Source organism: Solanum verrucosum, unplaced genomic scaffold, assembly GCF_900185275.1.
Source record: "Solanum verrucosum unplaced genomic scaffold, falcon-dt-bn FXZP01000020.1, whole genome shotgun sequence".
In the NCBI taxonomy this organism is placed as follows: Eukaryota; Viridiplantae; Streptophyta; class Magnoliopsida; order Solanales; family Solanaceae; genus Solanum; species Solanum verrucosum.
Window position 1 is genome coordinate 793,619 of NW_026019903.1, and position 138,596 is coordinate 932,214.

A 138,596-nucleotide genomic window follows, 5' to 3' on the forward strand; every position below is an offset into this window, starting at 1 on the left:
CACACATTACTATATATTAGAAGAGTCTAGGATTTACTACCATTGTTCCAATAAAATCATTACAAATATCCAATATTTACTATATAAAATATATAAGTGGGCCCCACCACCTTCCACTTAAATACTACATATTATATATTATTAATTACTATACTATAAATCACTACTAATATCCAATATATTTATCAAACTATTTAAGTGGGCCCCACCACCTTCCACTTAAATACTACATATTATATATTAATTACTATACTATAAATGACTTAAATATTCCATATTATCTATTACAATAATTAACAATTATTTCACACTTTAAATTCTATCAATGCCATATAAATTAGGATAACAAACCTAACATATAATATTTAAATATATTTAAAAATAATATAAGTAATACTATACATTACAATAATTAACAACTTAATTATTTAAAACTTATATAAAAATTTTAATTGACTCTCTAGATTCTATTGGTACCACATAAAATGGATTATATAATAAACATATATTGTTTGAAATTGACGAAAAAGAAACAATAAATCACAATAATTAATAAAAAAAATAGTCCACTCCAAAAAATCTATCAATTAACAACATATATTGTTTGAAATTGACGAAAAAGAAACTATAAATTACAATAATTAACAAAATAAATCTCTCGACTCCAACAAATCTATCAATTAATGCCACATAAATTGGGACATGGCAAATAACATATATTATTAAAAAATTAGGTTCAAAATGTACTAAAAAATACAATAATTAACAACTTAATATATTAAAGAGACATATAAAAAAGGGTTAATATTTGAAATTCTGCATCTGCCACATAAATTAGAACAAAGAGAGTAATAAATATTATTTTCAAAATTATGTTAAAAAAAAGTACTACAAATCACTATAGCTAACAATTTAAAATATTTTTAAAATCATATAAAAATTTCAATAACTTCTCAAATTCCATAATATGACATAAATTAAAAAAAAAGTGTTATAAATCATAATAAATAGTACAATATTTAAACTACTTTAAAAGCATTATAAATTGTAATAAATAATACAACAATTTAAATTACTTAAAATTTAACGACTTAATTATTTTTTTTAAATGTATTAAAATTTTGGTTAATTGTCAAAACTTTACATGTGTCACATAAATTGGGACATGGACAGTCACACAAATTGGGACATGGACAGTCACACATATTTTTTTAAAAAAATTACATTAAAAGTATTCTATCAATTAACAACATATATTGTTTGAAATTGACGAAAAAGAAACTATAAATTACAATAATTAACAAAATAAATCTCTCGACTCCAACAAATCTATCAATTAATGCCACATAAATTGGGACATGGCAAATAACATATATTATTAAAAAATTAGGTTCAAAATGTACTAGAAAATACAATAATTAACAACTTAATATATTAAAGAGACATATAAAAAATGGTTAATATTTGAAATTCTGCGTGTGTCACATAAATTAGAACAAACAGAGTAATAAATATTATTTTCAAAATTATGTAAAAAAAAAAGTACTACAAATCACAATAGCTAACAATTTAAAATATTTTTAAAATCATATAAAAATTTCAATAACTTCTCAAATTCCATAATATAACACTTAAATACTACATATTATATATTAATTACTATACTATAAATGACTTAAATACTCCATATTATCTATTACAATAATTAACAATTATTTGACACTTTCAATTCTATCAATGCCATATAAATTAGGATAAAAAACCTAACATATAATATTTAAATATATTTAAAAATAATATAAGTAATACTATACATTACAATAATTAACAGCTTAATTATTTAAAACTTATATACAAAATTTAATTGACTCTCTAAATTCTATTGGTACCACATAAAATGGATTATATGATAAACATATATTGTTTGAAATTGACGAAAAAGAAACAATAAATTACAATAATTAATAAAATAAATAGTCGACGAAATTGACGAAAAACAAATTATAAATTACAATAATTAACAAAATAAATCTCTCAACTCCAACAAATCTATCAATTAATGCCACATAAATTGGGACATGGCAAATAACATATGTTATTAAAAAATTAGGTTCAAAATGTACTATAAAATACAATAATTAACAACTTAATATATTAAAGAGACATATAAAAAAGGGTTAATATTTGAAATTCTGCATCTGCCACATAAATTAGAACAAATAGAGTAATAAATATTATTTTCAAAATTATGCTAAAAAAAAGTACTACAAATCACAATAGCTAACAATTTAAAATATTTTTAAAATCATATAAAAATTTCAATAACTTCTCAAATTCCATAATATGACATAAATTAAAAAAAAAAACTCTTATAAATCATAATAAATAGTACAATATTTCAACTACTTTAAAAGTATTATAAATTGTAATAAATAATACAATAATTTAAATTACTTAAAATTTAACGACTTAAAAATATTTTTTTAAATGTATTAAAATTTTGGTTAATTGTCAAAACTTTACATGTGCCACATAAATTGGGACATGGACAGTCACACATATTTTTTTTAAAAAATTACATTAAAAGTATTCTATCAATTAACAACATATATTGTTTGAAATTGACGGAAAAAAAAAACTATAAATTACAATAATTAACAAAATAAATCTCTCGACTCCAACAAATCTATCAATTAATGCCACATAAATTGGGGAATGGCAAATAACATATATTATTAAAAAAAATAGGTTCAAAATGTACTATAAAATACAATAATTAACAACTTAATATATTAAAGAGACATATAAAAAAGGGTTAATATTTGAAATTCTGCGTGTGCCATATAAATTAGAACAAACAGAGTAATAAATATTATTTTCAAAATTATGTTAAAAAAAAGTACTGCAAATCACAATAGCTAAAAATTTAAAATATTTTTAAAATCATATAAAAATTTCAATAACTTCTCAAATTCCATAATATGACATAAATTAAAATAAAAAAATTATATATATATTGATGACCAACGCCTTATATCTATTAATTAATAGGAAAAATTGTAGAAATCCCACCTTTTAGTTTATTTATTACCATTATCCCCTATAAGTTTTACAAATTTCCAAAATCCCTCATTTTCGCACATTAGATTAGTGTATCTCGCGCATCAGATAGTGTATCATGTATAAAATGTACATCAGATTAGTGCATCTCGCGCTTCAGATTAGTGTATCTCGCACATCAGATAGTGTATCATGTATAAAATGTACATCAGATTAGTGTATCATGTATAAAATGTAATGTATCTTACTTAACGATTAATGTATTTCGCACATCAGATTAATGTATCAGCGCTTATACATTGTATCCGTTTTGAGGGATTTCTGTAATTATAAACTTTAAGGGATAGATTGTAATTTTGCCTTAAAAGTATGTGATTTCTGTAATTTGCCCTAATTAATACTACCTTAGTATCAATTTATGTGATACATTATCGATTTCGCGATTTAAACAAGTCTATTTTTATCTAAATTTTTCATATATATCTTTTAAATATTTTGAATTGACAATTATTGTGACTTATATATAGTACTTTTTTCGTAGTTTACAAATATATTAATTTCATTTAAAAAATTTGAAGATATCGCGAGCAAATTCTCGATCAAACTTAAATTATTTGACTTTCAAAAAACAAAATATGGTCACAAAAATTGGAAGGAATATTAATTTCTATGCATGGTAATCCTATAAAGTTATCTTCTTGTCCATATGTGACCAAATTGCAACCTGAAATCCAATAAACCAAACCACAATATGCAGCTGTTTTGTAAAATCTGCTGGTTTTTAGATTTGTTAAAAAAGCAATGTATCATACAATGAATAGTTGTATACCTCTTTTATATATAATGACGCACTAAAAAACAGTATATTGAAATGTCATGCATGCATGAATCTAGCTACAAGTTGTACCCAAGAATTTCAACTCTTTCTTTCGTAAGCCCACGTGGTACTAAAATCCGTTCTCTTTTTCGTTTTCCTTTTTAATCCGTCTCAAAAAATATTTTTTTTTTAAATTTGACCCTCTTTGACACCTAGAGAATTAAAAGGGTCCTTGTGTGTGCTGGGGCGTAGCTAGAGCTATTTCAAGGTGTCCAACTGGACACCATTCATTGGAAAATTATATTGTGTATATATATGTTAAAATTTACATTTAAAGGATATATATTTATAATTTGGACATCCTTGACAAAAGTTATGTCTTTGCATATTGGTAATAGGTGTCCATTTGAATGAAGAAGTTCTGGGTTTGAACCTTAAATAACACAATATTTTTTTTGTTTTATTTTGACAGCCACATACCATTATTCTTGGATATCCTTAATAAAATTTCTAACTCCCCTGTGTATGTATTTTCTTTTGGTGGGGTAGGGGGTTGTACTTTTGGTGAGGGCCAAGTAGAACGTAAGCCTATATAAATTCTTTATGATGGTCCGATGTAGGACTGTATATAGAAGAAAAAAGAAGAAAGGAAAATAATTAAGCACTATATTGTAGCTAGGCAACAATATTTAACAGGATCAAAGTTGATAAATTCTGCAAAAGATGGATGATTCTTGGAGAATATGCATAGTACATTTGCATGCAAGAATTGACATGTTTTTGGTATGTCTATTAAATATAACAAAACATGCATTTACAACTTATAATATAGTAGTACTTTTTCCATTTCTAACATTTTATTCTAGCTAACAAAACATGATCAAAGTTGATAACAAAACATGCATGCTTTCAAAATAGTAAGTAACGATGATGATTTTTCTTATTACATCAAGCGAAAGGCAGCGAGCTCATCAAGTGAACTAGCCTTCAATCTCATCGAAGCATATGTGCATTCTTCTACATGTACAATTTATCTTTGAACTTGAAGTTTAATTTATTGTCAAAGCTTATGGTACAACTTAATATTAAAACTTTTTTTTTTTCAAAGTCTAATCTTGAAATCATTTTTTCAAGTGTAAGTCTAGAAATAAAATCTAGAGAAGATGATCGATGATATATCCTCTTACTTTACAAAGGTAAAGAGATTTTTTTCCTTCCATATTAACCGTTCATTAAGTTCGGTTGAGTACTTTCACTATGGTGTTTCCTTAATTTCTTTCTGATTTTGACTTATTGAATTATTAGAAATATAATAATAAAGGCAGCCAATTACACATGTTTATTATTTTCCATTTGCATGTACATTCTGTTTTCCAAATATATATGTAGTTTAATCATGACTTTGTTTCAATATTTTAAATTTGTAATGCTTTTGAAATAAATAGATTTTTCTATGTTAAATAAATCTTATACTACTTGAATCAGCTATAAACAAAAACTTCATTTCATTAATGACATCTTTTCATGCTACCAAATCTTCTTCATGGCTATAATTTTTACTAGCCAGAAAATCTGCACAATTTTTGTGAATAAAGATGTAGAGAATAAGTAATATAATTAATATACATTTTCTTTTGTTTATCATTCAATGTTTGATAATTACTTTGCTGATTAATCTTATTATTTTGTATTTCATAAGGCCTCCTTACAAGAGTCTTTTTTATTCATAGAATTCGAACTTCACCACATCCTATCTATCTCACCATATTTCTTGCTATATATCGATAATAAAACATAGAATTTGATTTCTACCGAAATGGGAAAACAATTATATGAAACATAATTTATTTCATATTAAGCTAGCTAAATGTGTTCGTTTTTTTAAAAACAATTGTTAATATAAATAAATTGAAAATTGTGCTATTTTAATTGTTGGTAAGAGTTATGCCGAGATTGATTGTCTAGAATTTACATATATTTGTTTTTTTGGTTGCTAATTAAAGTTATGCATGTATATATTAATAATGTAAGAATAAATACTATAGAAATCAGTTATGCAAAAACTACCGTACATAAACTATTTCTTTGGATTGGTTTGTTGTACTAGAAATTCATATAATTTTTAAAAATAAAATATTTATTTACAATCGTAACATTTCGAGTGAAATATATCCAAGTTCACTGATTTTCTCTCTCAATTCTTGTCTAGCAATTAATTTTATACAAAGCAACTAAAAAAAATACGAAATATAAAACTTATGCTAATTCTTATACGTAAATAGCTTTCTTCCTCACCAAACAACCCATAATTGATAAGAGACCTTTTTATTATGTTGTATGTGTATTTTATATATGTTAATCATTATGATATATGTTTTAACTAGTGATTCACATTGTATAAAATATTATTGGATATATGTGAGTATTCTTGTGTATATACGGAAGTTAGTAATATTTTATTTTATTTATTTTATTATATGATATAGATACATGTGATGATGTGAATATTCACATTGTATATCATGAATATTCTTGTGTATTTAGAATTTGACAGTTTTCAGGATATAATCATAAGAAGCATCTATTTTGGATCCAAGTGTCAATCCCACCGTCTTCAGTTCAGTACTCCAGGAAAAGCTTTTCCGTACGACATGGGCACTGTTCATCCATAATCAGAGGTCTCGTGTTTGAACTTTAGATATGAAGAAAATCATGTTGAAAACGTCACCTCAAATGACCTTGTAATGCGCAATTTAAATTTAATTGAAGCTCCAATATGAACTCCAAATATAAAAAAAAAAACTTCTCTACAACATATTCACACACTCCCAATAATCCTTTTTCTTATTTCAAATACTTTTAAATACTTATAATTGTTCTAAGAACTTTCTTTGTGTTAACAATATTCTTATTATTTCAATTTAAATCGTCTAAAGTTATAAAAACTATTCTATCATCTATCGTCTAGCAATACAAAAACGTTTTCAATGATTAACTACTTCTATATTTCGTTACATTTTCTTTTGACATCTTTCTTATCTTCCCTCTCTATTATTCATTTATCGTTCTTACAGTTTTTCCTCTTTTAATTTATAATTCATGCGATGACGAAAGTTTAATGTATAAAATGCGATTAAAATGAGTTGAATAAATTTGAGAAAATGTATTCATTTAGACGAAATAGGTAAATACAAGTATGATATATGATCAAGTTTATATTAAATTCTTTTCTTTTCCTCGCAAAAAGTTGATATATTGTGAAAAACAGGATATTTGTGAGTAATTTTTTTCTTAAATGATAATCAAATTTAATTTAATGCAAGATATATCTTTTTTTAATGAAATGCTCCTGAAAGTGTTTATAAGGTTGGCAGTTTGCTTCAATTTTTTCTTTTTTTGGGGGAAAAATAGGATTAGGATTTTCAAGAAAACATTATTTGAACCCATATTCAATTAAAAAAAAAACATAAACCAAAAAGAAAGTTTTTGAGTCCTTGCAAATTGTCAAAAGCTACTAAAAAGCCCAATCAATAAAATTGTGAACCGTCGGATACAGACATTATACACGTGGCTAACTAAGGGGTTGAAGTGAAAAAGGCATACAGTAAACCCGCGGCGCAGGAAATTAATCCCACCCCTCCCCCGAAAGCCACCTTCAGTTGAAAATAATCAGAAAAAGTTAGGAAGGAACTTCGACGGAGAAGAGGCGTAGCGGTGGCCGATGGATACAGAGAAAGATCAGAGACGTAAGGAAGGAAGAGAGTGACGGCTAATTTTTTGAATCGATTATCGTAAGTGCTTTTCCCGCGTTTTTTTTGGCCTGGAACAGTGGAGAGTTTCTATACTTTTGATGATTTTTTTTGTTGCGTGTAATGTACTAATTATAGTGAGATTCATGTATATCTGCAATTTTGATTTTTTCTGTTCATATTTTTTTGAGAAGATTTGACCATCAAAAGGGGAAGAAATCTAGCTATTGTTTTAGTAACTTCAAGTAGATGATTTTTGTTATAGTACTGAATATATGTTGGGATAATTTTGTTTAAAATTGCATCGTAAACTGCATTTCTAAGAAATATGGTGTTAATAGCTGAAGAAATTAGAAAATTCTTAGTTATATCAAGGAGGAAAATGAATACTTAAACTTACTTGAAAGTTAAAATATGATTAATGTTCGTCGAATTATTGAATATCTTTGGCTTTTAACTGTTATCCATTATCCTCGTTGGAAAGTCTCTAACACCGGACAAATAATGGTAGTTGTGATTAAATAATGATGTTGTTCAAATAATTGGAGAGTTGTCTAATTGTGCCAAAAAAAGGAGGAAAATTTGATCTCCACACCTATCTGAATGGGGGAAAACAGAAATCTTGCCCTCTTTAGATTAAATAATTGGGAAAATATGATGTTTTAATTATGAGATATGAGGATATGTTGTGCTTATTTCTAAGGAGATGATCTATTATTCTACGATGGAAACAGTACATTATTAGCTTGAATTATGAACTAACGATCACTAACTCTTAAATATCATGAGCTGAAATAAGGAATTAATAGGAAGTAAATTGAAACAATTAAGATAAACAAAGTGCACGTGTTCATTTAGAGAAATATTAACAATTGATTCTGATTATGCATGGTGATAACCTTTTGGAAGTGGAAAACATTGCAAGTTTGTAAGTTGTACAAACTATGTAAAGTAGCCAATTTAGTTAAAGAAATTCATATGTAAATGCCTGAAAATTTATTCCTTGATTTGCAACAATTTCAAGTTAGTTTGAAGGAGCTTTGGAATGAGTGGATAGTGTTGGAGGGAAAACAGCTTGGATGTCGAAACATAAGCAAAATCATATGTCAGCATTACCTCAGTCATGGAACTTGAGTTTGAAGGCATACTTCCCTGTTGGCTTACGATGAAATCTTCTCAACAGAAAACCTGAAGTAATTTTAAAAAACGATAATATTAATATCAGAGCTGTTGTTATGCTGGCTGCTTCTGTGCTATATAAACAAAATGTGGAAGGCAATTTTTGATGTATATGGCTGCTTCTGTGCTATATAAACAAAACGTGGAAGGTAATTTTTGATGTATATTTATACATAAACACAATACATATACAACAAAATGTTACCATGTGTGACAGCACATGCTCCCACAATTATGTCTATCAGTGATGAATGTGGCTCGAGTTCTAAACTTGTGGTATGAACTAAATTTGGCTTAAACTGGACTAGATGTTGTGTATGTTGGAACTTAGAACTTAATTCCACTTTGAAAATTATTTGAGTTTTCCAGTTGCTGGCTTCTATCTGCTGAAGTATACGATGTTAGATAACTGAGGTAAATCACTGGACTTATTGAAGATCCTGATGCTGTGTCTTAATTTTGTTAATTAGTAGCTCAGTTGGTACAACCTTGGACTTTTTCACAGTCCTGATAATGTGTCATAATGATCGCAAGTTCAAGTCCTGCTATACCGAGATGCAAAAGTTATGGATCCTTATATTCTTATTTTTCACAGTAAATCCCCCTAGCGTGAAGAAAGGGGAGCCTCTCTCAAGTGATATTAGTAGGGAGAGGCATAATAACTGAAAAACTGGACCAAATTAATTCAGTTCTTCGGTTTCGGTATTAAATTTTTTAAGACTTTGGTGTTCGGTTCTCGGTTTTAGGGTCCTTAACTGAAGAACTGACATTTTGTGGAGCTTCAGTGTAGAATACTGCAACCTTTCAGTGAACCATATCTCTAGGCATATATTCCCCTAATTACTTGTATGTCCATGTTTATCAACATTTTGATGATATATATAGTACAAGCTCACTTAAAGATTTTTTCTTCCCTCAAACTCAACTTCTAATGCAGATTTAAATATATCAGTGATCGCTCAAGTGACATGTATTTAAGAACAGAGGATTTTCATTATTAAATGGAAACTTTGAACAAGAGTTGTTGATACATTCAATCTTATTCTTAAAAATAGAAACAATAAAGAATAAGAAGAGTAAAAGTTGGACACTGCTATGAAAGATTGAATGCAGGGAATAAAGACCAGTTTCTTTATAAGACAATAACAATGTGTGTACATAAGTGATGCTGCACACACCATCTCTACCCCAGTTTCTACACAGTCTACCTCCGTTGATGGTGGTTTCTCTTCAACCCCAGATTTAGTGAACCTTGGGTTTGGAGTAAGAAGTACTTATCAAGTGCATACCGAAGAACCGAACCGAATTAGAAAAATACCGAACCGAATCGAACTAGTTCTGTTCGGTATTCAGTATGCACCAGTGAAGAACCAAAAACCGAAGAACCAAACACCCACCCTTAGATATTGGCACAAAGTACATAGAAAAAATGGCTACTGGTTATACACCTTAGGATTTTAGCACAGATTATCTGCTGTCCGTGGACTATATATAATTATCATGGATTTATTTTTAATTTATCTATGTACTTTACCTGCACAATATCTTCTCCAGAAATGAAGTCAAGGAAATCACTGAATCCTCCTTCGTTATAGGACAATATATGTTGTTCATCGACAAGCGCTGGGGCAGGTCTAACTTTTTTTCCTAAAGCTAGACTGTGAAGACTGGCAATGGAAAGGCGCTTTTTCTCTGAGTTAACTGTTGCTCGGTGGACAACACCTTTGTATTGACCATTGCTCAAGACTTCCATGTGATCTCCCACCAGGGCAATGAGGCCTCCTTCAATGACTGGAACCGAATGCCACTTTTCATCTCGATCCATGATTTGCAAGCCCTGATGATTTTGAAGAATGATGGATAGCAAAGAATAATCTGTGTGTGGTGGCAAGCCTAGTGCAAGATCCGGCTCAGGACATGCTGGATAGCAATTAACGGCAATGACCTGGGAGCCTTTTGCAATGTCTTCATGTAAGTAATCGGGGTTTAGTTCTAAGCTCTCAAATATTACTTCCATGATTTCTTCTTGCAACTTTTGTACTGCCTTTGTGTAATTTCCCATTTTCTCCCTGCATGATGAGCTGCTTTAGGCTTTTGAAATTATATTCTTCTTGAACATTTAGAATATATGTATATCAGAAATATTTCAGAGATAAACATATTCACTTAAGAATACAAGACTCACTTGTAAAATGTGGGATTTGATGGCCACAAATCTATCCAATTTGAGATTGGATTAGCATAGTGCTTGAGGAAGTCTCTCCAAAAGGATACTTTGTCTTTGTCATCATTTAGACTGGTACTATACCTTACGGGGTCATGAACATTTGAAGACAAGAGATGCAGTTTCTCTTCACTTGGTAAATCGAATAACTCAATCGCATTATCTAATGCATCTTTCATGACTGACAATTGAATTCCATGGTTGACTACCTGCACACAGTCATTTATTGCATGCATGCTGTTATTCTACGTCCAGGTTGAATTAGTAAAGAACTTCTTATTCTCTTTCCTTTTAAACTGCTAAGTATATGAATCTACATCATCAACTGAAAATAAAAGGAAGAGAGAAGGAGATAAAGGCCAGAACATTTTTTATTTGCTTCGCGAGTGCATATTGTTATCTCTTAAATGGTATCAGCATGATGAAACTTTATGTACATATAATATACCAAATTAAGGTAAAAACATATTATTCTAGTACATGATTGCTATTGTGACATGACAAGAAGTACGTACCTGGAAAAAACCTAGTTCCTTGCAGGCCAGGTGTACTTGCTGGATTATCTGAGGCCGAAGAAGAGGGTGTTGCAGTAAGGATAGATCCACAATTGGCAAGCATGTGTTGGAGTTGGACAAGGTTCCGTTGGGGCGTAGGGATGATGGAACGATGTAACGTTTGGGAATACAGGTTAGTCCCTCTTCAGTAAGTGTCATGGCACTTGTAAATGAATCATTTGGTGTAGCTGAGCTCTTATCCATTTTGTTGTGTTTCAAATATGACTTGGACTCGCTATTTATATAACAGGAAAATATGAAGATATAATTATATTTTCCTTTTAAAAGTTTACTTATTTTGTTATACAATGAATATGTGTAGGAATTTGATGATACCATGACTATAAGCAATGAAAAGTATGCCTTATTGTATGCTCATAATAAATGAATTATTGTATAGTAGCACTATTGTTATAAATGAAGGCAGGAAAATCTTAGATGATTTTCACAAGTTGATCCAGAATGTAGGGGGGGAAAATAATAGAAAATAAAAAAGTTGAATACTACACTCACTGTGTGTTTAGATTCATTTAGTTGGGTGCGCTCTTGAATGAATGAGTAATTGTGTGACCCACGCTCCAGTAAGGTTGTCATTTTCTTTATTGCCGATGTAAGCGGGAGTTGGACTCCAATTCACTGCTATTTTATAGTCAGATATTTTGGTCAGACCAAATTTTAGTATTCAGAATTTATTTTTATGGGTTCTATCTTTTTTTTTTGTTGACTAGGTTAGGAAAACAAGAATAAATGAAAATTTATAGACTACGTAAAGAACAAAAATGATAATCGAAATAATATATAATGAGTAAGAACTATAGCAAAAGATTGTGAATTCCTTGCATCTCAGAGCTTGATAATACAGTCGTATTTAACAAGTCAAGATGAAATATCTTCTTCTTCCATGCCAGGATTGATTTATAAGTTTTTTTTTTTTGCATTAAACTCAATATATTTTTAAGTTATGAGTTGATACTCAAATTGATAAATTTTTGCTTTGCCTTAAAAATAATGAGTTCATATGAACTCGATAACGCATCCATGCCTGATTATAATATGTTTATCTTCGATGGAGAAAATAAAGGGAAGTGATGAATATCAAATTGATGAAGCCATTATATATCTGCATAGTAAATTTATAATCAAATTAAGCAGAATACAGAAATTTCTTTTTTCTTGTATTATGTGAGAGAGGTAGGAATATCTATTATAATATATGTTATATTCTATTGAGAAAACAAAGGGAAGTGATGACAAAATTCAAGTAGAATAATGCAATGAGACGAAGCACACTGTCTCACACATAGTTTTTGATGCATGATAGCATAGGTTGTTGGCGTTAATGAATTATATTAGAACATGACATGTGCTGTGTGCACTCTCAATTGGTGTTAACATTCTAAAAACTGTAGAATGACTAAATAAATTGTCTTAGGTTGTGTGGCGTGAAGGAAATATTTTATAGAAAAATAAGTGTTTTTTTTTTACTTGTTTTTTGGTGTTTGTAAGTAAGAAGAAAATATTATTTTAAAAATATTTTTTATAATCTAGGCAAATATCATGTGAGAGAGGTAGGAGTATGAGCACTGCTAAAAACAAAAAAAAAAAATGCACTGCGAATCAATGGGAAATAAGATCATAATTTCATTTTCTATTAAACCAATTCACCCGAAAAATGCATTGTGGAAAACTTTTTAACTTTTCCATATGAAAATATTATTTTGTTTTTCTTTCTCCATCGATTTAATCAAGTATCTATTCTTACAGTGAGAAAATAGTGATTTTTTAATAGTGGAGATGGGATGTATTAAAGGGTGGTGAGGAGATATTTGACATACTAATATGTTATTACTGGAACTTATTATTTTCTACTTTCACTAGAGGAGTTATTTCCCCGGTTTCAAGATTTTTCTTTTCTAGAGAAAATATTCTATATAATTTTTAACATAAGTTGAAAAATATTTTCCTCAGTTCGAAACACACCATTATTATGTAATCCTTCAATCTCACAATAGTCCAAATTATCACTTTTCTGTTCAACCCTTGCCAATACAGACAACGAATGAACCAAATATATGACAACATCACAATTTTTTCCCCAAAAGATAAAGAAATCAACTTGTCTCTGTTAAAGTGATTCGCGCAGCTCTATCATCTAACATGTACTTCATGGCTTACATTAGATCAAGTATATGGGTTGGCAATCCTTTCTTTATTTTTCATAAATATTTGTAATGAGGATTGAACTTACACGTATTGTGTAAGAGACTCATCGATAACACGTATTGTTTGGGGATACTGAAAAAAACAGCAGCCAGAAAGGACAAGTATGTCACCATCTAATACCATTCATTACTATGATGCCAAGCTTAAAAAGAGGACAAATTAATTGGATGCTACTGGGGGTGACAAACGGGCGGGTTGAGTTGAAATTAGAAATTTTAGAAAGAAAAATTGTATGAAATAACAAACGATTAATTCAAAATAAATGTTATAATCACAATTTCATTTAATTCTAATTCGTAGCAAACACTTTGCCGTTCGCCTCTTCCCAGAAGTTTCGCTCGCCACTCTCATTTTATACAAACACAAATGTATAAATTGTGTTTGTGTTTGTATAAAGTGAGAAAGTTGTATATACAAATACATATCTTTTCGTCCTATACACTTATAATTATATAATACAAATCCTCCCTTGCCCAGTTCTCTTTGTCTTTCTCTCTTTCTCGCTTTATACAAACACAAACTATACATTGGATTTTGTATAATTTGTGTTTGTATAAAGTGAGAGAGAGATATTTATATACAAATCTATTTGTATACAAAAATACAGTTACATATACAGATTTATATTTAAATATATATAATACACATATACATATACGATTAAAAATCACAACAAAAAAATATATACTTATACACCTTATGACCAAGTCAGTTTCTTATTTGTATACATATTCCAAATATATACTTATACAATTGGAATGAATACTGAAATATACAAATTAATAGCTCCATAGCAGACATAACATTTGCTATGGAGCGCAATTATGCAAACTATAGCTATAACATACAAATATGATTTTTATGTTTTGCTAAACCTAAAATTTACTCATTTTAGAATGGGTTGAAATATAAATTGAGTTGGGTTTTGATCTGTCCAAGTTTACTTTGTGCTCAAATAGGTTGGGCTTAGATGAGCTAAAAATCAGATTGGGTCATTTCCCGTCCAATTTTTCCCGCTTAATTTCAATAATTTTACATATTGTTATTTAACTTTTTTAACCACAATTTGAATTTGAACTCAAGAAAATTTTAAAAAAAGAAGTTACAAATGGATAGAAAAATCCTAAAGGTATAAAATAGATAGTAATTCATACCTTCAATATAGGAACATACATTATATCAACACAAATAATAAAAAAAAAAACGGGTTGAAATTGGATATTAAATTGGAAAAATTACCTAACTACACATCATTTATGTAAGTTATACTATTAAATTAGGTTTAATTGAAGATTCTCTTAAAATAGGTTAAAACTTAAATGAATTGAGATTGAACCCATGTTAAATTATCTTGAGCCCAACCTTTAAAATTCTGAATGAATTGAACGGATTACCTATAGTTGAACTCATTTTGACACCTCTAGATGCAACTGCATTGTAAATTCAGATGATTTTCATTTGCTGGAACAGAAAGGAAAGAAAACAACAGTAAAAATATGTATGTGTGCCCAAGTTAAATAGACTTTTACTGGACTACTCAGGTGGGGTTAAAAAAAGTATTTACTTGTACCTGTTTATAAAATTCGTTCTTTAAAAGATTACAACAATAAGTGAAAAATGGAAGTAAGTGTCCAATAACCAAGAGCTTTACAAGTAGTTGGATGTGAGAATTCATTACTTTTGGAGTTGCTGGGGCTAAGAAAGTAAGAATAATCAGTATATGTCAGTAAGTGCTAGTAGTTATGATCTTGAGTTCGAGTCTGAACATGAAAAAATCTTTGATAGGGAGTATTCCCCCTCGAATGAGTTCTACGTGGCATGAATTTGAAATAGTTAAACTTCAATGCAGGTACGACACCGGATGAAAAAATAAAGTAGTTGCAAGTTTCCAAGTTATAAATCATAATAAGTTTTTCAAAACAATGTGACCTCAAAACTTCCAAGTGGTAGTAGTTATTTACAAGCTTCCAAGTGACTGCTTTAGTTAGAAAAAATCCAAAAACAATGTCACCTCAATCTTAAAAATTGTTTGGGAAGGGAGATCACATGAATTTGGTTCATGAACATAGAGTTTTTCCTTGGAGCTTCTTCTTTAATTCATACGTGGCACAATCCTACGCCTAATTATTGGATTGTAGATTGTTTGTTAAAATGGGTAATGGGCGGGTTAAAGAGTATTTGAAATTTGGGTTAAATATTTGATCAATCCGGGTTGAGGCGTAGGATTGCGTCACGTGTACAAATGAGTCTTTTGTTAGTGGGAGGGGTAAATGTGCACTGATTATTGGACGGCGAGGACATTAATGGACGAAAAGTATAACGGAAGGTATTGACATAACATTTTTGAAAGTTCGGAATATATTTATCCCTTTTCCCTTGTTTTATTCTTAAAATCCTTCAATAAAGTTTTGGATTATATATATTATATACAGTAGTATCTTTTTTGGGCATTAATTTCTTATTATTTTTGTTTTATTAGGCCAGCCATTCTCCTATTAATATTAAAAATAGCCATTATTTTAAAAATTGGATTTCCACCAGTGAAATTTCAAAACACTATAATGTCAGATTCACTAGTGAATTTTAAAATAATGATTATTTTTCTTGCTTGTCTTTCGGTTCGAGATCCTAGCCTTATTTGTTTGCAAAGATCTTGGATAATGACATTAGATGCGGTCTTGAACTTATGACCCTATTATGTCATGAATACTTTAAGAGGGTAAAAAATTTAAGAAGTTAATACCTCAAATGACCATTCAACTTTGTATAGTTCACTTATAAAGTCACTCAACTTTGAGTTGTTTACTTAGAAAGTTACTCAACTTTATTTTATAACTCAAAAATCACTTAACTATTGATATTTCACTTAGAAAGTCACTCAACTATTGATATTTTACTTAGAAAGTCACCCAACAAACTTAAATGATTTATTTATTAAATTTTGCTGAAATCTAAATTTTATTTTAAATTAGTTTTAAGAATTAATAAATATTTATTTTAATTATCTTATTGACCTTCAATTATTTAATAACAATTTTTTTGAAAAACGAACAATAGCATTTTTCAGCATATTTAATTTTAGTAAGACAATAGCAAGTTTTTTTCTCAATTACTACCGTACGTTTAAAATAGTAGCAATCTTTTATTATTTACTTATTAAATTAATAGCAATGCTACAGTACATTTTAATTTTAATTTGTCAATTGCTATGGTACGTTTAACAATCTTTTATTAAATTAAAAGGAGTAATAAAAAAGATAAACCAGACGCACAGTAGCAAACTTTTATTATTTTAAAAAAAAATTGTATTTCAACAAAGTTTAACAAAATAATTAAACTGAGCATTTTTTATTTATTTTTTAAAAATAGTTTAAACAAAATTGTATTTCAACAAAATTTAATGAAGAAATTATTTAAATTAGTTGGATGACTTTCTAAGTAAAATATCAATAGTTGAGTGACTTTTTAAATGAAATATCAATAGTTAAGTGACTTTTGAGTTGTAAAATAAAGTTAGGTGACTTTCTAAGTAAACTATTCAAAGTTGAGTGACTTTCTAAGTTAACTATTCAAAGTTGAGTGACCATATAAGATATTAACTCAAAATTTAAGATTATTCATTTTCAAGAATATTAGACATAATTTAGTTCTCAGTTTGACCTCAACATGTTTTTTTCTGGAGTTTCTTGTAAGGCTTAAATTATTCGTAGTTCCTTAAAGTTGTCCACATAATTTATTTTGTTACCTTATTTAACACTTGTTTCTATTGAACATTTCTATTATTCAAAACAATACCTATCAAACACTTTTTACTGAAATGGCAAGGAAGATACAATACACCTACATTTAACGCGTCAGAAGGGTACTTTGAATTAATTAATTTTTTTTTAATCTCTTTCTTCTTCCTTCTTCATTAGCCATAACTTTTTCTACGCCACCACCTTTTCCACAGTTGTCACCACTATCACCATCTTATTCATGAGAAAAATTGAGACTCACACAATGACTACTCTATTTCTTCCTTTCTTTCTTTTTTTCATCTTGAAAAATTTATATATGTACCCAAATATATCAGATCTAAAATAAAAAAGGAATCACCTCTCCTTCCACCTTTCTCCATACTTTGCTTAGATGATTATGTAGTCAATAATTTCATTGGTATCTAAAATATCATAGGTGGTTCATGTATTGATTAATTTTTATGTATATGTAATTTGCTATTTTCAACTTTTAAAAAATCAGATTTGAAAAAAAAAATGGTTGAATTGAAAGGGTTGGAAGGTGACGACGGCAATGATGGTTGGACGGGATGGCATTTTGAATGAAGAATTTGCATCGTTTTCACTCCAACTTGTTCAGAGATCAGTTGAATTGTAAATCTTTCTCTACTGATCATTAGTAAGTTAAATCAGTTGATTTCTCAGAGATAAGTTGATGTCTCTACTCCATAAACATGAGATGAATTAGTTTTTCATCATTAATTTTGTAGTTGATTCTACTGTGACTTCCATTTTCCTTCATTTTTTTTCCCCCCTCAAGATGTCACATGTACATCGTTGATTTGTCAATTTATCTTGTCAGCGCGTGTGTATTACACACATTTATATTTTTTAGCTGATTGTCAAAAAAGTGGTGAAAAGGTTCAAATCTAAATAGGTAGATGTGTTCAATAGGTACTAGTCCTAGTTAAGATGTCTAAGCGAATTATACGAACAATTTTAAAGGGCTATGTATGACTTCTTTTTTTTTGGTTTTTCACTCGGTGTCCGGAGTCCACATTGGAGCTCAGACTAAATCTGAATTGCGCTCTGCAAGACCCATTCGGGGATGGCGCTCCCAACATGATTTTCTCCATACCTAAGGCTTGAACTCGAGACATTTGGTTAAGGGTGAAACACTCCCACTAGGGCACCACAACCCATGTTGGTGGCCATGTATGACTTAAGTCTTCTTGTAACTAGGCCAAACACATACAAACCCTTTAACTTGTTCCTAAAATTCATTTTGGCACTCCAACTCAACCTTGTTCCATTTTAACCCTTTAACTCCAATTTTTATGTTTCATTTTGACACTTCTAAGTGATGTGGCAGTGTGTGTGCATCACACTTTCTCTAAGAGAGTGAAATACAAAAAAAAATATTTTTAAAAAATAAAATAAAAAGATTAATCCTTCAACTCTATTTTATATGTACCATTTAAACACAAAATACTAATTTTATGATTTTTTTTATTTCTATATATATACTCTTCAACTGCAATTTTGCATTTTAAAAATTGTCGTTCATCCGTTAGTTATTGTAAAAAAATCAAATTGACGGATGATCATTGATTTTTTTTTATAAAAAAAGTAACAATCTGTATTTTTTTTTAAAAATAACCGATGAAAGTGCGTCGATTTTCTTTCTTAATAAAATCAATGACAATCCAACGAAATCTATCGAGTTTCAACATTTTTTTATAGTGTTATTAATTAGCAATGAACATGAGTTTTTTTTACTCGTATTTAGTTGGATGAAAAATTAGAAAACTGTTATTTGAGTTAGTCAAAATAGATTAGATATGAAAAAAAATATGTGGTGTTATTTAATTTAATTAATTGTTTTAAAAAGAAAATCAACACACTTTTGTCGGTTATTTTTCACACAATAATGTACAAAAACTCTAAAAAAATAAAAAAAATTGTTACTTTAAAAAAAATTTCAATGATCATGCGTCAATTTGATTTTTTTACAATAACTCGGATAAAAGATGATTTTTAAAATGCAAAATTGCAGTTGAAAAACATATATAGAAATAAAAAAAATGATAAAATTAGTATTTTGTGTTATGGTACAAAAAAAAAATAGAGTTGAAGGATTAATTTTTTTTTTTTTTTAAAAAAAAAAATACTTTTTTTTTGTATTTCACTTTCTTAGAAAAAGTGTGCTGCACACACTCTGCCACATTACTCAGATGTGCCAAAATGAAACATAAAAATTGGAGTTAAAGGGTTAAAATCGAACAAGATTGAGTTGAAGTGCCAAAATAAATTTTAGGGACAAGTTTAAGAGTATGTATAGGTGTTTGACCTTGTAACTATAAATAAGACCTCCATCAATTATAATGTTGATGGTCCATAGATTTATATGGGTGCAGACCTAACAAATATTTAGTTACTTATATCAACATCTTTTCTTACTAATACTCTATCTGTCAATTATGCTGTAAAACATATACAAATTCTTTTTCGAAATAAATATTATTATTGTTTTTTCCAATTTATTATTTTGAAATTTTCCAATCCAATAAAATAGTTGCTATGTGCTTGCCATAAACATATACATTTGCTCAGGAAATCTTTGTACAAGATTCATTTATATATCGTGGTGAAGAAAATGTCATAGAATTTTGTATAGTATTAATAATACTCCTTTTATTTTAAAATAAGTAGTTGTATTTTTAGCTTGGATGCACCCACTAAAAAATTACTCACTTTCAAAATGAATAAAAAATATATTACTATTTTATCCTTAATTAAATGTCTCATTGCGAAAAGATATAACTCTTTAATGATATAAAATTCAATGTATTAAAATAATGGCGATTTTGGAAGGAAATATTTCTTTTTTATAATATAAACCACCACTTATTTTAATACAAAATGAAAAAAAATAAAAACACCATTTATTATTTTATTTATTTTATAAAGTATGAAATACCTGTTAATATTTATCCTGTCTTGCTTCTAATCTCTAAATTTGCTTTCCGAAAGATAAAAAATTAGAAAATCAATCCGTCTTAAAGCAACCAAAAATAAAATGTCAATCAATTATTATTTTTTTGTTTCAAAGAAGAAAAAAAGTTCTTTTAAAAAATATGTTTTAATTCTTCACCGTATGAATGTTTTTTGCAGTCAAATCCTGAAAAGGATTTTTGCAGATGTCATGCCACTGATCAAAAGACTTGGCATCACGTTGTTCTCAAAATTCTACTCCCGGTCTTTTAATTTACGCGACATAGTTCAGATTTTGAGAGTCAGATAATTTAATTTTAATTATAAATTCGGACATAAGTTTTTTTTTTTTTTTATATATATTTTTGAAAACTACATAAAAAGTATTATAAGAGTATCTTATGGTGTGTGAGTTAGACACAAAGACTAATTTTATATGGTATCAGAACAACACCTATCTCACTCAATGCTAGATCCCCAAATTAAATTTGCTCCCACATCAACTGTCTAACCGTAGACATGAAATGAGCTGTTGAAGAATGAAAAAGTGTCACCTCGCTGGTTAATGAAATAGGAAAGCCTAATTTTACAATTCTCACATCATTTTATTCCTAATCATTTATTTCTTTAAGAAATTTACACTCTTTATATTTCTATTCGTCTACGTTTATTCCATTGAACTTTGGATGTTACAATTTTTCTTCATGATCAATCATTAAACAATTCCAAATTATCAACCAGAAAAGATTCAAATCGAAACCAACTCATTTCCATGTTCTACTGGGATATCTATATTAAAAAATAAACTATACCTATCGACTCATTTCTAATAATTATGGTATTCCCCTAGGAAATTATAATATAAGATTTCTATTCAGTCGTTTTTCTTCGACGATTGATTAAGTCAAAAAAACATTAAAGAACTTTACAACCTGTACACATTTTAATTTAGAACTAGCTAGCTAACATTAGTTGAATGGTTAGTAATTGATTACTATTTTATATTGAGCACAACTTATACACGAAATTTTATAACTAACCCATTTTCTGGAAGCTGACCCAATAATGTATTATTCGTCGTGTGTTTCGTTTAATTGGCACTAACCAATAAATTAGTACAAAAAATTAATAATAAAGAGAATTACTGAAAACACTCTTAAAATAAATGTGGATTATTAGTTTCATCTCTAAACTATTGACAGTCTTAAAGATCACCATATTACTTGGCTAACTGAACTTAAATACACCCTTGATCTTGCAATATGAATAGAGTTTAGTTAGGAGTGTTTTCAACTCTTTTCTCGTTCATTTATTAAGAGCTTCATGCTCATACAAGAGTTTGAGACCACTTGTTATGTCATATGGCAGATTGGGAGTGTATTTAAGTCTAGTTAATCAAGTAGAGTGGTGTTTTAAGATGGCCAATAGTTTGAAAACGAAACTAATAATTTGCGTCAAGTTTAAAAGTGTTTTCAATACTTATCTTAATAATAATTAGAACAACAAAGAAACTGTTCGTTTGACTAATTAAAACTGCAATTATCTGTGATTGGATTAGAGGACAACTAATGCATGGCCTAACAAGTAACAAACCCAACCAACACAAATAAAATTAAGAATTAGTTATATTAATTGGTCCAAAGTCAAATACGTGACAATCATTTTCTCAAATCAATACATTATCAAAGTATTTTATTTGTTTTGCCAAAACCTACTCTTTGCATGATATGATAAATTTATTACATATTGGGTGGCGCCAATCAAGTATATTCTCAAAAAACATGAAAAGTCGTGTGTAAATAATACCCATATAATACACATCTAATTTTTTTACAATTATAATCACCGTGGACTTGGCTATTTGATTACCTTTAGTTGAAATTTGAAAACAACTTAAAACATATCCTTGGAACAAAAATACACTTTCTCATACTGTATTGCAGTGTCGGCTCTAAAGAGTTAGAATAAACAGGAGCGGAACTAAAAGTCTGAGTATGAGTTCAATTGAACACAGTAATATTTGCCTCAAATAATCTATTTATATTAAAAAGGTTATTAATATATACAAATATTAAATTTAAAATTCAGTTATTAATACTTAAAATCGTCATTATAAAATTTAAATTTCATAAATTAAAATTTCGGCTCCGCCTCTATAAATTAAGAATAAAGGAAGGTGTCTTAGGCCTTGATAGTTGAGGGACCCAATTCTCTTAACAATAATAATATTGAATACTATTTCTAAAAGAAGTAAACTTTTTATATAAAAGTAAAGATTTATTAGAAAAAGTTTGACACATTTGAAATACTATGTGTCAAGAAAGATCAAATAGATTGATTACATTATCAATTGAATAAAATTATTAGAATAAATCATTTATAATAAAGTAATTAACAACTTTTTATCTCAAAGCTAAAATAATATGTACTTTCTAAAAATATATATACATATTTTAATAATTTTAGATCACTAAATGTGCTTGAGCCGCACCTTTATAACACTGTTCTTATGAGTCAAGCCTTTTTTTTTTTTTTTTTTTTAAGCGAGAAAGGCAAGTAATAGCAAAACTTAAGTTCCAAGGGGTAATGCCACAACATTTTAGACATGCGATAAAGTCAGCAAAAGTATAGAAAGACATTCAAATATGATTGCTAATAATATTAGGTAGACATGGGAAAGTAGAACTGCACCAAATCCCATGTTTAAATATTATATCTTCACAAGCAATTAAACTCTGGAATTTATATATTTTTAATTTTCTTAAAAAAAAGGTTACTTCTATCATTGAAACTACATGACATTCAAAGTTTTCATAAGCTTAAGCACTCTATATAAGTAAGGCACACATCATTTGCAAAATGTGTGCGACTTACTTTCTTTCTTTCTTCTCTCTTTACTATTCAACAACAATTTTTTTTTGTCAACTTAGAAATAAATTTTATTAATCTAATTTAAGTAATGGCAGTGTCAGCAGTAGCAACTCTCCTATTTCTTCTTGTTGCTTCTCCTGTGGCTTTTGCCGCCAACCACGTCGTCGGAGGCAGCGGCGGGTGGACCCAATCCGGTGATTACACCACTTGGGCTGCTGCTGAAACCTTCACCGTTGGTGACACCCTTGGTTAGTCTTTCAACTTGTATCAATTTTCATCTTTTGACATTTAATATTCGTAATATATGTATATTCTCGATTAATTTGGATTTGTGTTAGGTAGCTTTATCAAAGAGATATATTGTTCCTTATCGAAATATTTTTCACTCCTGAGGCTTGAATCCAAGACTTTTAAATTGGAAAATCTTAGTAACTCAGATGATTGTCTATTTGAACTCCATCTTATTGGTGAGGGTTCAATTTCCCGCATTGCAATCCTATCTCCATTTCCCTTCCCCTACCCCCAATTTTTTTAAAAATAGAAAAAAAAAACTTTTTGAGTTAAAAATCTAGCAATCTCAACCACCTAATCACATCGTATTTCTTTAGATTAGTCCAAGAATTTCCATAACTTAGAGAAGAGACCTTATAATTCTTTAGCATTTGAGAAACAGAGTTTATGAGTGGAAAAAAACAGAGTACTCTGTGTATAATTAAGTGTCAACTAAATGGTGCACGACGATGCAATATTAACCTTTTTCTTAGTACTACCACTATAATCATTCGAGACTTAATTAATATGGATTTGTGTTGAGTAGGTTCACTAAGAGATAAAATTCTCCCCATCAAAAGGTTCTTCATTCTAATTAATGGTGGAGCGACTAAAAAAACATATCATAAGTATATAGGATTGACAAGAAGTTGTTTCCTTTCCATATATTATAGTACTCATTAACAAAGTTTAATTTCTCAATTATTAAAATTTTGAATTTTAATGATGAACGATCAGAGTTCAACTATGGTGGAAGCCACGGAGTGGATGTGATAAGCAAAGATGACTACGACAACTGCAACACCGCAAACGCCATTGAGTCATACAGCGATGGAAAAACCACAATCAAACTTTCCAAATCTGGTCCAATGTACTTCTCTTGTCCTACTTTTGGTCATTGTCAATCTGGCATGAAATTATCTGTCAATGTCCAAGATAGCTCCACTCCTTCAACTCCATCAACTCCATCAACTCCATCAACTCCGTCAACTACTCCTTCAACTCCGTCAACTCCTTCCGACTCACCCGCCACACCCAATACACCCGCAAAGTCAACCCCAACTACGCCTAATGGAGCAACCGGAGTATTTGGAAGCATGAACAAATTTGTGATCGGAGTTTCAGTTGTATTGGGAGCTTTGTTTGTGTTCATGTGCTAGGCGAGAGGCAGTGCTTTTATTTTGAATCATTATTTCCTTCCTATTTACTTACGATTCAGTTGTTATTTTTGTCCCTTTTTTAATTAATGTTCATTTTTGTGTGCATATTATATTGTTGTAAGAAATAAAAGTGATTTTTTCTTCACCTTTAATTTACTTTATGGAACTGCCAGTTGTTGCCTTATTAGTAGTTATATTTTATACCAACGTTCAACCAACTACCTTTTGGAAAAGGATAGTTTGCTATGGTTTAGGAGACTTTATTGCTTCTTTGATTTGTTTGGTTGTAGTAGGTTTCATGTAAGTTGCAATAAGATATACTAGTATTGACCAAGTTTTAAATATAGCAAGAATTGGTTCACAAATCTTGATTGGATAGCTCAATTTTAGCAGCTAAAAGAAATGTATAATTTATGGCGTAAAAAAAATACTAATGAACATGTGTTTTTATTTCAAAATTATATCTATCAAGTGGGTCGGGCTGACTTGTTGGACCGATTCCGGCACAATTTAACCCCTGACCCGCCCACTAACTTGTTTTCTTAATTAAATTTCAGTCGAGACTTAGAAGTGATGAGATTTTTTAGAAATATGTACAATTTGTAAAAAGAGGCCAAAATAGTCGTGTGAAGTGACAAGTGTAGCTTGAAATTTGTTAAGGTGTGCAAAAGTTGATTCGGACACCACAATCATAAAATAAAAAATTAATAAAGAAGCCAAAATATCAACATCAGTGGATTTGTTAAAATAAAGATGGGCACAGCTCTTTCAGTATCTAGTTTCAACGCCCATAAACCTCTTTAGTTTCATGTTGTAAATCCGAAAAGACACTATTCAAGCAGAAAGTTACAACAAATAAGATCATATAAAATGAGACAGAAGAGTACTATTTTAACATATAAGATCATATATACACACTATCACGCACATAAGTTAAACCCTCATTATCACCACATATTTAACAAGAACGTTCTTAATGCAATGCGTTAAAATTTCAGCAACTCTAATAAACGAAAACAAAAATAGAAGCAACTTACATAATACTAGAAAATTATGAACTGAACTAACGTCCACAAAGACAACATAGCCTTGGGAAAAAAAGAAATACTAGCATTATCAATCCCCATAATCTTCCTCAGTCTCATGATATTTATCACATCGCCTGAAAAACCAACAATAAACACACACCATTAGCTTCTGCGCTGCAAGGTTCTCCCCTCGAGACGCTCGCGGAGGCAATAGTTGCCTCCGCCTGGTGGTGGCTGCAAAGTTGAGGTGGCTGCAAAGTTGAATTGCAGCCACTATTACAATAAGCATAATCATCTCTATGCTTAGTGATTTTGCCATCTTTTTAAAAAGTTGAAAGTCAGGAGAATATCTTGAGGGTGTGACTAACTATGAAGTCAAAACAACATGAAGAAAAGAAGAAAATTGCCTCAATGACAGAAACAGTCTTAGATAAAATGCCTTTACATGATATTTCTTATTTTTTGCCCACCAAGTTTTGATGTTAGATGGTTTGTTTATAGCTCAGTCGTATTCTCTCATGAGCTGCACAGAAAAATGAGTCTTCATTTGGTTGTGCAATCTCTTTCCATTTTTGTTTGTAGCTGATAAATGGGATCATGTTCTTGAACATGTAATGCATATATTGCATTTCAAATTTGTGATCTCCTAGTTAAATCAAATATGGCCCCTGAATATGCACTCTGGGGTTATTTAACACATAAAATAGATTTATACAGTTTTGGAGTGGTTGTATTAGAACTCGTTGCAGGGAAGAACATCATGAAATATCACCCTGAAGAGAATTATGTCAGTCTTCTTGATTGGGTAAGAAACCAGCATCTCCAGCACTAAGTCCAAACATGTCTGCAGTAGTGAACATGGTTGAAGGTCGCTTGAACGTTGATGAGTCTAACTTCGATTCAAGTGGCTACGATGATGAATTTAGTTTTCAAGGTTTAAGAGACAAAATATGATGAGATGTAAGTAACTTCTAGTGAAAACGAATCAGTCTTTTTTTTCAACTGACACAAAGGGTACTGATCACTCTTCTTTATTATTGTTGCTTGTTCACACTGGATAGGAAACACTACCCCTTTTATCTTTTGAATCATCATATCATATAAAATTTGAAAGAATCTGGACTTTTGGTCCAAAAGCAATCAGTCCTGCTGCTGCTGAGTTATTATCTAACTTTAAGAGTCCGAAAAAAAATCTTCTTTTTAGCCCTTTGGGCTGCTGCTGCAATGATCAAATTAATTTCCAGCCTTTTGGGACTGCTATTACTCCGCTACTTAGCTGCTCCCACTAATTTGAGTTTTAACACAATAATATTAGCTTCCCTTTTCGAACTTGATGGAGGTTGACGCATGAACTTGACGTGGGGAGTCCAAGGACTCATTTGAAGAGAGTTCATGCGAAACAAAGTAAGAGAAAAGGAATAAGAAGATATCTAAATAACAATACATTTTGCTATCAAGAAGGCTAATATCCAGAATGTCTACATATTAGTTAAAAACTCTTGATAGAACTTGAGCAATCTCCATTTAAGCTAAAAGAAATGACTAATGCAGAACTCAAAGGAAACATTTTATGACACACAAACAGAGATAACATACATGGCAGGAAAGAAGCTAACTAAAGAAGATTAATGAAAATACTTTCCAAAGAAGATAGAATCAGAGAAAGCTACTGAATTGCTAAGAAACATTAGATAAAGAGAAACAATACACTAATCTGAACACCATACTTAAGGCCGAATTCATATCATATTGTGTAAACTAAACTCAAAAAGCTCCAACTAGGACACATACAATCAGAGGTTCTATGATAAAGTGATAACTTGAAACCAAACTTGTACATTAAGACTAGAAAAAAAAATCAAACAGGAAGGGAAAACCGAGATAAAACGCCCAAGCTTTCAGCTTTGATCGCACATAAACTAAGAAAAAGAACAAACGAAATGAAGAGTGATAGCACATTCCAACAGCTTACAGACATCTCAATTTTATTTTACTTCTTTGAGTAATAAGAGAACCAACTGAAGCAAACATACTACTCAAACAGGACACCCATATTTCAAATACACAGCAAGCTCGAAATTGTTAGCACAAAGAAATGGACATATCAATAACGACTTAAGAAAGAAAACTGAATCTTGCCCTTACCTTAGTGATCAAGAACATACATTAGCTATATATCCCCAATCATTTGGTTCATTGGACAATCTCGAAATACATAAAACAGAAATGCCAACTTACATACTTACTCATAGAGAAGAGACTGAAATTGGAAATGAAGCCAAAACAAAGTAAAGAAAATCCCAATAGATAAGATCTCAAATATGCAGGCAGACAACAATTCATTCTTATATCTCTCAGTTGATGGTATCCTCCTTGATTCAACAGGGACAGAGCCATTTTTTAGAAACAAACTCATACATAAAAATGGAGCATTTGAAAGCTTTCAGGAAGTCTATCTGGAAAGTTATACAAAATCTACCATGCGTTTTAATCAAACAAAAAGCCAAATACTGAAAAAGAAAAACTTAGACTCTTATTAACGCATGTGTATACATATATAGCATGTGTTGAAGGAGAAGTCTTGTCGACCTGATTCTTAAGCAAACCGACTCAACCAAGATGACTTCATTAAGCCCAACCTTTACAACTTATCACAGGTTCATATGAACATATAAACAATGGAAGCTTATAAATCCGGAGCAAAACTAAGAATAAACTCAAACTTTCAGTCATAATCCATGTGAGAAAGAAGGCATTAATATTGACTAAAGAAAGGGAAAAGACATAGATTCCACCCTGAACTTGTCCCGAAAAATCAGTTACACGCTTAAACTATCATGGTGACCTATTACACACCTTAACTACTTAAAAGTGAATTTATTACCACCCTGTGCCTCGAAGCCCCCCCCCCCCCCCTCCCCCACCCCCTGAAGCACAGCGCGTGCCTCGGAGCCACCCCACGCTCCGCCCCGCCCCGAGTCACACCCTGTGTCACAAAGCCCCTCACCCCCTCCTCACGCCCCGTGGCACGCCCTATGCCTCAGAGCCCCTAACCCTCCTCCCCGTGACACGCCCTGTGCCTCGGAGCCCCCAACACTCCTCCCGAACTTGTCCCGAAAAATCAGTTACACGTTTAAACTATCATGGTGACGTATTACACACCTTAACTACTTAAAAGTGAATTTATTACCACCCTGTGCCTCGAAGCCCCCCACCCCCTCGAGGCACAGGGCGTGCCTCAGAGCCCCCCAACCCCCCGCCCCGAGTCACCAAGGCACACTCTCTGTCACAAAGCCCCTTACCTCCTCCTCTCGCCCCGTGGCACGCCCTATGCCTCGAAGCCCCCAACCCTCCTCCCCGTGGCATGCCCTCTGCCTCGGAGCCCCCAACCCTCCTCCTCGTGGCACATCCTGTGCCTTAGAGCCCCCAACCTTCCTCCCACATGCCCTTGAGGCACACCTTGTGCCTCGGAGCCACCCACCCTCCTCCCCCCTCCCCTAGCCCCGAGGCACGCCCTAGGCCTCAGACCCCCCCTCCCGGAGGCCCTGAGGCACACCCTGTGTCACAAAGCCCCCCACACCCTTCCCCCCTCCCCGAGGCACGCCATATGCCTCGTAGCCCCACACCCTCCTCCCCTCTGCCTCTGAGGCACGCCCTGTTCATCAGAGCATGCCCTACCCCACGACCCGAGGCACGACCTGTGCTTCGGAGCCAGCCTCCCCCTCGCCCCCGAGGCACGCCCTGTGTTTCGGAGCCCCCCACCTTCCTCCCCCCAACCCAAGGCACGCCCTGTGCCTCGGATCCCATCCTACCCGCGACCCCGTGCCTCAGATTCCCCCTCACCCCGCCTCGAAGCACGCCCTGTGCCTTAGAGCCCACCCACCCCCCACCCCGAGGCACATCCTATGTCACAAAGCCCCTCGAGTCCACGAGGCACACCCTGTATCTTGGAGCCCCCCACCCTTCTCCCCTGTGCCCTTGAGGCACGCCCTGTGCCTCGGAGCCCCCCTCTTCCACCCCTCCACCCCTGACCCCGAGACACACAACCCCCCCCCCCCCCATCCGCCCCAAGGCACGCCTTGTGCCTCGGAGCCCCCTCACCCCTCTCCCTTCCTCGAGGCACGCCCTATGCATCTAAACTCCCCACCCCCTAACCCTTTCCGCACCCCGAGGCACGCCCTGTGCCTCGGAGCCTCCCTACCCCCATACTAGAGGCACGCCATGTGCCTCGGAGCCCCCCTCCACCCCTGACGCTGAGGTACGCCCTGTGACTAAGAGCCCCCCACCCCTTCGCTTCGAGGCACCCCCTCACCACTCTCCCCTCCCCGAGGCACACCCTATGCCTTTAAAGCCCCCCGCCCCCTACCCCTCCTCGCACACCGAGGCTCGCCCTGTCCCTCGAATCCCCCCTATCCCGAGGCACACCGTGTGCCTCAGAGCTCCCCTACCCCTTACCCTTCCCCCTGCTCGAGGCACAACCCGTGCCTTGATGTCTCTTCCCCACCCCTTCCCCGAGGCATGCCTTATGCCTCAGATCCCCCTATCCCTATTCCCTGCCACAAACCCCCTCACCCCCATCACCCTCGCCCCGAGGCACGCCCTGTGCCTCGGAGCCACCCCACCCATCCCCCCGCCCCGAGGTACACCCTGTATTACTAAGCCCCCACCCCTACCCCACGCCCTGTGCCTCAAAGCCCCCCCCCCCCCCTCCACCCACCCCCTCTTCCTGCTCCCGAGGCACACCCTGTGCCTCAAAGCCCCCCCCTCCACCCACCCCCTCTTCCTGCTCCCGAGGCACACCCTGTGCCTCAAAGCCCCCTTACCCTCCCTCCCCGAGGCACACCCTGTGCCTCAGTGCCCCCCCGGGGCACACCCTGTGCATTGAAGTCCCTCTTCCCCCACCCCACCTAGAGCCACACCCTGTGCGTCGAACCCCCCGAGGCACGCCCTGTGCCTCGAATCCCCCCTCCTCGAAGCACACCCTGTGCCACTAAGCCCCCATCCCTATCCCCTGCCCCAAGGCACGCCCTGTGCCTCAGAACCCCCCACCCCCATCTTCCTGCCCCCGAGGCACATCCTGTGCCTCACAGCCCCCCCACCCCCCGCCTTGAGGCACGCCCTGTGCCTCGGATCCCCCCTAGCGCACACCAGGTGCATCGAAGTCCCTCTTCTCCTACCCCGCCCAGAGCCACGCCCTCAGCCTCGAACGCCACCCCTACGCCCCGCCCCGAGGCACTCCCTGTGCCTCAGAGCCTCCCCACCCCCTCTTCCTGCCCCCGAGGCTCATCGTGTGCCTCAGAGCCCCCCCACCCCCAGACACGCTCTGTGCCTCGGAACCCCCCGGGGCACACCTGGTGCATCGAAGTTCCACTTCCCCCACCCCGCCCAGAGCCACGCCCTGTTCCTCAAACTCCCTTCCCTCGAGGCACGCCCTGTGCCTCGAAACCCCCATCCCCCCTCCCCGAGGAACGCACTGTGCCTCGAAGCCCCCTTCTCCTCCACCCCGCCCTGAGGCGCCTTGAAGTCCTCCTCCCCCGCTCGAGGCACACCTTTTGCCCACCCCCTGAAGCATGCCTTATGCTTCGAGGCCCCCCCACCCTGCCCTGAGGCACGCTCTGTGCCTCGATGCCCCCCTCCCCGACGCACGCCCTGTGCCTCGAGGCCCCTCTACCCCGTCCCGAGGCACACCCTGTGCCTTGAATCCCCCACCCCTCCCCGAGGCACGCCCTGTGCCTCGAATCCCTCTCCCCCCTCCGAGGCATGCCCTGTGCCCATTCCCTGAAGCATGCATTGTTCCTCGAGGCATGCTCCCTCTGCCCCGAGGCCTCTCCACTCCTCCCCGAGGCACGCCCTGTGCCTTTAGGGGCCCCCACCTCGCCTCTAGGCATGCCCTGTGCCTCGAGCCCCCCCTCCCCCCTCCATCCCGCCCTTTGCATTGAGGTCCCACGTCCTGCCTCGCCCAGCTTAGAGGTACGATGCCTCGAGATTTCCCCACCCTGCCTCGAGCCATCGTGCCTCAAGGCACCCCTGCCCGCCTTGAGGCCCTGCCTACCCCAAGACACCTCGTCCCGCCCCTCGAAGCTGTGATTGTTGACGATCACGACAGATTCATAACAAAAAGAAGACTAGAAGAAAAACTAAGTTGCGCAAAGAGTAATTTAAACCTTTCATAATGAAGCGCCAAGTGTCTCATTTTATCCCATCAATCTTGATCCTCTGCATGTACATGGATCTGAGCGGTTTCACAAATTAATCAAGAAAAAGGAGATGAGAAAAGGAACACCTATAAAATCAAGGAACGAGAAGAAGACATGCTCAAGGCATTTCTGACATTTAAAATGATTACGTTATTAAGGATCTCTATTACCAATCTGGGCATGTTGAGCAATCAAACTCAAAAAAATCATGTTTCAAAATTGCCGACTAAAAGGGATCAATGAATTAAAATGAAGACAACCACTCCCTTGCCTCTTTCTGGTTAGTTGATCCTGTTTATAGATCAGATCAGTCTTCTTATATTTCATGAGAGCATGTTTTCATGCTCACACCATGTGGTATGGTGCACAATTCTGCTCTGGCTTTCACCTTAGAGCAAGCAGGTAAAGATTCAGAAACTCTGAAGGCACTAATTTTTGTGTAGGACATGCATACTAGGCGGGGAACTTGAGGTTAATGACGTCCCTTTTTAAGTAGATTTTCTTTTTCTCCCTTCTTCTATCCCCTTTTATAGCTTCCTCGTTATATTTCGTTTGTCCCCCTTTTCTGGTTTTGCCATCAGTTTTGTATTATGTGAATGCCTAATATCCTGTGTGTCTGAAGGAATAGCAATAACTGTATTTTACTGAATTATGACAAAATCTCAAGATTAAGGGGATGCTAGTGAAATGTTGTCCCTGATTTTCTTTTTGTGACATAGCTATTGTTATGTTCTAATGACCTTCACCAATGTACATGTTAAGTTTCTGCATGAGCATTACATCGACTTAGCAAGAAAAACCAAACAGGAGGCGACATAATTTTTATTTCTTCTTGTCACTTTTTAGGAGTGTTATTTTCCGTCGCTATGTTATTGTATTTTTGCCACTGCTAGTTGGTTCAGGCAGCAAGATAAATTTGTTGCCAAAGGGATCAACACGGCGCTACGGAGCAAATTATCAGTGTATGAAAGAAAATTACAGACTGATGACTATACTATTTAGGCTTTTCTGATTTCTTATGTGAAAATGAAGAGGAGACTAGTGAATGTTTTGGGCAACATGTGAAGGTGTGGAGTTTGTTATAAGTAGCTATCAATAGGTATAACAAATTAGGCTATTTTTGTGTTTCTTGTATTTCTGCTTTTTCATCTATTCCTCTGTAATTCTCTTCTCTATTTTCTTCAGCTTTTATTCTTCTGTTACATTGTCATTTACCTTTACTTTCTTATTGTATGATGTACTTACCAAAAAAATACTTGTAATTTAGGAATGTACATAACTCATTTGGTGGATATTACATTTCATGTGGTCTAGAATTGGCAATTGCCAACTTTTCCAGCCTAAGATATTAAAAGATATTGCTTCATTTATTGCAAAAGATTGCAAGTGTCTTTTTCTTCTCTAAAAAAAGAAAAACCAGAACACAAAAAGGTCCATTTGATTTCCAGATGGTTAGCTGGCTTAGCTTGAATATAAAGAAATATTCTATGTTTCAAGCTAAATGATCCATAAAGGTTTTATTACTAATTCAAAGCAGTAACAAGAGAGAGCTAACCACCAGGCATGATATACCAAAATCCCCATTCCTACGAGTTGATTTTGAGGTTACATATAAATTATTCAATTAATCAATCCATCAACTAAGCCCCCAACCCTAAGTTAGAGGTTAAATATGAAAATGGAAAAAAGTAAATATTCAGTCTGGGGAACAAGGAACAATAGTTAAAAGATTAAGATAGATAATAAATAATCCTCACAACAGATTTTCCAATCAGCAAGTCCGTGGTAAACACCCTTGTTGTGACAGTGAGCAATTGCAAGCTATAATCTTGAAGCAAAAGTAAAATTCTATATATCAAGTTAAATGATCCATAAATCACCAGACATAATAAACCAAATTCCCCATTCCTACGAGTTGATTTCGAGGTTACATATAAATTATTCAAATAAGCAATCAATCAACTAAACCCCCAACCCTAAGTTAGAGGAAAAAGTACCTGAATACGAGCAGTGACATCCTGACGGGATTCAAGAAGCATACCGATGTCTCTCCTCATTCGCCTCACAACCACCTTCCTCTTGTCTCTCAGCAATTTTATTATCGCCACCATCATTTTCGTCATTGTCTGTTGCATACACACACAAAAAAAAAACTTGATTTCTTTTATCCAAGAAGAAGTAAAATTGAGAGGGGAATTGAGAAATTGAAGGTTCTGCAGAAGAGAGAAAAGGCTCATCTTCATCGCCTTGAGAAGAGCGTGTGTGATAATATTCGGTAGTGAGGAAGAGAACAGAGTTTTGTAAGTAACGGTCGTTTGGGATGAGAACAAAAATATGATTATTCGTATATCAAAATAATTTTAAAATGGATGATGACGTGGCGGTCTTTGGCATTCGTTTGTAGGGTCTTATTATGGACTTAAATTTTATTCGTTTGTAGCAATAATTTTAATTTTTCTTGTCCACTTCAAAATACAATAAATAATTATTCCAATGTTCACGTATATAACCCAGTGGATCCAAATTCCACTAGACTTCCAATGCTAGGTCTTTTTAAAAAAATATAATAATAATTAAATGGAGGATGTGGCGGTCTTTATTGACACGTGGCATTCGTTTTCTTATTTTTATTATATAAACGGAAATGAATTGGATCCGCTGGGTCTGGCCTAAATTTGGTCCGAAAATTGAGTTTAAAGTGAGGTAACAAAATAGTTACATTTACAAAAGGGGTTAGATTTCAAATTAGGACATGACAACACCAGTTTCAGTTATGGTCAATTCTAATTAAGAACGTAACCAAATATACTAAATTCAACTAAGATTTAATTAAGATTAATTAACAAGCTTTTTAATCTTAACGAAATAAAATAATTATAAATTAATTAATTCCAAAATATAATCTACTAACTAACTAATACTAATTTAACAAAATACTTGACGATTTTTGAATATTCATAAAATGTACTAATTATATATATACATAATTATACATCCGCAAGACTTTTTTAAGCGGTGTCATTTTATATATATATATACATATAGTTGTCTCTGCATACTTTTTTTTATTCTCTTCTGTTTGGTTAGAATTTAACCTTAATAATATGTCTGTACAGGAGAATCACTGATTCATAAGGAGTACTATATATACACACTATCGTGCACATAAGTTAAACCCTCATTATCACCACATATTTAACAAGAACGTTCTTAATGCAATGCGTTAAAATTTCAGCAACTCTAATACATTGGCGGACTCAGGATTTTTGCTCAGGGAGTTCAAAGTATAAAGAAGAAGTTCAGGTAGTAATGCAAGTGCGCGGTGAGCGTAGTAGTCCCTCGACATGCTCTTTTTACATGAACCATAGATATTTCATTGGTTCATAAAAGTAAAAGTTAAGCTAATCAAAGATATCGAGGATAAAGATATATTCATAATAATTTTAATGGATCGACCGTATTACATAAGTTAATTCCTAAAACACGTGAAAATCAAATGATGAAAAAGGGAGCGAGACGGGGAAGAAAGATATTTACCTTATCATGCTAAATTTAACTTACTTTATCATACCGTATTAAGCATTTCTTTCTACTTTTATCATGCTCCATCGAGCATTCTTAAATTTCTTGTGCTTTTTATACTTTTATTTTGTAATGTTTTTTTTTTTATTTTTCACTTTTAAAAATTTTAAATTAGCATCCAATCAATCACATATTACTATGAAAATCGTCAAGATTCTCTAAAAATGTGTAAGAATAAAGTTACTAATATTATAATGCATATTCAGAAGATAAATAAATAACATCATCAATTTTTTAGTTCATATAGTTCAATTTACTAGGTTAGTCATAATTTGTAAAAAAGACAAATAACGAATAAATCAAATAAGTTTAGTTTCCATCTCTCTAAAATAGAATTAAAAATATAAAAGAAATTTCATGAATTCTATAAATTAATATTCTTAAAAGGATGTTGATGATATTTAAGTTTCTTCGTTCAATTACATCTAATTTATCTTTTTTTTAAAAATAAATTATATTTCTATCTCAATTTCAAGTTAAAAATAATTCATCATTTTTTAAAAGAGTTATTCAAGTTAGTATATGAAAAAAGAGTTACGTTGAAACAAAATGAATAATAGATATAAAAAGAATAAAAAAAAGAAAGAAAAAGAATGTGTCTAATAAATTTAAACAAAAACAAATTAAAAAGAAGAAATGGAATAAAAGGAAAAATTATGAAAAAAGAAGAAGAAAGTCTAAGCCCAAAAATTCCATTTTCCAAAACATTAAAAAGAGGGGGGAAAATGTTGTCCATGGGATTCAAACATGTGGCAAAGGGGCATTTCTTGAACAACTTATCCACTAAGCCAAGTTTGCACTTTGTTTTTAAGGGATTCATTTTAATATATATACGCATAAAATCAAAATTTGACGTTATATATACAATATAGTTTTTTTGACAAGGCGATTCGAGTGAACCTCTAGGGTCCACCTAGGTCCCCCTGCTCTAATACAGGAAAACGAAAATAGAAGCAACTTACATAATACTAGAAAATTAAGAACTGAACTAACGTCCACAAAGACAACATAGCCTTGGAAAAAAGAAATACTAGCATTATCAATCCCCATAATCTTCCTCAGTCTCATGATATTTATGACATCACCCGAAAAACCAACAATAAACACACACCATTAGCTTCCGCGCTGCAAGGTTCTCCCCTCGAGACGCTCCCTCCGCCTGGTGGTGGCTGCAAAGTTGAATTGCAGCCACTATTACTATAAACATAATCATCTCTATGTTTAGTGATTTTGCCATCTTTTTAAAAAGTTGAAAGTCGGGAGAATATAATGTGAAGGTTAGATTAGCCCTTGTGCATGAGTTAATTAGTGTCACTGGTATTTTTAGAAGAATTTAAGATATATATATTAGTCGGTGTAAAGCTATGTTGCTCGGACTCTTTAAAAATGTCAATGAGTGCATGTCGGATTCTTCAAAAGTAATGTAGTTTTGGGGAACCTGCTACGGATATGGCACCGAAAGTGAAAGTCTAAGCAACTTAGGTGCAAAGAATATTTGACACTTTTAAATCATCCAAATGATATAAATAATTAGTCTTTTTAAAAATGTGATATTCGTAATTTTGAAAATAAGACAGATTACTATTTATTATAATTATATACAACCGAAATTAATTGTACTAGTTTAAAAATATTACTTATAATTCCATTTTTAAATAAATATATCGTATCTTTTAAAAAATATAATCAGATACACAATCCCATTAAAAGTGGTAATTAATAATTATCCTAATATTATACTTCCTTAATTATTGGGACTTTTTACAATTCAAATCAATTTCTCTCTTTCCAAATCCACTGTTTCCCTCCCAAGTCACACGTCTACTTTGTATCTCTATCCACACCTACACATTATTATCCTTCATCTTCCATTACCCCTTCTTCTCAACCTACTCAATGCATATTTTGGATGTAAAAATTCATACCCAACTCTACATAACATGATCCAAATTACTATCCAAAACGCATAACACATTTACACTACGATTATCTACAAGAGCTGCTACAGATACAGTCCCAACGTCACCTCCAACTTCAACCATGGATGTATCTTGGTCAAAAGATATTTCACCATTGTTGTTGCATCCAAAATTTTGCTCTTCCATTGTTATGCATAATGGATACAAACCACAATTGGATTGACGTCTTTTCAATTCCATATATAAAAAACCTCATACCCATCTCATTTCGAATTTCCATTGGAGTTACATTGCCTTTCATCATGTATCTTATCTCCATTCTTTTGCGTGAACAATCGATCCCTAGTTGTGTTGAAATACCATTGACTAGATCATTGTAGGTTGCATTCTCTCTCAATAGTATTCCATCAATTCTATAATTTGCGTAATTGCTTTCAGAGATCCACAAACATGAATGTCGTAACAATATGATTTAGTCCTTTTTTCAGAAAGCTGTAACAGTTTGATATCAATTAATCCACCTAATTCGTGGTTTGTTACATCCCATTTTTAATCCTTTAATTGTGGAATTAAGTTATAGCATTCAATTCAAATTAATTAAATAATGTATCTCTTCCTTTTAATTATGGTAGAGACACATATCTAACCACTTTTGATTCATGTATCCAACTGGAAAAAAAAATGGTATAGCAAGTAATTTAAAAATCTACCGGGATTCTAAGTAATTATAGTATAAAGTAGTGGGATTTATGTAGTTTGCTCATTTCTTTAAGTGTATCCATGAAATTGACAATGATACATTATCCACCTTAAAGAAACATATGTTGTACAACATAAAATACGTCTTTTACTCGGCAACAACTTCTTGATATGCATGTGTCTATAAAAAGGAGGTTATAGTTTCTTACACAAGATACAATTGTTGTTGAAATATAAAAAAATAAAATAAGGGACATGTTGTACTAAGTATAAGATATATTAGAACTATATAAGAAATATATCACATATACCAATTCAATTGATTGTGTATAAATACAAACAATTATATTTCTCTTTCAAAATTTAGTTACTCAATATTACTTGCAAGTTTTAGTAGCGTCTATATCATTTAATTTTTTTGTACTAATTAATACAGGACACACGTGCGTTCTAGACTAGTTTAATATAAAAAAAGAGAAAAGGAAACAGAAATTCCCCAGAAAAATTATTTAGAAACCTCTCCCCTTTCCCGCCAACGACCTGAGCCTCGAGATTGTTGTCCTTTTCATCTTTGACAAAAGTACCCCTGCAATATACCCAAAACTCAGCCCATAACTGAAAGGTAGAAACGTAAATAGTCCCAAACAGAGTAACGGCGAGGGGCAGTCTTTGATAACGAACTCTTCTGTGTATAACAAACTATAAACACAGCTTACGTTCCTCATTCTTCTTCATCAAATTTCCGATTCCGTTTTCTCTCTGCATCAAGAAACATGAAGTTATTAGATATGAAACTCCGGGCAACGAATGCTGTGAGAGCTTACTTCAACAGGAATTGGACAAGAGAAGACCTCATGAATTTCGGAGAAATTCCCGAGATCGCTTACAGAGGCTTGAAGAGGGTATATTCATTCTTATGGTTTCATTTTTTCTTTATATTTGATCACAAATGTAAGTATTATTGTTCTACTTGATTAAAATGTTGAGGGAGGAATCGAGATTTTTCTATTTTGTAATCTCGTTACTGATAGCTGTATCACGAGATCTACTTGGAATCGATTTGTTTTACAGTTTCTGTATTGTTCAAATAAGAATAAGCCAGCATTCTACTTGCTTTACTTAATTCTTCATAATGAATTTCGATTCTCTGAATATTTTTCTCTTCTTTTGTACTTGATTATGCCGTTAGTGATAATCTGATAAAATGATCGGAGTGGAGTTTGGTATTGAAACTTTGCTCCCTATTCAGGCTTGAAAGTTGTTTTTGAATAGTTGAAATGAAATTGAATGGTGCCAAATGCTTTCAAGTTCCCAAAATGAATTTGTTTCATAGAAATTTGTATGGAGGGATTAATTTGCTTCATGCTATTTCAGGTTTCAGCATCTTGTGTTTGATCTTTTCTTTCTTTGCAAAACCTAGTTAGCTGGAAAAAAAAATGCATTTTCGCTTCTGCTTCTAAGTATTGGATTCTCTTTTTTCCTGTGATTGATTAGTTTGCTGAAATTATAGGTGTATCTTACTCTCTTATGTGCCATGCTGAGCTTTACTTTTGGATACTACTTGCACTTGTTCTGGGAAGAGGTAGGGCCGTTCACAGTCCTTTCTTCTGTAGCAAGTTTACTCGGGCTTTACTTTACATTACCAATGACAATGAGAGTGGTAAGTGATCTATGTCTTGTAGCTTTCTTCCAAGTTGTTGAATTATTATTGAAGTCGCTTCTTATATCGTAAATGTTCTGTCTATGCAGAATCAAAGGGTCTCACTGTTGATGATTACTGCCTTTTTCTTCGGCACTTCTATTGGGTTTTATACCAAATATCTCTTCGTAGTCCATCAAAAGTAAGAATCAGAAAATGCTAAACATTGTTCAGATATCTGCCATTGAAGTTTTATATGGTTTCTTTTACTGCTTTCTTGGCATATCATATCAGCAGGAACCTGATTTTTTAGTGTTCAATCGTGTACATAGAAAGGCTTGTTGTTGATTGGTATATACTTCTAATCCCATTATCTTTAGTAATCATTATTCATTAGTTCTACTCGAAATCCTAACTGGAAAAATGGGTATCCTTGTTGTCTTGCAGAAACTATTGTTTTCCATCTTCAATTAGAATGACTACTCTCTATGAGATTCTTTCATAAAGATTTGTGAGAACATGGGCATAACAGTGGAGGAATTTGAAATTTTGTATAATGTCTGCATGCAGTTAGCTAAAATTGGCTACTAGGATCCCGTATGTTTTGGAGAACCTGGAATGTCTGAAAAATTGTGCATTAATGGCATCATCGATCACCTAGGCCTTCACAGTTCAGAACTCGCATTCAGCTTAGCATATGAATGAAAAACATCAAGCAATATGACGAGCATTGGGTGTTAGAATGTTGGTCTGTTGTTAGATTATAAGCTGATGACTTGTACTTCAGATTCCTAACTTGACTGGATACATTTAGATAATTGTATCTTACAATTATCTTTCATGTAGTATATGTTATAGCACATAGAAATTTGACAATATAATGACCATATTGTGAAAGAGTTCTGCATTTGCACCAAGTATGGCTCATGAATGAGTGAAATTAAGAAACATGACCAAACTATGAAGAGTGCACTTTACATAGTTTACCACTGATTCCTGAAGTCTTTTCTAATATGACAAAAGACATTTGCTTGCTCTTTCAGTTCCTACATTATATTGCATCTTAATGTGAATTCAATAGTAGTTACTTTGCTCCTTCTGTATGTGTAGTTGATTAGCTCTTATTGTTATGTGTTCCTTATCTAACTTCAGAAAGCATTCCTTGGTTGCTCTCCAGCCTTGTTTTCAGCTTTTTGGCAGGTTCAATAATGGGCATTGGAATTCTCTGGTTTGGATCCTTATTATCAAGGGAAAGGAGAGAAATCTACATGGCTTGCCTGGTTCATTCTTATGCTCTAATGTACTCCAGCTTTATGTTGAATGCTTTAGAGGCCCTTGACAGCCACACAGCTCATTGGGTGTTAGAGGTAAGCAGTTGTATGCGCACGATGTGATCACACTCATACTATAACACAGTTCTCATGTTTATAAATCACTACTTCTGTCTAATGAATGAATAATATGACTGACCTGATAAATACTGTTTCTGGTAGGTAACCACTGTGCAAGCATTGTTCTTGGGGTACTTGGTGGTATATAGCCAAGAGATGCTGTATGATGCTGGCTTTGGAGAAATTAACTTTGTCGATCGCACACTCACTGTCTTCTTCCATTTACCGGCTATAGTGGTCCATGCCGCAAGACTATACTGAGGTGCAGAAATTGAGTAACTCAGATGTACTTGGAACTATAGAATAAATAGCGAGTAGAATGCAGATGGTGAACTGTAAATCATGAAATGCATTTCTTTGTCGCTACACTTTACTGATTGAATTTGAAATTCGTTAGTCTGATCACTGATGAAAAGTGCTTTGTATATATTCCTTAGCAAATAATTGTATATTCTACATGTCGACTTTCTTGAAAATGAACTGGAATTCAATATCCTTATATTCACCAAAAACTAGCGCTTCAAGCAAAGATAACAATAGAGTTTGAACATAGTACTAATATATAAATAAAGAGAAAAAAACACAGTTTCAACATAATTCACCAAAAACTAGCGCTTCAAGCAAAGACCGTCTCACGCCCTCGATTCCAACGGCACCCAAGGGCGTAAATCGTAATGCATGAAACCAAGTGACATTCCACATTGATTGTATCCTATCCAAGCTAATGTAAACATGTCAATCTATTCCAAAATAATAGAAGAAGTCATAGAAACTTGTTTCAATTTAAACTTATGAATATTAAGTAAGCATATAAAAAAAAAAGGGTGGGGAGGGGTAAGGGATGGTAAGTACCTAAAATTTAAGATGGTGGAAAAGAAGAGAAATTGTGAATACTTTAACCAAATGAAATAGTAGTAAAAAAAACTTATTTATAATGAGATGTTAAGAGTAGTAGAAAAGACTCAATTTATTATGAGATGTTATGAGAAGTAAAAAAAACTCTTTATATATATACATATATTTATAGCAAAGATGACATGCAAATATGAATGGAGAAAGTACCGTATAAATTTCGCGTTTTATAAATAAACAGCACACAATTTTTTTGAGTAAACAGTGAGATTAATTTTATAACAATAAAAAAGGGAAAAGGAAACAAAAATTCCCTAAAAAATTTATATTCCCAGACCTCTCCCCTTTCCCGCCTACAACTGAGCACAGAACTCAGAAGATTCTTCTCCTTTTCTTCTGTGACGAAATTACCCTTGCGATATCCCCAAAACTCAGCCAATAACTGAAAGGTAGAGCCGAAAATATTCGCAAACAGAATAACGGCGAGGGGCAGTCTTTGGTAACAAACTCTTGTGTGTATAACGAACTATAAATAGAGCTCACGTTCCTCATTCTTCTTCATCAAATTTCTGATTTCGTTTTCCCTCTGAAGCAAAAAAACATGAAGTTCTCAGATATGAAACTCCAGGCCATGAATGCTGTGAGAGCTTACTTCGTAAGGAATTGGACAAGAGAAGACCTGATGAATACTGGAGAAATGACCCAGCACGCTTATGCAAGCTTGAAGAGGGTACATTCATTCTTACTGTTTCATTAAAATGTTGATTATGAAAAATATTGTAATCGAGAGATTTCTATCTTGTAATTTCGTTACTGATAGCTGTATCAGGAGATCTACTTGGAATCGATTCATAATGAATTTTGATTTTTCTGAATAGCTTACATGTATTACCGTAATTCTTTCTCATCTTTTGTACTTGCTTTACTTAATTCTTCAGGATTCATGATGAATTTCGATTTTTCTAAATATTTTACATGTATTACCGTAATTCTTTCTCATCTTTTGTACTTGCTTTACTTAATTCTTCAGGATTCATGATGAATTTCGATTTTTCTGAATATTTTACATGTATTACCGTAATTTTTTCTCTTCTTTTGTACTTGCTTATGCTGTTAGTGATAATCACACAAAACGATTGGCATACAATTAATCTTGAGTATTTTCTTTTGTAACTTCCTCTAGGATTTTGAGTAAAGTTTGGTATTACAGTCTTGAAAGTTGTTTTTGAATAGTTTGGATGAAATTGCATTCAAGCTTCCCAAAATAAATTCGTTTCATGTAATTTTGGACGGAGGGATTAATTTGTTTCATGCAATTTCTGGTTTCAGCATCTTGTGTTTGATCTTTTCTTTCTTTGCAAAACCTAGTTAGCTGGAGAAGATGCATTTTCACTTCTGCTTCCAAGTATTGGATTCCCCTTATTTCCTGTAATTGATTAGTTTGCTGAAATATAGGTATATCTTACTCTCTTCTTTGCCATGTGGAGCTTTACTTCTGGATCCTTCTCGCACTGGATATGGGAAGCAGGAGGGCGGTTCACAATCCTTTCTTTTGTAGCAAGTTTACTCTGTCTTTACTTTATATCACCATTGAGAGTGGTACGTGATCTGTGTCTTGTAAATTTTCTTCCAAGTTGTTGATTTATTATTGAGGTCGCTTCTTATATCGTAAATCTTCTGTCTATGCAGAGGACGAGGGTCTTACTCTTGATGATTGCTGCCTTTTCCATCGGTGCTTCTATTGGCATTTTTACCAAATATTTCTTTGAAATAGATCAAGAGTAAGACTAGAAAGATGGCAGATATTTCTGTTGTTGATGTTCTATGTGGTTGCTTTTACTGCTTTCTTGTCATATCATATTATCAGAAACCTGATTTTTGTAGTCTTCAATTGTGTACAGAGAAAGGCTTAATGCTGATTGGTATATATACTAGTGATTACTTTATCCTTAATAATTAGATCTACTCAAAATCCTTACTGGAAAAAATGGTATCCTTGTAGAAACTATTGTCTTTCATCTTTAATTAGAATGACTACCTACTCTGGAAATTCTTTCATAAGGACTTGTTAGAACAATGGCATTGGAGTAGATGAATTTGACATTTTGTTTTGGAGAACCTGGAATTTGACTATACTAGGCATATGAATGAGAAATATTGTGCAATATGAGCAATATGGGTGTTGGGATGTTGGTGATCTGTTGTTAGGTTGTAAGCTATTGTTTTTGGATTTATAAACTGATGACTTGTACTTCAGATTCCAATACCCTGTAATTACTTATATCTTCCATGGGTTTAGGGGATGTTACCATTATGTGCATTCTTAGCTAGCAGTACATGTGAAGGAGTTCTGAAGAGTGCTCATAAATGAGTGAAACTAAGAAACATGACGAAATTATGAAGAGTGCACTTAAATAATTTTCCACTGATTTCCTGAAGTCATTTCTAATATGACAAAGACATTTGCTTGCTCTTTCAATTTCTACATTATATTACATCTTAATGAATTCAATAGTAGTTACTTTGCTCCTTCTGTATGTGTAGTTGATTATCTCTTGTTGTTCTGTGTTCCTTCTTTGAGGAATATTTTGATAATTTGAAAAATATCTAACTTCAGAAAGCATTCCTTGCTTGCTCTACAGGCTTGTTTGCCGCCTTTTGGCACCTCCAACACTTGGCATTGGAATTATCTGGTTTGGATCCACGTTTACGAGGGAAAGGAGTGCAATCTACATGGGCAGCCTGTTCTATTCTTCTCTTCTATTTTTTTCCACCTTCAATGCTAGTAATTCAGAATACATTGACAGCCACACAGCTCATCGGATGTTAAAGGTAAGCAGTTGTATGCATATAATCTGCTCACACACATCCTATAAATCATTACTTCTGTCTAATGATTGAATAATATGACTTGACTTAATGATGAGCACTGCTTGTGTGATAGGTATGCATTGTGTTTGCATTGTTCATGGGATACGTTGTGGTATATAGCCAAGAGATATTGTATGATGCTCACTTTGGAGAAATTGACTTTGTCAATCGCACACTCACCGTCTTCTTCCGTTTACCGGGTATAGTGGTCCATGCTGCAAGACTATGCCTGGGTGCATAAATTGAGCAACACAGACAGAATCACAGAATTAATGCTGATACACTTGGAACTGTATAATAAATAGAGAGTACAATGCAGATGGGGAACTGTAAATCATGAAAAATATTCCTTTGTGGCTACATTTTACTGATTGAATTTGAAATTCGTAAGTGCTTTGAATGTTATATTCCTTGGCAAATAGTAATTGTATATTCTAGCGTTCCCAATTTTTTCACAAAATTTTAGCTACAAATCGGTTAGCTTTTCTCTTGATATCAGGTTTCGAAAACCCCTTTTCAATTTTTTTCAGTTGGTCTATTTTGCATTCTGTTTGTGATAAGCACTTCTGCTTAACCAAATACTCCTTTTAAAACATTTTAATTGTTCTAATAGGAAAACGTATTTTTAGCAAATACACGAATGATTTGTTATCTATTTCATTTTCGAATGATTTGTTATCTATTTCATTTTCTGGGAAAATATTTTCTCCATTGTCAAACACAACCAAAATACATGTCGACTTTCTTTACAATGAACTGAAATTCATTATGGGTATATTCGAGTTGAAAAGTACAACAATCAAATTAGAACTTACATATATTATTATTGCTAATAAAGTTGGAGAAAAAACACTTGTTCAACAAATTTCACCAAAAATTAGCGCTTCAAGCGAAGATCTTTTCACGTCCTCGATTTCAACCGCACCCAAGGGAGCAGCACATGAAACTTTCAAATATGAGTGGATCGAAACCAATAGATTAGAGGTAATCGTTATCCAGGGGCGGCTCAACGTGATTGGGGGCCTAAAGCAAAATTTCAATTCAGGGCCTAAAATATAAACAAACTCCATATACATATTTTATTCAAAATTTATTTTGCTTACACTATTTAGATGAAAATTATTTTTTCAGTTAGTAGTTTTAGGTAAGATTTTATCAACTCAACATTGAAAAACATCCTTTCAGTGTAGCAATTATTATATGAATTGTTAACATAATTATACAAGTAATAAGTTGACAAATATTAATTAAAGATAAGAGTTAGAACCATAAAATTTGACGCAACAAGTTGATGACTTGGTATACCCCATTTTAGTATACTTGTAGTAATGCTTGAAACTAAAATTTAAAAAGAAATAAAAAAGAATTTGTAGTTCACTTTGTTCAACACTTTTCACTATTAATTCTTATTTTTAACAAAGTATAAAAGATGTTAAAGTGGGTAAAATTATACTTTTTATCATAAATAATCAATATTTTCTATAGATTTTTTAACACATAATTTATTCTTGATAAAAATTTGGGCCCCCCGAAATTTGGGGTCCTAAGGCAAAAGCCTTGTTTCCCAAAGCATAGAGCCGGCCCTGTCGTTATCGCAATTAGGAGTGGCAAATGATCAGCAGGTCGAGTCAAATATGAATTGATAGAAAATGAGTTAAATAAAAATGGCAAAATACTCGACTCGACTCGACTCATATTTTAAATGGGTAAAAACTAATTACGCAATGGATAATATGAGTATCCATATTTACCCATATTATTATAGGGATTATCTTAAAAGTTTCAAAAGCAAAATCTTTTACCTACTCTTCACCCCCCACCCCATCCCGCCCCGCCCCCGCCCCCAAACACCAATGCATCAAAAATTAAATTAACTTTTTATTTGTTTTTTTTTTAAATAACTCTAATTTTTACTACTTCGACCCCCCCCCCCCCCCCCCCCCCCCCCCCGCCCCTGCCACACACACCACCACCACCACCACCAGCCCCAGCACCCTTCCCTACAAAAATTGTTTTTCAAAAAATCAATTTTTCCCTTTATCCAACCCATCCCTACCAGGATCACATACACCTTAAGAAAAATATTAATGCCAATTTTGTTTCTTTTATAAATGGGTCTCTGTTACCCATTTAACTATCCACTTTTAAATGGGTAATATGAATTTGACTCTTTTTTTTTTATCCATTTTAAATGAGTTGGGTACCCAATTTATTTAAAGGGAAACTTATGTAAATATACTATAATAAAAAAATATTTACCATTTATAGCAATAACAATTTTTTTTCACTTAATCACTTTTAATATATATATAATATATTTTTAATACATATTACAAAGAACAAGTTATTTATTCACATATAATACAAGTTTATTGATGGATAATACATTTATCACACATTTTAATACATTTATATTAATATGTCAACTTCTTACAAAAAAACGCACAATATATTTAAAATTCTATCTATTGAATGAGTAGAGCCGTCAATATGGGCTAGGCCTGTTGGGCCGGCCTGGCCTAACCCGGGATTTAATAGGGCTGGGCTAAAATTTTTGGAGCCCATTTAAAAAAAAGGCTTTTTAGCCCGGCCTGAATAAGTTTGCTGATTTGTGGGGCTTGAGAAATATAGGTAGGGCCGGCCTGTGGGCTAATACAAATTAATTAGAAAATATAATATAATATTAAAATTTAAAATTAAAGAGATCCAAACTCAAAATCTATTTAAAGTTTTTTAGGAAATACTAAGTATAGTAGCTGCATCCACCATGAAAATGTCCAAACACTTGTTGCTACTCGAAACTGGTTACATGATTTTTCTCAAACTGGTAATATATTTTTGTGTACGTTTAAATATTATAATTCTCAATTTAGTTATTTTTTAATATTTAACTAATTGAAACCTCATATAAATTGCATATGAAAATGAAAATGTTAAGACAACCTTCCCACAAGTTGATTCAGATATGCTTGATGAAGATGATCATGAAGTTGTTAGATACGCCATAGGTTTCATGAAGTGTTAGATACGTCATAAGTTTCATGATTTTTTAAGGAGTTTATTTTTTACATTTTTATGGTCGGAATATTGTCATATTTTTTGTGTTTTATTGTGATCATTGCAAAACAGTTAGGTTAATATTTCTATTTAGATATTTATACTTTTACTTGAAAAAAACTTAATAAATATTATAAAGATAATTTTATTTGTGGATTTGATTAACAAGTAGTAACATTAACACCATGTAATATTGTTTTGTCGATATTTATGATAATATTTTTAAATTATAATTTATAATTTAATTTAATAATTATAAAAAAATATATAACTTTTAAAAAAGTGGGCTAACCCGGCAAGCCTGTAGCCCACGTACTTGTGGGTTGGGCCGGCCGTTTTCTGGCCCACATCAAAATGGGTTAGCCTGGCCTGGCCCGTAAAATGTCAAAGCTATTATGAGTTAGTCCGGATGGGGTGGGCTAGCCCATATTGACAGCTCTATGAATGAGTAATATGACTAACTTGATGATGAGTACTGCCTTTTGTGATAGGTATGCATTGTTTTTGCATTGTTCATGGGGTACATTGTGGTGTATAGCCAAGAGATATTGTATGATGCTCATTTCGGAGAAATTAACTTTGTCAATCGCACACTCTCCATCTTATTGCGTTTACCGGGTATAGTGGTCCATGCTGCAAGACTATGCCTGAGTGCATAAATTGAGCAACTCAGACAGAATCAGAGAATTAATGCTGATACACTTGGCACTGTAGAATAAATAGAGAGTAGAATTCAGATGAGGAACTGTAAATGATGAAAAGTTTTCCTTTGTCCCTACATTTTACTGATTGAATTTGAAATTCGTTAGATTGAAGCCAAGTGCTTTAATTTGAATATTATATTCCTTGGCAAAGCAAATTGAAGGAGCACTTCGTTACATATTCCCTGACCCTTTCATTTATATGCTAGAATAAACAGTAAAAACCTTTCATCTTCCATTTAGTAATTTAATGCATATTGATCTCAACGTATACCGTTAATACTCTTGCCTTTCTTCTTCCATGGAGTAATTGAATGCATATAGATCTTAACATATATTGTTAAAAAATTTAAGTTCTTACTAAAATATAAATAAGATAAATAAAAAAAGGAATGCTGGCCATAGAGAGAGGTGCCACATCACCTTCTCTATATTCAACTTTATATAGATACTAGTTTCTGGACACGTGAAACGCACGTGTGTCTCATGCAATATATTATAAATTCGTTAGGACGATAAAATTCAATGAAAACATGTGTGTAATGAGTACTAAAATGCAACAATCTCAAATAAATGTTATAATAATAAAATAAAAATTATAGAAAATTAAATAAAAGAAGACAAATAGAGAAATATAAAAAAAAAAAAAAACATAACATTATATAAATGAAAAAAGAAATACAAAATCGGTACATAATTTTCCAAGTTTTTGTCGACACCTTCTCTCATATCCAATCAAAATTCAAAAGTCTTGTCTATTGAGTCAAACTAAAGCATGAATCAAATAGAAAAATCACTTTATTTTCGTAAATTAAAGTGATATATATTCAAACTAAGGTAGATATATCATATACTTTAGATGTTGATGGCTTCACTACTTTCATTATAAAATGAAAAGGATAATTTTGGATGTGAGTTTCATGAAACAAAAAAGATGAATTTATATAGATAAAAATAGAGGAACACCAAAAGACATCTTAAAGTTTTAAATTAAATATTTAAAAGTTTCAAAGGGCCAAAATAGATAAAAGAGAACAACTTTAAGAATATTAAATATATGCAATGAACTCTCCATTTACTCAATGTAGTAATTGATTATCACTAATATTCAAACATGTAATTAACTAAATATTTATAATATTTTAAAGTAGTACAGGGTAAAATGGTATTTCAATTTTTAACTTTTTTGTTCCCACTTTTAGTAATATGATGATGATGATGATGATATAGATTATTGCAAATGTCATTCACACCCTTTTATTATATTCTTTAGTTACAACATTATGAATTATTTTAGTTATTACATTAGTTATTTCTACCTTTCATCTTTCTTTATATTAACTTTTTGCGCAATAACTTTTCAGATTCTTATACCACCCCTAACACCACATTGCTATTGGCATTGAAACGAATCATGTCTTATTGTATAAATTGAAAATAATTTACAAGGATATGAACAATATATTTGTTGGGTGTAAGTTAAACATGTAATTATATATGTAAATTCATATATTGAATATAGTTTTATATTTAATTTTAATTTATCAATGAAAAAAATGGAAACTTAAATAACTATCTTTGATTTATGTACACACTCAATTGAGAAGTCAAATATGAGAACTAACAACAAGAACATGATCTATTATGCACCTTATAAAATAAAAATTAATGTACAAAAAAATAGTTCTAAAAATAAAAGGTAGTTTTTTTTAATATGGATTACGACATCTAATTTTTTTTAAATTCAAATACTTTAATTTTTAAAATATTTATACTATTAAATTGAATTACACGTACAAGCACGTGTTCAAGAACGAGTAACAAACTAAAAAGAGGAAAAGGAAAGAGAAATTCCCTAAAAAAATATATTTCCAGACCTCTCCCCGTTCCCGCCAACGACTGCGGCAGGAGATTCTTCTCTTTTTCTTCTGTGACGAAATTACCCTTGCAATATTCCCAAACCGAGGAACAGCGAGGGGCAGTCTTTGGTAACAAATTCTTCTGTGCATAACGAACTATAAACACAACTCACGTTCTTCATTCTTCTTCATCGAATTTCCGATTCCGTTTTCCCTCTGAAGCAAAAAACATGAAGTTCTCAGCTATGAAACTCCAGGCCATGAATGCTGTGAGAGCTTACTTCGTAAGGAATTGGACAATAGAAGACCTGATGAATAATGGAGAAATGACCCAGCACGATTACGCAAGCTTGAAGAGGGTACATTCATTCTTACGGTTTCATTTATTCTTTATATATGATCACAAATGTAAGAAATATTGTTCTACTTGATTAAAATGTTGGTCATGAAAAATATAGTAATCGAGAAATGGAGGAATTGAGATTTTTCTATCCTGTAATCTCGTTACTGATAGCTGTATTTGGAGATCTACTTGGAATCGATTCATAATGAATTTTGATTTTTCTGAATAGTTTACATGTATTGCCGTAATTCTTTCTCATCTTTTGTACTTGCTTTACTTAATTATTCAGGATTCATGATGAATTTTGATTTTTCTGAATATTTTACATGTATTACCGTATTTTTTAGTGATAATCACACAAAACGATTGGCATAACTTGTAACTTTCTTTAGCATTTTGAGTAAAATTTGGTATTAAAACCTTGCTCCCTATTTAGTCTTCAAAGTTGTTTTTGAATAGTTTGGATGAAATTGCATTCAAGCTTCCCAAAATGAATTCGTTTCATATAATTTTGGACGGAGGGATTAATTGTTTCATGCAATTTCTGGTTTCAGCATCTTGTGTTTGATCTTTTCTTTCTTTGCAAAACCTAGTTAGCTGGAGAAGATGCATTTTCACTTCTGCTTCCTAGTATTGGATTCCCCTTTTTTCCTGTAATTGATTAGTTTGCTGAAATATAGGTATATCTTACTCTCTTCTTTGCCATGTGGAGCTTTACTTCTGGATCCTTCTCGCACTGGATATGGGAAGCGGGAGGGCAGTTCACAGTCCTTTCTTCTGTAGCAAGTTTACTCTGTCTTTACTTGATATCACCATTGAGAGTGGTACGTGAACTGTGACTTGTAAATTTTCTTCCAAGTTGATTTATTATTGAGGTCGTTTCTTATATTGTAAATCTTCTGTCTAAGCAGAAGACGAGGGTCTTACTCTTGATGATTGCTGCCTTTTCCAATGGTGCTTCTATTGGCATTTTTACCAAATATTTCTTTGAAATAGATCAAGAGTAAGACTAGAAAGATGGCAGATATTTCTGTTGTTGATGTTCTATATGGTTGCTTTTACTGCTTTCTTGTCATATCATATTGTCAGAAACCTGATTTTTGTAGTCTTCAATTGTGTACAGATAAAGGCTTGATGCTGATTAGTATTTATACTTGTGATTACTTTATCCTTAATAATCATTGGATCTACTCGAAATCCTAACTGGAAAAATTAATATCCTTGTAGAAACTATTGTTTTTCATCTTTTATTAGAATGACTACCTACTCTGTGAAAATTCTTTCATAAGGCTTGTGAGAACAATGGCATTGGAGTGGATGAATTTGACATTTTTTATCAGTCTTGCACACAGTTAGCTAAAAGTGGCTACTAGGATCACATAGGTTTTGGCGAACCTGGAATGTCTGAAAATTTGTGCATTAATGGCATGATCGATCACCTAGGTCTTTACAGTTCAGAATTGGCATTATGCTTAGCATATGAATGGGAAATATTGAGCAATATGAGCATTGGTGTTGGGATGTTGGTCTGTTGTTAGGTTGTAAGCTATTGTTTTTGGACTTGTAAACTGATGACTTGTACTTCAGATTCCAATACCCTGAAATTACTTATATCTTTTCATGATTTTAGGGGATTTTACTGGAGTTACAGTTAGAAAATTCTATCTCACCATTATGTGCATTCTTAGCTAGCAGTATATGTTATAGCACACAGAAATTCAGCAATATGATGACCAGATTGTGAAGGAGTTCTGACTTCTGAAGAGTGCTCATATATGAGTGAAACTAAGATACATGATGAAATTATGAAGAGTGCACTTAAATAATTTCCCACTGATTTCCTGAAGTCATTTCTAATATGACAAAGACATTTGCTTGCTCTTTCACTTTCTACATTATATTACATCTTAATGAATTCAATAGCAGTTACTTTGCTCCTTCTGTATGTGTAGTTGATTATCTCTTATTGTTCTGTGTTCCTTATTTGAAGAATATTTTGATAATTTGAAAAATATCTAACTTCAGAAAGCATTCCTTGCTTTTGCTCTACAGCCTTGTTGTCAGCCTTTTGGCACCTCCAACACTTGGCATTGGAGCTATCTGGTCTGAATCCTTGTTAGCGAGGGAAAGGAGTGAAATCTACCGGGCCTGCCTGTTCTATTCTTGGGCTGTAATGTTCTCCACCTTTGTTGCTACTAAATCAGAATTCATTGACAGCCAGACAGCTCATTGGATGTTAAAGGTACGCAGTTGTATGCATACAATGTGCTCACACACATCCTATAAATCATTACTTCTGTCTAATGAATGAATAATATGACTGACTTAATGATGAGTACTGCTTGTGTGATAGGTATGCATTGTGTTTGCATTGTTCATGGGATACGTTGTGGTATATAGCCAAGAGATATTGTATGATGCTCACTTTGGAGAAATTAACTCTGTCAATCGCACACTTACCGTCTTCTTCGGTTTACCGGGTATAGTGGTCCATGCTGCAAGACTATGCCTGTGTGCATAAATTGAGCAACACAGACAGAATCACAGAATTAATGCTGATACACTTAGAACTGTAGAATAAATAGAGTAGAATGCAGATGGGGAGAACTGTAAATGATGAATTCCTTTGTGGCTACGTTTTGCTGATTGAATTTGAAATTCGTTAGTCTGAAGCCAAGTGCTTTGAATGTTATATTCCTTGACCAAATAGTAATAGTATATTCTAGCGTTCCCAATTTTTTCACAAAATTTTAGCTATACACGAATGATTTGTTATATATTTCATTTTCTTGGAAATTATTTTCTCCGTTGTCAAACACAACAAAAATACATGTCGGCTTTCTTTACAATGAACTGGAATTCATTATTGGTATATTCACATGTCGAAAAGCATGATGATAGAATTCGAACTTAACATCTATTATTATTGCTGATAAATAAAGAAAGAGAAAAAATATTTTTTCAACATATTTCACCAAAAACTAGCGCTTCAAGCAAAGATCTTCTCACGCTCTTGATTCCAACGGCACCCAAGGGCGTAACGCATGTACCAATAGATTAGAAGAAATCTTCATTGCAACTGATATGAATTATGATTAACGTGTGATGTTTTCGTTGTTTGTGATTTTTGAGGTGTAGTTAAAGACTTTTTTTTATAAGAAAGTACAATTGTTCCCATTCCCATTTTCTCTCTGAAAAAAATAGAGAAGAAGGATGAAGTTCTCAGAACTGAAACTCCTAGCTAAGAATGCTGTGAAATCGTACTTCAATAGGAATTGTGGAAGAGAAGACACTGTCATCCGAGAGGAAACATTTAAAATAGGTATAATCTACACCATCGATTCTCTGCACGACGTTTGTACTCGTTTATCCAATAAAAACTTTTTTTAAAAAAAGAAAAAAGATGCAAAACTCAGCCAATAACTGAAAGGTAGAGCTGTAAATATTCCCAAACAGAGTAACGGCGAGGGGCAGTCTTTGGTAACAAAATCTTCTGTGTATAACGAACTATAAACACAACTCACGTTCTTCATTCTTCTTCATCAAATTTCCGATTCCTTTTTCCCTCTGAAGCAAAAAACATGAAGTTCTCAGATATGAATCTCCACGCCATGAATGCTGTGAGAGCTTACTTCCTAAGGAATTGGACGATAGAAGACCTGATGAATAATGGAGAAATTCCCCAGCATGCTTACACAAGCTTGAAGAGGGTACATTCATTCTTACGGTTTCATTTTTTCTATCTAGTTATCTCGTTACTGATAGCTGTATCAGGAGATCTACTTGGAATCGATTCAAGATGAATTTTGATTTTTCTGAATAGTTTACATGTATTACCGTAATTTTTTCTCATCTTTTGTACTTGCTTTACTTAATTCTTCAGGATTCATGATGAATTTCGATTATTCTTAATATTTACATGTATTACCGTAATTTTTTCTTGTCTTTTGTACTTGCTTATGCTGTTAGTGATAATCAAACAAAACGATTGGCATAACATGTAACTTTTCTTTAGAATTTTGAGTAAAGTTTGGTATAGAAACATTGCTCCCTATTCAGTCTTGAAAGTTGTTTTTGAATAGTTTGGATGAAATTGCATTCAAACTTCCCAGAATGAATTCGTTTCATATAATTTTGGACTCAGGGATTAATTTGTTTCAAGCAATTTCTGGTTTCAGCATCTTGTGTTTGATCTTTTCTTTCTTTGCAAAACCTAGTTAGCTGGAAAAGATGCGTTTTCGCTTCTGCTTCAAAGTATTGGATTCTCTTTTTTTCCTGTAATTGATTAGTTTGCTGAAATATAGGTATATCTTACTCTCTTCTTTGCCATGTGGAGCTTTACTTTTGGATCCTTCTTGCACTGGACCCGAGGAGCGGGAGGGCTGTTCACAGTCCTTTCTTCTGTAGCAAGTTTACTCTGTCTTTACTTTATATCACCATTAAGAGTGGTACGTGAACTGTGACTGGTAAATTTTCTTCCAAATTGTTGATTTATTTTTGAGGTCGCTTCTTATATCGTAAATCTTCTGTCTATGCAGAGGACGAGGATCTTACTCTTGATGATTGCTGCCTTTTCCATCGGTGCTTCTATTGGCATTTTTATCAAATATTTCTTTGATATAGATCATGAGTAAGACTAGAAACATTGTGCAGATTTCTGTTGTTGATGTTCTGTATGGTTGCTTTTACTGCTTTCATCTTTAATTAGAATGACTACCAACTCTGGACTTTTGAGAACAATGGCATTGGAAGAGTGCTCTTTCAATTTCTACATCTTAATGAATTCAATAGCAGTTACTTTGCTCCTTCTGTATGTGTAGTTGATTATCTCTTGCTGTCCTGTGTTTCCTTATTTGAAGAATATTTTGTTAATTTGAAAAATATCTAACTTCACAAAACATTCCTTGCTTGCTCTACAGCCTTGTTTACAGCCTTTTGGCACCTCCAACATTTTCCATTGGATTTATGTGGTTTGGATCCATGTTTACGAGGGAAAGGAGTGATATCTACTTGGGCTGCCTGTATTATTCTTGGGCTCTATGTTTCTCCACCTTTGTTGCTAGTAATGCAGACTACATTGACAGCCAGACATCTCATTTTTTGTTAAAGGTAAGCAGTTGTATGCATACAATGTGCTAACACACATCCTATAAATCATTACTTCTGTCTAATGAATGAATAATATGACTGACTTGATGATGAGTACTGCTTGTGTGATAGGTATGCATTGTGCTTGCATTGTTCTTGGGGTACGTTGTGGTATATAGCCAAGAGATATTGTATGATGCTCACTATGGAGAAATTAACTTTGTCAATCGCACACTCACCATCTTCTTCCGTTTACCGGGTATATTGGTCCATGCTGCAACACTATGCCTGTGTGCATAAATTGAGCAACACAAATAGAATCACAGAAGTAATGCTGATGCACTTGGAACTGTAGAATAAATAGAGAGTAGAATCCAGATGGGGAATTTGAAAATCATTAGTCTGAAGCCAAGTGCTTTGAATGTTATATTCCTTGGCAAATAGTAATTGTATATTCTAGCGTTTCCATTTTTTCACAATTTTAGCTACAAATCGGTTAGCGTTTCTCTTGATATCAATTTTTCAAAAACCCTTTCAATTTTTTTTCAGTTGGTCTATTTTGCTTTCTGTTGGTGATGAGCACTTTTGCTTAACCAAATAGTACTCCTTTTAAGACTAATCAATTGTTTTAATAGGAAAAAGTATTTATTTGGAACTTTTTAGCAAACACATGAATGATTTGTTATCTATTTCATTTTCTAGGAAAATATTTTCTCCATTGTCAAACACAACCAAAATACATGTTGACTTTCTTTACAATGAACTAGAATTAATTCATTATGGATATATTCACAAGTCGAACAACAAATCGGGATGTGCCTGACTCTGATACCATGTAAAAATATGACACCTGGGCCTAACTAAACCTCAAAAGCTAGCTCATGAGGGGAGGTTTGTCCAAGTCCTTATAAGGAGACCAAATTCTCATCCATCTACAGATGTGGGACTTCTTAACATGAACTTACATATAGTATTATTGCTAATAAATAAAGAAAGAGAAAAAACATTTTCTCAACATATTTCACCAAAAACTAGCGCTTCAAGCAAAGTAGTTCTCACGCTCTCGATTCCAACAGCACCCAAGGGAGCAGCACATGAAACCAATAGATTAGCGGAAATCTTCATCGCAACTGATATGAAAAACGTGTGATGTTATCGTTGTTTGTGATTTTTGAGGAGTAGTTTAAGGTTTTTGTTGGAATGTACGCGTCCACCAGTGATCAGGACCAGGTTCCCCGATAGAATATAAGAGCAAAAAATAAATAGCACAATGTAAATCATGCACAATATTTTACGTGGAAACCCCCTTGCTCAAGGGCGATGAAAAACACGACCTATACTCACAAAATTTCAACCCAAACTCCATTTCATTTAAACGGAGCAAAGTTTCCAATTACAAACTCTTGCAACCTAGGAATTAAAACTCTTTAATCCCTTCCCCGTTACAGTAGCAACTCTACTACAAAGGAAACTAAACAATAATCCTATTGCCCACTAAACCAACTAACTCTAGTTGATCTAGACTTTAAGAACCCACAAGGCTAGCTCTTGCCACCAACTCCGATCTCTAAGACAAGAGCATAAATGAGCAGCAACTCTGCTGCACCACACATCAACTAACTCTAGTTGACACTCCTAGGCAACTTTACCCAAGAGAGAATATCAAAACAATGATGTAAATAGGCTTGACTAAAAATAGATGATTCGACTAACTAACTCTAGTTAATACGACTCAAACTAAGAACTTAGACAAGCAAATGATCTACTATCCTTTATAACTTAGGAGTAGATTTACAATGTAAGCACATAAGATACAAAGCTCAAAATACAACAAAGACTCTTCAGCACTCCATCAGGTCCCTTGTTGATATGAGCAGTGTTCTTCCTTGAAGATGACTTCTTCTTTGTAAGCTTATGAATTTCAGAAATTCAAATCTTTGTTTGCCAAATCTTGGTTTGTGTCTTGTGAGACCATTGGCTGAGCGCCTGCTTTTCTGAAAAGTTGTGCACCAACCATGTCAAATGTGACAGCTTTTAAACAGTTGTTTTTTCGTCTTTTACATGTACGTAGTCTTTTAGGGACCAGGTCCCTTGCAGTGTGTTCTTGAAAAAGACTTGCTAGCGCTCTCTGTTTTTGAATGAATAACATTGTTTGTTTATTGTTGTATATATCAGTCACCAACAAGAGTTTTGACCACTAATACAAACAACCTCGTTTGTCCTTCCTATTGGTGAAGTACACTGCACTTTTCACCAACCAGCCTGACAAGTTAACTTTACAGTTGTACACCATTTTGAATCTAGACGAGAGCACTTTGCCAGGGACCAGGTCCCTGCATTTGTGAGGATCATCAAAACACCTAGAAAACAACATTTTCCTCCTTTTTGATGATGACACACAAATATTCCTCATGCTGAGTTTATTTATTCATTTACCTTGTCGTCAGTCTCAATAACAAGGATCTGCTCTCTTTTTAGATCCCTAAGTTTGTAAAATTATCAAAACTTAACATCAACTCCAAAATAACATTTTTCCCCTTTTTTATGATAACAGACTTATTCACCTTCTTCCCCCTATCAGCATGACTCTTCAGGTAACTGGATTGGTCCCCTTTTTTCATCATTCTCGAAGTTTGTTAAATTATCAAAACTTCACATCAGCTTCAAAATAATATTTTCCTCCTTTTTGATGATAATAGACTTATTCACCTTTTTCCCCCTATCAGCATGACTCTTCAGGTAACTGAATTGGTCCCCTTTTTTTATCATTCCCAAATTTTATTAAATTATCAAAACTTCACATCAGCAACAAAATAACAATTTTCTTTTATAAGAAGTACAATTGTTCCCATTTCCATTTTCTCTCTGGAAAAAAATAAAGAAGAAGGATGAAGTTCTCAGAGCTGAAACTCCTAGCAATGAATGCTGTGAAATCGTCCTTCAATAGAATTGGGGAAGAGAAGACCTGATGAATTCTGGAAATGTTAACTGGCACGCTCTTTCAATTTCTACCTTATATATGGATATATTATTGTTGTAGCACTAAGATTTCCTTCGTTCATTTATTTACAAAATTGCTCCTTCAAAATTATATGTGCAATTTGAGAAAAAATATATATACAAGGAGAAAGCAATACTAATACTAATATTCAATCTCTTAAAAATAAAAAACCAATCTCAATTAATTTAGGGAAATATTTTGGATTGGGGCATTTTTATGTAATTAATTTAGTCAAAAATAAATTTATTCCTACCTCTCCCCTTTCCCGCCAACGACCTGAGCCTGGAGATTGTTCTCCTTTTCTGCTTTGACGAAAGTACCCCTGCAATATCCTCTAAACTCAGCCAAAAACCGAAAGGTAGAACTGTAAATATTTCCCAAACAGAGGAAATGCGAGGGGAAGTTGTTGGTAACGAACTCTTCTGTGTATAATAAACACAGCTCAAGTTCCTCATTCATCTTCATCAAGTTTCCGATTCCCTTTTCTCTCTGAAGCAAAAAACATGAAGTTCACAGATATGAAACTCCAGGCAAGGAAGGCTGTGAGAGCTTACTTCATAAGGAATTGGAAAAGAGAAGACCTGATGAATAATGGTGAAATTCCCGAGCAAGCTTACGCAAGCTTGAGGACGGTACATTCATTCTTACGGTTTCATTTTTTCTTTATATTTGATCACAAGTGTAAGTATTATTGTTCTACTTGAATAAAATGTTGATTATGAAAAATATTGTAATCCAGAGATTGAGGAATCGAGTTGATTAAAATATTGTAACTGTACGTGATCTCATTATTGATAGCTGTACCAGGAGATCTACTTGGAATCGATTTGTTTTAGTGTTACTTAATTCTTCAGGATTCATGATGAATTTTGATTTTTCTGAATATTTTACATGTATTACCGTAATTTTTCTCTTCTTTTGTACTTGCTTACTTAATTCTTCAGGATTCATGATGAATTTCGATTTTTCTGAATATTTTACAAGGATTACCATAGTTTTTCTCTTCTTTTAATTTGTACTTGCTTATGCTGTTAGTGATAATCTGACAAAACGATTGGAGTAACATGCAACTTTTGTTAAGCATGTCAAGTTTGGTATTGAAACCATGCTCCCTATTCAGTCTTGAAAGTTGTTTTTGAATAGTTTAAATGAAGTTTAATGGTTCCAAGTGCATTCAAGCTTCCCAAAATGTATTCGTTTCATATAATTTTGGATGGAGGGATTTACTTGTTTCATGCAATTTCAGGTTTTAGCATCTTGTGTTTGATCTTTTCTTTCTTTGCAAAACCTAGTTAGCCGGAAAAGATGCATTTTCACTTCTGCTTCCAAGTATTGGATTCCCCTTTTTTCCTGTGATTGATTAGTTTGCTGAAAATATAGGTGTATCTTACTCTCTTATGTGCCTTGTGGAGCTTTTCTTTTGGATCTTTCTTGCAATTGATCTGGGAAGCGGGAGGGCGGTTCACAGTCCTTTCTTCTGTAGCAAGTTTACTCTGTCTTTACTTTATATCACCATTGAGAGTGGTAAGTGATCAGTGTCTTGTAGGTTTTCTTCCAAGTTGTTGATTTATTATTGAAGTCGCTTCTTATGTCGTAAATCTTCGGTCTATGCAGAGGGCGAGGGTCTCACTCTTGATGTTTGCAGCCTGTAACATGGGTGCTTCTTTTGGCCTTTATATCGAATATCTCTTCGGAATGAATCAAATGTAAGACTCAAAAGATGCTAAACATTGTTCAGATATCTTCTGTTGAAGTTTTATATGATTGCTTTTACTGCTTTCTTATCATATCATATTATCAGGAACCTGATTTTTGTAGTCTTTATGTGCAGAGAAAGGCTTTTTTCAGATTGGTATTTATACTTGTGATTACTTTATCCTTAATAATCATTAGATCTACTCAAAATCCTAATTGGAAAAGTTAGTATCCTTGTAGAAACTAAGTATTGTTTTATATCTTTATTAGAATGACTACCTACTCTGTGAAAATTCTTTCATAAGGACTTGTGAGAACAATGGTATTGGAGTAGATGAATTTGACATTTTTTATCATTCTTGCACGCAGTTAGCTAAAAGTGGCTACTAGGATCACATTTGTGCATTAATGGCATGATCGATTACCTAGGTCTTCACAGTTCAGAATTGGCATTATGCTTAGCATATGAATGGGAAATATTGAGCAATATGAGCATTGGGTGTTAGAATGTTGGTCTGTTGTTAGGTTATTAGCTATTGTTTTTGGACATGTAAACTGATGACTTGTACTTCAGATTCCTATACCCTGTAATTACTTGTATCTTTCATGGATTTAGGGGATGTTACTGGAGTTACAGTTAGAAAATTGTATCTCACCATTAGGTGCATTCTTGGCTACCAGTATATGTTGTGGCACATAGAAATTTAGCAATATGATGACCAAATTGTGAAGGAGTTCTTCATTTGCACCAAGTAACGAGCATAAATGAGTGAAACCAAGAAACATGACGAAATTATAAAGAGTGCACTTAAATCATTTTACACTGAATTCTTGAAGTCATTTCTAATATGACAAAGACATTTGCTTGCACTTTCAGTTTCTACATTATATTGCATCTTAATGAATTCAATAGCAGTTACTTTGCTCCATCTTTTTGTGTAGTTGATTATCTCTCGTTGTTAAGTGTTCCTAATTTGAAGAATATTTTGATAAGTTGAAAAATATCTAACTTCAGAAAGCATTCCTTGCTTGCTCTCCAGCGTTGTTGTCGGCCTTTATGCAGGTCCAACACTTGCCATTGGAACTTTCTGGATTGAATCCTTGTTATCGAGGGAAAGGAGAGAAATCTACATCAACTGCCCGAGTTATCCTTTGAGTCTAATGTTTGCCACCTGTGTTGTTAGAACTTTCGAATTCATTGACAGACACGCAGCTTATTGGATGTTAAAGGTAAGCAGTTGCATGCATACAATGTGCTCACACACATCCTATAAATCATTGTTTCTGTCTAATGAACGAATAATATGACTGACTTGATGATGAGTACTGCTTGTGTGATAGGTATGCGTTGTGCTTGCATTGTTCTTGGGGTACGTTGTGGTATATAGCCAAGAGATATTGTATGATGCTCACTTTGGAGAAATTAACTTTGTCAATCGCACACTCACCATCTTCTTCCATTTACCGGGTATAGTAGTCCATTCTGCTAGACTATGCCTGGGTGCAAAAATTGAGCAACACCGACAAAATTAATGCTGATACACTTGGAATTGTAGAATAAATAGAGAGTAGAATGTAGATGAGGAACTGTCAATGATGAAAAGTATTCCTTTGTCACTACATTTTACTGATCAAATTTGAAATTCGTTAGTCAGAAGCTAAGTGCTTTGAATATTATATTCCTTGGCAAATAGTAATTGTATATTCTAGCGTTCCCAATTTTTTCACATAATTTTAGCTACAAATCGGTTAGCTTTTATCTTCATATCAATTTTCGAAAACCACCTTCCAATTTTTTTCAGTTGGTCTATTTTGCTCTCTGTTGGTCACCACTCACCCCCAATGTATAAGCACTCTTTGTAACCAAATAAAGACATTTCAATTGTTTTAACAGGAAAACGTATTTATTTGCACCTTTTTAGAAAACACACGAACGAATTGTTATCTATTTCATTTTCTATATAAATATTTTCTCCATTGTCAAAGACAACCAAAATAAACGTCAACTTTCTTTACAATGAACTGGAATTCATTATGGGTTTATTAACGAGCCGAAAAGGATAACAATTGAATTTGAACTTACATATATTAGTGTTGCTGATAAATAAAGAAAAAGAAAAAACATTGTTTCAACATAATTCATCAAAAACTGATAAGTTTTAGACTCTTTTTTTTTAAAAAAGAAATACAATTGTTCCACAGGAGTAATTTGAAAAAACCAAATGAGAAAAAGGAAAACCTTCCCGCCAATGATATGAGTCAGGAGATTCTTTTACTTCCTTGACGAAATTACCCCAGCTTATTCCCAAAATTCTGCCCATAAATGAAAGGTAAAACCGTAAATATCTGAAATAGAGTAATGGCAAGGGCAGTCGTTGGTAATGAACTCTTCTCTGCAAAACTATAAAAACAGCTCACGCTCCTCATTCTTCCTCATCACTTTTCCATTTCCATTTTCTCTCTGAAAAAAATAGAGAAGAAAGATGAAGTTCTCAGAGCTGAAACTCCATGCGATGAATGCTGTGAAATCGTACTTCAACAGGAACTGGGGAAGAGAAGACCTGATGAAATCTGGAAAAGTTAACCAGGAAACTCTCGATATCTTGAATGCGGTACATTCATCCTATACCTAAGAATTACTGTTCTGATCAAAATATTGATTTAGAGAAATCTAGATTTTAGTCATGTTTCTAATAGCTGATCAGAAGATGATGCTAAATCCTTAAATATTTTATATCTTCACTATTGATGAATTTCGGTTCTCGGAATATTGCGGATAATCATAGTCGATTCGTTTTTTCACAGTAAGAAATAAGGCAACATTCTACTTGCTTTTCTTAAATCTTCAGGATTGATGAATTCCGATTCTCAGAAGATTTTAAAGTATTGCCGTAATTTTTGCTGTTCCTCTGCACTTGCTTATGACGTTAGTGATAATCTGATAAAACAACTAGAGTAACATTTTGTATCGAGTTTGTTATTGAAGCCTGACTCCCTATTCAGTCTTAGAAGTTGTTTTGAATGAAAGTAGCATAACAATTGAATGGGACGGATTAGTTTGTTTCGTGCAATTTCAGATTTCAGCTTCTAATTCCAACACTATATATGAAGGGCCCTTTTCCTGTGTTTGATTAGTTTTTACCGATGATATAGGTGTATTTTACTTTCTTCAATGTCATGTTTTGCTCTACTATTGGATCCTACTTGCACTTGTTCTGGGAAGTGGGAGGGCTGTTCACAGTCCTCTGTTCTGCAGCAAGTTTACTCTGGTTTTACTTTACACCACCATGGAGACTGGTACGTGATCAATGACTCATAGATTTTCTTCCAAGTTGCTGAACTGTTCTTCAAGTCGCTTCTTATTTTGTAAATCTTCTGTCTATGCAGAATCAAAGGCGCTCACTATTGATGATTTATGCCTTTTCCTTCGGGGCTTCTGTTGGCCTTCTTACCAAATATCTCTTCGAAATGCATCAAAAGTAAGGCTCAAAAGATGCTAAACATTGTTCAGATATCTGCTGTTGATGTTTTATATGGTTGCTTTTACTGCTTTCTTTTCATATCATATTATCAGGAAACTGATTTTTGTAGTCTTCAATTGTGTACAGAGAAAGGCTTTTTGCTGATTAGTATAAAAACTTTATCCTTGTAGAAACTATTGTTTTTCATCTTCAATTAGAATGACTACTCTCTCTGTAAAACTTCTGTAATAAGGACTTGTGAGTACAAGGGCACATGAATGGAGGAATTTGACATTTTGTATCATTCTTGCACGTAGTTAGTTAAATGTGGCTAGGATCACGTATGTTTTGGACATCCTGGAATGTCTGAAAATTAATTTGTGCATTAGTGGCATGATCGATCACCTAGGCTTTTTCACAGTTCAGAATTCTCATTATGCTTAGCTTATGAATGAAAAACATTGAGCAATATGTCTAGCATTGGGTGCTAGAATGTTGGTCTGTTGTTAGGCTATAAACTATTGTTTTGGACTTCTAAATTGATGGTTTGTAATTAATATTCATATACCCTGAAATTACTTGTATCCTTCATGGACTTAGGGGACTTGACTTCAATTATAGTTAGAAAAATGTATCTAACAGTTATGTGCTTCTTTGGAAACCTGAACAGTTTTAATGTCTCTGCATTCTTGGCTATTAGTATATGTTATAGCACATACAGTTTCAAATTTTGAACTATGTTTGGCTTAGAATGGGAGAAGTTGAGCAATATGATGACCAGAATGTGAAAGAGTTCTGCATCTGCACCAAATTGCGAAGAGTTCACATAGATAATTTACCCCTGATTCCTGGAGTTTGTTCTAAAATAACAGACATTTGCTTGCTCTGTTAATTCCTACATTATATTGCATCTTAATGAATTCAATAGCAGTTACTTTACCCCTACAGTATGTGTAGTTGATAGCCCTTGTTGTTCTCTGTTCCTTATTTTGAACAATATCTAACTTCAGAAAGCATTCCATGCTTGCTCTCCAGCTTTGTTGCCAGCTTTTTTGCAGGTACAACAGTTGGCATTGCAATTTTCATGTTTCAAGTCACAATAACAAGGGAAAGGAGCCACATCTACCACGGTGGCCTGCTTTATTGTTGTCTTGTAATGTTAGCAGTCTTGCTTGTGATTGGCTGTTTTATCCGTGACAGCTACACAGTCCAAGCCATCCTAAAGGTAAGCAGTTGTATGCATACAATGCGACCACACTCATCCTATAAAACAGTTCCCATATTAATAAATCATTACTTTTGCCTCGAACTTAAACTTCATATGTATACATACAATATGATAAGTCATTTTAAACTTACTGACTCTAGCTCTAAACTCGCCTCTGTATAATGAATGAATAATATGACTGACTTGATGATGAATACTGCTTGTTGTAGGGAACCGCTGCGGTGATATTGTTCCTGGGGTACTTTGTGGTATATAGCCAAGAGATACTGTACGATGTTAGCTTTGGAGATATTGACTTTATCAATCGTGCACTCACTGTCTTCTTCAATTTACCGGCTATAGTGCTCCATGCTGCAAGAGTATGCCTTCCCATTGGTGCAAAAGTTGATCAAAATGCAGATTAGGAACTGTAAATGATGAAGAAGTATTCCTTTGTGGCTACATTTTAGTCATTGAATTTGGAATAGCCAAGTGTTTTGAATATTTCTAGGCAAATACTGATTGTTGATTACCTACCTTACCACACAAATATACTTTGTGATTAAGAAACTCTTGAATGCTAATAAATGTAGTACTTACTAATAAGTGTTCTTTCTTTTTTTCAAGAGGGTGCAATGAAGACTATTTGAATTGTTACATGAGTTTCAAATTTTAGGGTTCTCATTGGAATCATATATAAGACTACTTGGTTTAATTTCACAAATGCTCACTGAACAATTTTACTTCATTACACCAAAATTATTAAGCTATTTTTGGTATCATAAAAGATATCGTCTCTGTTTCCTCCGGGCACTTCCAATTATATTTAGGCAAATTAACACGACTATTTAGTTTTAAAAATTATTTTAGAGGGTGTGTGACTAAGCACATTTTGGCTTATCAATGGTTTGATAAACATAAAATTACCTGCTAGTCTATATATACCAAGTGGTCGGTTATTGGGAATGATTTAGTTGAGTATAAAACACATTTTTTGGACTCTCACAGAAAAGGAGAAACTAATTAGAGATAACAATGACTGAGATTTGGGAATAACAATGACTGAACTAGAGAAACTTTGTCGATAATCGTTGGTGAAGTGGTTGAGCTTTTATCGAATGAAGAAATTAATTAGAGATAATAATAGTTGAATTGTATAATAATGATTGAGGGCTAGTATAACAGTGACTCAATTTTCGGCCAAAAAAAATATGAAAAAGGAGAAATTGGGAGCTTGTAGAGGAAATAAATTTATTCTTTAATCCTAAATTGAGTAATTAAAACTTTAGTGATGACTGATGAGGGAATTTAATTATTTTAAATAGCTTTTAAGTATTATAGACTATATTTAATTAAAAATATAAAACATAAAATAAAAAAGATATGTAAGATTTTTTAACCAATATATCAATTTAATTAAATAAAAAATAAAACTGAACATCTTATATAAATTAGGGAAAATTGTATATAATAACAAACTATTAATTCAAATTAAATTCTATAAATATAGTTTGATTTAATTGTACCTCATAGCAAACTGTTGTTATTTCACCTCTCTCCTATTGAATCTCGCTCGCCACTCTCGTTCTCTCCCTCCCCTCTCTCGTTTTTTATACAAACGCAAGTGTATAAAGTGCGTTTGTGTTTGTATAAAGCGAGAGAAAATTGTATATATACATCTATTTTCGTTCCCCTCTCTCCCCTCTCCCAGATCTCGCTCGCCACTCTCCCAGATCTCGCTCTCTCACTCGCCTCTCTCACTTTATACAAAAAACGCAAATTGTATATATACATATATTTTCGTTCTCCCCTCTCCCAGATCTCGCTCGCCACTCTCCCAGATCTCGCTCTCTCACTCGCCTCTCTCACTTTTTACAAAAACGCAAATGTATAAAATGAGTGAAAATTGTATATATACATATATTTTCGTTCCCCTCTCTCCCCTCTCCCAGATCTCGCTCGCCACTCTCCCAGATCTCGCTCTCTCACTCGTCTCTCTCACTTTATACAATTGATCTTTTTGTATATGTATACCAAAGCAGATTATACATCTGTTTTCTTTTGTATATGTATAGTGAAATATAAATATTTATGTTTGCTATGAAGCGCAATTATGCAAACTTTGCTATAACATACAAATATGAATTTTGTGTTTGCTATATGTGAAAGTTGCTCTATAAATTAGTACTTATCTTCTCCGTGACGATTTAAATATGCTACAATTACATTTCTAAAACCTCTCCCCTTTCCCGCCAATGATCTGAACACGTGGATACTTTCTCTTTGCTCGTTTGACGAAAATACCCCTGGAATATTTCCTAAACTCGGCCCATAACTGAAAGGTAGAAGCGTAAATATTCCGAATAAGAGTAACGGGGAGGGTAGTCGATGGTAACGAACTCCTTTACAGTATAAACAGAGCACAGCTCTCCTTCTTCATTGTTCTTCATCAGTTTTCCGATTCCGTTTTCTCTCTGCAAAAAAAAAAAAATGAAATTCTCAGTGATGAAAAATGCTGTGAAAGCTTCCTTCAAAAGGAATTGGACAAGACAAGACTTGATGAATTCTGGAAAAATCTCCATGCATGCTTACAGAAGCTTGAAGAGGGTACATTCATTCATCCTTAAACTTATTCTACTTTTTTTCTGATTAAAATGTTGTAATTTAAGAATTGTAATTGATAGATTGAGGAATGGAGATTTCTCGAATTACGTAATCGCGATGTATTAGGAGATCTACTTGTAATCGAGAGAATGCCGATAATGATAGTTAATTTTACAATTTGTTGTAGTTCAGTGAGAAATAATGCAACATTTTACAATTTCTGTAATTTTTACTGTTCTCTTGCACTTAATTATGCCGTTAGTGATAATCTGATAAAACCAATTGGAGTAACATGCAGCTTTTCTTAGCATTTTGAGTCGAGTTTGGTATTAGAGAGACTGAGAATGGAGGTTTTTCTATTTACGTAATCGCGATGTATAAGGAGATCTACTTGTAATCGCGAGAATGCCGATAATGATTGTTGGTTAATTTTACAATTTGTTGTAGTTCAGTCGGAAATAAGGCAACATTTTACAATTCTGTAATTTTTACTGTTCTTTTGCCCCTATTATGTCGTCAGTGATAATCTGATAAAACTCTCTTCTTTAGCATTTTGAGTCGAGTTTGGTATTGAAGCCTTGCTCCCTATTCATTTTTTAAAGTCGTTTTTTGGATCAGATTTCAGTGTCTTGTGTTTGATCCTTTCTTTTTTTGCAAAACCTAGTAATCTGGAAAAAGATGCATTTTCGCTTCTAAGTATTGGATTTCCCTTTTCTTTTTCATGTGATTATAGGTGTATCTTACTTTCTTCTGTGCCATGTTGAGTTTTACTTTTGGATCCTTCTTGCACTGGATCTGGGAAGCGGGAGGGCCGGTCACAGTTATTTCTTCTGTAGCAAGTTTACTCTGGCTGTACATTACAGCACCATGGAGAGTGGTATGTGATCTATGCTGTATAGATTTTCTTCCAAGTTGTTGAATTATTCTTGAAGTCGCTTCTTAAAACGTAGATCTTCTACTATCTATGCAGAGGAAGAGGGTTTTACTCTTGCTGTATGCTGTCTTTAACTTGGGCGCTTCTTTTGGCCTTATTATCCAACATCTCACCGAAATGGAACAAGCGTAAGAGTCAAAAGATGCTATAAATTGTTCAGAAATCTTCTGTCAAAGTTTGATATGGTTGCTTTGACTGCTTTCTGGTTATGTCACATCACTAGGAACCTGATTTTGTAGTCTTCAATTGTGTACGGAGAAAGGCTTGTTGCTGATTGGTATATACTTGTAATCCCATTAGCCTTAATAATCATTAGATCTACTCGAAATCCTAACTGGAAAAATTGGTACCCTTGTAGAAACTATTGTTTTCCATAATCAATTAGAATGACTACTTTCTCTGTGAAAAATCTTTCATAAGGCATTGGAGTGGATGAATTTGACATCTTGTATCATTCTTGCACACAGCACACATCTTGGATCACGTGGATTTTGGACAACCTGGAATGTCTGAAAATTTGTGTATTAATGGCATGATCAATCATCTAGGCTTTCACAGTTCAGAATTTGCATTATATTTAGCTTATGAATGAGAAGCATTGAGTAATATGACTTGTATTTAAGATTCCTATACCCTGAAATTACTTCTATTCTTCATGGATTTAAGGGACTTGACTGGAATTATGGTAAGAAAAGTGTATCTCACGATTATGTTTTGAAGTTTTAAAGTTTGTGCATTCTTGGCTATCAGTATGATGATCAGATTGTGAAAGAGTTGTGTATTTGCACCAAGTATTGCTCATGCATTAGTGAAATTATGAAACATGACCAAATTATGAAGAGTGCGCTTAAATATATTGCATCTTATATTTGACAGAGACATTCACTTGCTCTGTGAATTCCTAGATTTTAATTTATTGCATCTTAATGAGTTCAACAGCAGTTACTCTTCCCCTTCTGTATGTGTAGTTGATTAGCCCTTATTTGAAGAATATTTTGAACAATATCTAACTTCAGAAAGCATTCCTTTCTTTCTCTCCAGCCTCGCTTTCGGCCTTTTGGTAGGTTCAACAATTGGCATTGGAACTTTCTGGTTTGTAGCCTTGATAACGAGGGAAAGGGGAGAAATCTACAAGGGAACCCTGCTTTATTCTGGTGCTATAATATTCTCCGGCGTTTGTGTTTATGCTTTAGATATCCTTGACAGCCACATAGCTCATTGGATGTTAGTGGTAAGCACGCAGTTGTCTGCATACAATGTGTTACTTCTGTCTAATGAATAAATAATATGACTGACTTGATGATGAGTACTGCTTGTGGTAGGTATACACTCTGCATGCATTGTTCATGGGGTACCTTGTGGTATATAGCCAAGAGATACTTTACGATGCTCGCTTTGGAGATATTGACTTTGTCAATTGCACATTTACCGTCTTCCTACATTTACCGGCTATAGTGGTCCATGCTGTAAGACTATGCCTGGGTGCAGAAATTCAGCAACACAGACGGAACTAATGCTGATACACTCGGGAAGTATAGAATAAATAGCGAGTCTATAGCAGATGGGGAACTGTAAATAATGAAAAAGTATTACTTTGTGACTACATATTATACTGATTGAATTTGAACTTCGTTAGTCTGAAGAGAAGTGCTTTTAATACTTCTTGGCAAACAATTGTTCTCTATGGTGGTTGGTTCCACCCTCCTAGCCTTCCTAATTTTAGCTAAATAGCTTTCTTGACTCATAGTTGGTTTCTTCTTTCTGAATTTCCCAATTATGCTAACCGGCTTACCTAATGAAGACGAGTTGCACATGAAAATACATCTGTTGACGATGATTTTAGTGACTTGAAGGCTGATTTATGTGATGACGAGTTAGTCAATAACCATGGAAAGGGAAAAGAGAGCCCAATGGGTGAAAGAGAGCTTCTTAGTGTTGGAGTAAAGAAAAAATGGCAGCTTTAGAGGGGGAGGATTCTGATTGATGATATAAGTTTTCTCTAACATGTACAAATAATACAAGCAACTTGAATGAAGCATCGTAATTCTTAGTCGTCTTCATTAGATTGTTCCTGAACATCCGGAAAGTGAGAAATTTCCAGTGCCTAATTGTTTAGTTTACTGGAACAGGTAATAATAATCTTTCACCCTTGTAAAGCAACGGAACAATCCACAGGTTTCCTCCTAACATTCTCTGTGTACAAGTAATCAGTTATATGAATCCGCGATATCATTTTGCTTCATTTGGACCTGTTTCATTCTGCTTCATAGTTTTGATCCATGCAGTCAGCAGCAAATACAGATTAGTGTTCAACATTAGCTTCCACTTCCTGAAATTCAATAGTACAAAACAAGATGAAGTTGCATCTCTCAATTTTTTTTGTAAAAGCAGTGTATAGCACGACAAAAATAGCCATCTAGTTTAAGCAAAAAACAACATAGATGCGAGCAGATCACCATTTCTCAATGTAAAAGGATGTTATCGATGAAACTCTAAGAAGCACCGTATTGAAACTCTAACTCGACACTGTTCATACCAAATAGCCCAACCATCTATAGAAAAGACTATTCTCCCTTTACATCAAAGGTATAAAAGAAAGAAACTCTTCTAGATCAGAAAGGAAAATGAAAACAGAACTTTTCATACTTCAAGATAGATCCATCACACCACATTCTTCTGGAAGGAGAGAGGAAATTGCAAATTACTAACAATTTAGTCGTTAAAATAAAACTATGGTTCAAATTTATTTTAAAAACCAGGCAGTTTCTTCTCATACATCTAAGCCTCGTTGAGAATAAACCAATCTTACCCAAACACTAGATAAGTGCTTAAAAGCACTTAAAATAAGTCAATCCAAACAAGCTCGAAGTTGTGAATATTTATACATCCCGTACACATAGTTTTAAGGTAAACTGTTATTGAAATGTTTAACTTATGGTAGTATCATTAGTGAACAACAGATAGGATGTGGCCAAAAATGAGTCCACCATAACAACATTGTCTTCTTTGCCATAAAAAATCTGAAGAATTTGAGAAATTGTGTCAATTAAATACTCAATACAAGACCACGATCATCTATAAACCAAATACTAAAATATAATAGGAAACTTTGTTAGAATTACTGCATATCTGGTGCATACTGTATTTAGATTTTTAGCATATGAGTAACTTAGAACATGTAGTAGACCACACCAACTTATTTCAAACAAATGCTTTTGAAACATGTATATTGTTAAAGATTTATTGCTTTAGAATAAAAACATTCTAATAATTGACGATACTAGGTGCATGTGTCCAAAAACTAGTAAAATAAAAAGTAGAAATGCTTATAAGAACTACAAGCAAATATGATGTACGGATTAATATATATTCAATGTCTTGTCCTATATTTGACGGAAAAGGAAGTGCAAAACGAGCATACCAGCTAAACTAAGCAGAATTTTACCAGATATCATTAGGGGATTAACAATACTTTCTGCGTAGATTTCTGGAGGATTGGGTCCCTTAACATCAGGAGTGTGCTCAAATTTTTTGGTTGAACCATCAAATATCATGATATATCCCGGAAGCGAAAGTAAAATGTCACCTATTTCTGACCGTTGAAGATGCATAGAAAATGTAAAAATGGGAGGAGCAAGCATGTATAGCCCAGCATTTCGTGGATAATTGATAGTGAACAATTTTGTCCAAACTCCGCAATCCTTCAAAATCCAGACATCACAAGTAAGATCATGGCAAGCATAAAGTAGAGAAAGGTCGCTCCCCACAACTCCCAACTTGAAAATAGAATCGACTTCTTTACAAATGGGAAGCTCCAAGCTACCCCATGTCTCATCAGCTACATCAAAAGAAATGATGTTGTTCAGCTTTAGACTATGAAGACCAGTAGATGCAACCCAGTAAACCTTCCCGTTGACAAATTTACCGTAATGATTTACTAGATAGTGCAAGAATTAAACAAGATTCATGCCTGGATGATCAGAAGAATGAAGATAAAAAGCATGTGAAGAATCCACTGTATTGATTACAGGGATCCTATCACTTGCTTGAGTAGTTTGAACCACAGGTGAATTTTCGCCTTCAGTCATTTCAGAAAATATACAGAGAAGAAGAAGAAGAACTTCAAACGAGGGATTATGCAAGAAAGATCAACCTTGCTCTGATACCATGCAAGAATTAAACAAGACACTAAATAGAAAATTTCCTTCTCTGTATTTCTTGATGATCAAACTATACAATTGGTGCTGTATTTATACAAGTGTTGAAGAATCTTTCTACTAACAAACTAGACAGGTGTCTATTTCTAATTGACCTATTTCTAACAAACAAAATAAATACAAGAAATAAAAGAAACGTTGCAAGACCTAATGATATGTACAGATTTGTTTATTGGATCTGAGTGTATGCTTAAGCCCAAAACGTTTAGGCCCAAAGTTTAGCTGGTGGTAGAAGTCCAAATGAGTCCCAGAGCCCAAATATCGTTTTCACCAATAATCAACTTTCTCTATTCATTACAATAGTCATTCTTGTGGCTATGACAACTATGAAATCCAACACCCCCTCTCAAGTTGGAGGCGTAGATGATACTCCCAACTTGTGAAGAAGGCTATGGTGAAGAGGTCCAGCAAGAGATTTGGTGAACAGATCGGCAAGCTGAGAAGAGGAACTAACATGAGAAAGAGAAATGAGGCCGGCGAGGTACTGTTGACGAACGAAATGACAGTCGATTTCGACATGCTTCGTTCGTTCATGAAACACGGGGTTTTTAGCGATGTGGATTGCAGCTGAACTATCTGACTGAAGAGGAACTGGTAAAGAGATCGGAATAGTGAGATCGTCGAACAAACGAACCAACCAGGTGAGTTCTGCCACTACCCTTCTCATTGATCTATACTCAGCTTCAGCTGAGCTGAGTGAAATCGAAGCTTGCTTCTTCGATTTCCATGAAATTAGAGAAGAACCAAGGGAGATATAAAACCCACTGACTGATTTTCGTGAATCCGGACAGGTACCCCAGTCAGAATCGCAGAAAGCCAGCAGCTTGTATGATGAATCACTGTTCATAAATAGACCAAGACCAGGGTCCTTCAACAAATAGCGGAGAACCCGTAAGGCTGCAGTAAAATGGGGAACCCTTGGATCTTGCATATACTGACTAAGATGTTGTATGGTGAAAGAAAGATCTGGTCTGGTGTGAGTAAGGTAATTCATTTTTTCCAATAAATGCCTGTAGGTAGTTGGATCCTTCATGGGGATACCATCATTTGCCTTTAATTTGACAGTAGGATCCAATGGCACGGAAACGGGTGAAAGATGTAGACAATCAAATTCTGCTAATAGGTCTAAGGTGAACTTGCGTTGAGACAGAATCAAACCATTAGGCTCGCGAATAACTTCTAGTCCTAAAAAGAAATGCAAGTTCCCAAGATCCTTAATCTTAAACTCAGCATCTAAAAACAATTTTAAATCTTGTAAAGCTGCTGCATCATCACCTGTTAATAGAATATCATCTACATAAGCTGCAACAATAGAGATGGAGTTGTCGGTTTTCTTAAAAAATAAAGAATAGTCATTTAGAGAATGACTATATCCTTTGAAACTGAGAGCTGCAGTGAGTTTGGAATACCATTGGCGCGATGCTTGCTTAAGACCATAAATAGACTTCTTTAACAAACAAACATGATTAGGTGAAGGAGGTGTAATCCCAATAGGAAATTTCATATATACTTCTTCATCAAGATCTTCATGTAAAAAGGCGTTATTGACATCCAACTAAAACAAATCCTATCCTTTCTTTACAGCAAAAGCAAGAATGCACCGAATAGTAGTCATTTTCACCACTGGTGAAAATGTCTCATTGTAATCCACCCCTTCTTTTTGAATATCACCTCTAATAACCAGTCGTGCCTTAAGTCTTTCAATACTACCATCTGAATGTTGTTTCACTTTATATACCCACTTACAAGGTAAAGCCTTTTTCCATGAGGTAATTCAACTACATCCCAAGTTTTGTTCAATTCTAGAGCAGATAATTCTTTATGCATTGCTTCCTGCCAGGCTGGATCATGTGCTGCCTGTTCATAGCTAACAGGTTCATGGATACTAGAAACAGAGGTGAGCATGACTTGATTAATAGAAGATAATTTGTTGAAAGGAAAAGAAATATGGGTAACAGGACTCAGAAAACAGGTTGAACTCACATCTGTGAGTCGAAGGGCATTGCAAACATAGTCTTTAAGATATGCAGGTGTCCTAGTAATTCTAGAAGACTTTTTAAGCAAATCATCAATAACAGGATTGGTGGGAGAAATACTGGAAACCCTAGGAGAAGTGGTATTAAGAGAGTCAGAAATATGAGAAGAAGGTTCTAAAACAGTGGTATCTGAAGGAATAGGGTTAGTAACAGAAAAGGGAATATCAGAATTGGAAGGAACAGTGTAATCATCAGAATCAGAAGAGGGAGTGGAAACAGGAAAATCTTTTGAGAAAAATGTGTGTCAGATGCAAAAGGGAAGTACTCTTCATGAAAGACAACATTTCTGGAAATTGATATTTTCTTTGTTTTTAGGTTTAGAACTTTATATCCCTTTTTTCCATAAGGATAACCCAGAAAAACACAAGGTAGAGCCCTTAGGTCAAATTTTGTTCTGTGAGGAGGAAGAGTAGAAACAAAACATAAACACCCAAAACATTTTAGAGTTGAGTAAACAGGATTAGATTTGAAAAGAATTTCAAAAGGTGTTTTATGGTCTAATACTGAAGAAGGAAATCTGTTTATGAGGTAAGTGGCTGTTAATAAACATTCCCCCCAATAGATAATAGGTAAATGAGACTGATAAAGTAAAGCTCTTGATGTTTCTAACAAATGCTTGTGTTTTCTTTCCACTATCCCATTTTGTTGTGGAGTGTAAGCACAGGTAGTTTGGTGGATAATTCCTTTGCACAGAAAAAAATCAGTTTGCAATTTCCCACTTCCCAATTCAAAAGCATTATCAGTTCTGATTATTTTAACCTTGGAATTGAATTGTCTTTCTATCATGGAGATAAAAGATTTGAGAATGGGAAAAGCATTGGATTTAGTGCTAAGAAGATGTGTCCAAGTAGCTCTACTAAAATCATCAACAATAGTTAGAAAGTATCTAAAACCATCATGTGTGGGAGTTTTGTAAGGGCCCCAAATGTCCACATGAATCATATCAAAAACTGCTTTAGTAGAAACAAGACTTTTAGGAAAAGGTAGTTTAGATTGTCTTGCCATAGGACATATCACACATGGAGAAGAAAATTTAGAACAAGAAGATGAAACTGGAACAATTTTCTTCATATTACTCAAAGGTATATGGCCTAATCTGTAGTGCCATAAATTTTCTTTTACATTAGGATCAAAGAAACTAGAACAGGAAGTAAAAACATTTGCTACTGAACTAGGAAAAAGAGAACAATTAGAACTAGAACTAGAAAGACTATTTGTAGAAGCAGCTGCTTGGAAAACATTCTTGGTACTAGCTGTTGATTGAGATGACTTGAAAACATATAGACCATCTTATTCCTTACCAAGCACCAGAGGGCTCTTCAGTGAAGGGCCCTACAACATGAAACAATTGTTAGGAGTGAAAAGAAGAAACTTCTGAAGTTGATTGCACAATTTATGAACAGATAGGAGATTGAACTTAAAAGAAGGAATGTAGAGGACATTATGAAGAAGAAGATCAGACAAAAGATAAACAGATCCTGAATGAGTAATAGTTACTCTATGAGAATTAGGAAGGGTGACCAAAATAGGTTTGGGTAGAAGATTAAAACTAGAAAAACAAATTCTATTAAAAGTCATATGCTCAGATGCTCCACTATCTAGAATCCATGAAGTACTGTCACTTTTAAACAAGCAAGCATACGAACTGAGAAACTTAGCCTTACCAGCACAGGTAATGTTTGCATTAGCATCAATCTTTCCTCCAGTCTTCTGATTCATCTTCTGTAAAAGGTCCAGAAGCTGTCCAACATTTTCTTGACTAAGTGACTTTGAATCTGTAGAATTTTCCATCACCTGATTGCTTCCTTCATTAGTGTTGAAGGCATTGTTGACCATAGCTCCTTTCTGGTACCTTTTGTTCTTTGTGAATTTAAAATCTGGAGGAAAACCATAAAGTTTGTAGCATTGTTCAATGTTATGTCCTACTTTCTTACAATAGTTGCATGTCATAGTGTTTTTCTTAGAAAAATTTCCTTGTTGAGCCTTATAATTATCAAACCTCCTAGATCCTGCATTACCAACAAGAAAAGATGCTGATTCTCCTGGGTAATTGGGAGAAGCATGAATTTCTCTCTGTTTCTCATCTTGAATAACCAATGAATATGCTTGACCAATGTTGGAGAGGGGAAGATAAAAGAATGTTACTTCTAACCCCTATGAAAGTCTCATTGAGACCCATAAGAAACTGTAATAATCTCTCATCCTGATGAGCTTTCACTCCTTTCTCTTTAGCACCACAAATACAATCACAACTACAAGCAGCAAAAGTATTGAGGGCATCCAATTCATCCCAAAGACTTTTCAATTTTGTAAAGTATGCAGAGATACTTGAGTTTCCTTGAACAACAACACTTAGATCTTTCTATAACTGAAATAATTTTGCTCCGTTAGCCTGACCAAATCTATCTTCCAGGTCAGACCACAGAACTTTGGCATTTTGAGAATACAAAACAGATTCAGCAATCTCTTTTGAGAGAGAATTCAAGAGCCAAGAGAGGACCATGTCATTACACCTTGACCAAGCCTTTTGAAGGTTTGTATCAGTAGGAACAACTAGGGATCCATCAATGAAACCTAGTTTGTTTTTTGCTGACAGAGCAATCATAACAGACCTTCTCCAGCCTCCATAGCTTCTGCCATCAAAGGCAGTGGAGACCAGATTCATGCCTGGATGATCAGAAGAATGAAGATAAAAAGCATGTGAAGAATCCACTGTATTGATTACAGGGATCCTATCACTTGCTTGAGTAGTTTGAACCACAGGTGAATTTTCGCCTTCAGTCATTTCAGAAAATATACAGAGAAGAAGAAGAAGAACTTCAAACGAGGGATTATGCAAGAAAGATCAACCTTGCTCTGATACCATGCAAGAATTAAACAAGACACTAAATAGAAAATTTCCTTCTCTGTATTTCTTGATGATCAAACTATACAATTGGTGCTGTATTTATACAAGTGTTGAAGAATCTTTCTACTAACAAACTAGACAGGTGTCTATTTCTAATTGACCTATTTCTAACAAACAAAATAAATACAAGAAATAAAAGAAACGTTGCAAGACCTAATGATATGTACAGATTTGTTTATTGGATCTGAGTGTATGCTTAAGCCCAAAACGTTTAGGCCCAAAGTTTAGCTGGTGGTAGAAGTCCAAATGAGTCCCAGAGCCCAAATATCGTTTTCACCAATAATCAACTTTCTCTATTCATTACAATAGTCATTCTTGTGGCTATGACAACTATGAAATCCAACAGATAGATGCCGTGAAGCTGGTCATCTACTGTTGTCCAAGAATCAGCCCTCAAACTATAAACATTGACTACATTCCTCGTTTTGGACACATCATCATTATCATTATGGTAAGAATAATCAACAAATATAGCTTTATAATCATCATGCAATTCATCGTATCCAAAACCATATTTGATATAGATAGAGGTACCGCATTTTGAATTAAGCAATTCCTTCGACTTGCTAATTGTAGGGTTCCATATAAACATCTGCCCAGAGCGATTGCACAGACAAATCAACCCATTCACAGAACCCACAACAAAAGCCAACAAAGTGGGAGGATCCATGTGCAATAGCTCCTGAGTAACTTGTTGTTGTTTGTTAAAGAGGTAATTGATAGAACAAAACTTGAATTTTCCATTGATGTCTGAAAATAGAACTGTATGATAATTTCTGTTTAGTTTGAGATGGGTTTTCACAAAATGAGGGCTAGAGATAAGTTGATGCCATGATTTCGAAACGCACATACATTTCAAGAGAGATTTGGTGGGAAGCATTAAGAGAATGTCTATTATGATTTCATTTGGGAGTATCGAATCATCAGAAATTGGAGTGAAAATTAAGTTCATACCATGAAAAGAATTTGAGTAGAATGTTCTGAATAGCCCCATCAATCCAATCAAGAAAACCAAGAAATGGAAACATCGCCGGCCGCCAGAGTTTTGAGCTGAGCAGGCAGTGAAGCAGGTCTAAAATTGAAAGACTCTTTTGACCAGAAAAGGCCCACTCATCTTTGGTTAAGACTCAAAATCATCTTTTAAGTTTTCACATGAAGCATTAATATTCTCTCATGTTTGTAATATTGGTGCACTTTTGGTCCTCCTTCAAAATTTTGCCTATTTTTTAACATTGATTTTATTCATAACTAGTGAACATTTCCGCGCGCGCAGTCATAAAAATTATTTATAAATTCAAAAGTCACTCACTTATGTGTAGTTATCTTAGAAAGTCACTCAATTATGAATATTTATCTTGAAAAATCACTTTACCAATCTAAATAATTTTTTCATTAAATTTTGTTGACATGAGATTTTTATTTTATACTAAACTAGGTAAACTACCCGTGTTTCACACAGGATTGAAATATTTTACTAAGCCTACATATGGTCATTTAGTAATATTCATATTTTTGATACATACACTACATTGTCAAGAACATTTTATCTTAAGGTAAAGCATTCTTCTTAAATCTTAAAGTGCAATATTTTTTTTATTTTTTATTTTTGTTATACAAAAATTATGAGTCATTGAGAGATTTTTAGTATAGAAAGAAGTCTAAGAAAATCTCCATGGAAATAGTTGGTCAAAAGTAATGAAATTTTCTAAATTCCAAGAAGTTATAAAGAACAATATCATACATTAAAGAAGATACCAAAAGGCATCGACAAAAACACTCCCAAGTAAAGTGGAACATCACGTCCATACAAGAACATAATTAACTAAATTTAAATGGAGGATGTTCGACTCCTTTCTTATGAACCTCCATCAATCTCTTTTTTATTATAGCATGTTGTATTATGTAAATGTTAAAAATGACCATAAAATTGTGAGTATCATAAATGTTTTTCCTCATTGTCTCAGAATAGTCATTACTATTGCCATGATTGAGAAGTGAAGAAATAGGGGAAAACTTTTACTTGGAGAGTCTTGGAAGGAACTAATAATAAACCAAGTTTTTTTATGAGCTTTTTTCCGAGCCTTTGTATATGATTTTTTCTTCATTATCTGCTGGAAAAAAGTCTGTAATTTTCTTCAATAAAGACGATAATATGTATACTTCAATCCATAAAAAATGTTTGTACCTAAGAAAAAACAATCAAAATAATATACTAATTGTGGCAAGCAAGAGAGCAATCTGTTTGGTTCTTTTAACAAACATCATCATTGGTTCCATATTAGTAATCACATATTGATTATTGTATGCTATCAAATATAACACAATCCACAAGCAATTTTCCCAAAAAGTATATGAAGAAACCTATAAAAAGGGACAAAAGAGAAGATAAATTTTCAATCATCCTCACTGAAATTTTTAACATAGTTAAAAAAAAAGTTACAAAAATAGCAAAAAGAAATTGCAAGGGATATATGAATCACTATGACTTAAGGTAAAAGATTAAGCTTCATAAAATAGGAGGAAGAAAGCTTTGAGAAATGGAACACACTTCATAAGAAGCTTAATAAATGTATATGTATTTGACTGTCTTATTGCAAAAAAACCTACAAATAATAGTGGCAGAAATAAAAGATTTGTTTACAAAAGAACCACAGATTTCTTTTTGCAATTTCCCTTGCAAAAAGAAATTGCAAGGGAAAAAAAAACCTACAAATAATAGTGACAGGAAATCCCTCTATTGATAGACAACAAATGATAGTGTGAACAAATTCTTATTGTGCCTTGTCGAAAGGGTGGTCACAACTCATTGGAAAGTTACAACTCTTCGGAAAGGTCACAATGTTTCATAAAAGTCAATTTTTTTTCATAAAAGTTGCAACTCTTCATAAAAGTCACTACTTTTCATTAAAGTCACAGCTTTTCATAAAAGGGGAAGGTTAGTTTTGTAAATAAATAAATTAAAAGGGAATTTTTGTTTGTGATGGCACCACGTAGGCGGACCTAGGATTCTCTTTTATATATATATATATATATATATAAATGATTTTTTTTTAAATAAAAAAAGTGTCAATTTTAATCATTTTATTGATGCACCCCACCAAAATTATATAGAAATATATATTTATCAAAATCACTTCATTTTATATGCATTTAAAATAATATTTAAAGCAATCACTCAAATATGACGACATAATTTGCTACTCTAATTTTTCTCATATAATTAGAAACATTGGAATCTTTGTTATTGTCTAACTATTGTTCAAACGTTGACATATATAATTAACTGATTACTCAATTATAAGCTAAATTTTTTTATATAAAATGTGTAACTGAGTTGTGTGTTTTTGTATTTATAATTTATATTGGTACTTTAGATGTAAGTTTGTTTTACTAACTATAGTTATAAATTTTGTTGTATTATATATTACTTAATTTTAGTGGGACATGTCAATAAAAAGATTATATTGAAGATCTTTTTATTTCTTAAAAATTTAGCTTAAAATAAAATTTTCAAGTCAACAAAAATTAATGAAAAAATTCTTTAAATTGGTTGGGTGACATTTTATGTAGAATATTAATAGTTGAGTGACTTTCTAAGATAACTACACATAGTTGAGTGACTTCTGTGTTATAAAACAAAGTTAAGTGACTTTCTGAGAAAACTACTCATAGTTGAGTGACTTTCTGAGAAAACTACTCATAGTTGAGTGACTTTCTGAGAAAACTACTCATAGTTGAATGAATTTTTGAGAAAGTTATTCATAGTTGACTGACCATTTGAGATATTATCTCCTAATCCTACTTCCTCTTTTTGTTTAGTTACTTCCTTCAATCTTTCCTATGTTGAATTATTTTCTTGTTTCTCTAGTTCTCGTTGCTAGTTAGATATTGTGCTCTATTTTTTAAATAATCAAAAAGAAAATTTGCTTCTTTCTACTTTAATATTTTCATCACCTATTCAAAAGTAACGTTTTTATCTTTCCTTGTCTTCTATAATAACAGTCTTCTCCTAATTAATTGATAAATTATTTAGTCAAAGTTAGACTTTTAAATTAAAATAATAGGCACTAACAAATTAAAGAGACTTCAGTACAATAAGTTGTACTTAACAATGAGTAATTGAAAAAAAATGAGTAACGCATATTGAGGAGAAATTTTTTAATTAGTGACCTTTGATTATTATTTTTTTATTTTAATAACAAAAACAGATTAAGAAAATAGGAGAATGAAATATTTTTTTTTAAAAATATGGTTATTGATTATAGAGTTATAACATCACCTTGTTTATGTCCAACTTTATATAAATATATATAGCTATAGATTTAAAATTACAAGCTCCCATACATTTTGATAAATTAAAAAATTGTGATGATAATTATATTCAACTTAAGTTTTTTGATTTGTTAAACTATTTATAATAACTTACATTCAAATTAATCATGTATAATACAATTTCAAAACACATACTAAAATGAGATCATTCTAATTTGAAAAACACAATTCACTCTTTTTTAAGTTGGAACTAAAATTTGAAACTTTAAATATGTCAAAATTAAGTTTGATTTCATTCTCAACCAATAATAAAGTTTGTCCAGAAGAAAATATAATTTTATTGGCATTATTTTTAAAACTAAGATTAAGACTGCCTTCTGATATTTAAATGGTTAGAGATAATATCAATGAAAGAAATAATCAACTAAAGTATATATGGCGAGAAAATTTCCTTTTAGCATTCTTAATTTCTTATTCATGAACAATTTATCATTTTTGCAACCACCTACGAAAACACACAAAGAAAAAAAATATATTTTACATAAAATAATGAACAAAAAAGAAAATAAATCAATAAATTTAAAAAAAAAACGAAGCACATACACGATGTTTATTAAGTAAAATTGAACCTTCTAGATATTTAAATAATAATATTTACAAGCATAATCAAAAAGATATATTTGAGATACTCATAATAAATAGTTTGATAAACAGTCTATTTGCTCCTCTTAAAATATACCAAATCTCATTCATGCAGTGACGAACCTTGGTTTAATATCTCTTTTATACTTTGAATAGTTATTGTAGTCAATTGACATATTTTTCTTTTCACTTTCTGTAATTGATTGAACAAACCTGCATATAGCAAAAATGATTCTAAATAATTAAAGATAAGATATATAATTATTATGAGAAAATGATATAAAACAAAGATAAAAAATTAGAAATTGTCAGTGCAACAATAGCATAATAATAAACATGCATAAGTAAAACTTGAGAAGAGATCATAAGATCACCCAAAACCATGTATAACCAAGAATAAGTAAGTCATATTTCTTCGATTCATATAAGAAAATTTGTCAATATAATTATCCAATAAAAATAATAATTAATATTACATAATGAAATATAGCATCATGAGTATTTCATCTAGCATAGTGGTGGGGAAGCTTTGGAGCTTTGTTCCTAAATTTTTATCATTTTATTGATTGTCAGAATTTGAAAAGGTGTCATATTTAATACCTATAATAAATATTATTTATTGGGTAGGAGAAGGAGATTTACTATGTTAACCTATTAATAAATGCTAATTATGGGGAAGGAGAAGAGATCAATTTTTCTGCAAAAAACGTGCAACACCAATGCATAGTGATACTAATACGACACTAATACAATACTACAACTTTTATGTTTGTGTTTTAATAATGAGAGAATTAAATACTATGCTTTAATTAATATTCAATAAAAACTTAAAGAAAAAAAAGAAGAATAATTCAAAAAAAAAAGGAGAAAATAGATAATTGCAAATGCTGGCCATTGGAGGGTGCCACATCAGCGGTTTTAGATTCATATATATATATATATATATATATATATATATATATATATATAAATGGAATCGTTATTTTATATATTTAGTAGAAATAATAACTCCATGTGAGAGATTGTGAGAAGAAAAACACTTTATTTTGTTTAGTAGAAATCGTATTGCAGGTGAAGTCGAGAAGTTCATTACGTCGATTTCACGTATAATAGTACTTTTTTTTTCTTGCAATGTCATATGTTAAAATGTTCTTAGTTTAGCTGCAGTAATATTTATACTGAACAGAACAAGGTGTTCTTTTTCTCACCTTCTCTCACATAGAATTATTATTTCTACTAAATATATAAAAAGACAATGGGACATTCCTTACATAAAATAAAATTATGAACAAAATTAATGTTAAAAAATAGGCAAAAGTGTAAGGGAGGACTAAAAGTGCACCAATATTGCAAACATGAGGGACTATTAGTGCTCCATGTAAAAACTCAAGGATAACTTTGAGTCTTAACCCAAAGATGAGGGACTATTTTGGGCCTTCTCTCGAAGAATATAACGAAGAAGAAGAAGAAAAAAGAAACAACTGCGAAAAGTAATGTCATAGAAATATTAATTAATTTGATACTATGAAATTTAGTTAAACTTTTTTGAACATATTAACGAACTTTGATCTGATTTTTCAATATAAAATTTACAAATTGAAATTAATGAGTATCAAAATAAATGAGGAGATTGATTTGCATACTATAATTAAAAAGTGGTTTTCAAATTTAATATTTTAATTATAATTAAGATGTTTGTTAAATTAATCTAATCTTAACCTTTAAAAAATATATTAGATAACTCATTTAAATGTGTGCATGAGGAAATGGAGGGAAAGGAATCTGATCCAAAATAAATTATATCTAATTAAAACTTTTTTAAGGGATGTGTCAAAGTGATATGAAAGGATGGAGAATCCTTTTTCTTCTTTGACGAAATTACCCCTGCAATATCCCCAAAACTCAGCCAATAATTGGATGGTAGAGCCGTAAATATTCCCAAACAGAGTAACGGCGAGGGGCTATTTTTCGTAACAAACTCTTGTGTATATAACGAACTATAAACACAGCTCACGTTCTTCATTCTTCTTCATCAAATTTCCGATTTCGTTTTCCCTCTGAAGCAAAAAAACTTGAAGTTCTCAGAGATGAATGCTGTGAAAGCTTACTTCAACAGGAATTGGACAAGAGAAGACCTGATGAATACTGGAGAAATTTCCGAGTACGCTTACACAAGCTTGACGACGGTACATTTATTCTTACTGTTTCATTTTTTCTTTCTATTTGATCACAAATGTAATAATTATTGTTCTGATTTAAATGTTGTTATTTGAAAAACTTGTAATCCAGCGATTAAGGAATGGAGATTTTTCTATTTTCGTTATCTCGTTACTGATAGCTGTATCAGGACATCTACTTGGAATCAATTTGTTTTACAGTTTCTCGTAGTTCTAGTGCGAAATAAGGCAACATTCTACTTGCTTTACTTGATTATTCATGATTCATGATGAATTTTGAATTTTCTGAATATTGTACATGTATTACCGTAATTTTTTTTCTTCTTTTGTACTTGCTTTACTTAATTCTTCAGGACTCATGATGAATTTCGATTTTTTTGAATATTTTACATGTATTACCGTATTTTTTTACTTAATTATGCCGTTAGTGATAATTGTTAAAACGACTGGAGTAGAGATTGGTATTGAAACCTTGCTCCCTATTCAGGCTTGAAAGTTGTTTTTTTGAATAGTTAAAATGAAACGATTGCCAAAATGAATTTGTTTCATTTAAATTTGGACAGACGGATTAATTTGTTTCATGCAATTTCAGGTTTCAGCATCTTGTTTTTGATCTTTTCTTTTTTTGCAAATCCTGGTTAGCAAGTATTGGATTTTAGGTTCTGTTTCTAAGTATTGGATTCTGCTTTTTTCCTTTGATTGATTAGTTTGCTGAAAATATAGGTGTATCTTACTCTCTTCTGTGCCATGTTGAGCTTTACTTTTGGATCCTTCTTGCACTTGATCATCTGGGAAGTGGGATGGCTGTTCACAGTCCTTTCTTCTGTAGCAAGTTTACTCTGGCTTTACTTTGCATCACCATTGAGAGTGGTACGTGATCTGTGTCTTGTAGATTTTCTTCCAAGTTGTTGAATTGTTATTGAAGTCGTTTCTTATATAGTAAATCTTCTGTCAATGCAGAGGCTGAGGATCTCACTATTGCTGTATGCAGCCTGTACCTTGGGTGCTTCTTTTTGCCTTGTTACCAAATATCTCTTCGAAATTTATCCACCGTAAGACTTAAAAGATGCTATACATTGTTCAGTCTTCTGTTAAAGTTTGATATGGCTCATGAAGAGTGAACTTAAATAATTTACCACTGATTCCTGAAGTTTTTTCTAATGTGACAAAAGACATTTGCTTGTTCTTTCATTTCCTACAGTATAAATTCAATAGCAGTTACTTTGATCCTTCTGCATGAGTAGTTGATTATCTCTGGTTGTTCTGTCTTCTTTATTGAAGAATATTCTGATAATTTGAAAAATATCTAACTTCGGAAAGCATTCCTTTCTCGCTCTCCAGCCTTATTGTCAACGTTTTGGAAGGTTCAGCATTTAGCATTGGAATTATCTGGTATGGATCCACGTATACAAGGGAAAGGAGAGAAATCTACATGACTTGCCTGAATTTTTCTTATGCTCTAATGTGCGCCAGCATTTTTGTTTATGGTATAGATATCCTTCACACCCACACAGTTCATTGGGTGTTTAAGGTAAGCAGTTGGATGTGATCACACTCATCCTATTATAACACAGTTCCCACGTCAATAAATCATTACTTCTGTCTAATGAATGAATAATATGACTGACCGGATGAATACTGCTTGTTGTAGGTAAACACTGTGCAAGCAGTACTTAGTGATATATAGCCAAGATTTACTGTATAATGCTGGCATAGGAGAAATTAACTCTGTGGATCGCACACTCGCCGTCTTCTTCCATTTACCGGGTATAGTGGTCCATGCTGCAAGAGTTTTCCTGACTGCAGAAAATGAGCAACACAGAGAGAATTAATGCTGATACACTTGGAACTATAGAATAAATAGAGAGTTGATAGCAAATGGGGAACTGTAAATGATGAAAAGTATTCCTTTGTGGCCACATTTTACTGATTGAATTTGAAATTCATTAGTCTGATGAAAAGTGCTTTGTATATTCCTTGGCAAACAATTGTTCCATATAGTGAGGTTCCACCCTCCTAGCATTCCTCATTTTTGCACAAAATTTTAGCTAGATTCCGTTAAGCTTTTCTTGCTAAAACATAGTCATTCTTTGTTGTGTTATGTATTATTCTTGTGTGCAGTTAGCTAAAATTGCCTTCAGTAATTGACATAAACATAGTCATTCTGGATTAGCCTTCATATGGGAGAATTGGCATAATGTAGCTTATGTATGAGAAAATTGAGCAATATGACTAGCATTGAGTGTTAGAATGTTGGTCTGATATTAGGTTCTAAGTTATTGTTTTGTGCTTCTTTAGAAACCAGAAAGAGTTTCGAACTGTATCGGCTTATGGGTGAGAGTCGAGAGAAGTTGAGCAATATGGCAATAGCTCACTCCTCTCTCTTTCTTCTAATATATGTCAATGAATCGTAATTAAGTAAACTATAATTACAGATTTCTAATTAAATTGAAACTATAATCATTTTTTTTTACATAATTAATTTTTTTTATACATGTATAACACTACTTTTACATGATTAATTTTTTCTTATAGATGCTGAATACCCCTTTGCCTAAAATATAAATATATCGCTCGGGGTCGCTTGTGCAAAATTTAATAACGCGGTGATTAGTAATACAAAAATTAGTAGTGCAGGGATTAGTAATGCAAAATTTATTTTTATCAAGTGTTTGATTCATTGTTTCTCATTCCCGTTTTGTGTTTGGATTAAAACTCTTTAAAAACATTCCTTTCCAATTATATCCTTGAATTATTATGTAATTGAGTGAAAGTAGATAATAGCCGGACAATATTATTTTTTTATAGTCTTCTAACTAGCTATGAGAAGAACAATTTTGTTGTCATGTTTGCTATTTTTTCACTTGAATTATTTGAGGATAAATAATTATCATCTTAATAAATTGATCACTCACAAAATGTCAATTTTCAATTTTAAAAAGATAAACTATCTACTTTTAAAATAAAAAAGACGGTCAATAATGGTAAAATTGAATAAACCATCTACATTTACACATAAAAATTGCAAGTTATAGCTTTAATATGTATGTAGTTTTTAAAATTGTTCAAAATACAAATAATTAGAAAACCATATATATATATTCTCAATTAAGATCGCAAATGTCATGTAGTGATATATTTGCCTTTTTAATCAATAAATGTTAAATAACTCACATTTCAAATATGTATTGATTTGTATTGGATTTATTTAGTAGCAAACAACTCTCTCTAAATAATTTGTAAGCTAATTTATTTAAATAAATTTATTAGTACAAATATAAAACATAAAATCATGGTATTATATTCTATGTATTACTATACCTCCAAATGGAAGCTATAATATCAAATTCCTACCAATTGTACTAATAAATAATATCATAGATAATAACATGAACTATTTTTTCTAATGCGACCTACCAAACGACCCCTCAATATTAAGAAATAGCGGCTGCCACATCCCTACACCAACTTAATAACAAAAATATATATCAGTCAAAAGAGGAGAGAGAAGGCCCAAAATAGTCCCTCATCTTTGGGTTAAGACTCAAAGTCGTCATTGAGTTTTTACATGGAGCACTAATAGTCCCTCATGTTTGCAATATTGGTGCACTTTTGGTCCTCCCCTAAACTTTTGCCTATTTTTTAACATTAATTTTGTTCATAATTTTATGTAACGAATGTCCCATCGTCTTTTTATATATTTAGTAGAAATAATAACTCTATGTGAGAGAAGGTGAGAAGAAGAACACTTTGTTCTGTTCAGTATAAAAATTACTGCAGCTAAACTAAGAACATTTTAACATATGACATTGCAATATTATACATGAAATCATCATGATGAACCTCTCGACTTCACCTGCAATACGATTTCTACTAAACAAAATGAAGTGTTTTTCTTCTCACAATCTCTCACATGGAGTTATTATTTCTACTAAATATATAAAATGACGATTAAACATTCCGTACATAAATTATGAACAAAATCAATGTTAAAAAATAGGCAAAATTTTGAAGGAGGACCAAAAGTGCACCAATATTGCAAACATGAAGGACTATTAATGCTCCATGTAAAACCCAAGGATGACTTTGAATCTTAACCCAAAGATGAGGGACTATTTTGGGCCTTTTCTCTATATTCTTCATTTTGCTAAAGTAAATTAAAAGGAAGAGAATTAATCTAAAGTAAAAATTATATTAGACAAATATCATTCCTATAGAGGAAATGGAAAGAAAGTATAATGCAGATGAGCCAAAAATTATAGTATTAGACAAATATCAAATCAAATGAGTAAATGGAAAACCTTCCCGCCAACAACTTGAGTCTGGAGACGAAATTACACCTGTCATATAGACCATATCCCAAAAAGGGCATTCCGTTGGTAACTAACTCTTCTCTGCAAAACTATAAATAGAACTCACGCTCCTCATTCTTCTTCATCACTTCCAATTTCTCTGCAAAACGAAAAGAAAAAAAATGGATTTCTTAGTGAATGCTGTGAAAGCATACTTCGATAGGAGTTGGTCAAGAAAAGACATGATGAGTTTAGCACCAATTCCCCAGAACGATCGTACAAGCTTGAACAGGGTAAATTTCCACTTTTTTTCCATATTTGATCACAAATGTTGCAATTGTAATCGAGGCAATGAATACTGTGAGAGCTTACTTTAGAAGGAACTGGAGAAGACTACACATGATGAATTCTGAAGAAAGGATTAGTGTTCTGATTAAAATGTTGTAATTTAAGTATTCGTGCTAAATCCCCAATTCTTAAGTATTGATGAATTTCAGTTCTCAGAAGATTATTGCCGATGACCATTCTACTTGATTGAAAAGTATTGCCGTAGTATTTGCTGTTCTATTGCACTTGCTTATGCCATTACTGATAATTTGAATCACGTTTGTTATTGAAGCCTTGCTCCCTATTTACTCTTGGAAGTTGTTTTTTAATATTTTAAATTTCTTGAAAGCAATTGAATTTGTTTCAGATTTCTGCTTCTTGTGTTTGATCTTCTTCTTTCTTTGAAAAACCTAATTAGCTGGAAAAAAAATGACATTTCGATCTTTTTTACTGTGATTGATTAGTTATTGATGATTATATAGGTGTATTTGACTCTCTATTGGGCCATGATGTGCTCTAGTTATGGATCCTTCTTGCACTTGTTCTGGGAATTGGGGGGACTGTTACCAGTCTTTTTAACTGTAGCAAGTGTACTCAGGCTTCACTTTACATCCCCAGAGAGAGTGGTATGTGATCAGTGACTCGTAGATTTTATTCCAAGTTGTTGAATTATTCTTCAAGTCGCTTCTTGTAACATAAATCTTCTGTCTATGCAGATGAAGAGGGTCTCACTATTGATGATTTCTGCCTTTTTCTTCGGTGCTTCTGTTGTCCCTTTTACCAAATATTTCTTCACAACCGATCAAATGTAAGACTCAAAAGATGTTAAACATTGTTCAGATATCTGCTGTTGAAGTTTTATATGGTTGCTTTTACTGCTTTCTTGTCATATCATATTAGCTGACTTGTGTAGTATTAATTCAATTGTGTACAGAGAAAGGATTGTTGCTGATTGGTATTTACTTGTGATCACTTTATCCTTATGAATCATTAGATCTACTTAAAATCTTAACTGGAAAAATTGGTACCGTTGCCTTGTAGAAACTATTGTTTTCCATCTTCATTAGAATGACTACTTTCTCTATGGAAATTCTGTAATAAGGAATTGTGAGAGCATACAAGTTGTCTGTGTGAAATCTGAATGACTTCTTGCATGCAGTTAGCTAAAAGTGGCTAGTCGGACCACATAGGTTTTAATTGAGCAATATGACTAGCTTTGGGTGTTTGAACTAGTATGGCTCATGAATTAGTGAAATTAAGAAACATGTTACTTTGCTCCTTCAGTATGTGTAGTTGTATTTGAAGAATATTCTGATCTTTTGAACAATATCTAACTTCAGAAAGCATTCCATTCTTTCTCTCTAGCCTTGGCTTTTTTGTAGGTGCAGCAATCAGCATTGGAGGTTTCTTGTATCTAGCCATGAAGACAGGGGAAAGGAGCATAATCTACCTCGGGTGCCTGACCCTTGCTTGTTTTCTAATGTTCTCTAGCATTATTGTCAATGATTTGTTCTCTAGCTTTATTGACAGCCACACAGCTCATTTGATGTTAAAGGTAGGCAGTTGTATGTAAACACTGCGATCAAACTCATCCTATAACTAATGACTGACTTGATGAATATTGCTTGTGATAGGTAGCCACTATGCAGACATTGTTCATTGGGTACTTTGTGCTATATAGCCAAGAGATACTGTACGATGCTTGCTTTGGAAATATTAATGCTGTCAATCGCACACTCACCATCTTCTTCCATTTACCAGCTGTAGTGATCCATGCCACAAGACTATGCCTGCGTGTAAAAACTCAGCGACGCCCCACACATAGAATTGTATTGAAAGTTCGCCACAGAATAAATAGAAAGCATGCAGATGGGGAACTGTAAATGATGAAAAAGTGTTCCTTTGTGGCTACATTTTACTGAATATTTCAGGCAAATACTGATTGTTGATTACCTTTACCCCCACAGATGTACTCTGTGATTAAGAAAATTCTTGAATACTAATACTAATTGTTGATTACCTTACACATCATTGTTCTTCCTTTTTTCATTACTTAAATTCAAAATTGAGCATATTGATCTGTTACAGTTTCAAGTTTTATTTTACACTTTTGGTTAGCAAATTATAGAATACTTGGCTCAACATGACACATTCTTTAAAAAAAAGTTTAATTAGAGGTATATTTTACTAAAACTAACATTATTAATGATACTTTCGTACTCTCGGATTGAAATTGATCCATTTACCGAGTTGGAGTGTAAATGTCATCATGATAATCTGTACTCTATAATAAACCAACATTATCAATAATGCTTTAGTTCTCTATAAAAAAAATGTGGTGTATATATGCATACGTCATTTAACAAATAGTGCATATATACCCTCGTCATCTAACAAATAATTTATATTAGCATTTTCTTTAACAAACTGAATTAAAAAATTAATTCTAAAGTTGACTTTTAAAATTCTTAAAATAATTAACCTCACACATTTTTACCCTCTCAACCCGACCCAACTAAAAAAAAACAATCACTCTTTGATTCAAACCTGATCCAAACCCATTTTATAATTGGAAGAAGAGGAATTGAGATTATTTTTTTCTTTTCATTAGAATCGGGTTTAGAAAGGTAAAAAAATAGATGAGGTAATTTGATAAGAATTATATATAAAAATAAGAAAAGTATGGCTTGACAATAAGGATGAAGTCTCGGGTTTGAGCCTTTGAGAATAGAAAAAAGACATAATACATAAATATGTCATTTAATTTAGTTTCGATTGTCATTTATCCCCTCTAACTTTGGATGTGCACAAATAGACTCTTCAACTTGTATAAAATTGAACAAATAGACATATTTGTCTTATGTGACATCTTTCATGGTAATTAAATAGTATGCCATGTAGGATTCCACATAAGAATGAGACTAAAAACAAAGGCTTAAGTCATTTGCGGCCCCTTAAAGTCATTTGATAATTCACTTAGACACCTTAACTAGGGATTGTACCTATTGAGCATCTTTACCGTTCAAAATATGTACCTATTAAATACTTTTTGGTGACATGGCATCATGAATGTATTACACATCTAAGGAAGCACGTGAAGCCATAAACTTTTTTTTTGCGGACCAATAAAAAATGGACATATCAACATTAGAAAAAATTATAATTTGAACATATAAACAAAATTAAAAAATCCCTAGCATCATCTTCCCCAATTGTCTTCCCTGGACTACTCAATCCAATATTCTCATCAAGACAAATTCCTTCGCCACCATCCCTCGATACACCTCTATCTCATCTAATCCTTCATTCTTTCTATTAGGGGTGTACATGATCGGGTTGGTTCGGGTTTTTCAAATATCAAATCAAACCATTTGTGTCGGATTTTTAAATCTATAAACCAAACCAAACCATAAAACTCGGGTTTTTTCGGGTTTTTCTGATTTTCGGGTTTTCTGCTAAAGTATTCATACAAACATATAATTTACTTGTACTTCAAATATTTCTTCAGTCCTACCAAAATACAACTATCTAAGGTGTTTCTTAAGAATACAACACAAACAATGATATGATTAATGACACCAAAATATCCAAAAATACTAATAATAATAATAATGAAATCGCGTAAAACAAATATTGCAAATTAACAAGTCATAAATAAAATAAATATTAAAGGAAATTAAAATTAGATTATGTACTTTAATTGTCTAAACCAATGTAAAACCAAAGAACAAATATTCAATATTATTGTCATTCTTAGTGTTAAATTGATTTTCTTTTTGCATTAGTATTAATTTGATTTTGATTTAAGTTTTATTATAATTACCAACATCTATGAACTATAATCTTTATGGAACCATTCAAAATTCTAAGTTTCAAACTTGAAATAATATATTAAAAGATAAAATCTATGAAAAAGTATAAGAAATATTTTAAAATTATATCAAAGTAAATATTTTTTTGTATAAAATAAAATTTTAAAATTATATATATAATGTCAGGTTGGTTTGGTCTCGGGTTGTTTTTTTTTAGTTAAAACGAAACCAACCCAAATATAGTCGGGTTTTTTTTTTCAACACCAAACCAAGTCAAACCAACCACTAGCCGGGTTTTTTTTCGGTTTGACTCGGTTTGCGGTTTGGTTCGATTTTGTACACCCCTACTTTCTAGCGTCATGCCGCCATTATCGATATAGTCGTCGTTGTTTTCTTCATCGGAAAAGTGTCAGTTAAATACTAATAACTAGTCAAAACACAAAAAAAAACAAAAGAATTTACTGATAAAGATTTTCATTTGAGTTGTAGATGAGAATTTCATCAAAAATAAAATCAAATTGAGTCAAAAACAATTCCGGCAAAACTCCATTTTTTTCGACAAGACTAATGCGAATTTGAAATTATTTTCTTTGAAATCGTTAAAGGAGGGGTAGGTATGTGGTTATCGGGGTGAGGACGATTTCGGAGTGTGGGTGGTTTCAACCGGAGGCGGCTGTGTGTACTAACAAAGAAGAAAATGGGCAAGGATGAACGTCTAGATTAGAGACATGTGTCATATTTAAAGTTTAAAGATCAAGATTATATTATATTAACAAATATCATAACCATAGTTAAGTTAACTAATTTTAGACAATTACTCTCCAAATTTAATAAAATACAATATATTCCATACAAAATTTGATATTTATTAATATCATTAATTTCATCTTATATTTTTAATATACATAAATATTAAAATTGTAGAAAACGAAACATTTATATTTAATGTGATAAATAATAATCTTCAAAAACATTTGCATTTAAAACAATGTTATCTTCTATTTCACAAAAATTAAAAAATTAAAAAAAAAATATTTATTAAAAAAAAACATATATTTTTCCCCTTCAAACACAATATCCACATTTTCTCCTTGGAATATTTTTGGTATTCACGTTTAATTCTAAAAACCTTTCATCTTTTTTTATTTTTTTATTTCGTGTCTTTTATTTTATGGTTTTTTTTCCACACTGATAATCTTAACTTTTTTGTTTTGTTCCTCAACATAGTATATATAATATTTCAAGAGCAAAGTTTAGTTGTACATAAATTGTTTCGATGATTCTCACCTAAAATATCATACAATTTAATAATTAAATACAAAAATATAGTATGATATTAATAAATATCAAATTTTGTTTAGAATATATTGTAATTCTTACCAAATTTGGAGAGTAGTTTTCTAAAATTAATTGCCTTAACTATGATTATGATATTTGTTAATATAATATAATATTGACCTTTAAACTTTAAATATGACACATGTCTTTAATCTAGACGTGCACTTGACGAAATGGAGGGGAGCCGGATCCCACAATTTCTATTTTTAGTTGATTGTCAAACAATGTTCAATAGGTATTTTTTTTTTTACTAATAAAAGTGTTCAATTGGAACAAACGTAAGATAAGGTGTTCAAATAAAATATGCAGACAACTTTAAATGGCTACGGATGACTTAAGCCTTATTTGATACCCTCTGATTCCATAATTCTTACTCCCCCTTTCCGCCAACAACCTGTGTCAGTAGATGGAGATTCTTCTTTTATTTCTTATTTGACGAAAGTATCCCTGCCCTATACCCATAACTGAAATGTAAAACCGTAAATATCCCAAAAAGGGCATTCCGTTGGTAACTAACTCTTCTCTGCAAAACTATAAATAGAACTCACGCTCCTCATTCTTCTTCATCACTTCCAATTACTCTGCAAAAAGAAAAGAAAAAATGAATTTCTTAGTGAATGCTGTGAAATTGTACTTCAATAGGAATTGGACAAGAAAAGACTTGATGAGTTCTGCACCAATTCCCCAGCACGCTCGCACAAGCTTGCAAAAGGTAAACTTCCACTTTTTTTCCTCTTTTCCTTCTATTTGATCACAAATGTTGTAATTTAAGAAATTGCAATCGAGATTTTTCTGTATAGCTGATCAGAAGATGAATTTCGGTTCTCCGAATATTGTTGATGATCGAAGTCGGTGTTTTTTTTACAGTTTCTTGTAGTTCAGTAAGAAATAAGGCAACATTCTGTTTTCAGAGGATGAATTTAGATTCTAACAAGATTTTGAAGAATTAGCATTTCGAATCGAGTTTTCCCTATTCAGTCTTGAAAGTTGTTTTTGACTTGGTTTATATGAGAGTATTCGAGGGGACGGGAAATTAAGATGTTAAATTCACTTAGTATATATTATGATAATGGAAGAAAACATCAAAGTTATAGTTAAAATTTTGAACAGTTTAATGAACTTAATTAATTCTTGAAAGTGTGAAGTTTGCATGGAAATTTTCATTCAAGTATTGATTGGTTTTTGCTGAAACTATAGGTGTATCTTACTCTCCTCTGTGCCATGTCTGCTGCTGCTTGTGGATCTCACTTGCACTTGATCGGGGAAGCAGGGGGGCTGTTCACAGTCCTTTCTTCTGAAGCAAGTTTACTCTGGCTTTACCATACACCACCATGGAGAGTGGTACATGATCAATGACTCATAGATTTTCTTCTAAAGTTGTTTAATTATTCTTCAACTCGCTTCTTATATCGTAAATCTTCTGTCTATGCAGCGAAAGAGGGTTGTGCTCTTGATGTATACTGCATTTTGCGTCGGTGCTTCTGTTGGCCCTTTTACCAAGTACTTCTTCGAAATCGATCAAAGGTAAGACTTGAAAGATGCTAAACATTGTTCAGATATGGTTGTTTTTACTGCTTTCTTGTCATATCATATTACCTTGTCGTTGATTGGTATATATACTTGTGATCACTTTATCTTTGATAATCATTCTATGTTGTGTTCTGTATTATTGCGTGCAGTTAGCTAAAAGTTGTTACTAGGATTACGTAGGTTTGGAGTCTGAACAACCCCGTAGTATTTGAATTCTTTTGCAGTAATGACTCTTGTTCATGATCTGTTAGGCTTCATATTGGAGAATTTGCATAATGCATAGCTTATGAATGAGAAAATTTGAGAATTATGACTAGCATTGAGTTTTAGAATGTTGGTCTAATATTAGCATTTATCTAAATTGATGACTTGTAAGTTGTAACTAAGATTCATAGAATTAGGGGATTGGAATGGAATTACAGCTACCAAATTGTGACTCGGAATTATATTCTTTAGAAACCGGAAACAGTTTTGAACTATATTGGCTTATGAATGAGAGAAGTTGAGCAATATGGCCATCAGACTGCATTAGAACCTTGTAATTTGAGAATATCTGATAATTTGAACAATATCTAACTTCAGAAATCTCTCTCTCCAGCGCTGTCGTTAGATTTTTGAAAGGTGCAGCAATTGTCTTTGGAAGTTTCTTGCTTGCAGCCATGGAAGAAAGGGAAAGGAGCCAAATCTACATCACTGGCCTGATTCACACTTGTAGTCTAATGCATCTGTCATTTGGCATTTCTCAGTGGACGTTAAAGGTAAGAAAGTTGTGTGCATACAATGTGTTCACACGCATCCTATAACACAGATCCCTTGTTCATAAAACAGTAATTTTGCATACAATTTCACTAATTACAATAATTTTGAACATACTTTACTCTAGTTTTGAACTCGCCTCTGTCTAATGAATGCATGAATGATATGACTGACTTGAATAATGCTTATGACAGGCATACGTTCTGCTGTCATTGTTCATGGGGTACCTTGTGGTATATTGCCAAGAGATACTGTACGATGCTCGATTTGGAGAAATTGACTTTGTCAATTGCACATTTACCGTCTTCCTACATTTACCGGCTATAGTGGTCCATGTTGTAAGACTCTGCGTGGGTGCAAACATTGAGCAACGCAGACAGAATTAATGCTGATACACTTGGTGTTGGAAAAAGATTTCCAACAATTGGAACTATAGAAAATATAGAGAGTAGTATACAGATGTGGAACTGTAAATGATGAACAAGTATGTCTTTGTGATGACTACATTTTACTGTAAATTCATAGTCTGAAGCCAAGTGCTTTGAATATTTCTTGGCAAAATTTGAATAGACTATACTACTGCATAATTGTTCTTTCTTTTATCAAGACTGTGATCAGTCCATTGCCTACTAACTCGAAAAGGAGCAGATTGAAATGTTACAGTTTTAAACATGGTCACTTAACACTTTGCACCAAAGTTATTGAACTATTTTTTATATCATAAAATGTATCTCCTTTGTTATTGAAGTTTGAACTACATCACATTTAAATACCTTTAAAGACATTTTAACCAAAAAAAAAAAAAGAATTTGTTCGTACTTTATACCCAAACAAATTAAATGAACAATTACCATCGCATTCAACAATTTTATCAAAGCACGCAATTGTTTATTTATAGAATAAATTTTAGCATTTAAATGTGATTTTCGGCATGAGATACTCATCAACTTTTAAAAAATCAGTTGATCTAATCAGACTCCTAATGATTCTCATGATACTACCAAGCACAATAAATAAATAAAAGAAGTGAAGGAAAACTGTTGTTCACGTTGTAATTTTTTGCCAAAAGACATCACTTAACCAGTTAATGATGTGTGACTTCCATAGTCTTGAGAGGTTTAGATACATAGCATTGCAAGAGTTAGAAGTTGGACGTTCAATTAATATACTTTCAACATATGAACAAATTTAACAGAAACAAGAACTAATGACTGCTAATACAGTAATTCCTCTACCAAAATGCAATGTATAGTAGGCCCTCGCAACCTTCCCATATCCAATGGCCTTCTTGTAAACTGGTTTGCGCATCATGCCACATTCTGCTTGAGTCTGATGCTACTTGTTCGCCTGCTGTTCTATCCCTATAGGAGCAGAATCCTTGATTAATCCTGTATCTCTCGTTCTCGACTTCCCTTCACCCTTGCTAATTCTACTGGACTTTTTTTCTTCAGTATGAATCACCTTCGACTTCTTCTGTTTTCTAAATTTCCTCTCAAAAGCATTGGCATCACTTTCACCCAAGTCATTACCTAAGTAGTCTTGTTCCCTCGATTTTATTTTCTTTACAGAAACTTCCCTTCCGTTATGTGCTTCCACGATTTTGAAAGTTACTTTGGATGAGAGTTTGGTAGAGCAGTTGTGGTATCATCCTCACAACAGTTCATGCCAGGAAGCCAGTCTAACATAGTGCAGAGCCAACTCTGAGGCAGTTGATCGGGTTTTGTACCATACGGGAGAAGCCTCCGCTTCCGATCTCCTTGTATAATGAATGGAGCAACTGATGACTCATCCCCAGAAGTCGTCTGTTCCGGGCATTGTGTTTTATCAGAAGCAGTGTGTAAATCACTACTCTTCGGGGCAGCAGTATTACCAGAACGAAGCTTAATCCTAATCCTAATCCTAATGGGTTTGTGAGAAGAAGAAGGGAGTTTTTGAGATATGTGTGGTTGAATTATAAGTTGATCAATCGCCAAAAACAAACCATAAACACCATATTTTGGCCCCAAATTCTCAGCAGAAACAGCTCCTTCAAAATCTTTGATACAACCGCCCAAAACAGTTTGAATCTTAGAATCAATGTCTATATGAGTGAGAATCATCATATATTTCTCCTTCTTCAATTTCATGTTCTTCCGCCATCGTAATTTCCTAATATTTAATTAATGGAAATTTTTTTTAGAGACCTTCTTTTTGTATTTTTAGTTAACTTCCTTATGTTGATGTTTTTCACATTAAAAAAAAGAAAATGTGATACGTATTCCAAGTGTCCTTTTATGATACTCCATCAATCTGGGACAATTTCATATAAATAATCAGACAATAAAACGATATTATATATATATATATAGTGCATAAAAGTTCTAGCTTTATTGTTTTCTTTAATTTGGTTAAAAGGCTAGCTAGTACGTTCCTTAAATTAGGTCGATAAGAGAACATTTCCTTCTTTAACGAATCTATTTTTTTTTAAGATTTAGATCATTAAATATGTATTTTAGTGGTAATTATAATTTTTTTTGTAAATATTTCTAAAATTTATAGTCACATTAAATTTAATGATAATTAAGTAATACCGATAAAGACTTTTAACACTTTTTTTATATATTTATATTTATATTGTGAGGAATATTCACATATAACCACTCAAAATAATTTAATTATGTTCCATAGCTATAGTTTACTAATTACGATTCGTAGCTTCATGTTAGATGGAGGAGAGAGGCAAGCGAGATTGAGAGAGGGAAGAGAGAAGCGAGCGAGAGAGGGCAGAGAGTGGAGAGAGACGAATTGTATATGTATATATAGCTGTCGAATTGCATATGTATATTTGTCAAATAATTGTATATATGTAACTGGTATACATATGTATTTGTATATCTAGTGAACGAGATTGAGAGAGGGAGGAAAGAGGTGAGTGAGATTGGGAGAGAGAGGAAAAAGGCAAGCATGAGAGGGTAGAGAGTGGAGAGAGACGAAATGTATATGTATAATTGGTATACATATGTACTTGTGTATCTGGCGAGGTAGATTGGGAGAGGGAGGAGAGAGACAAGCTAGAGAGGACACAAAGTGGAGAGAGGGTAATTGTATTTGTATATATGTCATATAAATAAACATGCATATGTATAATTTGTATTTGGTAATTTGTATTTATATATGTATAAAAGAGGAGAGAGGAGAGAGGAGAGATGCGAGATAGAGGAAGAGAGGAGAGAAGCAACGTCATTACTATTAAAATTAAACTACGAACCATTATTAATAAAAACTATAACTATGCTAACTAATTAACAAGCATATGTTACTTACCCACGTTCCCTTTATAATTATTACCGGTAAAAGTTATACTTTTTTTTTGTTAAAATGTCTTTAAAGGTATTTTACAAAAAATATAAATTTAGAGTATATATATATATAGCACAAGGTAAATAGAATAAAGAGATAATTAAAAATTATACTTTAGGAAAAGCATTTTGGAGATTACATAAGATAGTCGTAATACATTTTAGAATTTAAATGTGATTTTCGGCATGAGAAACTTATCAACTTTAAAAAAAACCTCTCGGCAATCCGTGATCACAACAACTTTTTAGCTTAAAAAATAGTTTAATGATTTTAGTTTACATGTGTGGTTTGTCTGTGATATAGGGGTGTGCACTATTCGGATTAAACCGAATAACCAAACCAAACCAAACTGAAATTTTATTTGGATTGGTTTTTTGGTTTTTCGGATTGGTTTTGGATTAATAAATTACTTTGTTTGGTTTTTTGGTTTGGTTTTGGATTTTAAAAGATAAAAACCGAAAAACCGAAAAAAACCGAATTATATATATATATATATATATATATATATATATATATATATATATATATATATATACTGCGTGGAGTCGCGTGGTGTGCAACATAAGTCAAAAGGTGTACAAAATTACAAAAAAAATGAGTTCAAGGGGGGTAATAGGACCTTAATTTAGTTAAGGTGTGTCTCTGGGATTTCGGTCATAGTCTAGGGGGTACTTGTGTCTTCTCCCTTTTATGTTTGAATTACATCTACAATAGGTATACTTATAAGTATTGTGTTTTAAGTTTTACTTATGATTTATAATAGAAAGTATATTTAAGGGATTAAATATTATTACTTTGGTTATATATGTTATTAATTATTGACATAACCGAATAACCAAACCGAAAAAAGCCAAACCGAATAGAGAAAAACCAAACTAAACCAAATTTATTTTGGATCGGATTGGGTTACACTTTTACAAAACCAAAAACCGAAAATCCAAACCAAATAGTGTAAAACCAAACCAAAAAACCGAATGCACACCCCTACTGTGATATATGGGGGAAACAAAAAGAGAGAGAGTTCAAAACAATTCAACAAACTTTTCAAACAACTTGGCATTCCCGGCAACATCAGGATTCTTTTTCTTTGCTTGTTTGACAAATATACCCCTGCAATATTCCTAAATCCCGCCAACAACCTGAGTCCATAGATCATTTTTTTTAATTGCCGAAAGTAGCCCTGCCTTATACCCATAACCATAACCGTAAATATCCCAAAAAGAATAACGACAAGGGGTAGTCGTTGGTAACTAACTCTTCTCTGCAAAACTATAAATAGAACTGACGCTCCTCATTCTTCTTCATCCCCATTTCCAATTTCTCTGCAAAACGAAAAGAAAAGAAAAAATGAATTTCTTAGTGAATGCTGTGAAATTGTACTTCAATAGGAATTGGACAAGACAAGACATGATGAGTTCTGCGCCAATTCCCCAGCACGCTCGCACAAGCTTGCAAATGGTAAATTTCCACTTATTTTTTTCTATATTTGATCACAAATGTTGTAATTTTAATCTAATTTTTTTTTCTGTATTGCAGTCTTGTTACTAATAGCTGATCAGAAGATGATGATATATAATATACCTAATTCTTAAGAATTGATGAATTTCGGTTCTCCGAATATCATTGATAATCATAGTAGGTTTTCTTGGAGATTTGGAGTAACGTGCAGCTTTTCTTTAGCATTTCGAATCAAGTTTTCTATTGAAGCCTTGCTCCCTATTCGGTCTTGAAAGTTGTTTTTGAGTTGAATTTTACACACATCTGACTTGGTTTATATGAGAGTATTTAATGGAAGGGAATAAGATATTAAACATGAAGTTGTAGTTAGAATTTTGAACAGCTTAATGGTGGAAAGCATTGTTAAACTTTCCAAAATGGTATGTATTGATTAGTTTTTGCTGAAACTATAGGTGTTTCTTACTCTGCTCTGTGCCACGTTAGCCGCTGCTTTGGGATCCCACTTGTTCCGGGAAGAGGAAGGGCGGTTCACAGTCATTTATTGTCTAGCAAGTTTCCTCTGGCTTCACTTTACATCACCATGGGGTGTGGTACGTGATCAATGACTTCTCTTCCAAGTTGTTGAATTATTCTTCAAGTTGCTTCTTATATCGTAAATCTTCTGTCTATGCAGTGGAGGAGGCTCTTGTTCTTGATAGTTGGTGCCTTTTGCATCGGTTCTTCTGTTGGCCATATTACGGAGTACTTCTTCGAAATCAATCTAAGGTAAAACTTGAAAGATGCTATACATTGTTCAGATATGGTTGTTTTTACTGCTACCTTTAATTATATACTCTTTAATTCTTTAGTAACCGGAATCAGTTTTGAACTATATTGGCTTATGAATGAGAGAAGTTGAGCAATACCGCCACCAGACTGTGAGGAGGAGCAACTTGTTGTTCTGTGTTCCTTATTTGAACATTAATATCTAACTTCAGAAATCTTTCTCTCCAGCACTGTCGTGAGATTTTTGCAAGGTGTAGCAATTGTCTTTGGATCTTTCTTGTTTGCAGCCATGGTACATAGGGAAAAGAGACAAATCTACTTCAATGGCCTGATCCAAACTTATATTCTAATGCAACTGTCAGGGTTTGATATTCATCAGTGGACGTTAAAGGTAAGAAAGTTATATGCATACAATGTGACTAATTACAATGATTTTGAACTACTTGACTCTAGTCTTATGACTGACTTGAATAATGCTTAATTATGACAGGCATACGTTCTGCTGGCATTCTTCATGGGGTACCTTGTACTATATAGCCAAGAGATATTGTACGATGCTCGATTTGGAGAAATTGACTTTGTCAATGGCACATATGCCGTCTTCCTACATTTACCGGCTATAGTGGTCCATGCTGTAAGACTCCGCCTGGGTGCGAACATTGAGCAACACAGACAGAATTAATGCTGATACACTTGGAACTATACAAATGGGGAACTGTAAATGATGAACAAATATGCCTTTGTGATGACTACATTTTACTGATTGAATAAGGAATTCATAGTCTGAAGCCAAGTGCTTTGTATATTTCTTGGCAAATACTGATACACTTTGTGAATAGAATATACTATACTGCATAATTGTTCTTTCTTTTTTCAAGACAATGATCAGTTTTAAATTGGGGGGTTCTTAACCAAAGTTACTGAAATATTTTTTATATCATAAAATGTATCTCTCCTTTGTTTCCTCCTTGCACTTTCTATTATGTTTAATAAAAAATAACAAGTCATATAAGTTGGTTAACCAAGACTTTCAGGATTTTATTACAAATATCGTATGTAATCTCCAAAATGTTTTTCCTAAAACGAACTATTTGTTACCCAAATATCATAAGTTGTTTTCGTACTTTTTACCCAAACAAACGAACTATTTGTTATCACATTCAAGAGTTTTACCCAAGCACCGCAATTGATTATTTATAAAATTAATTTTTACACCTAAATGTAATTTTTCGGCATGCAATACTTGTTAAGTTTTTTGGCATGCAATACTTGTGTTTGGCATGGAGGAAAATATTTTCTCCAAATGTTTTTTAATTTTTTTTATGTATGAAAAAAGTTGAATCTGTTATTACACGCCTTTCTCTATCAAAGGTTCAGATTTATAATGTATCTAGTTGAAATTGATTCTTAAATTCATGTATAATTACATTTCAACATTATGATACATTACAACTTTATTATGTACAATGTATCGTGTTCAAATAAAGGTGTTTGATATCTTAATTTATTGAAACATATATTAGTATGTATCATGCTCATATTTATGTATTTGATACATAACTATTACAAAATAGTCTAATTGACTATGTATCATTTGTTATTATGCATCTGTAGTCTTTTAAGTTTTGTTCGGTCTTATTCAACTTAGAAGGCTATGTGTATGTACACATTACCAAATCATATTCTTGATTAGAGGTGTCAAAATTGAACCTAATTGTAGGTAGCCCGCCCAACCCGCCAATAATTTTAAGGGTTGGGCTCAGGATAATTTGAATTGGGTTCAATCTCAACTCATTCAAGTCCTAACCCATTTAAGAGAATCCTTAATTGAGCTCAATTTAATCTCTAATTTCAACCCGTTTTAAGACTCTTTATTTACATTGATGTAATGTATGTTCCTATATTAAAGGTATGAATTACTTTCTATTTTATATCTTTTAGGATTTATCTAACAATTTGTAACTTCTTTTTAAAAAATTTCTTTAATTGAATTTCAAATTGTGATTATAAAACTTAAATAACAATATGTTAAAATTATTGAAATAAGCGGGTCAAGACCCAATCCGTTTTTAAGCCCATTGGAGCCCAACCCATTTGAGCCCAAAGTAAACTTGGGCGGGTCAGGACCCAACCCAATTTCTATTTCAACCAATTCTAATATCTCCAATTTCAGCCCAACCCGGCCATTTGACACCCCTATTCTTGATACATAAACCCTATTGTTTTATGACTAAATCATTGGGTATCATATTTATAATTATGTTTATGATACATAACGGAGTCAAATTATCCAATTGACTATGTATCAGATCTTGTTATGTATCTGCAGCCTTTAAGTTTTGTTCCTGTTTGAAATTTTTTTAATCAAACTTGAAAAGTTGTTGGATGATCTGCTTGAATTTTGAATTTTTTGAAGCTCTTACGCTTTTATGAGATTTTAATTTAATTTCCATTTTCCCTCTTTTAGCGTAACAGAAGGAAATGTAATGTATAAGAGTGTGATGTATCGGGACGTTGAGTGATATATCTGAAATTCTTAAATTTTAAGGGATTTTTATAATTTGAGAAGAGTAAAGATATGATGTATTTAATTCTTAACACTATGGAATTTGTGAATTTTTACAATATTTTTTCTGAAAATATTTTTCAATTTTCCTATGTATGATTGGTCAAAATATTTGAAGAATATTTCCGGTAGGAAACTAAATTCATTAAAGTGAGGAAATAAACTTCCCTATTGAATGTAGGGAAAACAAGAGGTATTCCCAGTTTATTGTCTCCTCACACCCACCCAATTCCCCAACCACCACCTCTTGTCCATCACACCCCCGAATTCCCACTTTCCATGTCGTTTCACCTTCATAGTATTTTGCTAGATAATCATATAAATACTCTTGAAATAATATTTTCTTGATTACTTACCAAACACTAAAAAATAAGCAACAAACTCATTTTATTTTTCAAAAAGATATTTTCTAAGAAATTATTTTCCGTGAAAAATATTTTTTCTTTCTTACTAAACACTCTTCCCACTTAAGTTAAGGTGAGTGGCTTTTTAGTTTACAAAATATTTTAAGGATTTCAGTATGTTTTGTCTATGAAAAATAAAAAATGAGAGTTTAAAACAATTCGACACTTCAGCAAATGATGCTGCCTAAAACTTTTCAAACAACTTCTCATTCTCGCTAACGATCTGAACGCGAAGATTCTTTTTCTTTGCTTGTTTGACAAAAATACCCCTGCAATATTCCCAAAACTCGGCCTATAAGTGAAAGGTAGAAGGGTAAATATTTCTTAAAGGGTAGTCATTGGTAACGAACTCTTTTTCAGTATAAACAGAGCACAGCTCTCCTTCTTCACTTTTCTTCATCAGTTTTCCAATTCCGTTTTGTCTCTGCAAAGATGAAAAATGCTGTAAAAGCTTACTTCGAAAGGACTTGGAACAGGGAAGACATGACGAATCCAGATGAAATTCCCCTGCGCGCTCACGAAAGCTTGAAGAGGGTACATTCATCCTTACAACTTCAATTTTTCATTTTCATTAATTTGATAAAAAAAATGTAACAATAGTATAAAATTGTTGATTATATTTCTAGAATTTGTGATTGAGAGATCGAGAAATCGAGATTTATTTGCATATTGCAGACCAGAAGATGATGCTAAATTCTTAAATCTAAAATAGTGATGAATTTCGATTATCAGAAGAATTTTAGGTATTGCCGTAATGATAGTCGATTTGTTTTTGAAAGTTCAGTCAGAAATACGGAAGCATTTTACTTGCTTATCTTAAATCTTCAGGATTGATGAATTTCAGTTCTCAGAAGTTTTTGAAGTAATTTTTACTTTTGCAGTTGTTTAAGACGTTATTGATAATCTGATAGAACAATTATAGGTGCAAATGCAAATACTTTAGCATTTCCTGTGATTGATTAGTTTTTGCTGAAAATATAGGTGTATCTTACTCTCTTCTGTGCCATGTTGACTGCTACTTTTGGATCCATCTTGCACTTGATCTGGGAAGCGGGAGGGCTGTTCACAGTCCTTTCTTCTGTAGCAAGTTTACTCTGTCTTTACTTAACATCGCCATGGAGTGTGGTATGTGATCAACGACTGGTAGATTTTCTTCCAAGTTATTGAATTATTCGTTAGGTCGCTTCTTATATCGTAAATCTTCTGTCTATGCAGAAGAAGAGGGTCTTACTCTTGATGATTGCTGCCTTTTCCTTCGGTGCTTCAATTGGCATTTTTACCAAATATCTCTTTGAAATAGATCAAGAGTAAGTCTTGAAAGATGGCAAACATTGTGCAGATTTCTGTTGTTGATGTTCTGTATGGTTGTTTTTTTTAGCTTTGTCTTGTCAAGTCATATTATTAGAACCTGATTTTTGTATAGAGAGATGCCTTCTGCTGATTGGATACTTTCGATCTTAATGAAAATAATCATTAGAGTTACTCTAAATTCTAAATGCAAAAATTTGAATCTCCTAAATTGATTACTCTCTCTCTCTCTCTCTGTGAAAATTCTGAAATAAGGATTTAGGAGATATCCCTACCTGAGTGTGTTTCACAAGACAAGGACATTGGACTGTATTATTCTTGCGCGCAGTTAGCTAAAAGTGGCAAGAATAACCTGAAGTATCTGACAATTTGTTCAGTAATTACTATTATACATGATCTGCTAGACTTTCATAATGGAAATTTGCATAATGCTTAAGTTATGAATTAGAAAAATTGAGCAATTAGAATGTTGGCCTGTTTTTTCTGTTTTGGCAATTGGAATGTTGGCCTGCTATTAGGTTATAAACTATTGGTTTGTACTTCTAATTTGATCACTTGTAATTAAGATTCCCAGATTACATAGGTCTTTCATGATTTAGAGAACTACAGTTAGCAAAATGTATCTCATAATCATCTGCTTCTTTGTAAACTTGAAACAATTTTAAAGCTTGTGTATTCTGGGTATGAATATTAATATATGTTTTAGTACATAGAGTTTCTAATTTTAAATCATGTTGGCTTATGAATGAGTGAAATTATGAAGAATGCAGTTAGATAAATTTACCCCTGATTCTTGAGGTCTGTTCCAATATGGCAAAGACAATTTATATTGCATTTTGATGATGTCAATAGCAGTTACTTGCTGTTTCAACATGTGTTATTGATTAGCCCTTGTTTTTCTCTATTTTCTCTCTGAAGAATGTTACTAATCATGTGAGGAATATCTAACTTCACAAAGCATTCCATGCTTGTTCTCCAGCATTGTTGTCAGCATTTTGTCAGCTGCAGCAATTGGCTTTGGAACTTTCTGGTTTGGAGCCTTGTTATCAAGGCTAAGGGCCATCCTCTACACCGGTTGCCTTCTTCATTCTCATGCTTTCATGTTGTCGTGGTTGGTCATTACTTCTGACATGATCTTTGTTGGCTACTCAGTTCAATGGACGCTAAAGGTAAGCAGCTATAAACTCTTCTAGCTCCCATGCTAATAAATCATTACTTTCTTCTCGAATTTAAGATGTGTGCATACAACGTGATCACACTCATTCTTAACTTGCTGACTCTAGTTTTGAACACATCTCTATCTAATGAAATGAATGATATGACTGACTTGAATACTGTTTCTGATAGGTGTTTGCTGTGCTGGCAATGTTCATGGGGTACTTTGTGATATATAGCCAAGAGATAGTTTATAATTCCCTCTCTGAAGATGTTAACTTTGTCAACTGCACATTCACCATCTTCTTCAATTTACCCGCTATAGTTGTCCATGTTGCCCGACTAGAGCTGATTGAAGTAACAGAGTTAAAGCTTAACACAGTAAAAGTTACAATCTCGCGTTGGAACTATAGAATGAGTAGAGATTAGAATGCACCGGGGAAACCGTAAGTGATCAAGCAAATATTTCGTTATAACTACATTTCACTGATTGAATTTGGAATTCTTTAGTCTGAAGCCAAGTTCTGTGAATATTTCTTGGCAAATACTGATTGTTGATTGATTACCTTATCCCATAGTAAGAAATTTTGAATAGAATATACGTAATTGTTCTTTCTTTTCCAAAGCAAGGAAATAAGGATATTTGGAATTTAAGATGTTCAATTCATTTCCCTACTTTAACACTAAAAAAAAATTAAGCAAATTGAACTCTTAATAGTTTCAAATTTAGGGGATTCGCTAGAACCATAATTCAAGTTTACTTTAAGTATCACAGAAGTCTCTAATTTTTTTACCAAGAACTCCATCAACTTTGCTTAAGATCTCATTGGTTTGCATTTAAGGAAAGATGAATCTTACTAATCATTCAAAATTCAGTTAATAAGTATTTGAATCGTTAAAAAAGTAGTGTATATATACATGTTTTTCGTTAACAGACTGAATATTTAAAAGAAAATCTAAACCTGATCTTTTAAAGTTTAAAACACCAGGTGGCTTTTAAAAATTACCGCACCTTTTTTTTCCTTTTTACCCTCTAGTCCAATCCAACTAAAAAGAAATAATTTATCTTTTATTTAAACCCGATCCAAACCCATTTTATTATCAGTAGAAGAGGAATTGAGTTTTTTTTCCGTTTTTTTTATACTCCCTCCATTCACTTTTACTTGTCACTGTTTGACTTGACACACTCATTAAAAAAAAAGTTATTGATATAAGTATTTTATCATACTGTCCCTACTAATTAATGCTTAGTATTGGGTCTTAAAAAATGACGTGGAGAATAATATTTATTGCTAAGGGTAAAATATTTTTTTTAAAAATTGTTTTTTCTTGATATCTCAAGAGTAATAAGTAAAAATGAAAATATATTTTAGAAATAAATAACAACGAAAAATGAATGAAGTGAGTAAATTTAATAAGAATTATATATAAAAAAAATAAGAAAAGTGTGCTCGACAATAAAAATGAAAGTTGAGTATATTTCTAATCCCGCCAATAATTCCATTTTCTTTAATTGACGAAATTAGCCCTGCCTTATACCCATATAACTGAAAAGGTAAAACCGTAAATATCCCAAAAAGAATAACGGCAAGGGGTAGTCCGTTGGTAACGAACTCTTCTCTGCAAAATTAACTATAAACAGAGGTGACGCTCGTCATTCTTCTTCATCCCCATTTCCAATTTCTCTGCAAAACGAAAAGAAGAAAAAATGAATTTCTTAGTGAATGCTGTGAAATTGTACTTCAATAGGAATTGGACAAGAAAAGACATGATGAATTCTGCACCAATTACCAAGCACGCTTACACAAGCTTGAAGACGGTACGTTTACACTTTGTAATTTAAGAAATTGTATATCGAGATTTTTTCTTTATTGTAGGCTTGTTACTAGAAGATGATGCTAATTAAATCCCCATTCTTAAGAATTGATGAATTTTTGTTCCCGGAATATTGTTGATAATCATAGTCGGTGTTTTTTCTACTGTTTCTTGTAGTTCAGTAAGAAATAAGGATGAATCACGATTCTCAGAAGATTTTGAAGTTTGACGTTTTAATAGTAAAAAACGATTGGAGATTTGGAGTAACATGCAACTTTTTATTAGCATTTCGAATCGAGTTTTCCCTATTCGGTCTTATTAGTAGTATATATTATGATAATGGAAGAAAACATCAAAGTTATTGTTAAAATTTTGAACAGTTTAATGAACTTAATTCTTGAAAGTGTGAAGTTTGCATAGAAGTTGAATGGTTGTTTAAGTATTGATTAGTTTTTGCTGAAACTATAGGTATATCTTACTCTCTTCTTGGCCATATTGGCCACTGCTTTTGGATCCTACTTGCACTTGATCTGGGAAACAGGGGGGATGTTATCAATCATTAAATGTGGATCAAGTTTACTCTTGCTTTACCGTACACCACAACAGAGAGTGGTACGTGATCAATGACTCGTAGATTTTCTTCCAAGTTGTTGAATTATTCTTCAAGTCGCTTCTTATATTGTAAATCTTCTGTCTATGCAGTTGGCGAGGCTCTTATACTTGATGGATGTTGCCATTTGCTTCGGTGCTTCTGTTGGCCTTTTTACCAAGTATTTCTTCAAAATCGATCAAAGGTAAGACTCGAAAAATAATCATTATATGTACCAATATTTGAGAATTATGACTAGCATTGAGTTTTAGAATGTTGGTTTGATATTAGCATTGAACTAAATTGATGACTTGTAACTAAGATTCATGGATTTAGGGGACTGGAATGGAATTACAACTACCAAATTGTGACTCAAAATTATATTCCCTTTAATTCTTTAGAAACCAGAAACAGTTTTGAACTATATTGGCTTATGAATTAGAGAAGTTGAGCAATACAGACACTAAACTGTGATGAGTACTTTATTAGCACCTTGTTGTTCTATATTTGAACAATATCTAACTTCAGAAATCTCTCTATTCAGCGCTGTCATTAGATTTTTGCTAGGTGCAGCAATTGTCTTTGGATGTTTCTCGATTGCAGCAAAAGTACATAGGGAAAGGAGCCACATCTACATCACTAGCTTGATTAACACTGGTATTCTAATACTACTGTGGTTTGACGTTTCTCAGTGGACGTTAAAGGTGAGAAAGTTGTATGCATACAATGAGTTCAAACGCATCCTCTAACACAGATGTTCCCTTGTTCATAAATCAGTAATTTTGCCTAAAACTTAATATGTATGCATACAATGTGACTAATTACAATGATTTTGAACTACTTGACTCTAGTCCTATGACTGACTTGAATAATGCTTATGACAGGCATACGTTCTGCTGGCAGTCTTCATGGGGTACCTTGTGCTATATAGCCAAGAGATACTGTATGATGCTCCCTTTGGAGAAATTAACTTTGCCAACTGCGCATTCACTATCTTCTTCTGTTTACCAGCTATTGTGGTCCATTCTGTAAGACTATGCCTGGGTGCAAACATTGAGCAACACAGACAGAATTAATGCTGATACATTTGGAACTATATACTCTGTGATGAAGAAAACTTTGAATAGAATATACTATGCGATGACTACATTTTACTGTAAATGATGAACAAATATGTCTATGTGATGACTACATTTTACTGTAAACTCATAGTCTGAAGCCAAGTGCTTTGAATAGAATATACTACTGCATAATTGTTCTTTCTTTTTTCAAGACATGATCAGTCCATTGCCTACTTAACTCGAAAATGAGCAGATTGAAATGTTTCAATTATCTCTCTATTTTGATTACCTCATTTCATTTTTGTAAAATAACACTTCTACTCGTTTTGACAGAACGTACACATTATTACAACATTCAACAGTTTAATCTTAAGCACACAATTGGTTACTTATAAAATCAATATCAACACCTACAATGTGATTTTTTGGCATGCGATCCTTGGTAACTTTTTCTAAATCAGTTAATCCAAACAGACTCTTAATGATTTAAGAAGAGTGACGTTTTAGTTTACAAAATAGTTTAATGAGTTTAGTTCAAAAGAGTACTATTTAACTACTAGCAGGGAGGGTAGTCATTGGTAACAAACATCTCGTTCATCGGTTTTCCGATTCCCTTTTCTCTCTGCAAAGAGAAAAAAAAATGAAATTCTCAAATATGAAAAATGCTGTGAAAGCTTACTTCGAAAGGAATTGGAACAAAGAAGACATGATGGATCCTGATGAAATTCCCCCAACAGCTCACAAAAGCTTGAAGAAGGTATATTTATTGAGTAAATATCTCAAATGTTCACTCAACTAATAGTTCTTTTCACACAGAAAGTCACTTAACTCTCTTTTATAAACTCAAAATTACCCAATTAAGAATTTTTCACACAGAAAGGCACTAAACAATTATTTTTACCAAGAACTTACTCAACTTGCCTAAGATCTCATATTTTTGTATGAAGATTTTTTTTAATCATTCATAACTTAATCATTAAGTATATTTATTTTTTTTCTTTTACAACCACTTACTGGGTTTGTATATCCGAGCATTAAGACTGTATGTTCATATGCTTCATCAGAACATGGCGTAATTAGAGTGTCTAAATAAAATTTACCGGATACGCTCAAAGAGGCTTGCAAGATGTGAGAATTTTTGTTCTTGAAGTTGTTGCGTCTTTGTCTCTGCTCTGTTTTGGATTTTTCATTATTATGATCTTGTTATTGATAATGTGAAATCTCAAATCTTAATTTTGACTCTCAGAGTATTGCCCGATAAATAGTGTTAATTTTGTGTATTTGTTCAAGTTATCGATGAGTTGATTTAGCGTTTGTATTTGACTGATGGGAATTTAAGATATTAGTGGGGCAATCGACATATCGATTCCCGTTTTTTGTCTCTTTTTTTCAAATGTTCATTAGCTTTTGATGATAATACAGATGTCTGTGCCCTGTTGAGCTCTACTGTTGGATCCTCCTTCCATTATATCTGGGACGTCGGGGGCTTGTTCACTGTTCTTATTGCTTCTGGAACTATTATCTTCCTTTTCACTACACCGCCATCAGAAAGAGTACGTGATCACTTTAGAGATTTAAGTTTAAATTGGTGAATTGTTGTTAAATTTGCTTCTTGTAATATCGAATCTTCTAACTCTGCAGAAGAAGAAGGTCTGCTTGTTGATGACTGCTGCCTTTTTTATATGTGACATAAATTCGGCCCCTGATAGTAGGCACTTTTAGCTAACTGCACACAAGAATAATACAGAACACGACAGAAAATGACTATGTTTATGTCTTCATCCAGTCCAATGTCCTCATCTTGTTAAAGATACCGACACACTCAGGTAGGACTTTTCATCATTTACAATTCTACTCTATTTATTCTACAGTTCCAAGTGTATCAGCATTAATTCTCTCTGTGTTGCTCATTTTCTGCAGTCAGGTAAACTCTTGCAGCATGGACCACTATACCCGGTAAATGGAAGAAGACGGCGAGTGTGCAATCGACAAAGTTAATTTCTCCTATGCCAGCATTATACAGTAAATCTTGGCTATATATCACAAAGTACCCCATGAACAATGCTTGCACAGTGTTTACCTACAACAAGAAGTATTCATCAGGTCAGTCATATTATTCATTCATTAGACAGAAGTAATGATTTATTGATGAGTGTGATCACATCCAACTGCTTACCTTAAACACCCAATGAACTGTGTGGATGTCAAGCATATCTATACCATAGACAAAAATACTGGAGCACATTAGAGCAAAAGAAAAATTCAGGCAAGTCATGTAGATTGCTCTCCTTTCCCTCGTATACGTGGATCCATACCAGATAATCCCAATGCTAAATGTTGAACCTTCCAAAAGGTTGACAATAAGGCTGGAGAGTAAGCAAGGAATGTTTTCCGAAGTTAGATAAAGAAGACAGAACAAGCATATGTCTTTTGTCATATTGGAAAAGACTTCAGGAATCAGTGGTAAATTATTTAACTTCACTCTTCATGAGCCATATCAAACTTTAACAGAAGATATCTGAACAATGTATAGCATCTTTTGAGTCTTACGGTGGATAAATTTCGAAGAGATATTTGGTAAAAAGGCCAAAAGAAGCACCCAAGGTACAGGCTGCATACATCAATAGTGAGACCCTCAGCCTCTACATAGACAGAAGATTTACGATATAAGAAGTGACTTCAATAACAATTCAACAACTTGGAAGAAAATCTACAAGACACAGATCACGTACCACTCTCAATGGTGATGCAAAGTAAAGCCAGAGTAAACTTGCTACAGAAGAAAGGACTGTGAACAGCCCTCCCACTTCCCAGATGATCAAGTGCAAGAAGGATCCAAAAGTAAAGCTCAACATGGCACAGAAGAGAGTAAGATACACCTATATTTTCAGTAAACTAATCAATCAAAGGAAAAAAGCGGAATCCAATACTTAGAAACAGAACCTAAAATACATCCTTTCCAGCTAACCAGGTTTTGCAAAAAAAGAAAAGATCAAAAATAAGACGCTGAAACCTGAAATTGCTTGAAACAAATTAATCCGTCTGTCCAAATTTAAATGAAACAAATTCATTTTGGGAAGTTTGAAAGCACGTGGCAATCGTTTCATTTTAACTATTCAAAAAAACAACTTTCAAGCCTAAATAGGGAGCAAGGTTTCAATACCAATCTCTACTTCAGTCGTTTTAACAACTATCACTAACGGCATAATTAAGTAAAAAAATACGGTAATACATGTAAAATATTCAGAAAAATCGAAATTCATCATGAGTCCTGAAGAATTAAGTAAAGCAAGTACAAAAGAAGAGAAAAAATTACGGTAATACATATAAAATATTCAGAAAAATCAAAATTCATCATGAATCATGAATAATCAAGTAAAGCAAGTAGAATGTTGCCTTATTTCTTACTAGAACTACAAGAAACTGTAAAACAAATCGATTCCAAGTAGATGTCCTGATACAGCTATCAGTAACGAGATAACGAAAATAGAAAAATCTCCATTCCTTAATCGCTGGATTACAAGTTTTTCAAATAACAACATTTGAATCAGAACAATAATTATTACATTTGTGATCAAATAGAAAGAAAAAATGAAACAGTAAGAATAAATGTACCGTCGTCAAGCTTGTGTAAGCGTACTCGGAAATTTCTCCAGTATTCATCAGGTCTTCTCTTGCCCAATTCCTGTTGAAGTAAGCTTTCACAGCATTCATCTCTGAGAACTTCAAGTTTTTTTGCTTCAGAGGGAAAACGAAATCAGAAATTTCTCCAGTATTCATCAGGTCTTCTCTTGTCCAATTCCTGTTGAAGTAAGTTTTCACAGCATTCATCTCTGAGAACTTCAAGTTTTTTTGCTTCAGAGAGAAAACGAAATGGGAAATTTGATGAAGAAGAATGAAGAACGTGTGCTGTGTTTATAGTTCGTTATATACCGAAGAATTTGTTACCAAAAATTGCCCTGGCCGTTACTCTGTTTGAGAATATTTACGGCTCTACCATTCAGTTATTGGCTGATATTGTAGGGGTAATTTCGTCAAAGAAGAAAAAGGATACTCCATCCTTTCATATCACTTTGACACATTCCTTAAAAAAGTTTTAATTAGATATAGTTTATTTTGGATCAAATTCCTTTCCCTCCATTTCCTCATGTACACATTTAAATGAGTGACACTTATGAGTTGTTTAATATATTTTTTAAAGGTCAAGATTAGATTAATTTAACAAACATCTTAATTACGATTAAAATATTAATGTGTATAGAGGAAATGGAAAGAAAGTATAATGGAGATAAGCCAAAAATTATATTAGACAAATATCAAATCAAATGAGTAAATGGAAAACCTTCCCACCAACAACTTGCATCTGGACCCCTGTCATATATCCCATATCCCAAAAATGGCATTCCGTTGGTAACTAACTCTTCTCTGCAAAACTAGAAATAGAACTCACGCTCCTCATTCTTCTTCATCACTTCCAATTTCTCTGCAAAACGAAAAGAAAAAAAAATGGATTTCTTAGTGAATGCTGTGAAAGCTTACTTCGATACGAGTTGGTCAAGAAAAGACATGAGTTTAGCACCAATTCCCCAGAACAATCGTACAAGCTTGAACAGGGTAAATTTCCACTTTTTTTCTATATTTGATCACAAATGTTGCAATTGTAATCGAGGCAATGAATACTGTGAGATCTTACTTCAGAAGGAACTGGAGAAGACTACACATGACGAATTCTGAAGAAAGGATTAGTGTTCTGATTAAAATGTTGTAATTTAAGTATTCGTGCTAAATCCTCAATTCTTAAGTATTGATGAATTTCAGTTCTCAGAAAATAATTGCCGATGACCATTCTACTTGATTGAAAAGTATTGCCGTAATATTTGCTGTTCTATTGCACTTGCTTGTGCCGTTAGTGATAATTTGAATCGCGTTTGTTATTGAAGCCTTGCTCCCTATTCAGTCTTGGAAGTTGTTTTTGAATATTTTAAAATTCTTGAAAGCAATTGAATTTGTTTCCGATTTCAGTTTCTTGTGTTTGATCTTCTTCTTTCTTTGAAAACCCTAATTTGCTGGGGAAAAAATGACATTTTGATCTTCTTTACTGTGATTGATTAGTTTTTGATGATTATATAGGTGTATTTGACTCTTTATTGGGCCATAATGTGCTCGAGTTATGGATCCTTCTTGCACCTGTTTTGGGAATTGGGGTGTAATGACCCTCTCGGTCATTTCTGTGTCTTGCCTTCTGTGTGTCGTTTAGAGCGTTCCTATAGCTACCCCAAGTCATTTATGACTTGCTGGGACTGACAGTTCGGTCACTTGGTCATTCGTATGGTCTTGGTGCGAGTTTTTGTGTTTTGGAGCTTATGAACCTTGAACGATCATTTTCGATCAAAAGTTCAAGAAGATGACATCGGAATCCAATTCTGACGATTCCATCATCTCCGGAAGGGTCATTTTAGGCTAGTAGCATGGTCGACATGACTCTCGAGGTTTTCAGTGTGAGTCGGTGCGATTAGGCGTTTTAACTTTAAGTTTAAGCCTAAGTTTGACTTTGGTCAACATTCTGAGTAAACGCGCTCGGATGAGAATTCCGTCAGTGTGGTTAGCTTCGGAATGTCGAGTTTGGTCTTGATTTACCCTTCTTTTGTGTCTGGAGGTTTTCGATATCTTTCCGAGCCCTTTTGTGGGTTTTGACTTAAAAGGGCTTTTGGAAGTGGGACCCACTTTTTATCGAAATGACCTCTGATGGAAATTTCGACTGCGTCGTTGAGTCTGGAATGTCGAATTTGGTATGGTTGCATATCTCGTTTGCGTGCACGGGGTTCCGAACGAGTTCGGAGCACCCCGTCGGAGTTTTTAGTTTTTGGGAAATTGCAGATTTTCTGCAATAAATGCAGAAAATCAGCAAAAATTCCAAAACTTCAAACCCTCATCTCTCTCTCTCATCTCTCAACCGATTTGGGTAATTCAAAAGGCTAAGTTGTGAGATTTTTCGAGGACAACGTGTTGGTGAGCTCGGATAGTGATTTGGAGTCCCCATTTGAGGTAATTTTCGTAAAATACCTGCTGCCTCACCCTTTTTGTGAGCTTGATTTTGGGAATTTTTGAGACTTGATATTTCAGTCATTCTAGGTCCGATTTCAGTGATTTTTGAGGCTATCTTGAGTGGTTTTTCGAGGAGAACATTGTGGTATTATCATATTTTACTGTAGATCGCCCGTTTTTGGTAAATACGCTGAATTAGCTGCTGTCCCATTTCTAATTTTTGAGAAAATTTGGGTTTTAGTTGCATGTTGATATTGTGTTGTTCCCGAGCCCCGAATTGTGTCCCATTTTGGGACATGATCTGGGGGAACTGGTTAGGACCCACTTTTGGGGTTAATTTCGGAATTTCCTACGCGGGTCCCACGATTCCCGTTTTGACTCCAAAATTGACCCGTCTCCGTTTGTTGTGATTTTGGTGTCTAAACGACCGTATTAATGTTGTGACTCTATTTTTATAGCGGGGCAGCGTTTCGAGACCGTTCGAAAAGGGAAAGCTCCAAAGGAGTGATTTTGGAGCGCGTGTGATCGGCCTACAGGTAGGCTACGGTTTCCCTCTCTTAGATTGAGCTTGAGAGTGTGAAAGCATGTTGATTAGTTGGGATTTGGGTTGGTAGTTATTGAATCACGTTTAGGTGTTTAGAAATCATGTTTTCGGCCTATTTCAGGAATTATCGGGTAACTGTGAGCATGCTTTGTGTTATTAATGGACCCTCCTCGCTATGTGGAGTACTTGCATGCTTAATTATTGTTTATTTGAAGCATTTAGGCCTTAGTTTAGGTTTGACTAGGGCTTGCCTTAGAAATACATGATTCGGATCCGATAGGCCTTAGTTTTGCCCCGACGTCGCTCGGCCGGCTTAGATCCCTGTAGACTGGTGTAGCAGACTTGAGTCTGATAGATTGGGCCTTAGCTAGGCGATACGCTTGCTCCAACTTTACTTATCCTTATTTTTCCCCGATGTTACGGCTTCATGAGTTACGTCGGCGACACTAATTCTACTTCGCGATTTGAATTGGATTTTCGATTTGGTTCCAAGGACTTACATTGATTGGCTAAGTATGGACGGCATTCCATGGACATTTATGAGTGTGGATCGATTAGGACTCTTTCAGCAGCTACATTGGCACCTTTATAGAGCATCCGATTAGATTTCCGGCCTCTATTGCCCAGATACTTATATAGAGCATCCGGTTTAAGGTCCGGCCTCTATTGCCCAGATACTTATATAGAGCATCCGGTTAGAGTTCCGGCCTCAGATATTTGATACTTGTGATTGGTTACTTGGGTACTTCTGTTGAGCATCCGGTTCGAGGTCCGGCCTCCGTACTGTCAGATTCTACTAATTAGGGTTGAGGTTCTGGTTTGATGTTCTTCGTTCTTGGGTTCTTTTATGCAATTCTCTTTAGTTATAGTTATTCTGTGTACTCGTCGGGCTTATGGGGGTCCGTTCGGGTTTTTATTTAATTTGCGCACGAGTGTACCTTCTGGGCTTATGGGGGTCCAGTTAGGTGTAGTTAGCTTATAGATTACTTTAGTTAGTTCTTTGTACACTCGTGTGTATTCCATTGTTACTTAGATTTCCGCTCTTGACCATCGGTTTGTATTATTCCTTCTTTTCATATTGCCTTTACTTTTCAAGTTCAGTCGGCCTATGATGCCTGCTGGGTACCTGTTGTTTTGGTACTCATGCTACGCTCTGCATCTATTTCGTGATGCAGGTCCGGGCACTAGTAGCCAGCGTTGATCGAGCTTGGAGCAGACTGATCCGGAGATGGGAGTGAGCACACGACGTTTTGTACTATTTCAGTCTCCATCTGTATATATAGACTTGTATTTTACCTTTCGAGACAGTCCAGTCTCTGTTGTCTACTTTTGGGACTTGTACTCATTTTGTTAGTAGCTCTGTACTAGTGACTTCCAGGTTCTGGGAGGGATCTTTATTTGTATATATGTTTTTGGTTTGCTTCCGCCTGTTTATATTGTTATTTGTCTACTCTTGTTTAGTTTCTACCCTCACACCCATTACTTGTTGTTCCGGGTTACGGGTTGGCTTACCTGCTGGTGGGTTATAGTAGGTGTCATCATGACTTGAGAAATCGGGTCGTGACATGGGGGGACTGTTACCAGTCTTTTTAACTGTAGCAAGTGTACTCAGGCTTCACTTTACATCCCCACAGAGAGTGGTATGTGATCAATGACTCGTAGATTTTATTCCAAGTTGTTGAATTATTCTTCAACTCGCTTCTTATAACATAAATCTTCTGTCTATGCAGATGAAGAGGGTCTCACTATTGATGATTTCTGCCTTTTTCTTCGCTGCTTCTATGGAAACAAGTGAGTGTGGCCAAAATAAAACATGGTTGATGGTAGAATATCATGTCACGGATAGTTTCTTTAAGGAAAATAATCATATTCTTAAAGAAGATTTTGTAGTGTGTCGAATAAAGAAGAAGATGGATAAAGAGAAGAACGTGGATTATATTATGGAGGCACAAGATGGAGATGTTGCGGGAATCATCGATCCTATGTTGCTTGAACCTAATCATAATAACGATTACTCCGCAACGGAAGATCAAGTTAGGGTTTGTGATGAAGAAGATGCAGTTGAGGCTACAACTTCCGAATATGATGTTCAAAACAGTACTTATGAAGCTACTACAATGGAGAATAAAGAGACAACAAGGTCACGGAGTTGACGATATTAGAAGAAATGAATTTCAGGAAGAGATGTATAGAACGTTTGAGGACATTCCTGTTGATATTCCTGACGATTGGTTGCAGAATTCACACGTTCTATAAGATATTTAATACACATCAAAATATTTATATAGTTCCTTAGATGGATTATGTAGTTGAAAAAAAATTGTATATAGTTCAATTTTGCCCATATATATAAATGTCGATGTTCTGATTATTAATATTTCGAAGTAGAAAATCATGATTAACATAGCAATGTTCCATCTCCAGGTCACTGATTTTTTCTATAGCTAGGAGTACTGCCGTTTTGATATCTTTGCTTAACGCTAGCTCATCTATTGATCATTGTTTCTTCTCCTTATCTGGAGGTTTCTTGTTCATGTTGGATTAAAGATTTATTGGTTGTATGGTTTGATTTCTAGTCACTTCAACCTTTTAAATTTTCATAATAAATCCATTGATAATAGGTGTTTTGATGGAAGAGTTGTTTTCAATTGTATTTGAATTGAACGAGCGAAGAAGAAGAGATATATTATCTTCGTCCTTATTTGTATAAACTAGTAAGTATCAATTTGATTTGTATAATTATTATGGATTGATTATGAATACAATTGGAGGTTTTGTCGATTAATTGTTTTCAATTGTATTTGAATCGAGCGAATATTGAAAAAGCAGTGATGTCAATAATTATATAATTAAGTTATTTTCGTTCGTATTTGGATCGAGAATAACATCACAATCCACAAGCAGATACAGAAAACGAACTCACATTTCAAAAAAAATCATGAAAAGTTACTGCTATAGGAGATTAATGAAATTTACTTGTTCAACTTTTTAACATTTTTTTAATGAGTTAATATAACTACCGCGAAATAGTGTTCCTATTAACATGCACATTTTGTATTCCTCTGTGATACTCAGTGAAATTACTGGACTGGGGGGAAGAGAGCCACAGAACAGATGCTGAAATAGCATCACTACGAGCAGCTTTTATGCAAGAAGTTTCAGTGTGGCATAAACTTGACCATCCTAATGTTACTAAGGTGACACTCGAACTCTAACCTTTTTATGTGGGAAAGATTTAAGACTTCTTAGATTATAATGCTTGCTCCTAACAAATCAAAGGGGTTAGAGATTTTGTGGGTTCATCTACTAATAATTTACAGCATATTCTACCTTTTAGTCAGCTTATTCTCTTTTCACTACCTTGCTAACAAAGTATGGACATAGTGTTGGTAGAGCAGTTCTTCAACGGCTAGTTTGATGGCGATTAGCTATTTTAAATCACAGCTTACTCAACATGTGGAAGTATTTTGAAAAATATACCTAATTAGTAGATATTCTTATCTTTGTGTCAGAAATTTGAGTGTTGCACTACTCTGTCAAGTTGTTGAAGCTTTGCTTGGCTTTCTTTTTAATTCAGTTCTGTAACTTTGGCAAAATAATGTTGTTGAAGCATCTAGATATCTGTTTAAATTTGTTGTTCTGGAGCACAATTCAAGCAGTTCCCATTATAGATATTAGTATCTACTTATACTTGGTAAAGCAATCCACGATGTGATACCTCCCATACAAGAGTAGAAAAAAGGAAACAACTCAACTAATACTATAAGCCATGTAAATAGCAACATATATAATTCTTAGAGCTGATAATGTTGAGCTGTGTAATTGGTGATCCCTTCAAGAATCGTGTTGAACAAAGTTCTCAGGTACTATGTTCTGCTTTCGCAACTATAAACTTTCATATTTGACGTTTCTCTGCATTTTCCAACCTAAAGCTGAGCCCTTCTGTTCTGTTCCCAATTTCATCACATTACCGTGTTGTCTCTGTCTCTCCTCAATCATTAAGTGAAAAATAGTCCTCCAAAGAGGCTCTTCTTCCGTTTCATCACATGGCAACTCTATTTGGTAATGAGCTCTTAAAGTTCAAGAATCTAAAGGGTCTACTTCCACGGAAGACTTCCTAAAGTATCTATCTCCTAAAGTTTGACCGTCCACCAACTGAAACAGGTAAATTATTGAAGATGCAACAAAAACTGGACCAAGGATAGTTCCATCATTTGGTTTCCTTTTAGGTTTTCACGTAGTTTAAACACAGTAACAACTCACACATGTTTTTTCCCTCTTCCAACTAACAATTACCAAGGAACAAAAATGAGCAGTACTCCTTTTGCCCTTTTTGCTTCCTTCTTTGGTTTGCTGTTTCGTCATCATTCTTAACTCAAACTTTTCTAGTATTTCTTTTTATACATCAAACATCTACTGTCCACACATAGCTGGTCATAAGAGTTGTTGTTGAGGTCCTATTTTGTTTTCACCTTCATGTATTGCTTCATTTTAACTTGCTAGAGTATATAGCATGTTGCTGCTTTGTCGTTACTTGATTGGTCCTACTAGGCTGTATGTTTTGGTCATTCCAATAAGCATTCTGTCTGAGACGTGTTGATTCTTAAGGCACCAACTGTCCTGTATCTAACTCTTAACATGGCTGTGCTTTGTGTATTTTGTTTTTTCTTGCTCCTCATACTTACCTTCGTCTGTTCCTCTGATTAGTCAACTTCTTGTACGTCTTACATGAGTCTTTTTTGTCTGAGGTATATATATCTTCAATCTCTTACGTACTACTGTTCTGTGCTAATTTACAGATGTTACTGTGATGGTGCCTAGAGGTTAAAGAAAATTAGAGTGATAGTTTTTCAGGTCTTCTGCTGACCAACTCAAGTTCAATTCATCCTGAACTTGAAAGCTAGATCTTAATAAAAAAAAGTATTAACTTTCACCTCACCTCCCAAAGTAAAACAGAAAGTTTATGAGGTCCTTGTATAAATAGTAAAGGGGCAACCCACTGCACAAAACATCACGTATTAGCACACTCCGGTAGATGTGATGTATAAACAGCAATCGTTAACTATCTTTCTAATCATGTCTGCTCGCAGCTGTTTAGATATCACAGAAAATTATGTGTCAAGATAATGCTTTACAATTGTTACGTACTGCATGCCATCATGATTAGAGATGAGAGAAATTAGCAAAATGCTAAAACTCTCTTACTTTCTTCAAGCTACGTAGCAGATATCTTTGATGCAAGGCCAAAGGTAGTTTCAGTTTTCAAGTTGGAATGAATTACCAATATAAAAAACATGCTTACGAAGTAGGTAACAATTGTTGCGCCTGCTTGCCGTCAAAGTACTAAAAACTCCTTAAGGTATTGATCAATTTTGAATACTACTTTTTTGTTTATTAAAACAGATTGGTCCTATTTAATGATAGAATTACCATGGATCATGATTGATTCCTCTCAATATCATACGTACTAATGTATACATGAAGTTGGAACGTTCTTCACCTATAACGATCCGATGAGTGTTAAACTATTAATAACACCCTCAACCTAGGTACAATTCATATTCATTTTTACATTTTGATCATTATATTTGGGACAGAAGATAGAGTAGATATTGTACAAGTATAATCACAATCTGAATGAATTTTGCAAGTAATCTCTTTCTGTTCACATTCCGAAACTGATATATATATGTATTTGTATATCTGGCGAGAGAGATTGGGAGAGAGACGAGCGAGATTGGGAGAGAGAGGAGAGAGGTGAGCGAGAAAGGTCAGAGAGTGGAGAGAGGCTAATTGTATTTGTATATAAATATAATTGTATATATATATGTGTATAATATGTATTTGTATATGTATAAAAGAGGACAAGTGACGTAATTAAAACTAAAATTAAGCTACGAGCCGTAATTAATTCAAATTATAGTTATATTAGCTAATTAACTAGTATATGTTTGCTTTTCCGCGTAATTTTTCCTTTATTTTTAGTATATTGAATAAAAATAAATTATTATTAAGATAAACTTTTAATTAAGATTTTTCTACCGTATATTGAGAAAGATACATATTCTCTTCGGAACGATTCCAATTATTTTGTTTGTTTTTTTACCAGATGCACTAAAATAGGGAAGGAGGCAAGAGAACCGGGGAAGAAGGCGAGTGAGATGGAGAGGGAGATAGTTATGTATCCCAGATACAAACGAATCACACTAGATACATACTAGATATATGTCTATGTATTTATCTGGTGTGATTCATGTATCCAGCGAGCAAAATTTGTTATGTATCCTAAATACATGCGAATCTATTTGAATACACAGTATCTAGAATAAATTACACTTAATTTTGGACTCATGTATCCCGAAATAGATGTATCTTGATGTATCTAGACACACTAAAATATGGTAAAAATTACTATAACATTACAAAATAAAGTATATCTAATTAAACCAGTTGGATTTATGTAAATTTCCCGTATTATTATTATTATATATTATTATGGTTGTTGTTATTCGTACTTGGGAGGGGAAAAAACGATACGGATTATGTGTTGACATCTCTTTTGTTTCTACTAATGCTACTGCACCAAGATGTGATTGATTGATTGATTATGTGTTGATCAGAAGGTCTTAATTTTGTCAGAATATTACTACTAGTTATGTACCTCATGAAGGGAAAAAGAGGGCACATTAGAGTTTTCAAATTAAACATGAACTTCATTTAAGATGATTATTTTGAGATTAATTAATTAATGTAGAGGTTGACCAATAAATTAAAATGGTATACTAGTTACGTGCATGAATATAAAATTCATGCATAACTCAAACAAATCAGTGTTTTCAACGTGAACTTCGTAAGATTGTAAATGTATAGCTAAGTGTTCTTAAAAGAATGATCACTACTCACTAGTGGTTTGATTAACTATGGACAGCAAAATCCGCTCATCAAATTATAATCCGTCCAAATTTGTCCCAATTTGAAATGATTATTGATTTGTTTATTTATTAATTAGCTCAATTCATAAATTTATTTATTTATTAATTCTATATATATAATCATAATAAAGAAAAATAATAATTTTATAGAGTACTAAAAATAATAAAAGAATACAAAAAAATCATTAAATCCTAGTTCATAAATATTAATTAGTCTTATTATGTGACAAAAATTCACGGGGAATTGAATTCAACAACTTACCTAAAATAACAGCTCCTGTTAGCATCAATATAACGTGGGGCACAAAAAAATCTCTGCAGTTAACGGAAAAAAAGAGTCTCTTCAAAGATATTTTTAATCTTCTATAATTCAATATTACTAATTTGTTAAATCAAGTTAATTATAGGAGAAAGAGCGCTTCAAAAAGTGGGGCACGTGTTAGAGAAACTTGCGTCCAATAAAAATTAGAAATTGAAAATGCGTAATTAAGGAAATAAAGTAACTTGAGAGAAGTAATTAAGTAACTTTAGTTTGTTCAATTACGGTTATAGTAGTAATTTAGGAAATAAAGTAACTTGAGTTTGTTAAGTAATTAGAGTTTTTTTCCATTATGGTAATAAGATGTGTATAAATAGATAACTATCTTTGTTTAGGCTTCATAATTCACATAAGTAGTTTACATAGGTTAATTCTAGATCAAGAATCAATGTCGAAGCCAATGGAAATACGTTTTCATCCTACTGATACGGAGCTAATCAACTATCTTAAGAGGTTCTTCAAAGGCGAATTATGTTTGAATCAACAATGTCCTATCCAGTTTGCGGATATATATGGAGATCAACCACCATGGGAGATATTTGGAACTAATTATGAAGAGAAGTTTCGTTACTTTATTACTCCTTTGAAGAAGCAAAAGACTGAATATAAAAGGTTTTCTCGAATTTGTGCTAAAGGGACGTGGAAAGGGCAAACTGGGGAACATCTTATAAGGAGGAATCGTGCGTCTATGGTAGGGTTTAAGAGAAATTTCAAGTTTGAAACAAGTGAGTGTGGCCAAAATAAAACCTGGTTGATGGTAGAATATCATGTCGCGGATAGTTTCTTTAAGGAAAATAATCATATTCTTAAAGAAGATTTTGTAGTGTGTCGAATAAAGAAGAAGATGGATAAAGAGAAGAACGTGGATCATGTTATGGAGGCACAAGATGGAGATGTTGCGGGAATCATCGATCCTATGTTGCTTGAACCTAATCATAATAACGACTACTCCACAACGGAAGATCAAGTTAGGGTTTGTGATGAAGAAGATGCAGTTGAGGCTACAACTTCCGAATATGATGTTCAAACCAGTACTTATGAAGCTACTACAATGGAGAATAGAGAGACAACGTTGGAAGTACAAGAAGGCCACGGAGTTGATGATATTAGAAGCAATGAATTTCAGGAAGAGATGTATAGAACGTTTGAGGACATTCCTGTTGATATTCCTGACGATTGGTTTCAGAATTCAGTCGCTCTACAAGATATATAATACACATCAAAATATTTATATAGTTCCTTAGATGGATTATGTAGTTGAAAAAAATTTGTATATAGTTCAATTTTGCCCATATATATAATTGTCTATGTTCTGATTATTAATATTTCGGAGTAAAAAATCATGATTATCATAGCAATGTTCCATCTCCAGGTCACTGATTTTTTTCTGTAGCTAGGAGTAGTGCCGTTTTGAAATCTTTGTTTAACGCTAGTTCATCTATTGATCATTGTTTCTTCTACTTATCTTGTCGGCTTACCTTATGAATGCGAGAGAAATTGAGCAATATGAATAGCTTTGTGTGTCTTAGTTTGTTAATAGGCTGTAAATTCTGAATAGATAACTTGTAACATTCAGTGCTTCTTCTCTGTTTCATGAAATAAGGGGATTGGACTGAATGGATTGACATAATCGAAATCAATCTGTTCTCTTCGAGCAACTGGCAAAACGTATCAATCTGTAGCCTGATTTGGAGTTTATGCATTAACTCTTGGCTAGTTACTGCTTCAGGATGAATATGGATATGAATAGCCATTAAATTGCTGCTCTCTATCCCACATTTGAAGAATGTTCCTAATCATATTTTGTTCTGTAGCTTTGTTATCAGCATTTTGGCAGGTACAACAATAGACTTTGGCACTTTCTGGGTGAGATCCCTGTTAATAAGGGACAGGAGCCTGTGTAACTGTTGGTGGTTTGTGATCTGTTTGATCCCAATGTTCTTTTGGTTTGCCATTGCTTCTGACATCTTTGGTGGCCACAGTGCTCGCTGGATAATTAGCTATCGTTGTCTATGAACAATATTATATAAGTACATATCAGCAGTTCAATGAACTCATTACTTTCGATAGACTTAAAACTGTGTATCTTCCTCTAGCTCTGAATTTGCCTTTGTCTCATAGGTTTGGTTTGTGCTTGCGTTCATGTACATTTCGGTATATAGCAAAAGAAGTGATGTATGATGCTCTTTACGAAAAAGTGGATTTTGAAAACCACGCATTCACCAACTTGTTCCATTTACCAGCTGTAGTGGTCCATTTTGTTCGGGTACTAGTGGCTTAAATCGTTGCATGAGGCACCTTAACAGATAGGAAACTGTAAGAATGAATAACTAGCGGTTAGAATATGGGTAACTGTAAATGATGTACCCATACTACTGCATTGTACTGATTCAATTTATGTGATTACTACTCTGAAACTATGAGCTTTATGAATTTCTTGGCAAATAATGCCTTGTTGATTACCCCATAGATATGGTTCACTCTATATTAGCAATTTGTTTATCCCAAGTTATTTTTCATTACTTGGGCTCTTTCAAGTTGTGAGAGCCCAAGTACTTCATAGTTGTATCAATGTTCTTCACTTTGTCTCAACACCAACAAATCTAGTAAAATCTCATAGGTGTGGGGGTAAAGGATAGAGTGTAGCCGTGTAGGTAAGCTTTACTCACTTACGTTATATTGTTTTTTTTTTTTTTTTTTTTTTTTTTTTTTGGGTTAACTTTTCAGTTTCATTGATATAAAAAAAGAGTTACATCATTGGGCCTAATGCCCAAGTCCAAACAGACAAAGAATTAATAAAGAAAGTAGTAAACAAAAGGGCCTATTACGGACATTTTCCTTGTATTTCTCCCAACTCATCACTTTCCATTAGCTTTGGTTTCCTAATTGCCATTTTCATCATCTTCTCGATTTCGCCCAACTGCAACACTCCCGTCGTGGTTGAACCACCATTTGCGCCAAGGTTTGTTTTCCAAACATTTTCCGCCAAGGTTTGTTTTCCAAACATTTTCCAATTCTTCTTTCATCCATGTTTGTTGTCTTATACCGTCTGATTTGCAGGTGGTGCTTGATTGAATTGCAGCTTCAATCCGCCTCCTCTGGACAATGTTTAAGTTGTCTTCCAGGTTTACACCTTCCCATTTTCCCTTAGATCCCACTTTTGCCGATTCCATTTTGCTGGCTGGAATAGCCTCGGCTATAAAGCATTTCACATTTTTGTCGTCTCCTTCTTTCAGTGCAAATGTTGTATATGTGTTGCTGTAGTCTTCCCTTCCCCATTACGTTATATTGTTGTTAGTTATTCAAAGGAAGAAGACTCAAATATGCCATTGAACTTTGAGAAAATTCTCATCTATATATGTCTTTCCATTTAAGAAAAATAACATTATGGCTGCCCCGTTGTGGTTGGTTAACAAAACTGACATAGAAATGGCAACACATCTTTGGCGTCCAATTTCCTTGGATACTGCTGGTAAACCAACATTGTCTATGAACAATATTATAAGTACACATTCAGCGCTTCAACTGAACTCGTTACTTTATACCCAAACTATGTACGCCAGGCCTACCCAGCTATTTTTTGGTCATTTGCACTTTTGTCCCTATTTTGTGCTGGTTTGTCTTTGGGAAATTAAAATAACTTTTTCGCTAAAGTTTATATTTTTGACTTATAATATCGCACAAGTTATATCTCACGCCCTTAAAAAACTTATGTTCCGCTAGGCATAAGTTTGATTTCTTTGGGCAAATATTGAAGACTAATCCATTTAAAGACAACAAGTAAATATCAATTCATCCGAAGGACAAATCGTGCGGTTATTTTTCATTACTTGTGCTCTTCGAAGTAGTGAGAGGACAGACGACAAGGGGCGTATGAACATAAAGCTTTAATTATTTTTTACTAATAGAGCTGATTATGAGAGGTTAATGACATTTTCTTTTACATTTTTGAATCCATTTGATGGAAAAGTTAACAAGTTTAGTAAGGAAAAGGCAATTATTATTCCACTTAAAGTTTTCTCTTCACTTTCTTGAACCATACATTGAGTTGATTATTAAATTTAGATCTAATTTGTGAAGAGGAAGCCAGGATATTATAAGTTGGCCCATGTATCTAATTTCATGAGACTCAAAATTGACCAATGCCAATTAAGCCCATACAATCGCAGTATCGCACTGACCGTTACAGCTTGGAAAGTAATTCTCTCCCTTGTATCTAAATAAAAATACTCCCTCCGTCTCAATTTATCGTAATTTATATAACACTTTTCAAATTCTGATATTCAAACAAGTCTGTTTTGAACCTAATTATTGTGACTTGTAGTATTTTTTACTTAATTTCCAAATACATAAATTTTGTTTCAAAACATTGATCGAAGACTCCATTCTCAAAGTCACGATCAAACTTAAATTGTCTGACTCTTGAAATTCGAACTGTGTCACATAAATTGAAACAAATGGAGTAAATATAAATATGTGGTGTAGCTAGAATTTTGAGAATCAAAATATCAAAAGCAAATTTATGAATAAGCTAAATATAAAAAGCAAATATATATATATATATATATATATATATTATTGTATATTTTAACCTAATTTAACAATATAATTTTCGGCCAAAGTGTTAGGTGTCAATTGACACCCTTTGAATAAAGATGATTCCGCCACTGCGCTAATATCTCTATCTATATTTCTTTTTCTTTTTTGATGGATAAAAAGGCATAAATTCCATAGAAATGATCTTATCATGACTTAGAAAGTTGGTTTGGTCCCATAATACTAACTTTGCAATGACGCTTCATATATATTTCAATATGTTAAAGGTCAAAAGGTATTTGGCCCCTTGACCATGAGTGTGTGTTACCTACAAAGTTGAATTACTTTTTACTTTTTATTTGATGCAATGCTAACACATTCTTTGGGGACCTCTTCTTTTCTCCACCCAAAAAAAATAAAATTAAAAAAATGGACATGATGCATGCACACAAATGCCGGCAAATTTGTTTGGAATAACAAAAGTAGATTTGTTTTTCTGGTACAATACGTGCATACATTCAATGATACAAACAACTTCTCAACTTTGAGATGTTAACACATTAGTATCTCCGGGTGTGGCGAGTTAGGTTGAAATTGAAAAGATCAAACTGGATTGAGTTAATAAATGAACAGGTTATTGACTTGTCTTGAAATTTACTCAGTTTAAATGGGTTAAATGCATGTTATAATTCAACGCGTCTAATTTTTATTAAATTTTAATTGCTTTAGTTGATTTTTTATAATTTATTTCTTTTTGGTTTTCCACTCAATATTTGAAGTCTGCATTGGAGCCGAACTAAATATGAATCATGCATTATAGGGCTCATTTAAAATTAAGATTCTTAATAAGATTTTCTCTATATTCAAAGCTCAAATTCAAGAATTGTGATTTAGTACCGATAGGTAGAGATTTTTTGAATCCTTCATACATTGAATCAATAATCTTCTTGTTGAATGGACCACGTGGTGTTGTCTTAGCCAGTAGTTTTTAAGCATTCTATTTGATTCTATTATCCTCATACACAATGCTAGTGCTTTGTGTTGGACCTCCCAAAAAGCAAAGAACCACGCCAATCAAGAACAAAATGTATCTCTTTAATTTGGTATACTTCAAGGGTCGTTTGGTGTGAAGAATAATACCAAATAGTTCTGAAATTAAATTATAGTATCAGTTAATTTGTTGTTTGGTTGGCAAGTCTTGGATAACTTATTCCGGAATTAATAATTAGTATCGGGATAAGTTATCCCTCACCTTGGGTGATATAGTAATCAGGGATAACAATGTCTGTTTAAATCCTTTTTATACCTCACTTTTTACATTCAAATTTTTTTATTTTATAAATTTAAAATTCAATCTATATGATTGAAATTATGAATGTCACTGATAAAATAGAATTACATATTTGATGAGATAGGCAAACATTGATAATCTCTTAATAAACCTACATAGCTTCAAAGTTTAAACTAATACGCTTGCACGCGTTATATCATAATCAAAACAGAAATTTGTTACAAATATCATTTTCAATTCTTAATTCTTACATACCAAAATCAAAAAATTACTATTATTATTTAAAAGTATCTTTCATACAAACCAACAAAAAATGAAAAATGAACCAAATAAAAAAAAAACAATTCAATTAATTTCTTGATTTAATCCAAATAATACACCCCCTCAATAACTTCATTTGCTTCACGGGTCTCATTACCTATCAACAAGATGAGTCATCATGTGCAATAAATTTTCTTTTCCCAAGAAAAAAAATTGCAAAATAGATAATGAAATAAATTAAAATAAAATAAAAACAAATTTTGTTATTAGCAAGAAGTAGTACATGGCAGGCACATCTAATATTGACCTAATATATAGTTTTGGATCTCAAGACTTATGCCTAGCTATATGTCAAGTACCAAGGACAATCAAAACTTTGTGCCACTCATTTTTTAATAACAATCTACATTTAACATATAGTATTAAATCAAAAGGAATCCCAAGGATTCTTTCATTCATTTAATAAAAATATGCCAGAATTATTTATTTCTTACTAGTATATTCTAATCATAGGATAAATAATATTCATATATTCCTAGTTGTTTGGATATGTCTCGATTTTATTTTACAAAAAAAAAATACAATTGTTTTATTTGGATAGCCTTTTGATCCGTTTTCTTCTAACTAAACAAAAACTTAAATTAGAGGCTGTTGATCTAACAAATCAAATAAAGTTGACATTAATTAAGTTTAGGTCAAGGTCGATATAACAGCCACATCACAAACGTAGATTATGTAAAATTTAGATTATGAAAAACGAAGAATAAACAATAGAGTTATATATTTTCAAATATGTTTAAAATAATAAATTTGTAAATATCATTTTATAGTCACATAAATATTTAAGACTATTTTCCCTGCTTCAATTTGTTTAACTTACTTTTTCTAAAAAAAATTGTTTTAATGACTGGTCTTTCTTTTTAGCAACTCCTTTAATTTCAACTTTTCACGATACATATTTAGGACCACACAGTTTAGTACTCCTTCCATCCATTTTTAGCTGTCATATTATGTTTTTCGAAAGTCAATTTGACTAATTTTCAAAGTTAAATTAGATTACATTAATTTGATATTTTGAACAAAAAATTCAAATATTCAAAAACTATACGAAAAGTACTATAAATTGCAATTTTTTGCATATCTATATGATGAAAAAATACATCGTAAAATGTTGGTTAAAGTTCTTATCGTTTGACTCTAAAAAAGGAAATCATGACAACTAAAAATAGACGGGGAGTAACATTTTGATATCATTTGATATATCTTTAGTTTAAGCTCATAAAATTTAGAAGTCTCCTTTATTTTTAAAATTTCATGTTAAATCAAAATTGAACAAACAAATTAAAACAAAAAGAATATTTATTTATTTAAAAAAAACATGTTTTTTCCTAAATTTTATATCAATTCAAAACTCTATGGGAGTAGCCCCGAGCCCTTTTTTATTTTTATTTTTTTGGGTAGAAAGCCCTTATTTTCACTAAACTATGAATTAGGAGTAGTTCCTAAAACAATTATGAGTTGGTAGCATGTATATCTGCCAGCTGGCCTTATTTGTAATTGTTTTGTGACATTTTCAGTTGGCCTGCTAGTTACTTCAAACAGGGAATAGTAATGTTATGGTCTATATATAAGTGTTTTGTACAACTCTTAATGAAACTTTTCCCTTACCTAATTTGTGTCCAAGAAATTACTCTCTCTGTCCATGTTTACTTGATCATATTTAACTGATTTGATACGCTTTTTAAAAAGTAATAATATAAAATTGTAATTTTACGATATTTTTTCTAATTATTATCGATCATCTCACAAATTTAGAGATGATGAAAACTGATTAGTATTTAATAATAATGATAAATAAGTACAAAATGATAATTCATCTCTGAATTTTTCAAACTGAATAAGTAAAAGTCAACATTTATTTTTAGTATAGTAGATAAATAATAATGGACGGAAAGAATATTAATTTTGCTTGGTGATAAGATATTTATAGCCAGTTTAGCCAAGTTTTAAAATTGTTTTTTCTCATAAGTATTTTTGGATAGTAGTTCTTTGCGTTTGATCAATCAATTTGAAAACCACTTTTACCGTTAGCAAAGCAATATTTTGGATTTGATCAATGTTACAAAAATGTTTTTAGAAAAAAAAAAACTATTTCTTAAACTTCTGAAAAATTATTTCCTAAAAATACATTTTTTTTTTAAAAAAATTGATCAAACACCTTAACTTTCTTTTTTTTAAAAAAAAAAACATTACTTTCTCAAATACCTACTTTTTACCTTCTAAACGTACATCTAGAATATTTTTTTTGCCCTCCCCATAATATGTTTGCATTTTTACCAGCACTTGCACATTAGCTTTTTCATCAATTGGAGCCCACATTTATCCATGAAAATATTATAAAAGATTGTTAACAGTATGATAATGATCTCATACTCTTACCAACCAAAAAATAAAAAAAGTGGCCCTAATGTTGAGTGAATTACCATCTTTTATCCAACACAATGATGTTGATATTTGAAGCTTAAATAGTCCTCAAATGGCTTTGTAACTTTCACCAAATCTCACAATGATATCAATTAAATATAGTAGCCCCAGTGGCCATCTAACTCCATTCACAAAACTCCAAGCTAGAGCGGCTATATATGTAGACCAAATGGAAAATGACACAAAATTAGTGATTAACAAACAATGTATCAAAATAAGGCCATAAATTAAGCATTTTATTTGGTACATGACCAAACTTGAATTAATGGTTTATTCAAGGCTACTATAGTACTAATAAATAGGATACTAGATTGAATTAAATGAAAAAAGATTTCTTTAAAAAAATACTCTTAAAATATTAAAAAATAATTTAAATTTGCCCTTTTCTTCACCTATTGGATTTCAGTTGTCCTTAAAGTTGATTTTCGAGTTAAAATTGTCTCTCATTTCACCTATTCGATCATAATTGCCTCAAACTTGACAAGTTTGTTAATGAGGAATCTTCCAAAAAAAAAACTTTTTAAAAAGTATATGACTTGTTTAGTTGTTGTGAGAAAAAGAAGTTTTATAAATAGAATTTCACGCTAATTATCTCTTCCTCACCTTCCAACACCCCCAATTCCCTCGAACTCCGCACCCTTGATCCACCACCCCAACCCCCACTCCCACTCCCGCCCTCACCATTTCATTATGCATCGATCTCGTTCCATAATTTTTTTTGTTAGATTACGTATAATTTTTCTCGAGTTTATATTTTTTATTCTTTGCTAAATAATAATAATAATAATTTTTTTTTAAAAAAAAAGCACGAAACTAGTGAAGAGTGGTGTGAAAGGAATGAGAAAATGGCATAAATAGTCTCTTAACTATAGGAGTAGGTCTAAAATGGTCCCTTAACTATACACTTAACGAATTTAGTCCTCTAACTATTTAAAAACTTATCAATTTTGATCCCTTAACTATACACTTACCGGTTTTAGTCCCTTAACTCTAAACTTACCGATTTTAGTCCTTTAAATATTCAAAAAACTTATCAGGTTTGGTCTTTGTCCATTTTTTAAATACAAATAGCTTCGGTTTATATTAATGGAATCGATGCCTCGAGAAATTAAATCATTTAGCAACTTTCTCTGTTGTTTCTCTCTCTCTCTCTGCTACCTTTTCTTCAAATTAACCTTGTGCAAAGAATCTTAACCTCAAAGATTTAAAATAAAATTAACGAGGAAAGAAAATATAAGTCATAATTTTATTCAACAGAGGATAAAATGAAGCATATTATTGCTACTAATGACTTTAATATGCTAAACTTTATTATAAAAAGAAAAAAATTATTACCCGTTAAATCCCAATGTACTCTAACGACTTCATTGAACAAAATTTGTTTAATTTTTCAGAAATTGAAATTTATAAAATGGTAGATTTGCAAATTTTTTTATTTTTTTTAAATAGATCAATTTTACTAGTCTATTCATTTTATTTTACGTAAAGAAATTTGAGTAAATTAAATAAAATTCGCACTGATTAGCCTATTCAAGTGCGGATTCAAGTCATTAACAATAATTATATGCTTAATTTTATCATCCATTAAATAAAATTAGGACTTATATCTTCATTTCTCATTAATTTTATTTTGAATTGTCGACGTTATTGTTCTTTTCATAAGAGTAGTTTGAAGAAAAAAGGACGAGGATAGAGAAACAACTTAAAAAATGGGTTAAAGATTTAATTTTACAAAAATTTCCGTTAATATAAACTTAAGCTATTTGTATTTTAAAAAATGGACAAAGACCAAACTTGAAAAGTTTTTGAATACTTAAAGGACTAAAATCGGTAAGTTTATAGTTAAGTGACTAAAACCAATAAGTGTATAGTTAAGGAACCAAAGTTGTTAAGTTTTTGAATAGTTAAAGGACTAAATTCGTTAAGTGTATAGTTAAAGGACCATTTTAGACCTACTCCTATAGTTAGGACTATTTATGTCATTTTCTCTGCAAGGAATAGAAAGGACTACAAAAGATGCCAATTGGACCACAACACATGCTTGGCACATGAAAAATCATGAGAGCTCCAAACCAAAAGCTATATATTTCCAATATGTTACATTTGAACAATTAATTAATTATATTTTCCTCCCTTTGTTGTTCATTATTGATCATCCAATCCGAGTTTAAGTTCGATATACTGATAGCTTTAAAATTTTGATATTATTAATTTCTTTATGTACTTTATTACTCATGTTAACGCCTAACAAAATTGTTTAAAAATATATATATCTACAAAATTCTGTATCAAGAACATCAACTTCTCATGTCGATCTTTTGTTCAGCCAATTGATAAGTTTACCTATGACAAAACAATACGATACAATTATATCCCGTTACATACCACTTATAGTATAATGTATATAACATCTTAAATAATGCATAGTATAGTTGCCTCCCAAGCTAAGCAATCTAATCACACTAACAAACTTTTATGAACCCATGCATATTGTAGGCCATATATTACATTGATTTGATTTGGAAGTTTTAATCACTCATCACAAAATATATGTGTAACCCACAAGTACAAATGATATAGAGAAAGTGTAGGGTCACAAGTGATTTAAATGAAGTATTTTCCATCAAGTTTATGATCCCTCTCTACCAACATCCCATGTGATCCAATTTATTTTATTTCTCCAATCCCTCATGTCTCATGCTCATGCACTTGTATATGTGTTCATTAGTCTCAAAAACACTGGTCCTCTGCTAGATTCTCTAATAGCTACCTTTAAATTATTGTCCTCATGTGTTTCTAACAAAACTTATTGGTTCTCAAATGATAATAACTATATACTTAAGTTAGTTATCAACCATAATGACTTATATACTATGTAGATGTCTTGGGGATGAATGAGATATATACATTCATCTTAAGCAGGTGTCTCAGATTTAAATTTTGTGAATCAAAAAACCTCTAATAAAAGAACGAATTTCCCCTTAATAAATTTTATAATGTCAGAATTTGAATTAATCGGCTAGTAAATCTGAAATATCATATTATTATTTTAAAAAGCTAAATAAATTATGGATTTTAGAGATAAAATATGAATAACAACACGTTCTTAGTGGATTACCAAGACTTTAACACACTAATAAAATACTCACATTCCCAAAAGAATGGAAGTTTCAAAATACAAGTCAAACTAAGGAAGCAATTTTCACCTCAATTTGTGATCAATTCTTGAATTCTTTTAAATACGTAAATTTACACCTTTATTAAATTAAACAAAGTGACAACTTTTTGTCATTAAAAAAAGCTTTGAAAGAATCTAAGAATTTTTTAAAAATAAAAGATGTGAACAATAAGTCCCCAAAAAGTACGAGCAATTAAAAACATCTCTACTTCGACAACCAAGTCAAAATGCATAAGTTGAATTTAGGCCTAACCACCTAATATTAGGAGTGTCGGGATAAGGGGCACTTTTAACAAATACTAAAATCTCAAATAAAATATATATTTTTTTTACCAACTTGTCACAACGACCAACAAATTTATGAATTGTAAATCACAATTTTTTCAAATTATTAAATTTTAGATAAATTATTTATACATATAAAATAATGTTTTATGTATATAAATACTGAATTTGAGCCTATGTTAGTGGGTTCTTGTAGGGGGGAAAATTACCCATGAATATATGGTTGTACAGGATAAAATTATTTGACATTAGAATAATATAAAAGAATGAATTGACTAATTTATTTGGGATTAAGTCATCTTTAAAGAATTATCGATACGAGCAACCAGAATCGTTACATATCCAATACTAGTCACTTCCAGAATTGTTACCTCAGCTTCTGTTAATAGAGGTAGAAATTCATGGCCCGAAGTCATGCTAGAAGAAAGAAGAGATAGACATGTCATGAGACAGACATGTTAGAAGAAATAAGAGACACTTCAATTTTACTGATTTTTCCGCTTGTTTAATCATAAAATTATTCTTTGTATACATTCACCAAACAACGTATATATTAACTTACTTAATTTCTATTTTATAAGTCAAATCAATTCGTGTATCATTTAACCTCATGATAAATTCAACTATATCCTTTTTGAATTAAACAGTTACCCAATCTATACTTATAATATTGTTTCCAGGCATTCCTCATGATATTAATAAGAATTTCAACACGAAATGCGTAGGTTCAACTTTCACTATCTTCATATTAAAAAAATTTAATAACAATAATGTCTTAATTATTTTAAGAAAATGCTTAATAAAGAATATTATTAGCTGACCAAATATTTTGATCAAGTACAAATTTTCAAATGATGTCAATTCCTTCATTACTGTATCAATTTAAGAATTTATATCCAGCTTTGACAAAGGAAATAGTAAATCAGCTACGAATTTCTTATTTTACTGTATTTAAATTGATAATAATTCATATTGATATTCCGATTACTTCCTCCGTTTTTATTTA

The 138,596-nt window shown here is 33.1% G+C and overlaps 16 protein-coding genes and 3 pseudogenes across 16 annotated transcripts; 16 read left to right on the top strand and 3 right to left on the bottom strand.

Annotated features, from left to right (window-relative positions):
- Window positions 1-10,267: 10,267 nt before the first annotated feature.
- LOC125820155 (flavanone 3-dioxygenase 3-like) lies at window positions 10,268-11,787 on the bottom strand. Its single transcript, XM_049499581.1, has 3 exons — window positions 11,545-11,787; window positions 10,991-11,238; window positions 10,268-10,874 (listed from the first exon to the last, which is right to left on the bottom strand). The coding sequence occupies exons 1-3, from the start codon at window positions 11,785-11,787 to the stop codon at window positions 10,304-10,306; spliced, it is 1,062 nt and encodes a 353-aa protein (XP_049355538.1). The 3' UTR covers window positions 10,268-10,303.
- An 11,604-nt stretch (window positions 11,788-23,391) lies between these two features.
- LOC125820043 (uclacyanin-3-like) lies at window positions 23,392-25,073 on the top strand. The gene is made up of 2 exons (XM_049499464.1): window positions 23,392-23,638; window positions 24,399-25,073. Exons 1-2 carry the CDS (start codon window positions 23,479-23,481, stop codon window positions 24,818-24,820), a joined length of 582 nt encoding a protein of 193 aa, XP_049355421.1. The 5' UTR covers window positions 23,392-23,478; the 3' UTR covers window positions 24,821-25,073.
- Window positions 25,074-38,996: 13,923 nt separating this feature from the next.
- LOC125819883 (bax inhibitor 1-like) lies at window positions 38,997-70,462 on the top strand. The gene is made up of 6 exons (XM_049499289.1): window positions 38,997-39,008; window positions 67,894-68,017; window positions 68,748-68,891; window positions 68,985-69,076; window positions 69,990-70,179; window positions 70,271-70,462. Exons 2-6 carry the CDS (start codon window positions 67,901-67,903, stop codon window positions 70,460-70,462), a joined length of 735 nt encoding a protein of 244 aa, XP_049355246.1. The 5' UTR covers window positions 38,997-39,008; window positions 67,894-67,900.
- LOC125820273 (bax inhibitor 1-like) lies at window positions 39,034-41,536 on the top strand. The gene is made up of 5 exons (XM_049499711.1): window positions 39,034-39,147; window positions 39,756-39,905; window positions 39,995-40,086; window positions 41,062-41,251; window positions 41,378-41,536. The coding sequence occupies exons 1-5, from the start codon at window positions 39,034-39,036 to the stop codon at window positions 41,534-41,536; spliced, it is 705 nt and encodes a 234-aa protein (XP_049355668.1).
- LOC125819890 (bax inhibitor 1-like) lies at window positions 42,718-45,312 on the top strand. The gene is made up of 5 exons (XM_049499300.1): window positions 42,718-42,857; window positions 43,583-43,726; window positions 43,817-43,908; window positions 44,770-44,959; window positions 45,072-45,312. Exons 1-5 carry the CDS (start codon window positions 42,729-42,731, stop codon window positions 45,237-45,239), a joined length of 723 nt encoding a protein of 240 aa, XP_049355257.1. The 5' UTR covers window positions 42,718-42,728; the 3' UTR covers window positions 45,240-45,312.
- On the top strand, window positions 50,785-53,494 carry LOC125819902 (bax inhibitor 1-like). The gene is made up of 5 exons (XM_049499311.1): window positions 50,785-50,974; window positions 51,639-51,782; window positions 51,870-51,961; window positions 53,011-53,200; window positions 53,312-53,494. Exons 1-5 carry the CDS (start codon window positions 50,846-50,848, stop codon window positions 53,477-53,479), a joined length of 723 nt encoding a protein of 240 aa, XP_049355268.1. The 5' UTR covers window positions 50,785-50,845; the 3' UTR covers window positions 53,480-53,494.
- On the top strand, window positions 54,540-56,351 carry LOC125819943 (bax inhibitor 1-like). The gene is made up of 5 exons (XM_049499351.1): window positions 54,540-54,668; window positions 55,263-55,406; window positions 55,497-55,588; window positions 55,878-56,067; window positions 56,179-56,351. The coding sequence occupies exons 1-5, from the start codon at window positions 54,540-54,542 to the stop codon at window positions 56,344-56,346; spliced, it is 723 nt and encodes a 240-aa protein (XP_049355308.1). The 3' UTR covers window positions 56,347-56,351.
- LOC125819873 (bax inhibitor 1-like) lies at window positions 59,524-62,282 on the top strand. The gene is made up of 5 exons (XM_049499278.1): window positions 59,524-59,679; window positions 60,428-60,571; window positions 60,662-60,753; window positions 61,783-61,972; window positions 62,084-62,282. Exons 1-5 carry the CDS (start codon window positions 59,551-59,553, stop codon window positions 62,273-62,275), a joined length of 747 nt encoding a protein of 248 aa, XP_049355235.1. The 5' UTR covers window positions 59,524-59,550; the 3' UTR covers window positions 62,276-62,282.
- LOC125819912 (bax inhibitor 1-like) lies at window positions 63,226-65,835 on the top strand. The gene is made up of 5 exons (XM_049499320.1): window positions 63,226-63,354; window positions 63,896-64,039; window positions 64,130-64,221; window positions 65,239-65,428; window positions 65,641-65,835. Exons 1-5 carry the CDS (start codon window positions 63,226-63,228, stop codon window positions 65,833-65,835), a joined length of 750 nt encoding a protein of 249 aa, XP_049355277.1.
- A 553-nt stretch (window positions 70,463-71,015) lies between the features above and the next one.
- LOC125819711 (F-box/kelch-repeat protein At3g23880-like) lies at window positions 71,016-79,137 on the bottom strand (annotated as a pseudogene).
- Window positions 79,138-85,086: 5,949 nt separating this feature from the next.
- Window positions 85,087-87,060, top strand: LOC125820145 (bax inhibitor 1-like; annotated as a pseudogene).
- Window positions 87,061-89,674: 2,614 nt separating this feature from the next.
- On the top strand, window positions 89,675-90,638 carry LOC125820116 (bax inhibitor 1-like). Its single transcript, XM_049499540.1, has 3 exons — window positions 89,675-89,785; window positions 90,302-90,445; window positions 90,536-90,638. Exons 1-3 carry the CDS (start codon window positions 89,675-89,677, stop codon window positions 90,629-90,631), a joined length of 351 nt encoding a protein of 116 aa, XP_049355497.1. The 3' UTR covers window positions 90,632-90,638.
- A 4,916-nt stretch (window positions 90,639-95,554) lies between these two features.
- LOC125819933 (bax inhibitor 1-like) lies at window positions 95,555-97,650 on the top strand. Its single transcript, XM_049499340.1, has 5 exons — window positions 95,555-95,681; window positions 96,167-96,310; window positions 96,402-96,493; window positions 97,098-97,257; window positions 97,450-97,650. Exons 1-5 carry the CDS (start codon window positions 95,571-95,573, stop codon window positions 97,639-97,641), a joined length of 699 nt encoding a protein of 232 aa, XP_049355297.1. The 5' UTR covers window positions 95,555-95,570; the 3' UTR covers window positions 97,642-97,650.
- Window positions 97,651-101,932: 4,282 nt separating this feature from the next.
- LOC125819972 (bax inhibitor 1-like) lies at window positions 101,933-103,499 on the top strand. Its single transcript, XM_049499384.1, has 5 exons — window positions 101,933-102,052; window positions 102,505-102,642; window positions 102,726-102,817; window positions 103,046-103,208; window positions 103,308-103,499. The coding sequence occupies exons 1-5, from the start codon at window positions 101,942-101,944 to the stop codon at window positions 103,497-103,499; spliced, it is 696 nt and encodes a 231-aa protein (XP_049355341.1). The 5' UTR covers window positions 101,933-101,941.
- A 2,715-nt stretch (window positions 103,500-106,214) lies between these two features.
- On the top strand, window positions 106,215-108,808 carry LOC125820278 (bax inhibitor 1-like). The gene is made up of 6 exons (XM_049499725.1): window positions 106,215-106,321; window positions 106,769-106,912; window positions 107,003-107,094; window positions 108,075-108,264; window positions 108,443-108,631; window positions 108,761-108,808. Exons 1-6 carry the CDS (start codon window positions 106,220-106,222, stop codon window positions 108,806-108,808), a joined length of 765 nt encoding a protein of 254 aa, XP_049355682.1. The 5' UTR covers window positions 106,215-106,219.
- A 1,150-nt stretch (window positions 108,809-109,958) lies between these two features.
- On the top strand, window positions 109,959-111,754 carry LOC125819922 (bax inhibitor 1-like). The gene is made up of 5 exons (XM_049499330.1): window positions 109,959-110,069; window positions 110,534-110,677; window positions 110,768-110,859; window positions 111,199-111,358; window positions 111,539-111,754. Exons 1-5 carry the CDS (start codon window positions 109,959-109,961, stop codon window positions 111,728-111,730), a joined length of 699 nt encoding a protein of 232 aa, XP_049355287.1. The 3' UTR covers window positions 111,731-111,754.
- A 616-nt stretch (window positions 111,755-112,370) lies between these two features.
- LOC125820288 (bax inhibitor 1-like) lies at window positions 112,371-127,836 on the top strand (annotated as a pseudogene).
- On the bottom strand, window positions 113,604-115,555 carry LOC125820136 (bax inhibitor 1-like). Its single transcript, XM_049499562.1, has 5 exons — window positions 115,331-115,555; window positions 114,448-114,594; window positions 114,266-114,357; window positions 113,892-114,081; window positions 113,604-113,795 (listed from the first exon to the last, which is right to left on the bottom strand). The coding sequence occupies exons 1-5, from the start codon at window positions 115,544-115,546 to the stop codon at window positions 113,604-113,606; spliced, it is 837 nt and encodes a 278-aa protein (XP_049355519.1). The 5' UTR covers window positions 115,547-115,555.
- On the top strand, window positions 125,944-126,768 carry LOC125819826 (NAC domain-containing protein 96-like). The gene has a single exon (XM_049499254.1). The coding sequence runs from the start codon at window positions 125,944-125,946 to the stop codon at window positions 126,766-126,768; it is 825 nt and encodes a 274-aa protein (XP_049355211.1).
- Window positions 127,837-138,596: the final 10,760 nt, after the last annotated feature.

Excerpts from the sequence above, each read along its gene's own strand:
- LOC125819933 (XM_049499340.1), top strand. The coding sequence starts at position 95,571 with ATGAATTTCTTAGTGAATGCTGTGAAATTGTACTTCAATAGGAATTGG. Across the intron at positions 96,311-96,401 it reads ATACACCACCATGGAGAGTG|CGAAAGAGGGTTGTGCTCTT; the intron begins GTACATGATCAA and ends CTGTCTATGCAG. Across the intron at positions 97,258-97,449 it reads TTTCTCAGTGGACGTTAAAG|GCATACGTTCTGCTGTCATT; the intron begins GTAAGAAAGTTG and ends TGCTTATGACAG.
- LOC125820136 (XM_049499562.1), bottom strand. The coding sequence starts at position 115,546 with ATGAATGCTGTGAAAACTTACTTCAACAGGAATTGGACAAGAGAAGAC. Across the intron at positions 114,358-114,447 it reads TTGCATCACCATTGAGAGTG|AGGCTGAGGGTCTCACTATT; the intron begins GTACGTGATCTG and ends CTGTCTATGTAG. Across the intron at positions 113,796-113,891 it reads CAGTTCATTGGGTGTTTAAG|GTAAACACTGTGCAAGCATT; the intron begins GTAAGCAGTTGG and ends TTCTTGTTGTAG.
- LOC125819890 (XM_049499300.1), top strand. The coding sequence starts at position 42,729 with ATGAAGTTCTCAGATATGAAACTCCAGGCCATGAATGCTGTGAGAGCT. Across the intron at positions 43,909-44,769 it reads TTCTTTGAAATAGATCAAGA|GCTTGTTTGCCGCCTTTTGG; the intron begins GTAAGACTAGAA and ends CTTGCTCTACAG. Across the intron at positions 44,960-45,071 it reads CAGCTCATCGGATGTTAAAG|GTATGCATTGTGTTTGCATT; the intron begins GTAAGCAGTTGT and ends CTTGTGTGATAG.
- LOC125819943 (XM_049499351.1), top strand. The coding sequence starts at position 54,540 with ATGAAGTTCTCAGATATGAATCTCCACGCCATGAATGCTGTGAGAGCT. Across the intron at positions 55,407-55,496 it reads TTATATCACCATTAAGAGTG|AGGACGAGGATCTTACTCTT; the intron begins GTACGTGAACTG and ends CTGTCTATGCAG. Across the intron at positions 55,589-55,877 it reads TTCTTTGATATAGATCATGA|CCTTGTTTACAGCCTTTTGG; the intron begins GTAAGACTAGAA and ends CTTGCTCTACAG.
- LOC125820273 (XM_049499711.1), top strand. The coding sequence starts at position 39,034 with ATGAAACTCCGGGCAACGAATGCTGTGAGAGCTTACTTCAACAGGAAT. Across the intron at positions 39,148-39,755 it reads CTTACAGAGGCTTGAAGAGG|GTGTATCTTACTCTCTTATG; the intron begins GTATATTCATTC and ends CTGAAATTATAG. Across the intron at positions 40,087-41,061 it reads CTCTTCGTAGTCCATCAAAA|CCTTGTTTTCAGCTTTTTGG; the intron begins GTAAGAATCAGA and ends GTTGCTCTCCAG.
- LOC125820155 (XM_049499581.1), bottom strand. The coding sequence starts at position 11,787 with ATGGATAAGAGCTCAGCTACACCAAATGATTCATTTACAAGTGCCATG. Across the intron at positions 11,239-11,544 it reads AGGAACTAGGTTTTTTCCAG|GTAGTCAACCATGGAATTCA; the intron begins GTACGTACTTCT and ends GACTGTGTGCAG. Across the intron at positions 10,875-10,990 it reads TCAAATCCCACATTTTACAA|GGAGAAAATGGGAAATTACA; the intron begins GTGAGTCTTGTA and ends CTCATCATGCAG.
- LOC125820116 (XM_049499540.1), top strand. The coding sequence starts at position 89,675 with ATGGATTTCTTAGTGAATGCTGTGAAAGCATACTTCGATAGGAGTTGG. Across the intron at positions 89,786-90,301 it reads ATCGTACAAGCTTGAACAGG|GTGTATTTGACTCTCTATTG; the intron begins GTAAATTTCCAC and ends ATGATTATATAG. Across the intron at positions 90,446-90,535 it reads TTACATCCCCAGAGAGAGTG|ATGAAGAGGGTCTCACTATT; the intron begins GTATGTGATCAG and ends CTGTCTATGCAG.
- LOC125819912 (XM_049499320.1), top strand. The coding sequence starts at position 63,226 with ATGAAGTTCTCAGAGCTGAAACTCCATGCGATGAATGCTGTGAAATCG. Across the intron at positions 63,355-63,895 it reads CTCTCGATATCTTGAATGCG|GTGTATTTTACTTTCTTCAA; the intron begins GTACATTCATCC and ends CCGATGATATAG. Across the intron at positions 65,429-65,640 it reads CAGTCCAAGCCATCCTAAAG|GGAACCGCTGCGGTGATATT; the intron begins GTAAGCAGTTGT and ends TGCTTGTTGTAG.
- LOC125819972 (XM_049499384.1), top strand. The coding sequence starts at position 101,942 with ATGAATTTCTTAGTGAATGCTGTGAAATTGTACTTCAATAGGAATTGG. Across the intron at positions 102,643-102,725 it reads TTACATCACCATGGGGTGTG|TGGAGGAGGCTCTTGTTCTT; the intron begins GTACGTGATCAA and ends CTGTCTATGCAG. Across the intron at positions 102,818-103,045 it reads TTCTTCGAAATCAATCTAAG|CACTGTCGTGAGATTTTTGC; the intron begins GTAAAACTTGAA and ends CTTTCTCTCCAG.
- LOC125819883 (XM_049499289.1), top strand. The coding sequence starts at position 67,901 with ATGAAATTCTCAGTGATGAAAAATGCTGTGAAAGCTTCCTTCAAAAGG. Across the intron at positions 68,018-68,747 it reads CTTACAGAAGCTTGAAGAGG|GTGTATCTTACTTTCTTCTG; the intron begins GTACATTCATTC and ends ATGTGATTATAG. Across the intron at positions 69,077-69,989 it reads CTCACCGAAATGGAACAAGC|CCTCGCTTTCGGCCTTTTGG; the intron begins GTAAGAGTCAAA and ends CTTTCTCTCCAG.
- LOC125819902 (XM_049499311.1), top strand. The coding sequence starts at position 50,846 with ATGAAGTTCTCAGCTATGAAACTCCAGGCCATGAATGCTGTGAGAGCT. Across the intron at positions 51,783-51,869 it reads TGATATCACCATTGAGAGTG|AAGACGAGGGTCTTACTCTT; the intron begins GTACGTGAACTG and ends CTGTCTAAGCAG. Across the intron at positions 51,962-53,010 it reads TTCTTTGAAATAGATCAAGA|CCTTGTTGTCAGCCTTTTGG; the intron begins GTAAGACTAGAA and ends TTTGCTCTACAG.
- LOC125819922 (XM_049499330.1), top strand. The coding sequence starts at position 109,959 with ATGAATTTCTTAGTGAATGCTGTGAAATTGTACTTCAATAGGAATTGG. Across the intron at positions 110,070-110,533 it reads CTTACACAAGCTTGAAGACG|GTATATCTTACTCTCTTCTT; the intron begins GTACGTTTACAC and ends CTGAAACTATAG. Across the intron at positions 110,860-111,198 it reads TTCTTCAAAATCGATCAAAG|CGCTGTCATTAGATTTTTGC; the intron begins GTAAGACTCGAA and ends CTCTCTATTCAG.
- LOC125819826 (XM_049499254.1), top strand. The coding sequence starts at position 125,944 with ATGTCGAAGCCAATGGAAATACGTTTTCATCCTACTGATACGGAGCTA.
- LOC125819873 (XM_049499278.1), top strand. The coding sequence starts at position 59,551 with ATGAAGTTCACAGATATGAAACTCCAGGCAAGGAAGGCTGTGAGAGCT. Across the intron at positions 60,754-61,782 it reads CTCTTCGGAATGAATCAAAT|CGTTGTTGTCGGCCTTTATG; the intron begins GTAAGACTCAAA and ends CTTGCTCTCCAG. Across the intron at positions 61,973-62,083 it reads CAGCTTATTGGATGTTAAAG|GTATGCGTTGTGCTTGCATT; the intron begins GTAAGCAGTTGC and ends CTTGTGTGATAG.
- LOC125820043 (XM_049499464.1), top strand. The coding sequence starts at position 23,479 with ATGGCAGTGTCAGCAGTAGCAACTCTCCTATTTCTTCTTGTTGCTTCT. Across the intron at positions 23,639-24,398 it reads CACCGTTGGTGACACCCTTG|AGTTCAACTATGGTGGAAGC; the intron begins GTTAGTCTTTCA and ends ATGAACGATCAG.
- LOC125820278 (XM_049499725.1), top strand. The coding sequence starts at position 106,220 with ATGAAAAATGCTGTAAAAGCTTACTTCGAAAGGACTTGGAACAGGGAA. Across the intron at positions 107,095-108,074 it reads CTCTTTGAAATAGATCAAGA|CATTGTTGTCAGCATTTTGT; the intron begins GTAAGTCTTGAA and ends CTTGTTCTCCAG. Across the intron at positions 108,632-108,760 it reads CAGAGTTAAAGCTTAACACA|TCTGAAGCCAAGTTCTGTGA; the intron begins GTAAAAGTTACA and ends GGAATTCTTTAG.